Genomic DNA, 144,179 nt, shown 5'->3' on the forward strand with positions numbered 1-144,179 from the left:
ATAATAACATACATACATAGCTTTAAAATCGCCAACTTGAATCCCGGAGCAAACGAAATTCCGAAATAGCTCTAATTAATTCACTAACATAAACTGCTGGTACAAACAAGCAAACACCGCCGGTAACATCAATTACCGCACCAATTAGGCAACGTTTAACGATAAACTCGAATATAAAAAGGGGAAATACACGAAATGTGTTCCGGTGCAGAAAAAACCCGCTAAGACGCCGCCGAATACCGACTAGCACGGCTTGCCCGTCGAAGTTACCGAATAAAAACGAAAAAAAATAAATCAATAGCATGATTGTAGTGAAGCGAAAACTTTGTACGGTGGTAGGTCACACGACAAATATGTGTGCGTCAAGTTACTTGTTTCCTTTTTACGAAAGTCGGTCATTTGTTTGAGTTTATAGTATTTATGTGATACGAACGCGTGCATCTTAACCGATGATTGCGGGTTCAAACCCAGGCAAGCACCACGGATTCATGTGCTTAATTTGTCTTTATAATTCGTCTCGTGCTCAGCTGTGAAGGAAAACATCGTGAGGAAACCTGCATGTGACAAATTTGATAGAAATTCCGCCACATGTGTATTCCACCAACTCGCATTGGAACAGCGTGGTGGAATATGTTCCAAACCTTCTCCTCAAAGGGAGAGGAGGCCTTTAGCCCAGCAGTAGGAATTTACAGGCTGTTGTTGTTGTTGTTGTGTGATACTAGCTATCTGCTATGTCTAGCACCGATTGAATGATGACATCTAATATGACAACTAGTAATTAATATCTGATGACTGACATCAAATATTAATTACTAGTTGTCCCCTGCAGTAAAAAAAAATGCAAAAGTATACTAACTTCGTGAAAGGACTTCGATTCAAGGATTGTTCGTTTAAATGTATATAAAAATATAAAAACCTTGCAATATGAGGAGTATATTTTATTTACTTAAATTTTTGCGAGAATTAATTATGAAGGCAACTCGCTTACATGAGACTTGCGTTACGCCATTTAGTCCTCGATCGCCTGTTTATTTGCTGTCTTGATTTTACTGCAAGAAATATTTCAAAAACATATGAACAAAGAATTAAAAAACAAATGAATAAAAATGGCGCGAAAATCGGTGGCTCGTTCTTTAGACATTTCTCGCGTAAATTGAGTACCGAAAATATAAATCCGACAACATATAAATGTCAAGGGAAGTGTACCAGATTAAGGAGGATAGTCTGGAACCTCTGGAGACCCGAAGAAAGAAGATGGAGCAAAGTTTTCAAGGAGTTAGAAGTGGTAGCCTACAGAAAAGAAGACAGTAGACACACCAATCGCCTATTCACACGATATTAGTAAAATGTGAAGTGTTCAATGAAAGCTTATAGCACAAGACGATGAAAATTTCCACAATGAAGAGCCTTATGACAAGCAATAGATTTATGAGAGCAAAAATAATAACAATTCTGATGCAAAACGGTGACAAATATTTTTTTATACATGTCCATGTCTACACTCAAGGTATTGGCATTGTAATTTATGTTCCAAAACGTTTACCAAAATAACTCTTTGAATATATGTATGTATCTTATAAATTAAATTGGGCTAAATACCCCAGCACCTCAATTTCACATCCATAAATAGATTTAATAACTAAATCAGTTCCATATTAATGATCGCTCGAATCGAAAGTAAAATTTAATTTAATTTCTCACCAATACCGTCTTGAAATATTTTTCCCAGTATTTAGAAATATAAGGCTATATTTCTTTTATATATTTAAATCCCATTCAAAGCGTAGTTTCGCTTAACAAATTTTCAAAGAATTATTAACGCTGGTATAAGCCGAGATTGGCATAAGGCAGATTTATTATTTATATGATTATTGCACAATCTTTTTAATTTATAGTCAAATTCGTGCAATTTCAGCAACGGGAAATTTAGAGATAAATCCGATGAGAGGCGTCACTCAATTCGATGAACTCATTTATCTAAGCTGGTACGTGCCAAGAGTTCTGCACTTCTGCCTGAAGTAGACCCTGTTTTGGAACAGCAATATTCTACATGACCTATTGAATTGTACTTATAGTGATGAGATTTCGTTAAATTCATAAACACGTGAAGTATGAGTATGTACATTTATATAACTTTACAATACGAATTCGGCAAGAGCGCCAAATTATTTGAAAAAGAAGTGCACTGCTAAAACCTACTGTATGTATTCAATATATTGCGTATGTAACAATCGATCCGTTGAAAGAAATTACTAAAAAATTACTTTAAACTGATTTGAAATCAATTTACTAACTAAAATTATTTTTAACATATTATATGTAAAAATCAATTTTGTTGGGTAATTCGTCAAAAAATAACCCATTTATATTGGGCAAAATTGGACAAATTTTTGAAGAATAATCCGAGTTAAATCCTTTCTCGAGAGGGATTGAGGACCCGCAAAATCCATACAGCATAAGCATCCTCCTGTGCCGTAACGTATCGGGCAGCGGATCTCTCTCCGGATGAAAAGTATTAACTTTGAACCCACAATCCTCGCTAAAGTGTATCGCGGCTTGAGACACCAGCTCAAAGACACATGAAACATACGTAACCATTATGTTCATTCATGTACTTTGTACTTTGCTTAAAAGTGAAGTAAAGCCTGTACATTTCCCACTGCTGAGATAAAGCATCCTCTACCTTTAAGGAGAGTATTTGGAACATATTCCACCACGCTGTTCCAATGCGGGTTGGTGGAATGCACGTGTGGCAGTATTTCGATCAAAATTAGACACATGCAGGTTTCCTCACGTTTGTAATGTTTTCCTTCACCGCCGAACACGAGATGAATTATAAACACAAATTAAGCACATATATATAGTGATGCTTGCCTGCGTTTGAACCCGCAATCATCGGTTAAGATGCAGGCAGTCTAACCACTGGGCCATCTCAGCTCACTTATACTTTCCTTATGCCGTATATTTTCCATACTGATCGCCCAGTTAGTTTCATCATCAGTATGATCATCTTGCAATAGAACGCATGTCATATTATCGTCGTTTATATATGTTATATTATTTTTCATATTACATATATGTATTTAAAGAGACATTGCATCCCCACGATGATTTTCTATACTAATTATATAGTAACTTTGTTTGTCTGTCTGTTGTTCTTTTACGGGCAAATCAACCGTTTCATTCATCCACATCATTGAACCATTGTTGATGAAACAAGATTGACAAATAACAAACAAAGAAATAACACTGAGTAAGGACTGACAGATAGACCCTAAGACGCTAACGAAGCTGCAGATAACATCAAGTTACATTAAAAATTGATAACAAAATATCAAGTCCAAAGTCAGGTTGCACAATAATTTACAATTTAGGTACAATATATACGAAATCAGCGCTAGAATCAATTAGGCGTCAACAATTAATCACGGGAGCATCCGCGTTGCACATTCATCACACAGGGTGATTGTCGATCAATCTTATATGCGATTCGGTCATTTGTCGGCCAAAATGCTTAGCTAACCGACGTTATCTAGTTCACACATGTACTTATATATCTTGATCTGTGTTGTCTATGTTATCGATGTCGTGTTTATTCGATGACAAAACATGATTATAGTCGATATGGAAGGTTATTATAACTTGTATGGGGTATTTATGGAGTAGTTACTACCGATTTATCACATAATCTACCGCTTAACAGTAATACTAAGTATTGTTGTGTTTCAGTTTGAAGGACGAGTGAGCCTGTGTATATATGAACATAAGGGTAGTAACATATTAGTTCCAAGTTTAGTGTTAGCTAGTAATCTAGCCTCCAATACGGTGTCATATCATAGGTTGTTATAATTATATCACATGTTTATAATCGATACTATTTATTTTAAATTATTTTTTTGGTTATGGAACCACGTCAACTTCGCCGTAGATGCATATTTTTGTGTTTTTGTAAAATACGCCATGACTTTTAAACGATGTTCATTTTGTGGATCATTAAAAATACATCAAGTAAATTATATTATCTTAAATGACATCTATTAAACATTTCTCCAATAACTGTCGCAGATATTTTAACCAATAAATTAATTTGCATTCAGAAATCAGTTGACGCATAAATTATATCAAACAGTACGCGATCGCCGGTCATTATTAATGGTTGGGTCGAATGAAAGCAGGATTTATGTTATAATCTACATAACATTCTGAGTTTAGTTTGAATTTATAAATTTAAGATCTATAATTAAAAATCTCTAAACACATGTATGAATCTACAAATTTATATGACGATAAAATAATAAATACAATTTACTTTTTTATGTCCCTTGTGCCTGTAATTACTCTTTGTGATTCAACCTTCAAAGCGGAATACAGCAATACAGCTCGTAAAAAAGGAAACGATACCCATAATTTACATACGACCAATTGAAAATTTAGCATATACAATACTATTACTAAAAATGAATATGGATAAGAGGAAGATTATGTCGAACACCCATGTTGTGCCCACTCCTATAAAAATCGGTGAATCTACTCTCGAAGTTGTCGATGACTACATACACCTGGGACAAACGATTCAATTAGGTGGGTTCAACTTCGAAAAAGAGGTCAACCGTCGTATCCAACTCAGCTGGGCAGCGTTCGGGAAGCTACGAAAAATCTTCTCGTCCCATATACCGCAATGTCTCAAGACAAAAGTCTTTGACCAAAGTGTGTTGCCAGTGATGGCTTCTGCTCTGCTGATGCTCTGAAACGTGGTCCTTCACAATGGACCTCATAAGACGGCTCAAGTTCACCCAATGGGCAATGGAAAGGGCTATGATCGGAGTATCTCTGCGAGATCGAATTAGGAATGAGAAGATCCGGAGAACAACTAAGGTCACCGACATATCCCGAAGAATTGCCTCATTCAAGTGGCAGTGGGCGGGGCACATTGCTCGAAGAACCGACGGCCGATGAAGCCTACGAGTTATCGAGTGGCGACCACGGACCGGAAGACGCAGCGTGGGTAGGCCCGACGAGGTGATCCGACGACCTGGTGAAGGTCGCGGGAAACCGCTGGTTACGGGCTGCACAAGACCGGGCGTTGCGGCGATCTTTGGGGGAGGCCTATGTCCAGCAGTGGATGTCCTTCGGCTGAAATGATGATGATGATGATGAATACTATTATTATATGTATGAATGCTAAGATACCACAGTGGTCAAAAAGTGTGATTCTTAAACGATTATTGCGGGTTCGAGTTTATGTCTCATTTTAATTGAGCTCCATGCTATCTCCTGAAGCAAGAAAAAGTCCTCAACGTCCCAATAGGATATTAACGGATAGACAATATATCAACACATGAAAAACATACCAGTGAAAGAATTAAACGAAATTATTTAAATTCCAGACATTAAATACGCTTAATTACAAAAACAAATTAAAAATGTTAATTAATTAAAATTTACCACTGATTACACAAATGATTAAAGCCATTAAGTACAAAATCACGTTATGTCCGAACGTAAAGTCGAATTCTGTTTCATCCATAAATCAACTTATATAAATATTAATGTATATTACGACACAACTTAGATGTAGCATCGGCAAATTCAGTAAAACCGATTACTGCATTTATACAACCAATAGAAATAGCTCCCTATCGCGCCATTCGACGCGGTTCGTAGCAATGGATTCCCGCGTCAATTCAACTCGAGACTCAAACTCAAACTCAAACTCAAATTCCTTTATTCAATATAAAAGCATTACACTTACTTATTGATTGTCAAATAAACACTACCACCGGTTCGGAAAAAGGAACACCCTGACCTGAGAAGAACCGGCGAAAGAAACTCAGCGGGTCTTTTTTTTTCTGTTATTTCTTTTTTGTCAAATTTATAAGGTACATAGTAGTATATGATTAGAAATAGCCAGGAGGCGATCGTTTCATTCCCAAGGTGTGCTATCAAACATAAACTCGCTAATTGTATAGTAACCTTTTGCACACAAGCGTTCCTTAACAATTTTTTTAAATTTGGCAACAGAAGCATTTTGAACGCTTTCTGGGATCCTGTTGTAGAAGCGTATACATTGCCCCACAAAAGAGTTACTGACTCTATGCAGTCGAGTAACAGGAGTAACAAGATTGTGTTTGTTCCTTGTACCAATGTTATGAGAATCACATTTTCTCATAAAAACATTAATATTTTTCCGTACATACAAAACATTACAAAATATGTATTGAGAAGCAACAGTCAATATCTTAATTTCTTTAAATCTATGCCTTAATGATTCCTTGGCTCCTAGGTTATAGATTGCGCGAATAGCCCTCTTCTGCAGCACAAATATAGTTTGGATAGCGGCTGCGTTACCCCAAAGCATAATACCGTAGGACATTATACTATGAAAGTAACTAAAATATACTAGTCGAGCCGTATCAACATCAGTAAGTAATCTAATTTTTTTGACCGCAAATGCCGCAGAACTCAGTCTACCCGCCAATCCGTTTATGTGGGGGAGCCACTGTAACTTGGCATCAAGAGTAAGGCCAAGAAATTCAGTTGTTTCAACTGGATCCATCGATTCCCCATTGATAAGTACATCGGGTTTTACATTTTGCACATTTGGTGTGCTAAATTTTACAATTTTAGTTTTTTTATTATTCAGTCTAAGATTATTTACGCTAAACCAATGTACTATATCGGACATAGCATTGTTTACATCGTCATACTGAACCTGTTTCCTATTAATTTTAAAAACCAAAGAGGTATCATCAGCAAACAATACTATATCATGTTTGTTCCCAACAAGAAAGGGCAAGTCATTTATGTATATGAGGAATAGAAAAGGTCCAAGAATTGATCCTTGTGGGACCCCCATACCAACTGAGACCCCAGGAGACCTTGTCCCTTTAACGTCAACCCTCTGAATTCTATTGTTAAGATAGGAAGTCAGAAGGTCGAGTGCACATTCTCTAATTCCGTAGTGATATAGTTTCCTGACCAGAGTTTCATGCTGAACACAATCAAAGGCTTTGGATAAGTCGCAGAAAATCCCCAAGGCATCCTGCGACCCCTCCCAGGCCTCATAGATATTTTTTATAAGTTCGATACCTGCGTCGGTAGTCGAGCGACCCCTCATGAATCCAAATTGTTTTCTGTGAAGCAGATTGTGTCTATTGAAATATGCTAATAATTGATTTAAAATAATTTTTTCAAATATTTTGCTGAGGGTAGGTAAAATTGAGATAGGCCTATAGTTATTAGGATCTGAAGTGCTACCAGATTTAAATATTGGAATGACTTTACTATGTTTCATCAGGTCAGGAAATATACCACGCTGAACACAATCATTGAATATTATTGCAAGATAAGGTGCAATCACATCAATAATTGAGTTTATCACCTTTACAGAAATACCCCATAGATCAGCAGTTTTCTTAATATCTAATGATTTAAATGCACAAATTATGATATTGGTGTTTACAGGGGTAAAATTAAATTTTGATTTGCATTCTCGTACATTTTCTTTCATCAATGATTCGGCAACAGCTGGAGAAGAAATAAGTAACCTAGTTGTAGAAACTGGTATGTCAGCAAAAAATTGTTCAAAAACTGAAGCAACTTCCCGTTCACTATAATTTATGACTTTATTATTATAATTTAAGTTTAATTCGGAGCTCCGATTACCACTTCTACCAGTTTCACAATTTATAATTTTCCAGAAAGTCAGAGAAAGCAAGTGCATGTGAATCGACGACGAATATATTAGGTCATATGATATTACAAATTGTTACGTTTGCGTAAAGATCATATTCACAAAAGAAATAAATATTGGTAATTTATGATGGCGTACTTAATTCGGATGTGATCGGTTTTACGAATGCCGATGCTACATCTAAGTTGTGTCGTACTATATCTGTCTCAAATGAGTCGCCATTAACATATCATATTCCCGTCATGTAGGACCGGCCTTAACGTGACTTTTGTACGAAAATCTCATTTCACCTAAAACGCTGTGACATTTTAAAGTCCAAGGTGCATTTTAGTGGATCTTGAAAATGTACGTACATTCCGTGTTTTATTTTATTTTAAAGTGGTCTTTATTTTATAAAGTCGCTGTGATATTATACTCGGACGGAATAATAATGAAATTGTCAAAAACCGTAAAAATGAAATACAATATAGGCCTTATACATCATTTTCATGTTATTTATCGTCATTTTACGCAAATGAGATTGCCCAGTGGTTAGAACGCGTGCATCTTAAACGATGATTGCGGGTTCAAATGCAGGCAAACACAACTATATAAATGTGCTTCATTTGTGTTATAATTCATCTCGTGCTCGGCGGTGAAGGAAAACATCGTGAGGAAACCTGCATGTGTCTGATTTCGTCGAATTTCTGCATTCCACCAACCCGCATTGGAACAGCGTGGTGGAATATGTTCCAAACCCTCTTGTTAATGGAAGAGGAGGCCTTATCTCAGCAGTGGGAAATCCGTCAGTTTATTTTATATTATATTTGACCTATTTATCTATTGGCTAAAATAGTTATAAAACAATGTTCGATATACGTTACAAAAGAGCTTATTACCAATTAGTCTTGGTGACAATGCCTTTGTGGTAGCTAGTGCATTGTCACAGAATATTTATACTGAAGTTGTATACATGTATTTTGTATATATATACACACACATACATGATGATGATGATAATGTCATTCTTGATGTGTCTATCAATGGCGAATTTCGCTAGTGTATTGCAAGTGAAGGCATGAGGGATGACATAACAATATTAATTTACTATGGTAATACGTTTGTTTGAGACGAGGTCATCCAAACAATACACATTTCTACATCCATACATACATCCATATATACATACATACATACATACATACATATATACATACATACATACATACATACATACATACATACATACATACATACATACATACATACATACATACATACATACATACATACATACATACATACATACATACATACATACATACATACATACATACATACATACATACATACATACATACATACATACATACATACACATACACACATACTCACATAGATACATACACACACACATACATACAAACACATACCACACGTGACGAAAGGGTAAATTACGATTTGATTTGTTTCCTAAAAATTATAGCCATCAGTGACCCAACGTTTTCCACGACTGGGAAATTGTAGCCTAAAAACATTTTCGTTGAATCCAAGAATTGTCCACAGCGTCAAAAATTTACCTAAATACATTCCATTTAAAAAAATCACTATGAACAGTTCTTAACTTATCTGTTTTTGAACTCTAAAGTAAAATTTCAAGGAATTTCTATAAAGGGAATTAAACACTTGCTAATACGTAAAAGGTTTTATTTCTAAAAATTTTTACTCACAGTTTATCTTTCTTGGTAATAGGATTTTCAAACTATCAAACAGCGAACTCTCTCTTGATCGTGTTCGGTTTTCCGCTTGTCCATCGCACGCATTCTTTACTCAGCCGAGACACATTTAACTGACGTACAACGTGGTGTATTGAATAAGGTATATTTCGACACAACTTAGATGTAGTATCGGTAAAATTCGTAACACCGATCACATCCGAATTAAGTACGCCATCCCAAATTATTAATATTTATTTCTTATGCGAATAAGACCTTTACACAGACGTAATAACTTGTAATATATTCGTCAATTTGACACGTCGATTTACATGCACTTGCTTTCTCGGGTTGAACTGACGCGAGAACATATAGCGACGAATAGCGTCGAATGGCGCGATAGGGAGGTATTTCTATTGGTTGAGTAAATCGCCAGTAATCGGTTTTATTGAATTTGCCGATGTTACATCTATGTTGTGTCGTACTATACTGTTTTATCCACTACGAAATATCTTATATAGTATTTCTACACAACTGATGAAGGGAGTTCTAATAGAAGCGGATATTTTACCGTCTATTAGCAATTTGCTGTGTTCCGGTCTGAACGGTGATTGCGTGTTTACAGACATGAAAAATGTAAGTTCAACATAATTGTGTACAACAATAATTATAGCGTTACATAGTATAAACCAAAAGTCGCTTACTGTCTGTCCTTATGTAAGCTTAGATATTTAAAATTACGCAAAAGATTTTGATGCGCGTTTTTTAAATACATAGAGTGATTCAAGAGGAGAGATGAGGCCTATATCCAGCTGTGGACGAAAAAAGGCTGTTGATGATGATAATGATGATGTCCAGAGTTTTCGTCCATAGTGTCCATGTGTTATACAAACATATGGACAATATAGTAAGTAAACACTGATAATTCAAGAAGTTTTGCAATGCTGATAATACATATACAACAAATTCTGTAGTATATTTATTATCAGTATTGCACTCGTGCGAAGCCGGCAGGTCGCTCCTTGTTTATAAACGATGATGTCAACCTGACCGATTTCCACTGCACTGCTCGCTCTAGAGAGCAAACTGCGTTGGACATGTATCTTAGTGTTTATAACACTTCTCCAAAATCCGATGAAATGATTCGAAACGATCAAAAAGAGCATAAGTGCAAGAACAGTTTTCATGGTTTACCCTTACACTTATATAAATGTATATATAACTTCTTGATTCTGAACTGATAATTTCTAGAAACCTTTTAAGTCTATAGACTTATTTGAAACCAGCCGCTATTTCCAAAGCATGGGAAAATTTGATTGTGGTGACTATGTACATAATAAAAGGATTGATCAAAATTCGATATGACTCTAAACCTTTTTACAGCGTTTTGTTTATTGGCTAAAGTCTGCTGACGTAAATTTTTGGAACGGAGCTTTTTACTCAGTAGAAAATATCGTCACGTATGGAAAAAAACGTTATGCCCTTTCATGGAATCTTTCCATCTCCTTTCTATTTTCGTCTCTTTCTTTTGTTTGGTTATAATTCATACATGATTTTAATAACAATTTTATTATCTTGTCATTTGTTTTTCCCAAATTTATTCCATTGTGTCCGTCAATAATTTCCTTCGAACAGGATGAACCACGACATATCTATTTACTTTTTCTAATTATATTTATGAATTCGGCCATCAACACAGCTGATGTGTATCAAAGTGTATGAAAATAAAGTAAATTTTATTCACTAGTTTATCTAAAACTTGGCACATAGCCCAATGTAGAGCATACATTATGTGGTCTATTTATTAGGGCTGGCAATGTTTTTGTAATATAAAAGAGATAAAAAAAACAGTTAAATTATATTTTATTATTCAAACAAGGGACTAGAACCCATCCCTCGATTCTCAAAATAACTTTACACTTTAGTGTGAACTCCCTACGTCCTCACCTAATCCGGAATGAATGGAATAAAAAGATACCGAAAATCCAAGACAACCGGGCTCTGAACATTGCCGCCTTCCAAACTTCGAGCTACTAAGAAGTTTATAACAAAAACTCAATAACTTATTATTGTCACGACTCGCCTTTAAATCCAGCGTCCCAGACCCTGACTTAACTTATCCACTAGTGACTGATCCCATCAGTAACCCTGAGAAAAAGTTGTTTTTCAAAAAAGGTTAACCAATCAACAGAAACAATGTTGCCAGTTTAATCCCAACTTCTAATATGCTGTTATTTATAATAATACCCGTTCCCAGTAAAAGGTTAACACTTCATTGGAGGAGAAAATAGAACTTTTAGTAATACGTTAGCAAAAGTAGCATGCTCGAATATGCTTTTAATAAATATCCTTTCTATCCGCAAGAATTATTACTGTAACATGACATGGGAAACTGTATCACGTAAGGCAATATTATGAAACATCTATTGGGGTCTTTGGGGGTAGCGTCGAGTCGTGTGCCGTGACGGCAAACGTCATGACGTAACTCTTTACGTATTTTTATCCCCACTCCACTCTCTTTTCTTTTAGTGTGTGCATAACGTGTAGATGCTTTAAGATTCGTAACTCCTTTGTATGTATGAGTATGGTACAACAAACAACAACAACAACAGCCTGTAAATTCCCGCTGCGGGGCTAAAGGCCTCCTCTCCCTTTGAGGAGAAGGTTTGGAACATATTCCAAAACACTGATCCAATGCGGGTTGGTGGAATACACATGTGGCAGAATTTCTATGAAATTTGTCACATGCAGGTTTCCTCACGATGTTTTCCTTCACCGCTGAGCACGAGATGAATTATAAAGACAAATTAAGCACATGAATCAACGGTGCCTGCCTGGGTTTGAACCCGCAATCATCGGTTAAGATGCACGCGTTCTAACCACTGAGCCATCTCGACTCACGAATGTGTATATATATACGATGGAGTATGACACACGAAGCAAAAAACATTTAATATTTTGGTAACAAAATCTATGTACAATTTTATGTTATTATATAAATGTACGTAAAAACCCTGTAAATTTTCCACTACTAGGCTAAGGCCTCCCTCTCTTTCATGGGAAAATTAGGAAAATATTCCAGCTCCAATGCGGTTTGGTGGATCTGTAATGTCGGTTTCCTTTTATTATAAAGTCTTTCAATAACTTTGTCCATTTTTTTTTCTTGGTTTCTATTTCAATTCTCTATACTTGGAATTTTCAATCAAGTCCAGTTTCACGCTTGTCCGGTGCATGTTTTCTCACTCAGCCGAGTACACACATCGAATTCATGTCCTCATGTGTACCGAAGTGTATGAAAATAAAGAAAGTTTTATTTCCTAGTTTATTTAAAACTTGGCACTTGGCCCAGTTTAAACGTGGTCGTATATCCTAGGGTTGACAGCTCAAGAATTAATACCGATTCACAGTTTAATTATTTTTGTAATTTACCTTTGAAATAATATATACTTTTTCTTAAATTATATTGATTGTTTGGTGATCAATAAACTAATTTCTAAGTTACTTTTTTTCATGGTATAGGTTGGCGGAAGAGCATATGGGCCACCTGATGGTAAGTGGTCGCCATTACCCATAGACAATAACGCTGTAAGAAATATTAACTATTCCTTAAATCTTCAATGCGCCACTAACTTTGGGAACTAAGATATTATGTCCCTTGTGCCTGTAGTTACACTGGCTCACTCACCCCTCAAACCGGAACACAACAATACTGAGTACTGTTGTTTGGCGATAGAATAACTGATGAGTGGGTGGTACCTACCTAGATGGGCTTGCACAAAGCCCTTCCACCAAATAAAAGTATCTACTTGCTATTTCTTCTCGATATAATCTACATTACGAAGCTATATACAACTAGCTCTACATTGTATTCTGTAAAATGATACTTAAATAGTTTTCTAAAATCCTACTAATATAACACCACGCCTTAGTGTCTCCATTGGTGACAGAGGGCTGGTTCGTTTTTCGCAAAGAGAATCGAAATTGCAAGATTGAGAAATACTGCTAGCATTCTTACCACCATTCCACGCGGTCAGATTTATACAGTAACTATTTTTAATTAATATATTTAAAGATTAATGTATTGAACTTAAATTAACAATATTATCCTTTTATACAAATTAAACACTGAAAACACATTGAGTATAAATTATAGTGTACTTCTTAAATATGTCGGTTAAACTTATTGTTCTATGGATAAAATTAAAGTTGAAAGTACTTAATACGAATTACATTTAATAAATATAGCATAAAATTATATGAAAAATGTAAGTAAAATACATGAATATTAAATCAAAAGTAACGTAAGATACAGGGTAATACCATTCTTTCCAAACATTTCACGCGAAAAATCTTGTTTAATATTGAAATATATTTAATTTAGCGTAAGGAAGATTACATCCAATCACATAAGAGGTTTCCTGACGTTAAATATGTTTTATCTTAATTCCAATAAAGAATTGAAAAAAATATCCGTATTAATGTTTTTCAGTATATACTAATATTATAAATGTGAACGTATCTCTGTCTGTCTGTCACTCTTACTACCAAACCAATGAACCAACAGCAAACAACAACAACAACAACAACAGCCTGTAAATTCCCACTGCTGGGCTAAAGGCCTCCTCTCCCTTTGAGGAGAAGGTTTGGAACATATTCCACCACGCTGTTCCAATGTGGGTTGGTGGAAAACACATGTGGCAGAATTTCTATGAAATTTGTCACATGCAGGTTTCCTCACGTTGTTTTCCTTCACCACTGAGCACGAGATGAATTATAAAGACAAATTAAGCACATGAAACAGTGGTGCTTGCCTGGGTTTGAACCCGCAATCATCGGTTAAGATGCACGCGTTCTAACCACTGGGCCATCTCGACTCAAATTTGATGAAACTTGGTATGAAGCAAACATAAACTCCGAGGAAGGACATAGGCTATTTTTGCCTAACACTTGAAAACTAACGCCCTAAAAAGCGAGCGAAGCCGCGTGCGACAACCAGCTATTATATAGTTCATTTCATTATATTATATAACGTAAATGTTATTGTATCACTTCGAATGTTATGTAACAATTGTTAATTTTAAATGTTTATGCGTTCTAAAAGGTACATAGACACGATGATCTGAGGCTGATATCGTTTTGTAATTTTAAGATGCTCTAAGAAAGCATAAGTAGTGGTGCAAAAAGCTTCATCAAAAGTATAATACCTCGCCTCATTGCATCCACTGGTGACAGGAGGGCTGGTTCGTTTTTTTCCCAGAGGATCGGAATTGCGATTCAACGGGGAAATGCTGCTAACATTCTTGCCATCATTCCACACGGTCAAGATTTATACAGTAACTAGTTTTAGTTTATATTTGTATATATATATATTTAAGCATTTAATGTTGTTAATTCTAATGTTAATAAGAAAGCATGTCACGACATGTTGCTTTCATGGCTGGCTGCGCTTCCTAATTTTCGTCTTTTCGTCAATTGACCTAAAACTTGGAATATAAAATGTTCTTTTAGCACCAACCCAAATATATAAAAATATTGTTTGTTACAATTTCTTAAAACATAATATTGTTTGTTAAGTATGTATTTCGAAATAGTCTTATTGTTAGATGTTAATTGTAATCAGATGTTGCCTAATTAAACCTAATTTTTGTTTATATATTTTTTTAAGTGGTAACCATCACCGATAGACAATGACGCTGTAAGAAGTATTAACTATTCCTTACATCGTCAATGTGCCACCAACCATGGGAACTAAGATTCTATGTCCCTTGTGCCTGTAGTTATACTGGCTCACTCACCCTTCAAACCGGAACACAACAATACTGAGTACTGTCATTTGGCGGTAGAATAATTATAACGGACTTTGTATTGTAACCTTCAAGAAATAGCCAACACGTTTTTTTAAACCATCTGCAAGTGATGCTGTGCCCCGGTGTCACAGCCACGTTACATGATATTACAGGTGAGCCAAATGCTCGTTTCTTACCTAAAACATAAAAAAGGGATAGCGCACATTGGCAAAGTTGAATTAAGGGTATTAGGTCTGTTCCATGAACTGCTTTGAATTTATTGTGAAATATATTATTTAAAAATGAAAAAAAAGTCGGTGTGAACCACATCGTCCAAGAAGAGCTTGATGTCTATATCTGCTGATTTTAAGTAAAAATATAAAACATAAAACGCCAAATGTATAAATATACAATGTAAAAAACGGGCAAGTATGAGCCCGTGGATGATGTAAATTAAATAAAAATATAAGATCTGTTTCGAAGTATGTTTTGCAGAGATATCATTATGGCGTAAACCCCAGCACCAGCATACATCGTGCCATCGCATACGCACTGTGCATCAAATATTTTTCGAAGAAATTTCTTCCATTAGAAAAGTAGATAGAACATCTTGATTTGACGACCTCCATGGTCGAGTGGTGTGTACACCGGTTTTCATCGGTACGCCACTCTGAGGTCCCGGGTTCGATTCCCGGCCGAGTCGATGTAGATTACCATTAGTTTTCTATGTTGTCTTGGGTCTGGGTGTTTGTGGTACCGTCGTTACTTCTGATTTCCATAACAGTGCTTCAGCTACTTACATTGGGATCTGAGTAATGTATGTGATATTGTCTCATATTTATTTATATTCATAAGAAATTTCTTCCATTAGAAAAGTAGATAGAACATCTTTATCGTAACCAAATTCCACAAGTTCAATGCCACATATGCATTACAATGAATTGCTTAGAGGCCATTTCTGAAAACCTTCAAACATCAAAGTTTCAAGATGTGATCATTACACTGTTTACCCAGCGGACCTTTGCAGGCTGTGTATTACCAATAGCCAAGTAGCTTTTGAATTCCAACTTTTATGACTAATATTATGACCGTATTTTAGGTCAGAATGTCCGCATAAATAACCTATTACAAGGGATATTACAACACACACTGTAATATTTCACTTAGCTTTAAAACGAGCGTAATTCGATTATGTAAATATAGTAAATTCATACATTGCTTCCACTTGTAGTCATATTATACCAAATATATATTTTCTCTACAAACAAATTCGATTTCCGCTATCTGTCCCTATGTATGCTTAGATCTTTAAGATTACGCAACGGATGAGATTTTGATGCTGTTTCTTTTAATAGATAGAGTGATTCAAGAGGAAGGTTTTTGCATATAATTTAATATATAATACATGGACAATATGGTTAAAAACACTGACAAAATTTTCAAAGGTTCTAATGTGATGTCGTGAATAAATAAATCATGTAGTATATTTTGTATCAGTTTTGCACCCGTGTGAAGCCAGGACGCATCGCTCGTTGTACATAATAACAGAAACATATAACAATAAGAACAAAGACTCAATGTACATTCATGACTCTTACAAAGTGAAATAAATTTTAGTATTATTTATGTTACTATCCCACTGCTGGGCTAAGCACAAATGAATAAATAAAGAGCTAAATTCCAAATGGATTGAACGTAAAAACAAATAATCGTAACACTTATAATAATCAGATCTTATTTGATTGTTGATAGCTCTGTTCTACTATGTAATTCCCACACTCAAAGTCCCATGTAAACCCTGGTTGGAAATATATAAACGGGGTATTATGGTTCGTGTATTGACCACACATCAATTTAAAAGGGAAGCAAGATTGGTTCGTATGTGATCAGAAACTACAGGCTTTATACGGAGGCAATTCGGACGATTTCGCTTTATAACCCCCCTGTGTACAGGCGTTAAGTAGAGTGACCACACTGTATATGAAATATCTGGGATAATTTCTTTTAATAACCATCGTTTTTTTATTAACCGTATTTAATAATAATTTTGATAATTTTGACAGGTAATCTTAATAGAAGATATTCACCTGGAAAACTTGTCATTTCTGCGATAAAAAGTATTTAAAAAAGATACGTTTTATTACAATCTATAAATTAACTATTGTATTATAGAAGTTTTCATTTCACGATTTAGTTTAACTTTGATAAAGATATTCTGTTTTTATGAATTACTTGGTGGTAGGTACCACCCACTCACCAGTTATTCTACCGCCAAATAACAGTACTCAGAATTGTTGTATTCCGGTTTGAAGGGTGAGTGAGCCAGTGTAACTACAGGCACAAGGGACATAACATCTTAGTTCCCAAGGTTGGTGGCGCAGTGACGATGTAAGGAATAGTTAATAGTTCTTACAGCGTCTTTGTCTATGGGTGATGGTGACCGCTTACCATCAGTTGGCCCATAAATATGATCTTTATCATTTTACGTGAAATTACAAAAAATGCATTACATTACATTACCTACCTTCTCAATTTCATACTCAACAGCTATTTAAAAGAATCATTAACGTCTAACATACTAAATTATCACCTAGATACTAAATTTTAGATCAACAGATAAAATAAAACTGTATTCAAACTCAAAGCTTACAATAGCTTTAGCCCACAAATACTAACAGTCAAGTTAAATAAAACCTTTTAAAATGTTCCAGGGCTACAACTCACTATTCCTGACGCGCGAAATAGAAGAGGAATGATGCACTCTCAGATATACAAACATAACAGATTGATCAGATAGAACACAATAGTTAGTGACCATAAATCACGTCTGATCCACAGGACAGGAAAAACCTAATTAACTTTGTATTCGAGTCCCATATACATTTTACACGCTTTGAACTAACAACTTCAATCTGATACCGTAGGTCATATCAGTTTAAAGCATTCCATTCATATAGCATTTGATTGATAATATGATAACACTTGGAACCAACGAAATGATGGAAATATATGTACTTGATAAGAACTATTTACTAGTAAAGCAAATATTTGACGACTTTCACCAATTTAACCAACTCCAACCAACACCCACCAAACAACCAACACCAAATTAACCATTTCACAAATTTTTGAAGTATAATACAATTATGCGATTCTGGTATCAATACAACTTTAATATTGGACTGAAATGTCAAGCTTCATTAAAGTATTTCTCTGGGAATCTCAGACACCATAAATAGTCCGTAAGGTACTTTTATGAGAATGACAATAATTTTAATGTTTTTACCCCAAGGAAGGATGAGAATTACTGAAATGAACGATTCTGACAGATTCGTTGCTTAATTTTCCTTATTGTCTCCGATTCTTTGTCGTAAGCCTACTTGCTAAAGATGATAAGTGGGAGCTCCATTGGAATAAAAAAATTGGCTCCGTTCTGAATCCATAAGTCTTCAATTCTAAATCAATTAATTACAATTAATCACGAGAATTTGATGAAATTAACAATTTCAAGATTTCAAGAACAACTGATAAGTACTTACCAATTCGAACACAAAGCCTTCCCATAACAATTTAAATTGCAGCTGATCCACTTCAATCCTAAAGCTTTTTTATGTGACATCAGCAATAGGAGGACATTCTGATTGTTTTTTGTTTCTCTGTCATTTATAGGAAAATTTGGAGTTTTTTTTTATTTGATAATATGATCTTTCAAATTATTCTTTTTCCATGTAAATTCTGATAAGTTCTCATGGGATCGTATCATTTAGTAAAGTGGAACTGCTATCAGAGTACTCTATTCAGAGTAATACTCAGAAATTAATCTTACTATAAAAGCGGTGTTACATTGGAGCTGCACATAATAGCCAAAAATTCATAACAATCATGAATTTGCTCGTTGACATGTATTCAAATATAAGGAAAACATTATAATATTTTTAACTAATCTTATTTCGACAAATTTCGTACAGAAATAGCCTAACAATTTCACTAGAATATATACAACATACATACCGTTTGGAATTTCAAATACCAATAATATCTATATTGGTAAATGAAACAAGACTGTCCAATATATCTACAAAAACGTCCAAACCCTTAATCGACGACTGGTATGTCGACTACTCCACTGAAGGACCCTAATAAATATTTATGTAAGAACATTCACGATGATAAAGCTGATATTAATATCTTTCTAGAAAATACTCGGTGAACGTACTTAAAATCGATAGATTTTTATAAACCGATCCTCACTATTTGCTCATACAGGCGTATTATGATTTTACTTGAAAAAAATATTTGGAACCATAGTTTATAAATTCGAATGATGTACAGTTATCTTGGGCGTATATTCTACGTTCCATATATATAATCTGTTATACGTATGCGTATATAATATGTTCCAAACCTTCTCCTTAATGGAATAGGAGGTCTTATTCCAGCAGTGGGAAATTTACAGGCTGTTACTTTACTTTACTTTTATATTCTACGATATAATTGAGGCGGGCACAGGCAATTATTGGGTAGTATTTCACCATATGTTAAAGGCTGTTGGACGTTGTCCATTGCAGAAGAGTCTTAGAATGAAGACAACGAAAAAGCAAGCCCAGCATAGCGAACAAATAAATAGACTAATGCGGTGGTGGGCCTTAGCTAGCCTATATCAACCAGTGAATGGCGATTGGTTGAAGGATGTTTTAACAATGTACCAAAACTAAGTCTTTACGAGTAACATGTTTTAGGTTAATACGCCAAATTAAAAAAGTGTCAAACATTAGGGAAAGTAACTAACCTCCATGACAAATTTGATAAAAGTAAGTCAAAAGTACAAAGTCTGATTTTCAGAAAATACTTTATTGCATATTAATTACACATCGATTTTATGAATATAATTAAAATTCAACAACCCATAGCCAATTACGAAGACAATCAGGGATTTTATTAGGTACAAAACGTTGCTGCTTGTTAGCTTGGCACGCGTCCAAGCCAGAATTGCTTCGCCTTATACGATACTAAGACCACTACAGGCTAAGAACACAAAATAAACGAGCTATATAAGCTAGTGAATTTTGTTACTCTAATTAGAAATACTTAAATTCTAAAACAAAAGCTGGTCTACACTTTACTTTATACAACGAGACCGAAGAATTTCTTAATCTCTAAAGAAAATCGTTGCTGTTTCGAGTTACACAATTAAATTTGTGTACATAGAGATTATTATAATAAAGATAAAATTTATTACTAACAGTCATGTAATTTTGTTAATACAATTGACAGTTGGATATTGCTTCAATTTTACAGTTATTACTGCTTTTTCTACTGGAAAATTATCAGTAACAGCCTTGCACGAAAAGCCGTTGGTCCTGCGAACTTTTTCCGGTGATATTGGATTTACCATCCCATCGGTTTATGAGTGAGATATAAAGAGGGAACCGAGACGGCTCAGTGATTAGAACGCGTACATCTTAACCGGTAATTGCGGGTTCAAACCCATGCGAGCTCCACTGTTCGTGTGTTTAATTTGTGTTTATAACTCATCTCGTGCTCAGCGGTGAAGGAAAACATCACGAAGAAACACGTGGCTAATTTTAACGAAATTCTGTTACATGCCCATTGGGAAAGTTATAGACTTTTTTTGTTGTTGTTTGTTGCGTTGAACAGAGAGTATATCTGTGATAGTGCACACACGTGCACTACAATATATTCGCAAAGTTTACTGTTCTCCCTTAAGACTGGCAGGTGTGATGTAAATCGGTCAGAACGACATTAAAATGCCTCACCGCTGGATTAAGGCCTCCTCTAAATTTTATGAGTGGCTCGGAACTTTTTACACTACGCTGCTCCGATGGAAGTACGATGACTAGCAAATGTCAATCTACTCATATCAACTTCGTCAAGTCTAATTTACCGCTAAGAACGATTGAGAGGCGACATGGCTCAGTGGTTAGAACGCGTGCATTATGGCAAAACCCAGGAAAGCACTGAATACGTGCTTTAGTTATTGTAATAATTCCTGTAAAAACGTCGTGAAGAAACCTGCATAGAAATTCTGGCACACGTGTATTCCACCAATCCGATTTGAACAGCGTGGTGGAATATGTTCCAACCTTCTCCTTAAAAGGGAGCGGAGGTCTTAGTTCAGCAGAGGGAAATTTACAGGATGTTGTTGTTGGTTTAAGAAAGAATTATAAAAACAATCATGGAAACTACGTTATGCTTATTCCGACTTAAACACGCTATTTTTGGTTAATCTTCAAGCGCTTTAAGCGATGTAAATCTTTAACTATCTCGACTTACTTGTTTCATGGAAAAATATAATCTTAATGATTCATACATTTATTTGTTTAACAAACATTACTTATATCACACCTGAATAATTTCACTGAATTCATTATGATAAAATATTCATTTCACTAACTCGACGCAAAATAATAATTACTTTATAATGTGACACAAATATTAAACCTTACTATATATTTTAAAGCTCACAAGAGAGTTTACTGTACAGAAGCAGGGTACTGTGTCATCGAGGCGAAATTAATTTTGTACACGGTTAAAACTATGTTACCTCCTTCTAATGATGTTTAACTCTCGCTAAATAATAAACTCTAGAAGTTTAAAATAAATACTGCATTATTGCGTTACTTGTAACGTACTTCGAGACAATATCATTTATTTATTCACCTATGTCTGCTAGAGATTATTACTAATATTAAGTCTTAATAAATAATCTATAAATAGTTATGTAAATAATCTTAACTTCGTAAAACCTGGGTTGAAACATTGATATATAAGACATATTACTCAATACAAGTTTATATTAAAGATAAACAGTCTTATTATTTATAATTTCTAGGCAGGATATATAAAAAATAATTGTTCTTTACTGACATACTCTGTAATTGATGTGATGAAAAAGAGTAACTAATGAATTTCTTGCCGGTTCTTCCCTTTGGTTTAATTCAATACTGTTGCGATGATTCAAAAGTGAAACTTGAATTAAAATATTTGGTTTTATTTGAAAAAGTTAATCTTAATTAAAAAAGTAAACTTTAAATTAACATTATTCCTATTTAAATTATATTTATTTCATATAATTTCCTTTATTAATAAAGCGCGAAAGGGATGGAGGGATAGTTATTTAAAATTAAAGTAACAACAAACAGGACACCGACACCGACTTCAAGTATAGCAATAATTATAACTACATTATATAATCGTAAATCGACTTTTAAGTAGTCTAATATTTTTCATTTCATTTTACCTAGGAGGACTCTCAAAAATATCTTAAATATGCAATTATTTTTATTACTTTTTAGTGCATTTTAATTTGTTTTAAAATACTGTTTTGTTTGAAGTCGGTTTTTCTTTTTGTTAAAATTTTATTTATTTTTTTATTTTAAGTGAGGCTGATGTAGACTAACATTTTTTTCTTAATATGGATATATATTAAGCGTGCCGTTTATATGAATCAGAAACTACTTCAGGAACAATTTCAAAAGAAACTTTCGAATAAAGCAAAAATACACTTTCGAAAATGCGGCTTGAATACGTCATGCGGCATAAACTACAAGGTACCACCCTTCAATGAGCTGTAATCGACCTCAGTAAAATAACTTTGCAAAAGAGCTATTCGTATGCTATGTCGTACATCATATGACATCACATCATATACACAAAATTTAATGAAAGACAGAAAGAAATTCTGCCCCAAATCGCACCCTAACTGTAAGCCGTTTAGGAGTTCCGTCAATACATAGTATAAAACAAAGTCGCTTTCTCTGTCCCTATATCTTTAAAACTACGCAACGGATTTTGATGCGTTTTTTTTTAATAGATAGTGTAATTCAAGGGGAAGGTTTGTGTATATAATAAATGAACAATATAGTAAAGAAACACTGACAATTTTAGAAGTTTGCAATGTGATGTCGTAAATAAACAAATTCTTTAGTACATTTAGTATCAGTATTGCACCCGTGAGAAGTCGGGGCGGGTCGCTAGTTGATTATAATATTCGATTATGACAATTACATGAACATAACCACGTTCCGGAAGGTGATTCAAATATCCAAGTAACCCATAAATAAAAGATTCGACCGAGTATTGCTAACGTGCTCCTCAGAATTGTTCCGTTCCCTCCCGTTCCCTTAAATTGTCATAGATCCTGTGCTCAGAACCTTACCAAACTTTCACCAAACTACCCTTAAAGTATATCCTTTATAATAAAAAAAGAATCATCGAAATTGGTTAACGTGATTTTGAGTTATTCACCTATTTGTCGCGCATATACATAATGCAAATTTAAGACTTATGTCGTTTTCATACGGATACCATCATCGGAAAAAAATTTAAAAAAAATGGGACCCCACGGGAAGCATTACCTTTCAAACAAAAAAAAATATCAAAATCGGTCCACGCAGTAAAAAGTTATGAGGTAACAAACATAAAAAAAAAAAAAAATAAAGACGAATTGATAACCTCCTCCTTTTTGAAGTCGGTTGAAAACATATTACGACTAACAAATAATATACAACAAAACTAAAGGAAAAATAATTACATTTCAGAATGATTAATTAAATGTTACTCATTAGGGAAGTTTTCTCTATTGGTTTGGTTTCGGGTAGTTGATTACAGATACAAGGAGCATTTAATACATTAGATCCTTCGATTGAGTATATTAAAGTTGATTTTACTTGCTTTATCAGTTACTTTCGACTGATTTTTTCATTTTATTTTCGTACTCGGTAGTGGATGACGTATTTGAAACCACAAAGTAACCCAATAATAACCGGACTGCTTACAACAACTCTCCTTTAATATTCGTGTGTTCGAAACATTGAGTTCATTTATGAATTATATGTATATTATTTCCAACTAACAACTCGCTACAATACAAACACAAATATACTACAGATTTTTTCTTGTTTCTTTTCAATATTGTCCATGTTTTATACACAAAAACCATCGTCTCGAATCACTCTATCTATTAAAAAAAAATCAAATCCAATGCGTTATTTGAAAGGTCTAAGCATACAAAGGGAAACAGCGGTAAGCGACTTAGTTTTGCATGATGTGTTATGTCATGATGATGATTTGAGATAATTCACCTCATTTTTTTACATAGTGCTAAAAACTTGTGCTAACCTAAACTAAAGAAAATTGTTTTTTAGTGGACATGTATTTAAAATAGTGTTGTTATATTCCGGTTTGAACGGTAAGCCAGTTACTACAGGCACAAGGGACCTAACATAACACCTCAGTCTCCAAAGTTAGTGACGCATTACTGATGACCCCTTACTGTGTGCTGCCTTCAATGTGTGCTATTAAAAAACCATCCTTAATACAGAATGTATAACACAATATTAACAAGCATTTTCATAATAACTTAAGGGCCCTGTGAAGTCTCCTGACCGCTGTCTCTATACGACAATGCAGCATAAATATTTCTGCAAAAGATCAAAATAACACATTTATGACTTTAATTACAAATTATAGCACGGTGCCGCAGCGTCAAGCCCTAATGTTGTCAAAATTCATCGAAGCATTACAAGAATGGCTTTATGCAATAAATATAATTGACCTTAATATTATCACGATTCAGGAACATAATTAGTTCAATCCTCAAAAAAAATGTGTTATGAAAAAGCATGCTTTTTTCTTGTTACGTTTATAAAAATAGCATTCAATATATTAACTATATTTATGAGCATACTTATTTAAGCACGCTTAAGTGAATATCAATTAATTAAATTGTACATTTTTCAGAAATCATTAAAATAGAAATGTATATATTTATTTAAAATGCTTTATTGCACAACACATGGAAAAAAAGGGGAAATACAAAACATAAAATTAGTACATGGTGCGCAAAGGCGGTCTTATCGCTTATAGCGATCTCTCACAGACAACCTTTGGTGATAGGAGCTAAGAACGAAAACAGGTAACTGAAGAAAAAGATACAGAAGAATGAGGAAAAGGACAATATAATAATATTTATACTAAGGTATAGTAATAAACTACACATACATAGAAATATACTATATATCAAAATATATATACATAAATATAAACTACATACTCGTATTATTACGTACTTGCATACATTATTTAGATATGGACATTTATAAGAAATATAGTTTTCACTATAAACTTAAAATTATTTAGTTGTTAAGGACCATCGCATACATTACTCTGATGCCAATGTAAGTAGCTAAAGCACTTGTGTTATGGAAAATCAGAAGTAACAACGGTAGCACAAACACCCAGACCCAAGATAACATAGAAATCTAATGATTTTTCTTCATCGACTCAGCCGGGAATCGAACCCGGGACCTCAGAGAGTACCCGTGAAATCCGGTGTACACACTACTCGAACACGGAGGTCGATATTATCTAACTAAAAAAGAAATACAGATTAATTGATAACCTCCTCCTTTTTGAAAGTCGGTTAAAAAATAAAAATAAGTTTACATAAAAAAATTATACTTGAGTGTTTCTCTCTGCATAATGCGGGCCTCACTTTTACACATGGCTCGTGCCATGAGTTCGGACAACCTAATTAAAATATTTCGCTTGCTAAAAAGTAAAAGTTCAGTGTCGACTTAATTATTGCTTTTAAAATGTTTTATATGAACAGCGAATTTTATACAAGCGCCGCGGAAGACATTCGTGTAATTGTTGACTGGAATTAAATAATTATTTTTAAAAATATTGCTGCGGATAAATCTTGATATTTAGTAGTTTATTATTATTTTTGTATTGTGCAATATCTCATGTATATCTTTTATCAAAAATATATAAGGATTTGTCAGTACAGTATAAATGTATTTCAGTAATATGACTTGGTATTTTTAACTGTTGAAAAAGAGTAACGTCTAAGTTTCATGCCGGTTCTTCACAGTCAGTGTTGGGCATTAATCAAGTAATTGTCAATTATCTTATTAATTGAATAAAAAATTAATTGCAATTAAATTAATTACAATTAAATTAATCGCAATTACATTTTTAATTGCACCTTGCAATTAAATTAATTTGATTAACGTATGTCAATTGCAGCTTACAATTAAAATAATTGCAATTAACTTTTTTAGTTGTTTTATAAAACAATTAAAACTAACAATTAACTTTATATATCAAAATGAAATTAGTAAATATTTAGGAAAATTAAGCTACAAGTATTATACTTCAGACGAATAAAAATGTGGTCAAAGGCTCTAAGTTTTAAGCTTATTTTTTCTAAATGTCTCTTTCCACAGAAAAAAAGTGTTTATTTTTATATTATATAATATAAAGTTGCATTGATAAATATTTCTTCAGCGTAGGTATAAAACAAAAACATTTCAAGTCGTCTTCTTCGCTCAAGTCTTTATATTTTACAGCAGTATTTTTAATTGTTATTTTTAATTAAAATTAACAAAACAATTAAAAATTAATTAATTGTTAATTGTTACTAATACAGTTAACAATTAAATAATTGTTAGTTGTGATTTTCCACAATTACAATTGATTAATTGCTAACTGTAGTAGTAACGATTAACAATTAATTAATTGTTAATCTTTAATTGTTCCTGCAATTAAAATTTGCCCAACACTGTTCACAGTATAATCTACATATCGAACCGACGTTAGCTTCACCTAATATAGTTTATTGAATAAAGTGCTTGTAAAAGCCTACTTGAATACAGTTTATTTTAATAATTTAAAAAAGAACTTGTATCACTGGTACGGAATTTACATTCTATTAAGAATCAATGATGAGAAATAAACTTAATACTTCTCCAATTACATAAATATGTCAATTAAAAAAAAATACATTTTCATGACTGGCAACAAAATATATGTATCTCCTTTGTTATCTATTCGTTTTTATATTAAGCATCAAAGGCTCATAATTTAGTTCATTGTAATCAATATTAATATTAGAAAAACTACCTAAGCTCTAAAGAGAAGGTTAGGTTTTTACACGAAGATTAGACCTGTATAGTCAATTTTTTTATTATAATTCATAGATAAAAGCTAAACTTTTATGACGTCTGTCAATGTGAACATTATTAAACGATTTTTAATCTGTCGCATTTTACAATACAAGAGGGATTAACGATGTTTTTTACGATTGGTAATGACAAGTAATTACGAATCGTAAAAAAACAATTCAGCACTTTACGGTCCCTTAAACTTTTATGAGTTGCTATCTTTTTACAGTGGTCTGTGCTGCGTCGTTAAAATAATCGAATTTGTAATTTTTTTAAATAAATTTTGCAACCTTATTTCTGTATTTCAATGAATTATTATTCAAGGCATTTTTCCTTAATTAAATATGTAATTAGTGTTGCTTATATCAAGCTAGAAAATAATCAAACGAAATGGATTTAACGATAATGAATGTTTTTCATGTATCCAAAAAAGTCCTAAACCCAGACGATTTGATAGCAACCATAGAGATTAATTACCATATAGTTTTTCCCTAAAATTAATCGCTCGTTTTTCATACAAGAATACATTAATCTTTACACTGAACATTAAATTTCATAGACTTGATTAATGATATAGTCCCTAGTCCATTCAAAATAGAGTAAAAACTTTTTTCGGAAAACTATTTACTTTATATAGATAAAGCAGTGTTCAAAAAATGCTCCTGTCAAAACGCTTGTTAAAACCCAGCTGTCATCACATATTATATTCTTACAAGATTTATTTTAATAATATTATAATTTACATAAAAATATAAATGAAGCAAACGTTTTAATGGACGATCGAGAAAAAACCGAACGCAATGAAGAAAATTCTACAAAAGAAGAAACGAGTGATGGAAGAGATATAGTAACTAACAAAGCAATTGTCCAAATCATTGATGACGCTGGTCCGTCAAGAGTCATAAGCTTACCTGGAGCTGTTCCACACTGTCTGAAAAATAGCACTAGACTCAAACCAGGAGTATCGAAATCAGAACATAACATACGACAGATTATCACAACCAAAGATGTCGCCAACGCACTTAGACTCACCTCTCTAAGCTATGCAACCAATCAAGTGCAAAACATTGACCTGAAAGAACTAAAAATACCTATTCTAGATACAAATGTCAAAGAAAATGATGATATAACATTAATCGAACTGAAACGTTTTATGGCTTCTTGTTTCAAACTAAACAAAGACGTAACCAATTTAAATGAAACATCAAATATAAATATACATGCCGCAATAAGTACTATTGCGAATGATTTGGTACAAAATGTTCCAGATGTAAGTCTTACAGCAAATAATGCAACCGTTACTAAGACAGTGGTTACAAATACTGAACCTAAACAACCTAAAGTATCGGAAGGAAATAAGAATAAGCAGCATCCAGACAGTTTGTCTGAAAAATCAGATTTCACGGTGACACAAAGAGATTCGCTATCAAGTATCGGCTCGAATGTGTGCAGAATTTGTATGACTAGAGGAAGAGAGAGGTCAGCATTAAAAATATTTTCCTAGTAAATGTTAAAATCACTTTTTAATGACTCAACGGTTCAAAAGACCAATTTGTTGAAACTATTTTAACCAACTTTGGGTAAAATTTCAAGACCCTGTAAATTTTCTACAGTTAGCCTTTTTCTATCTAAGAATATGGTTTGCAGTTTATACTACTCCAATGTGGGTTGGATTAATATATGACATACTAGTAGTCCTCCGTGGCTTTGCCTGCGTTCTAGGGTTTTGGATGTCATGTGTCAGGCAAAAAAGTAGCCTATGTTCCTTCCTAAGTTCAAGTTTGCTTCATAGCAAATTTTGTCATTTTCGGTTTGACATTTGACAGCTTCGTCATTTGACAGTTAAAGAGCAACAGATCGACAGTTACTTTCACATTTATAATATTAATATAGAAGTGTAGATTTTTAATTGTTTATCCGACAATTGAAGTTTCCTGAAAACACTTCCCTTCACCAATTACTTACTTTGCGTAAAACATAAAAAATATCCAATGCTCCAAATCGATGTTTATAAATAGCTTCATATACCACCGTACTATACCAGAAGTAACATAATTATCAGGGTTGCTAGGGTACGGAAGCTTCATTAAGAGCCGTCGAATGAGTTTGAAATTGCGTTCGACATTACTGAATTATTTTCGACGTACTTGCCTAAAAAGCTTTTTGGGACAAACAGTTTTAACCTATCTATTTAAAAATGTGTTTTAATACTGATTAACAGTGTTTGAAAGTATGTTTTCTAATTGTATCATTCGAATAAAATGTAGGAAGTTAATGTTTGTGGTTAAAAAACATTTTAGCACTTTTCATCCAATTGTTAACAGAAAATCTGAGTTGAAATATTTTTCTTCGTATTATAATTATTGACATGGTCACCACCACAGCTTTATGCAAGATTATCTGGGTAGGTATCACACACTGACCAAATATTAATGGCGAGTGAGCCAGTGTAACTACAGGCACAAGGACCATAATATCGTAGTTCCCAAAATTGGGGTATCGCTTATTTAAAGTATGGTTAATATTTCTCACAGATCCGATATTTATGGTGGTGATCGCTTACCATCAAGTGGCCGATTTACCTGTCCGCCTAAATATATAATTTAATATTTCCATGTAGAGTCGAGATGGCCCAGTGATTAGAACGCGTGCATCTTAACCGATGATTGCGGGTTCAAACCGCTGTTTCACGTACTTAATTTGTCTTTATAATTCATCTCGTACTCAGCGGTGAAGGAAAACATCGTGAAGAAACCTGCATGTGACAAATTTCATAGAAATTCTGCCACATATGCATTCCACCAACCCGCATTGGAACAGCGTAGTGGAATATGTTCCAAACCTTCTCCTCAAAGGGAGAGGAGGCCTTTAGCCCAGCATTGGGAATTTACAGGCTGTTGTTGTTTTGTTTATGTAGTTAAATAACACTAGACATTACGTCTAAACGGATATTTCATATAAGGATATTTTAGATGCTATCATTTGTCTTGTAATCAAAATACACAGTCAAAACTTATCGAAGATTTACATACATATAATAACTTATACATATACATATATACTGATTGTTTTGTTAGAATTCTAAGCGCTCACGTATCGTTCATCCGATTTAGTTGAAACTTTGTACAGTGTTGTTGTCGGTACGTGCTCGAAGACGCTGACGTAGTACTATTAACGTACAATGGATAGCGAGTAAGTCGTTTTGGATAATTGTTTAAGTAAATATTGAACAAGGAAACGTATGCCAACTGTTAGTTGGTACTTATTAAATAAAGGATGTATGTATCCTATAATACGCTAGTTTATATCGTCTTTCTATATTTTAATATTATAAATGTGAAAGTAACAGTTTGTCTGTCGCTCTTTTACGATCAAACTGCTGAATCGTATTTGTTGAAATTTGTTATGAAGCAAACTTGAGCTCCAATAAAGGACACAAACCACTTTTTTGTCTAACACATGACAACCAACACCCTAAAATACGAACGAAGCCGCAGACGACTACTAGTAATGTATAGACATAATATATGTATATAAATGAATCGATTTTCGTTGGTCACACACAGAGTCGTACACAGCCTGAACAGTTTCGCTATTTTTTTTTGTTTGTTTATGTCAAGAGATGGTCCTATAAAAGAAAAATATAAGATGCTAGGATCATTAGAAAATTCACAATATCTTAACGATCATATTAACTTTTCTAATATAACCATCATTAAAGTAACCGTTTGATGTAACTGTCAGTTGTTTGACAGTTTGTGTATTTGACAGAATGCGCACTGCAAATATAGCTAAGAACAGATGCATCTGTCGGTGAATTCGGTCGGTCAATTATGATTTTCAAAGTCTAGCATTTGTGCAATGTCATCCGATAAAGATATATATCTTAAAAATCATAAAAAAAGGTAAAGTAAAGTAACAGCCTGTAAATTACCCACTGCTGGGCTAAGGCCTCCTCTCCATTAAGGAGAGGGTTTGGAACATATTCCACCACGCTGTTCCAATGCGGGTTTGTGCAATGCACATGTGGCAGAATTTCGATGAAATTAGACACATGCAGGTTTCCTCACGATGTTTTCCATCACCGCCGAGCACGAGATGAATTATAAACACAAATCAAGCACATAGATATAGTGGTGCTTGCCTGGGTTTGAACCCGAAATCATCGATTAAGATGCACGCGTTCTAACCATTGGCCATCTCAGCTCTTCTCTTAAAAATCATATTTTCTTGCAGTTTATTTTGTTTGTCTCCGTGTCTTAAGCTATTCATAGATGCACCTAAAAATAAAACTAAGAATGTTTTGTACTGTAGGTTTTCAATATAAATGTTCTTTTTTTATTAATTATACAATATGAATTGAATAGTCATAGCAAAGGCAAGCAAAGTTATATCTGGTCAATTTGTACGTCATAATCGTTAAATCTCTATTTATTTAATTAGAACCAATTTGTAACTGATCTGTACCAAAACTCATATGCTAAACAATTGAAAATTGCACAGAATTTAAAGCCGTAAAAATGCCCGTATATGTTCCACAAGCCGGTTTTAAACCTTTTCTAGTTTTGAGTAATTGGTTTCTAACTTATTCGACCACGCGACTCACTCACGTGAGAATATGGGTTGGAATACTATTTTTTTTTTCATACATGTTTTTTTTCTCGTATGCGTTAGTGTTCTTTCTCCGAGTATAATATACAACAACAACAGCCTGTAAATTCCCACTGTTGGACAAAAGGCCTCCTCTCCCTTTGATGAGAAGGTTTTGGAACATATTCCACCACGCTGTTCAAATACGGGTTGGTGGAATGTGGAATTACACAGTATAAAACAAAGTCACTTATCGCTGTATGGCACTATGTGTGATTAGATCTTTAAAATTATGCAACGGATTTTGATGCGGTATTTTTTAATTGATAGAGTTATTCGAGAGGAAGGTTTTTATTTCACCAAGCATGATATCATTACATTGTATATAAAACAAAGTCACTTATCGCTATTGGTCACTATGTCTGCTTAGATCTTTAAAATTATGCAACGGATTTTATTGCGGGATTTTTTAATAAATCGAGTGTTTCGAGAAGAATACATGGGCATTATAGTAAAGAAACGCTGATAATTTAGACATTCTCTACTATATTTAGTATAAGCATTACACACGTGCGAAGCCAGGTCGGTAGTGAATTATAAATACATCTTTATCTCATGAATTAGATGCTACTTTGATATTGAATCCTCATTTTATTCAAGATCAAAACTAAGCTGGAACAAAATGGATAGCTTTCGAAAGAGATTTTAATTTTTTTTTTCTATTTTTAATCTTTCAGATTAATATCGCCTTGCAACTGCAAGGGATCCTTGGCAAACGTCCATCTTTCTTGCTTGCAGAGGTGGCTTAATCAAGTGGGCAGGAACCACTGCGAGCTCTGCGGTTACAGGTGACCTTAATCACTTTTATATCAGTAGTTTATAACCTGCGACTTTGTGTATATCTCCAAATTCTTTCTTTTTTTTAATTTGAATTATGATATTTGTTTAAAAGGTAATATATGACACTATTCTATTTTCTTATTTAAATAGTAATTATATATGTATAATCATATGACAATATTTTTCAATGTTATTTAAGTGTGTTGTTTCATTCCTATTCGAATGCATGTTATAGTTTTTTTTTTGTATTTCACTTCTCTATATTATCGATTAAGCTACTTGTTGTTATTTATAGATTATTTATCTCTATATTTTTAAAAACAGCATTTATTAGGATTACGACTTATACACTTTGCAATACCTTAATTCTTTAATTTTTTTGTTTAGGATTATTCCTGACCATGTTTTAAATTTATTTATTTATTTATTTATTTAAACTTTATTGCACAACTATTTAACAAAAAATAAATTGAGCAAAAGGCGGACTTAAAGCTATATAGCCTTATCTACCAGCCAACCTTAGCACATGCAAGAAAGAGCGTACAGTAGATGCATAAAGCCATCCTTATATTGAATTACATTACACATACATACATATACACATATATATATATATATATATATATATATATATATATATATATATATATATATATATATATATAAACATACATACACTTACATAAATATATATATTATAAATATATACATATAACATACATTTAATAATATACTAATGATAAAGTAACAAAAGGTTAACAATAATACTAAAAGTACAGTGTAATAATAACAGCTTAAATAAAATAAAATAAAAGGGAACGAAACCAAGTAAGGCGATAAAAGCTAAGACTTATATTTCTTTAAGAGAAATTGTTTTACCCTACTTTTGAACAGATCTTTAGAGGACGTTTCTCTGATGACGACTGGTAATTCATTCCAAAGTCGTATAGCGTTAACAGTGAAAGAATTAGATACAAAACCAGATGTGTGAGGAGGAATAGAAAGAAGAAGGTTATGAGAAGAACGAAGATGCCTAACATGAGTATCGGAAAGAAAATTAAATTTGGACTTAAGATAAGAAGGAGCAAGTGGATTATAAACAAGAGAGTGTAGAATACATAGTATTCTTAAATGCCTGCGATCTTTAATGGGTAGCCAATTAAGCATTAACCGATATGATAAATTTATAAAAAAAAAATTCATGTATCTCATCATTAACTACATAATCAAATAGTGTATCTTAATCTTTATTTAAAAAATAACGCTAAATAAAAAAATCTTGTAAATATTGTATTTGTATTTTATATTCAAGTTATTATTTAATTTCATTGGTGAGAAGGAGTGTTACTGGTGATGAGTTGCTTCTCGGTCTTGCTCGGTATAATCTTCATACTGAGCTGATACCTGCTTTATATTTAATATAATTAATAAAATGTACTTTGTTTCTACTTAAATAGAATATATTTTTATTTCAATTAGAAAGGTTATTCCTTGTGAATAAGATGACAATTAATACAAAGTACATCGTTTTATTATTACCACATAACGTTATTAACGTTAAATAAATAACGTTATGTCTGTTAGGAATTTTGAAACGTTACAATAATTTATCATAGTCCACAATGTATTTTACATCTGAAATAACTTAAATTGTGATGAAAAATAAACGCCAATCAAACGTTGGAATTACAATAATATTCGTTTTTAGTGTTACGTGTTCATTGATAAATTATTGAAAATTTAATAAACCAATCCGATTAGCAGATTCGGTAATTAAACGGTGGAATGACTCCTGAATTTATCTTCATTGCACAAAATGTGCCCTGAATGGGACAAATAATTGAATACCATGCAATGAATGCAAATAATACGGAGCAAATAAGAGTATGTTTTGCGCAAACTTGCGACTTTTTAAATTCGGAACGCTCTATAGATTATAATGAAATTTGATAAGAGAAAATTTGTAAATTAAAATCGAAACGTTATAAATCAATCTATCTGTTAGTGGAAATAAGTAACTTAATGCTTGAGAGAAAGTAGCTCCAAGAAGATAATGTCGGCGCTTCTGTACTTAGTATCTGAAGTGGATTTCAAGGAAAATCGTTGCAAACACGATAAAAAGGTTTCCCAAGTGAATTTATGTTTTTGTTAAACAAAGCCGCTGGTAAAGTATTGTTCAATAGGTTTAGTTGAGATGCTTGGATCACCTGAATCTTAATAATTAAATTAAAATTGGAACAAGCATACTAAATTTTCATGAGTCTCCATGGATCGCACAATTATCCAATTTTATTTGATGTACATACATGTGGATTGAGTAATATGATTAAAAGGAATGTCGTGAAAAATGTCTGAAATTTCTCCTCAAAAAACATTTCGACTCACCGGTAGGATGTTTCCAGACATTGCCCTACCCTCATCTGTACAGAGTATTTGTTCGAGAGACATAATTGATTATGTTGATAGTCAAATGTCGTTTTAAAATAATTATTCCTCAAATTCAATTTCAAACATATTAGGTTGGGGAAAAAGTCTTTTCGCATATAGTATGTATGAACTTGTAATAAAATCTCTTTGGCTATACCATTTGTATCTGGCTGGTTTTGGTAGCATTAAAAAGTTTTAATTTTAAAGAAGGCACTTCCAAATTCAAATTAGGAATTTGTGTGATTTTCATTTGTTTTTGTTGTTGTTAAAATGAGTGAATCTAAAGAAGAAATTTGATACATTTTAAAATTTTACTATAAAAAAGGTAAAAATGCAACTCAAGCCGCGAAAAAAATTTGTGATATTTATGGACCTAATGCAGTATCTGTGAGAGTAGCGCAAGTTTGGTTTAAGCGTTTTCAAGCCGGAAATTTTGATATCAAAGATGCATCTCGCTCTGGTCGCCCTGTTACGGACAAAATTGATGCCATTTTTGAAAAAATGGAGCAAGATCGGCATATTAGTAGTTACGATGTAGCTGAAGAACTGGTAATTGACCACCACAAAACGGTTTTGACTCATTTGAATAAAGCTAGGTACACAAAAAAGCTCGATATATGGGTGCCTCATGAACTCACTGAAAGAAACCTAATGAACCGTGTACTCATTTGTGACTCTTTATTACGACGTAATGAAACCGAACCATTTTTGAAGAAGCTGATAACTGGTGATGAAAAGTGGATCACATACGACAAGAACGTGCGAAAAAGATCGTGGTCAAAGGCCGGTCAAGCTTCACAGACTGTGGCAAAACCCGGATTAACTCGCAACAAGGTAATGCTGTGTGTATGGTGGGATTGGAAGGGCATCATTCATTATGAGCTGTTACCGCCCGGCAGGACCATCGATTCAGAACTGTATTGCGAACAATTGATGAGATTGAAGCAAGAAATTGAGAGAAAGCGGCCAGAATTGATCAACAGAAGGGGTGTGGTTTTTCACCATGACAACGCTAGACCTCACACATCTTTAGCCACTCAACAAAAATTACGAGAGTTTGGCTGGGAGGTATTAATGCATCCGCCGTATAGTCCTGACCTTGCACCTTCAGATTTTCATCTGTTTCGGTCTCTGCAGAATTCCTTAGGCAGTGTCAGGTTAACATCACGAGAGGACTGCCAAAACCACTCGTCGCAGTTTTTCGATCAGAAGCCCCAAAATTTTTACAGCAATGGGATCATGTCACTACCAACAAGATGGCAAAAAGTTATGGAACAAATTGGCACCTACATACTTTAGTCAAATGTAAATAAACTATAAAAAAAACTTTTTGAATTTTCATATAAAATACGAAGAATCTTTTTCCCCAACCTATTATAAAATGGATTACTTTCTAGAATTCGTAATAACTATTATAGGATATTCAAGATCCTGATCAATGATCTCATTCAATGTCAAATTAGTTTCGCTTCACTCCTTGAGTAGTTCTATTATCCTCATAGTATAAAACAAAGTCGCTTTCCACCGTCTGTGAATCGAAATCTTTTAAACTACGCCACAGATTTTAATGCAATTCTTATCAATGAAAAAGTTATTCAAGATAAAAGTTTATATGTATAATGCTGGCATATAGCATTATAGAAATTTCGAGAATATCAATTATGCCGAAAAAAAAAACATAATTTTTATGCTTGTCCATATCAATCTAAAAAAAAAGATCCTATCAAATAATAAACCGACCAATTACAATTGTTGAAAATACAATTAAAGTAATAGATAACCAATAGGAAACATCGCTGTTGAGACACTTGAATCTTTAATAAAATTTGATGCCCTTTCATCTGAACCCAATAATCTACTTCGAAGATTTGATCCCCTTTACTTCGTCCAATCGTTTTAATCGAATAAAAGGCTTTAAGTTGCAAAAAACCATTCTAATTACACAATCCTTGCAAACAAAAGAAAGTTTTCGTTGTAAGGGTGGTTAAGTAAGAATTTAGCCTTAAGATAAAACCTATAAAAACTTGTAATTTTTATTTCAAACCTAGCCCAGTACTATCGCATTATTTAATTATAATTTGTCATCGTATGAGTCATTAGTAACGTAACTTATCTATACAAATAATTTCGTGCAGGTCTACGATATACCCGATCAATACCAATCCACAATTAGATGCTTAAAAAATAATGATTTTTAGTTGACAATATATATCCTCAAATTTCGTATAATCAAGATATTTCGATATTACCTAAATCAATAAAATTATATGAAATGACAATTCAACGGGCGGCCATGTTTGATGTTTACGGGTGCGTTCAGTATGTCTGTTGTTTGCAATAATGTCGGTACGGTAAACTCAATGTAAACTTTTCCACCATAAATTGTTATCAATAAATAATGGTACATCGAATTTGTTTAATTAATTTAAAATATAAAATCAAAATTATTATTTAAGTATGCTCATAAAACGAGTTTTTAATATCATGTTACAGTTTAAATTAAAGTTGGAGGAAACTAGATTATACCGAGAACAACCGACAAGAAACTCAGTAGTTACCAGCATTTTAATACTGCCTTAAAATCAACAAATATTAATTCCACACTTATTTATCATTGATTTAACCTTATATTTAGTAAAATGCCTTTTTTGTATATGTATTTTTTTACACTTGATTGAATTTATTCCATTCCATTATTTGACAGTTTTTAGTAATTACTCAAACATACAGATAGTATCTCGTCTGCTATGCCATGAAAGCTTTTAAAACGAATCTCGCCAGTAATATTTCATTAGTAAAACTTATTTAATGGCCCCAATCGTAACAGTCGTCCGTAGATAGCATTTCGCTTGTTCCAATTTTAAAGATTGAATTTCGAAGAACTTTTACTTTGTTTATTTATTATTTACACAATTATAAACTAACTAGTACTAGCTAGCTTCGTTCATGGGAAAGGTTACATACCTTAGGACCTTTTTTGCCCATGACAATCTATATGCAAGGTTTCATTATTATAGAATTAATAGTTTAAGCGTTAAAGCGTATCGAACAAGCAAATAAATAAATAAAACGAGAGGTGCATCGCATTGGAAATAAATTACTTTCCCTGCAACTCAACTCATATTCCTTACTTACTTATTCATATTCAAATTAAACACTACCACCGGTTCGGAAAAGGACACTCTGATCTGGGAAGAACCGACCAAAGAAACAGTCTTAATTTTTTGTCAAATTAATTAAATGCATATATTGAATATGAATAGAAATAGCCGGGAGGCGATTTTTTTCATTTTTATATTCCCGAGGTGTGCTATCAATCATAAACTCACTAATTGTATAATATGTATGTATATTATGAATTAAATAACAAACACAATAAAAACCAGCCAGTAACATTATTCAACTCTCAAAAATTAATTATTTTTTTAATTGTAATAATTTAATAAATTGCAAGCAACAATCCTTTTACAAGTCGGAAAATTTTATTCAATATACAAATATTATATATATTGACTCAGAGATATGTTTTATTGTCATAAATCCTATCTCGTGGTCTACCACTTCTTAACTTGGTTACCTCTGCTTATAGGGCGGCACTTTAGGAAATATATTAACCATTCCTCAAACCAACAATGCGACATAATCTACTAATATATTTCATACTTTGAGCATGCCAATACACTGACTCACTCGGCTTAGAAAAATACAAAATTTTTATGTTTACCGATTCCAAAACCTATGCGTGGATCAGATCAACACTAACATCAGTTAAGACCATAAGAACGAATTTTAAATAATAAGTTTAAAGAAAGTAATTTTGAAAAACAAAACCGTTATCATTCATCATTAATTTCATGTCAAATTTCTGATCCATATATATGACGTGTAATTATGATGGCTTGTCTGTTTTTATATTTAACGAAGAAATACAACAATGAAACGTTAAAAAAATATATGTATTCCAATAGATTTAAGTAGAATAAAATATCATTTCGTTAATTATCTTCGTTCATTAACAAACAATCACGAAACAGGATTGAGATATCTACGGAAACATTGGAAGAACAATCTCGCTACCGATGGAACGGACGTTCTTGTGAGGCAGATAAATCACATCAACTAATTGCGGGAAATCGAACTGATTACGGTTGAACCGAGACGATCTACCGTGCAAGTTCGAGTATCCGAACTGCTGGGTTAAGGGTTGCCAGATTAAATAATAATTATTATTTATTATTATTTTTTATGTGACTACGGTGACTATATGTAGAGAAGATTGGGTAATTGAGAAGCAAGATGATTTTTAATTTAATGGAAAGTGGTATAATGGTCTACGAGTATTTACTTTATTGGACATAACAGTCTGAACACATCGCAGTCCTCATATATGCTATGTATGTTTATAATGTACAGGATGCGCACTGCTTCGCTCGTGTTGAAGGGGTTAGCTGTAAGGTGTTAAGTATGAAAAAAATTCAAAGTCCTTTCTTAGTGACCAAGCTTGCCTCACACCAAATTTCACCTAATTCTGATTATTGGTATCTAAAAAATCTTAATATGGTTATCTAAACTGCTCCATTGCATAAATAAAAAAATAACATTACCTATAATTTTATTTAAAAAATATCTATATAAAAAATATAGAAATGGGACTTTTTAACGCTGGCAACCCTCAGAGATAAAATATTGGCGGTCGTTTCAATGCCGCTTTTAACCAGTTCCCGATTTTCCTCGGTCTGCTGGCGATCGAAACTCATTAAACACTTGAGACTAGATGTTAAATAGTGTTAACCTCAGACCTAGATAATTTGTACACTACCTAGTCTCTGCAATTTAGAGTCGGAAAACGCAGTAAAGTTACACAAATTATTTAAATAAGAAACGTTATATGTCAAAGGGAAAGCATAAAGAGAATCGGTTCACATATCCTCAAACTTAATCAAACATACCCATGATTGAAAAATTGATTAAAAAATTTCGTACTATTTTATAGTTATCCGGCGATTCGCACGCCCCGTTACACGGTCCTCCAAGCGCTCCGGCTGTGGTTCTGCAATCCACGAAATAGGAGTCATCTACAGGTGAATATTGTGTGGTATCCATACGGCCATGTTTTTTTCTTATCTGTAGACTTTTTGGCGGTAAATTCAATCCTCAGAAGATTAAAAAAAAAACTCTTTTTGAATGATATATTGATTGTCACAATTGTTTATTATAAAACGCTGCTATTTAAAATACGCTTTTTTAATTTTAACGGTTTTTTCCAAATATAAAAACATAATAAAAAGCATTTTAAATGGCACAAAAATTCCATAATTTTATTTAAATTATAACAAATATCTTTGACGTGTGTATGTGTGAGTGACTTATTCACGTTTTTGTATGTGTTTGTATGAAATTATGTGTCCGGTCTATCTAGTCTTGAATCATAGTCACATAAATTTCAGAGCATTTTACTTCGCGTACCATTTACGACCGCTCGACCATCCGGCAATACATCTTCGCATTTTTGTCCGCACTCTGAATTTTTTTGTAACATTTTTGCCGAACGCCCGAAACAGTTCTCCGCTTTTAAAAAGCCATTTAAGTCGTTACAGTTTTGTTTACGATTTCGAACCGATACAATCTAAATGATTCTTCTCACAGATATCGATTTCGTATATTCTTAATTAATTATGACTCCCTTTCAAAATACTTATTCTATTAAAATGCTAAACACTTATTCTAGAAACGTCAAAGAGTCTATTAATAAGAATCATTTGTCATTTTTATTATTCATATTTGGAATTTGAAAGGAATTCGTACTTATGCTTTGAGACTGGCTATTAATAATTTTCTTACATTCGTATAATATTATATTAATAATAAATATGTCGTTAAACTTTTATTACTCATTATTGTAATATCAAATACGCATATTTCCTGATATTCATATACACGAGAACTAAAGTGGCGTGGGTGGCTCAAGACTGTCTGAGACATCCGCACATACTATGTATCAATATTAGTTCCTGTCAGGGCAAAAATGCTACATGACGAAACGGCCAAAGAGACTAGAGATATGCCATCTTATGTTCCCTTTTAATATAAATAAGGAACACTTTATTAAATAACATTGTCTTGTGTCATCATGCTAGCTCTCAGCCAATGCTTTCCACTCCCTTGTGTGTGAGTGTTTGTGTGTTTTTATGATATCCATATGATACTTGTGCATATCAATTAATAATATTCGTTTATTGGTTTTCTATAATGATAAATTATTTCAATAGGCATCAATTTCGAGATTTAATTTCAGTTAGGTCAGGTCGGTATTTTACAGTACCTAGATATTAACTTTCACTAAACGGAATCAATTAACTTTTTAATACAGGAAACCGAAGTTAATGAAACGGTAACATTATACCTGTAATATTTGATGCCGTATTTTATAATCGTTTATTTTAATAAAATATTTTAACAATTTCAGTAGTTAATTAATGTTATGATTCAATGATATTATAATTTTAAATATCAATAAAATTCACGTAACGAAATGTTTAAAGTGTAATGTTTATAATGCAATACAAATGCGTTTCGATAAACGCATAATATTATTATAGTACGACACAACTTAGATGTAGCATCGGCAAATTAAAAAAAACCACTTACTGCCGATTTATACAACCAATAGAAATAGCTCCCTATCGTGCCTTTCGACGCTATTCATCGCTATAGATTTTCGCTTCAACCCGAGAAAGTGCATGTAAATCGACGAATATATTAGATCATATGGTATTACAAGTTATTACGTTTGTGTAAAGAATTAAAGATCATATTCACTTAAGAAATAAACATTGATAATTTGGGATAGCGTACTTAATTCAGATGTGATCGGTTTAACGTATTTTGCCGATGCTACATCTAAGTTGTGTCGTACTGTAAGTAGATACATAATTATGACATTTGAATAAGCAATATCTCGATATCATTCAAATTCTCCACAAATGACGCTCAGTGTAATCCCGGCATTAAAAAGTATAATTGAGTAGGTTTCCAATCATCCCAGCTCATATTGAAACTAGAATGAACATTATGCTGATAGCCTGATATCACAATGGATTGTGATATTACACTAGTTGCAGGAACCAGCTCGGTCATATGTGTTTGCAAGTTTTAGCTTAAAGGATAAATGAATCCAGAGTATGTGATATACAGATAGAAGAAACAGTTTTACACGAGCAGTGATACTCTTTTATACAGCCTATTCAATCATCGAAGGAGTTAATTCAAATAAAAATATTTTATGTAAATTCGAAGATTGATCGAGATTTTTAGTAATCTGTAATATTATTTACGGATTGCCAAAAAATACGTTTCGAATGTCATATGATTTTAGTATTGTAAGTCTGATTTAGATTTGTTTATTTTTATTCCTTCTTTATTGAAATAGGAAAATAAGACGTATTCGTGTACTACGAACTATTACCTATGCAGGTTCCCTCACGATGTTTTCCTTGACCGCCGAGCACGACATGAATTAATATAAACACAAATTAAGTACATACTCAGTGGTGCTTACCTGGGTTTGAACCAGCAAACATCGGTTAAAATACACGCGTTCTAACCACTGGGCCATCTCAGCTTTGGTAGTGTTAGTGACCTCGTTAAATTGCCATCTGGGGTAGATCCACCCAGTCTGATCCACCCTAAGATCTGGAACTGCAACTTTGCTCTAATACTAAAATCACCTATGCCATTTTACAATTCGATAATATAACTAAAACTTATGATTTATTGAGTATCCAAACGGTTATATTAAAACCATTACATGACTAATACTTAGTCGAAATTTGCAAAATTCCAGAGCTTCTCAACCCAACCCATATTTTAGCCACGACCGCAAGAGGTCGTAGTCGCCCTCCAACCGCGTTAAAGATGGCGCCTGCCATCTGACGTGACAAGAGAGCATATTGAATTTCTATATCGCTTCTGTCACTTATTAAATTACAGCCGCTCTAAAATGTGCCTAACATTAATTTGTCTGACATTTACGTAAACAATGTAGACATGGATTAAGCATGTTCTGTCGTTTAGATAAAGCGGAAGCAGAAGCCTGTAACATTAATGAGGAAAGTAAAATAATTTGCTTTCGCATTTCTGTTTATATAGTATAATGATTTTTTTTTTTTAATTTTAATTCAATTATCGCTACGTGCAATCAGTCTGCCTAATATTATTTCCCTTGTGACTATCATACTGGTTGACACCAACTTAATAGAAGAACATGATGAAATTTTTTTTGTGGCTTTAATATATTTGGTGGTAGGGCTTTGTGCAAGCCCGTCTGGGTAGGTATCACCCACTCAACAGTTATTCTACCCCCAAATAACAGTACTCAGTATTGTGTTCCGGTTTGAACAAAGCCCCACCACCAAGTAAACTTAATTCTCGCTGCATAAACGTATAACGTGTTTCCCTCACGTGAAGTGAGGGAGTATGTGAGGCTTACCGGTGCCCAGAGCACCTAGTGTCCCTAGTACACTGGTATACTCACTAAAAAATCAGCGGTACCCTCTCTATCTCTTATCAAAAGCCACGGAATCGCTTTCATATGCTACCGTGACAAAATATACAAATAACCTGTACTTATTCCGGTCGAAATATGATTTGGCAATAAGCAGAATTGCTTCTTTTTCTATTTAATTAGAGTTATAAGACGCGCACATTTGGATGTTCCAATTATTTTATAAGTATTGTCTAAGAAAGGGTTGTTGATTTTAATGTTTTGATACTATTACTTTAACAATGTGTTTCTTTTCAGTCCGATTGCTTGATATTTTGGCTGATTTCAACAGTGACAGCCGGCTTGCTGGCGGTATGCATCGTTGGCACACAGTATTTTGTGACTGAGGGTAACAATTTTGGTAAGCCCGATGCCATTAGAAAGAACGAAGGTTTGTTTTTATTTATTTTTATTTTTTTTAATTTATAATGGCATCGGATTAATGTTCTTAATATTTAATATTGATCGTATATATTAATAAGTATACACCTAATATTTATGTATAAAACAAATATATATGAAAATTCCAATCAAAAATACACAAACATACTTTGGATTTACGCAATCTCTACAAGTTCTCTACAGCTCCGCTTTATCATACACTGGACACAGCTTTTAATTAATATGCATTTAGATATACTACGACATTCTATATCGATAATATCGATCTTTATTTATCTACATTAGTTTTACTTACAGTGCTGAAACCAGGTTGACCGACATTTTAAATATCATTTATGGCTAGATTGTCAAAATTAAATGAAAAATTTTACACTCGCTCACTAATAAGCACGTCTTTAGTATACACGTACTTATTACGCACACCAAGATAATTTAGTTGGGCTGTTTGTTTTAGTTTCTTTTATAGGGCAACACTCTATCTAGATACATATATGTTATTCAAACTGTAGTAGGTTAGATTTACGTATTTCAAGCGTTTTGCTAATAAATCAGCTATACTGTGCACTACTAAAAAGTTAAGATTAATTCTTTATTTATAATATATATACATTCAACTACTTGTGTCTACTTCAATATTACCTCCAAAATTCAATTAATATTTTCGTTGACGTTCATAACGCCATTATTACGCAAAACCATAGTGAATATTATAGATTAATCAAGCTCTTGACCAATGATATGCTATCAATTTGCTGTCAAATTTTGTTTATTGTCTTTTTTCCTCCCATGGTTGGAATTGAGTATTGTAATTTCAGTAGTTAAAATAATATAACGTTTTACAATGATGCTTCAATCTCTCTATCTTTTGTCAGAATCCCCGCTATCGTCAAATTGTTTTCTAATGACAGCTCAATCATATTTAAAATAAGAAATAGTGTTACATGCCAGTATTAAATGCTACGCCATATAAAATAATATTAATTACAGTTTTACATATTGTTGATCAATTAATTACAATAATAATTGTATATAATAAAGCAATAATAAAAATTAAATAGCCCCCTGCTCAATGATGTTCTAGTAAACAGATATGTCATTAACGCGCAAAAAGTGAAGACTAGAAAACGTCCTAATTGGGGACGTTTGCCTTTAGTCGTTTTCATCAAAATACGTTATAATACATCATAATTATGTAGTAATACGTTTTGCTTAATTAAAACATCTAGTTATCCCTTTTCCTTATTGTTTTTATCAAGCTATCCTTTTTACTTGTAACGAAATGTAAAATAAACGGTCCCCGGCGCGGCACACATTTTTCTGTTGTATAGTATGAATATAACATATCTGTTTTTTAGAATATCATTGCCCCTGCTATATTAATAATATGCAATAATAATGTGATAAAAATTATTATATAGAATCAAATGTCATAACACCGTATTAAAGGCTAATGTTACTCTCGTAGCAGTATATATAAATAATAATCTAAGTGAATATCATAGACTATTAAAGATCTCGACCAATATTATCGAGTCAATTCCACATGATAATTATTTATTTGGCTTTACTCTTAATGCGCCTATAGGTATGTTGTAGTACTTTAAATCAATTTAATTCGTGAAAAATAATAAATCTAACCGATCGATTATCGGGTCACAGATATAAATAATGATATTCAAAATCAGTGAAATACGCAAAATAGTGGATACTATTTATAGGAATACACATTCGATATCTTGATAATAAATATGAAAATTCCAGTCACTCATAATAATTCTTCAGATTTGATTACGAAAATAATGAATTCGGGAAAATAGATTGATGAACCCATCGTTACTTATATTCTTATTCAGAGAAAATATTATTATGTAGAACGTGCTAGTAAAATAAATTAGCTGAGTAATAATAGAAAATATATATTGTTGGAATAAACAAGCAACATCAGCGTCAAGTCATACAACTTCCCTATTTAAAAAAAAAAAATGGCGGGATATTTGTAGTTGACACATTGAGAATTGCAATTCTAATTATTACGGTGTAATGTGATTATTGATGGTTATTTGTGTTGTACAGTAAATGTTTTTCTTTTGTGGTAGATTGATTGTTATTATAAATTAAAGATAATTGTTTTAGAGGTTAACCTACTCCCTACTTCTGGTTCTAAAAATATATATTGAAACAATTATAGCACTTATATCTATACTAAATTACGTCCTCGACTTCGCTCGTATTAAGACTGATCATACGTTAAAAACACAAACTTGCCTCATGTCTATTTTAATCAAATTCGTAAAGCCGTGAATAACTGACAGACAAAGTTACCTTTGCATTTGTAATATTAGTTTTTAGAGAAATCCAATGATATTCTAATAAACAGATATGTTATATCCATACTGAACAACAGAAAAAAGTGTGCCGCGCCGGGGACCGTTTATTTTAGGTTATTATTTCATTTCGTTAAAAGTAAAAAGAATAGCTTGATAAAAACAATAAGTAAAAGGGATAACTAGATGTTTTAATTACACAAAATATTATACGTAATATTAATACGTAATTATGATGTATTATAACGTATTACTACGTAAAACAACTAAAGGCAAACGTCCCAATTAGGACGTTTTCTAGTTTTCACTTTTTGCGCGTTAATTAACATATTATCTGTTTACTACAACATCAGTGGAGAAATCATACAAAAATATGTTCCATAAATGAATATACATTTTACGTATTCATAAATATTACTTTTCAGGTATATCTCATCGTATCACAGAAACGGCGATGGATTTCTTTATGGCAATAGTTCTTTGTGGCTATTCAGTGACGGTATACTTTCTATGGAAAGACCATTACGTAATGTGGAACCGTTGGCGGAGGGCAAACGTCAATGTGCAACTGTTATTAACCCCCGACTCGAACCCTGTGCCATTTCTCCCGAGGTCTAGATATAACGTTGTTTGAATATACTTATTTTTTTCACTGAACACTGTTTTTTAATTGGTAATAAGGTAATGTTGCATAAATATTAAATACATAAAACGGGTTGTTAATTATTATTTTTTGCGAAATATTTTGGCAGGGAAGGTCGATTCTCTTTTTTTCAACTGACTTCAAAAAGGGAGGTCATCAATTCGTCTGTATTTTTTTAATGTTCGAAATTCGAAAGTAACACACTGCTATGCCAAAGGTTATAATAATAAATTATATCTTATTATAAATATAAAATTCTAAAACAGAAAATATTTAACTCCTATCATTTTATTGAAAATGTTTTAGCAATTAATTGTTTAATAATTTGTTAAAGTTTAATTGATAGAGATTATTTTATGTAAATTTTAAAACGTTTATTTTACTATTTTTCTTAAAGATTCATTGTCACGAGACATAATTACATTATTGCGAGGGATTGAAAAATATATATGTTGGGGAACTAATCAAGAATTAATCAAATTTGAATTTATTTTGCTAAGCCATTTTCTACCGAAATTTCACTGTATTGCATTATTTTATATAACGTAATTCAATATACATTGAATTATTAATTTATTAGTTATATTATTTTATAAATGACATCCAGAAGTGTATCTATCCTGCGTTACGTTCTATTTTTAGGCAGCTAATGACCGAATCATTGCCATTTGAGATCGTTACAAATACAACCTTATTAAGTACACCATCTCCGCCGGTGAAAAACCAGGACTTGCGAAGTCGTCGACGAACATGATAATTGCATGCCCTCCGTTAAATTATAGCCCCGTAAACATTACAATCCTTAGAGAAAATAATAATATTTAATTTAAATATAATTTAATGTTAAAATATTGTTTTAAATACTAAACAAAATTTTGATTCAAATAAACGACGAATTTTGTGTCTGTGGTTTCGAAAACTATTAATTAAAATGAATACGTCATTGCATTCTATAACTTTCATAATAATAAATTTAAACATACGTTTTGTTGTTATTTTTTTCTCATATATTTTTTACAAAACAACACCATACAAAAAAAAACGAAACGAAACGTAAATATAAATTATAACATCTGGCAACACTGCTTAACGGTGATCTGATCGCGGCATTTATTTGTTGTGACATTGATAGCGGTTTATGTATTGCAACTATTTCCAAAAACTACTTTAAATAAATATCTTTATTATAAATATTGGTATCTTGATAACTAATTTTACACAATGAGTTTTTCGTTTGGTCAAGCAATAACAACTTCTGGTAGTACGTTTGGTACTACTACATCTTCAGGTATCTATTCGCTATTTTTTTCATTATCTATAATTAAAAGTATTTTTTATACTATTCTTATAAGCTTACACACCTTTAATAATATATGTACGTTTCGAAAAATATGCATATATATTTGTTTAATGTCATTTTTTTTCATTTTAGTTTACAGCAACATAACCTTAAATTTATTGTTTCTTATCGCTAAAAAACGTATGTGTTATAATGTTATAGTTTAAAAATGCAAATCAATTAGATATATTTAGCTTACAATAAACATCAAAACTGAGGTAGCTCGGAGGTTCTAAATATAAGTTTTAAATTTCTTTTTTATCAAGAGTAACAAAATTATTACATAGGAATTTGTATATTTATCCTATAATTTGATGATGAACTATTAAACTAATGATGCTTCTGCTAAATTATTAAACTTGACCAAAATAAAACCAACAGTGTCACCTAATACCCACAGAAGTAGAGATTCACTTAATAAATATAATTATAATAAATTTTACAACAAATGTAAAATGCTAAATGTCGATGGAGTAGTATTTATGTTAAGGCAACTGGAGCCGTCACATGAGACGCTAAGTCGCAACAGAGATTCTGACAAATTAATATATACTCTAATTTAGCCAAATTATTATAATGTTACTTATTATTGTTTTGAAAGTTACCAATACAAATGAATAAACTATAGCTCACTGATAGAATTTAATTCTTAATATAATTATTAGGATCTCCATGCTTTCGTTGCTCTAGTGCCTTCACTCCTTCCACCAGGCCATCCAGACTTTTAAATCCAACTCCAACAACAAGTGTTGATTTCATAATTGATATTGTTGTTTAATTTATTAATGTAAACATTTTCAGGGTCACTGTTTGGTGGTGGAGACAATAAAGCATTTCAAGGCGGCACAGGTCATATTTGAAATATATCACTAAAATATTATTAATCATTATTTACATAAATAATACACATGCAAAGAAACATAATACTAATAAAAATATAACTACATAGTAGCTTCTTATTAATAACTGTTTTATAATGTTGATTATTAATAATTATTACAGATAATAAAACAAGCGTCTTTGGTAGTCCTACAAGTAGTACACCAGCATTTGGAGGTTTTGCTCTCGGAGCTAAAACTACAGCTTCAACAGGCTTATGTAAGTTAAAATCTTATATTATAGTGTCTTCTATATGACAATTAAAAGTAAAGTATAATTTGTTGAATACAATTTATTATTAAATAATTACTTATTCTTACACTTATTGGATGATGTGTGTAGCTTGAAATAAGACTGGCAAGAAATAAATAATCAAAAGTCACGAATGATATGAAAACTTATTTCATTGTTTTTTTTTTAATAATACTTCAGACCGCCACATTATATTCATTAAAAAAAAATACTTTACAAACAGTTGTCTTTGTATATTATGGTTATTAGGTTCATTAATAGATATTCAGACAAGTTTTCGTCATGTAATATTTCATTATTGATCTATTTCAGTTTCAACGCCAGCAGCTACAAATGCGGGTTCAGCGTTCGGTGCAAACAAACCCCTATCATTCGGAGGGTTTACCTCACCACCGGTCCAAACAGTTGGCAGTCCTGGCTTTGGACAACAGAAACCGGTAAAATTCTTTTTTTCGCATAACATGTATTTATATTTAGAATATTTTAAAAGCATGCTATTATTAGATTGGTCTTCAAATCATTTTTCAGTCATACTATGTAATGTAAAATTTTTGAAGGGGGGCCAATTGTAATATAATTGGCTAAAAATAAATTTAAATTTAAAAAAATAATATTAATTTTCTTCGAGGCAAACTAAAAATTCGGTAGAGCTGGACAAGGTTTTTAAATTAAACAAATCCTCGAAAGAAAGTGCTCCGGAAGTCAGTTAAATAACCCTTCAACATTACAAGTAGATTTACAAAAAAGGCAAATCTATGTTATAAATTAATTTATTCACAAGAATAGAATATAAAAAAATAATTTTAACAATTGTAAAATCTTAAATTTAAAGAGTAACAAAATCGGGCGCCTGGATGTTTACATCCATTTAAAATACATTAAATTTAATTAAATATTATAAATTGTAAATTTTTCAAAGTTAACAAAAAATATTTTAAAGTTAGACTAAGTTATGTTATTAAAAGTTTCTCCAAAAAAAAAATATTCAAATATAAATTATTAGAATTAGGTGTAAATAAAGTTACAACAATGTATAAATATTATTTTTTAAAAAAAAAGTTTGAATGCCAAATTTTCATAAGATTATAAAATGTATACTAAATCCCACGAAGTTCCAAAATTGCGGTAAAAATAAATATGTAAAAATTACATACCGAAATCCAGAAGTTAAATAAATGTTATAAAGTTTTCACTTCCTTTACGGTTTCTAAAATTTTATCTTCAAAATATCCAATGAAATTAAGTTCAAATGTTCTTCGAAAAGCGTTGACAATAATCCACTCGAAGATACAGCCAAAGAAGATAATTCAAGGAATAATCCACGATAACACAGTTGTAGAAAATAACTGTAGAAAATAATGGTAGAAAAATACCAATTGAAAATAAACTGTTGAAAATAACCATTGAAAATAATTGTTGAAAATAATTGTCGAAAATAATGGTTGAAAATAACTGCAAAAGAGAAACAATTCTAATTAGAACCTAACACGAATTTCGAAAATCTATAGTTTCACTTTAATAATTCAAACAACTTACCCGGTCAATCCCGGTTATTTTCCAAAAATAACAAAATGCATCATGGGAAATATTCTAAAAATTCCCTGTAAAGAACCACAATCGTTGTTACGAAACCGAACAATTGAAATAAATTCAAATTTCGAAGAAAGTTTTTCGACTTACCACGAGGCGACAAATATCCAAATTTATTTTTGTAATCCGACATCGATTTACTTCCAATCGTTTAAATTAAGACATTTCGTGCCTTAAAACTTCAATTTTCAACAATATTCAATAGTTTAAACCAAATAAAAGTTACAAAAACTTTGAAAATAATTTAGCGTCACATTTCGACTTAAAAGGCGGAAGGAAAGTGAGGTCTTAGACAAATGTCAAAGATCATCTCAAAGATAATATAAAGATAATAAATCACAATTAGGTCAGGAACGCATAATGCATAAAAAGTGCATTTTTATTTGAAATGTCAAATTTAGCGGTATTTTTAAATAACGCATAAACATAGCCTTAGAAATGGTTGTCAAAGTCAAATGACAGATGACATCCGATAACGTATGTTAGAAATTTAATATTTTTTTGACGAAATTATTTAAAAATGGATGAAACATGTAACGTGCGCCACAATTACGTTACAACTAATATGTACATAAACTCATGTGCATTCTCATAATCCAACGAGATAAAGTTCTAAGATTAAGCAGGATTGATAAATAAATAAATATGAGACATCACATAAATTAACTCTGATCCCAATGTAAGTAGCTAAAGCACTTGTGTTATGGAAATCAGAAGTAACGACGGCACTACAAACACCCAGACCCAGACAACATAGAAAACTAATCATAATCTACATTGACTCAGCTGGGAATCGAACCCGGGACCTCGGAGAGGCGTACCCATGAAAACCGGTGTACACACCTCTCGACCACGGAAACTGAAAATTAAAGAAATGGAAGCTACGATTGAGATTCATCAATTCCCAGTCTTTAATTTCATATAGATTACCCGATTAAGTTATGACACATACTAGCAACTTTATGTGTTTAAAATTATATGAATATCTTTTTACTGGCCAAACCTGGGATAGCTAGACCAATATAAAAAAGCGTGGAGTTAATACCTGTTGTCTTACAAGCCTATATTAATTTAAATAATTGTATTTAACTAACATGACTCTGTATTTTTTAAATGTTAAAAAAAGAGTAACTACTGAGTTTCTTGCCGGTTCTTCTCGGTAGAATCTACTTTCCGAACCAGTGGTAGCTTCCCTTAACTGTAAAATGATCAAATCAAATTTACCATTATCTTTTTTTATTTTATTTTTATTTATTTATTTATCTTTTTTTTTTTACTGTAGATATATTTATAATATTTGTGTATTTAGATGTAGTATAAGTATAATAATTTAGTATATATGTATTTATTATGTTATAGATATTTATGTAAGCGTAATATATATTATATTAAAATTCTTTTATATTATATATATTATATTAATATTGTTTCTTTTATATAATATTACTAAGAGTATCTAATGTTGCACTATTTATACCTGCTATATAACACTATCTCTCACAGCTGTGGGTTGGCTGGAAGAAATTTCTTTTAGAAATAAGCCCACCATTGTAAACAAAAATTTCATGTATAAAACTACGATGTAAAATTTCTCAGTGCAATAAAGAGTATTATATATATATAAAATGAAGATTCAAGAGTGCTTGTAAAAGCATACTTGAATAAAGTTTATTATGATTTGATTTGATTTGAATACGCTGTAAAACAGATTGACGACTAAAATATTTGAATAACATTTTTGTTTTATATTTCAGGCAAATCCAACAGACAAACCGCAGTCAGCATTTGGAACAGCTACGCAGCAGGCTCCTGCATTTGGTACACCCGCAACCCAAGGTAATGATCCACTAATATTAATACTTCTCAATCTCCGGTAATTTAGGTTTTTTTTAATTTTTATTAGGACAACCAACAGTAGATACAATATCACAGTAGATACATTTCAAAATTATCAAGGTTATATTTCTACTATTTACAGGTAGTTCATTGTGCATTAGAATATTATTGAAAATATAAATTATATAATAGATTATAAAAACATACGACATTATTTTATGATTGAATTGAGGGCGACTATCATGACATATCTCTAAATCATAGTACGCCACAAATTAGATGTAGCATCGGAAAATGCAATGGAATGAAAATAAAACCGGTTACTGCCGACTTATACAACCAATAGAAATAGCTCTCTATCGCGCCATTCGAAGCTGTTCGTCGCTATAGATTCTTGCGTCAGAGAAAACAAGTGCATGTAAATCGACTTGTCAAATTGACGATTACATTAGGTCATATGATATTACAAGTTTACTGAATTAATGTGAGTCCCTCACATTAATTCAGTTTAAATAGAATTTTGATAAAAGTTCTGGACAGTCAACGAAAAGTCAAAAAAAGTCAGGTTAAATATTTATTTTTTTCTCTTTTCAATCTGTATAACCCACGAAATGTTGCCAAGATTCATTTCAGAAAAAATTATACAAATATTTTTTGGCTTTCAATATTAATAAGACTTTTATATTGAGCAACCACAATACAATGAAGAAGTTGCATAATGTTTTAAATGTTATATTCAACGTAATGGTAATAAAATGTAGATCAAAACTAATCCATCACTGAGAGAATTTTTGAAATCCATCAATAAATTACTTAGATTATTAAAGTTTTCGTATTTTATTACGCAACGTCTGTAGTTTACGAGTCGTCTGTGACGTCATTTGACCTTTTCGACGTCACAGCATCACGAATCATTCAAGTATTAGTTTGAGGGTCGCGCTCTTACTTTGTTTTTTTACGTAATTTCTTCTATATGTGGAAAATATAGAAACTCTTTCATTCTAGCTATTAAGGGATTAGTTTTATTTAATATTTTTCTAACTGAGCTTTTAAATATATCAAAATCTATAGCCAGACGCACAGAGGAATCGTCTAAGCGAATTTTCTCGAGAAATACTTTCTGAAAGTAGTTACAAGAAAAAAGATCCTCTGGTAACCCCATATAAAAAATAAAATTTTTAGTTATTTTATTTAAGGTATCATTGCGATATTGAGGCTTTATTTTGACTGAGAAAGAACTAGTTGAATTTGTACTGTTTTGTGAAAATACTTTTTTTTATATTTCATTTATTACATCCAAAGGCTCGCAGATGCCCGTGCCTTTTTTTACATTTTATATTAAACATTTTGGCGTTTTATATTTTATACTAAAGAGCTGAGATGGCCCAGTGGTTAGAACGCGTGCATCTTAACCGATGATTGCGAGTTCAAACCCAGGCAAGCACCACTATATATATGTGCTTAATTGTGTTTATAATTCATCTCGTGCTCGGCGGTGAAGGAAAACATCGTGAGGAAACCTGCATGTGTCTAATTTCATCGAAATTCTGCCACATGTGCATTCCACCAACCCGCATTGAGACAGCGTGGTGGAATATGTTCCAAAACCCTCTCCTTAATGGAAGAGGAGGCCTTATCTCAGCAGTGGGAAATTTACAGGCTGTTACTTTACTTTTTTTTACTTTACTAAAAATCGGCAGATCTTCGCTGGAAATCATTCTTGTCGTCTTCTTGGGAGACATGGCCCACACTGACATTTTCTTTTATATTTTAGAATAGTATATACATAATCTATAATAAATAAAAAATTGTGAAAATACTGATGCTTTTGATCTGATGCTTACAGAAGACATCGATATGCTTGATGGAGAGTTCTGAGAATATTCGTAAATAATTTTGGACTGTTCCCTCTTACGATTTTTAGCACTGTTTGATTTTTCTGTGAACTTATGATGTTTACTTGAACTCCTTTGTTTCTCTTTTTCATTTTAATGATTATCTGATCCTCGAAATGTAATGTTCTCTGCTAGCGGATCCTCTGTTTCATCTGACTCCATGGAATCACACACAATAAATTTAAAACATTGAAAAGAAGATGATTGACTTGATGTCAACGGTGCTTCTTTTGTTAAAAGACTGTCATAATTTTTTTATGGTATAGGTTGGCGGACGAGCATATAGGCCACCTGATGGTAAGTGGTCACCATCACCCATAGACAATGAAGCTGTAAGAAATATTAACTATTCCTTACATCATCAATGTGCCACCAACCTTGGGAACTAAGGCGTTATGTTCCTTGTTTGTGTAGTTACACTAGCTCACTCACCTTTCAGACCGGAACACAACAATACCGAGTACTGTTATTTGGCGGTGGAATAACTGATGAGTAAATTGAAATTGACATCTTTTTTCATATACTTCTCGTTCTTTTTTAGGTTTCACCTTTTGACAGACAAATTTATGAGGCTATATTTCGGGTTTTAGCTTTAATGTTCCTCCAACTAGTCGATATTTTACTAAATTTTCAGTGTCATATTCAACCTGTAAAAAAATTATATTTTCACAGTACTTAAATAAATTTACATAAAATATATAGTTATTTTTACGGAATCAGTTAATCCAAACTTACTCACGACTCCATAGATATATTGATTAACTAATTGTTTCTTACATCAAAATCAATCAAATATTTAGTGGTTTTAGGGCCAAATAAATTACGCTTTATTAATTGGCGCCAATTGTTTCTTATTGTTATATTATTTGGTACACGAAAAAGTATCTTATTGGGATTTTTAAGTGTTTTGCTTTGACACATAGGATATACAATACAATATTTGTAGGCATTTTTTTAACTTCTGCCATCGGATCATTAACAAAATCCGAATCTAACGGTGTGAGCAACTACACAACTTCGTACGTACTCGGCAAACACCCGTTGGGTCATAGGTCAGATGACGTCACACGACTGAACGCTTGTAACAAAATTATTCTATCAACTCCAACTTCAGAGTCCCATAACTTTCTTATTTCTAAAGATATTTTATCGATTCTTTCACGAGTTTGTTTTATTTCATCTAAATTTGAATAATGTATCAATAAAAAAAAATTGTAAACTTCTTTATTCTGTTCATGTCACAAACCAAGTTACGGAAACTATTACGACAAAATCTGTATGCAACAAATGAATTTCTACTACAAATGTATCCAGGCCTTTGCCTACCAGTGGAAGATTCAAGGACATTATTATTTATAAGTACTTTGGACTGATTTGTAGAATGAATTGTGATTTAATTTCAGCGTCAATGTTTGGGTCTCCAACGGGCTCTGGATTCGCCTTCGGCAAAACAGGCGGTAGTTTCAATTTTAACACACCTGCCTCTGGATTCTCTGCACCTCAAACAGCTGCCGTACGTTAATTGTTTATTACAATCTTTTGTTTTATTATTAAATTGGACTTTAACGACGTTCATGGTATAAAAAAAATTAACGAATTAATCAAAGTTACTGCTATAATTGTCATTTATAGATTATTGTAATATTAATTACAAACTCTTGTCTTATTTTCTCCTTTTCGAACCGCACAATCACTTTTATCGTTACTTTCTTATGTAGTTGACATATGCATCCCTATTGCGAGTCATTCATCCCGGATATGTAGTTTTAATATCGGGAGTTCGCGAGGGACCAATTTTATAACCACTACTATTTAATACTTGTATATATGATAGCTAACTGCATTCAAAATTACAAACTATCCATTTCGCTAACTACCTCAAATTTGCAATAGTTGAAAGAATATTTTTCACTGATTCTTCAAAAAAAATTTGAATATACCCTTAAAATCTTTTCCTTACTACTAACGGAAAAGGTATTGACGATTTTCTTATTAGAATTTTAAGACATCACGATAAATTTGTGATTGCATATAATGAGACTTTACATAATATAGAATAATCAAATGGTTCTATTTTGTAATTACACAATTGTCTCGTTTATATATTCTAGGCTACAACAGCCGCAGGCCAACAAACGGCACAGCCTTTCAACCAAAACACAACACCGGGTCAACAATCTTCTCTAGGTTTTGGACAATCTGCATTCGGTTCTAAACCATTCAGCTTTAATGCTTCGAATCCTGCCTCTACTACCTCAGCAGGTATATTTAAAACTTTCAATATTTTAACTGTAACTATTGAGCTATTATACTAAAGCATATTATCAATCTTTGCGATATAAATGCTTTCAGGATCAACTTTTGGGACATCAGCATCGTTTTCATTTGCACAAACTGGTCAAACTACTAATCAAGCAACACAACAACAACAACAACAACCACCGCCAAGCTTCGGATCAACATTCACAACTCAACAACCAACATTTGGCAGCACAACAACGACTCAATCAAGTTCCTATTTTGGTAGTGCTCAACCGACACCAACTTTTGGAGGTCAAACGACTGCAGCTCCGAGTTTTGGAGCACCACAGACAACACAACAATCTTTGAATTTCGGAAATGTTCAAACAAGTCAACCACCTACTTTTGGAGCCAATCAGACAACACAACCCGCCTTTGGAGCAACTGCTACTACTCAGTCAGCGTTTGGAGTGACTCCAACTAGCCAACCAGCTTTTGGAACAACGCCAACATCTCAAACAGCCTTCGGAACTGTCTCGACTTCTCAATCCGCTTTTGGAACAACACAACCAACAACACAAACAGCTTTTGGAACAACTGCAACGAGTCAACCGGCCTTTGGAACAACTCCGACGAGTCAACCGACTTTCGGAACGACTCCAACGAGTCAAACGGCTTTTGGAATAACGTCAACTCCACAATCAGGCTTTGGCACAACTCCCACTACTCAATCTGCTTTTGGTACGTCTCCAGCAACTCAGTCGGCTTTTGGGACCACGCCAACAACTCAATCAGCATTTGGAACAACACCAGCGACTCAATCGAGCTTTGGATCACCTCAAACTAGTCAAGCACTAAGCTTTGCAAAACCTCAAACGAGTCAGCCGTCAAATTTCGCGATACCAACACTACCAAATACTTCAGGTGCAAAAACGATTCAGCCGATTCAACCAACATTTGGTCAAACAAGCCAACCATCGACATTTGGTACAACAGCTCAAACAACTCAAACAGCTACACTAAGCTTTGGAACAACCAGTCAAACTACACAACCAACTAGCTTGGCAACTACCACTCAGTCTGGTTTTGGCTTTGGGGCCAAGACAGCAAGTACTACGTCAAGTGGTCTCTCTTTTGGTACAACTTCAGCTTTGTCATTTGGCAAGCCAACTTCAACTGCTGCTACATCAGGGACAAGTAAGTCTTTACTAAATTTTTTTATGGTATAGGTTGGCGGACGAGCATATGGGCCACCCGATGGTAAGTGGTCACCATCGCCCATAGACAATGACGCTGTAAGAAACATTAACTAATCCTTACATCGTCAATGTGAACTAAGATGTTATGTCCCTCGTGCCTGTAGTTACACTGGCTCACTCACCCTTCAAACCGGAACACAACAATACTGACTACTGTTATTTGGCGGTAGAATAACTGATGAGTGGGTGGTACCTACCCAGACGGGCTAGCACAAAGCCCTACCACCAAGTAAATTCTAGATTTAAACTAAATGTGCCTACAATATTTTGAAGCATTTTCAAGAATTTAATTTAGTATTCTAAAATTGTGTGCAAATCAATCCAAAAAGTTTTAACTCATTTTTGAAGCAGTCTGTTTTCTGAGTAGCGTCATTAAACGTCAGTTGTCTTTATATTTACGTTGACAGTTATTTTAATCTAAATCTGTAAAGTGATGTGATTATATATTTGGTATATTTTCTATGGAAATAAGTTGTAAAACAATGTTTGAAACTTGATCAATTTTGCAGAAAGCATACTATATGGTGATATAGATACAGGAAAAAAATAATTACAATTTTTTTGTAACAAAAAAGTTCTAGTCTTTTAAGTACAATAGTAACCAATATTACACTCTTCTTGCGAATTATGAGTTATAGTAAAAGGTACAAATCAAGCTAGAGAAAGGCAAATAAGTATTCTAGTCATATTTTGGAACAGCTCTTAATTAGTATTAGTGAATAATTTTGAAATCAATAATTCAACAGTACATTATCTTGATCATCTCGCATCAATATAAATGTTAATATATAGCAAAGTATAGGTGAGTATTTACTTCAAATGTGTTCATAATTAGCTAGATATGTATGAGAATGCAGCTGTCTAACTAGTTGCATTTTGAAATCATCAATTTTTAACATTTATATTGCATTATTATTTTTATCAATGCATTTATTTTCAAATATTTTAATAATTGTTAACCTGTACTATAAATTTATAAAACTACACAGTTTTTAAGCGTGAGTCTGAACAATTAGAAAAGTGTTAAGAAAAAAAATTGCATTTGTGAACCCATTCTAGATGAAAAATATAAATAAAACATAATATTTCATTCTGATATTTCCAGCGTCAACTACAACGCCGTCGGGTATAACGGCGTTGGGAAAATCGACTGCCACGACTATGCCATCCCTGACAACTGCCACTACGTGAGTAATTAGTATATATTATATAAAAAAATACTTAATATCTTTTTTTAACCGACTTCAAATAAAAGAGGTTATCAATTCTACATGTATATATGTACACCAAAACTTAGATGTAGCATCGGCAAAATTCGTAAAACCGATCACATCCGAATTGAGTATGCTATCCCAAATTATCAATATTTATTTCTTATGTGAATATGATCTTTGCACAAACGTAATAACTTGTAATATCATATGACCTAATATATTCGTCAATTTGACACGTCGATGTACATGTACTTGCTTTCTCTGACGCGTGAATCTATAGCGACGAATAGCGTCGAATGGCGCGGTAGGGAGCTATTTCTATTGGTCGTGTAAATCGGCAGTAATCGGTTTTATTTTCATTCTATTGCATTTTCCGATGCTACATTTAATTTGTGTCGTACTATACATATGTAACTTTGTTGAGATTGAATAATATTTCAGTACGATGATACATTTAGGCTTCCAAGCCTTTACTTAATTTGAATGTAAGTTTATATGCCTTTTTCATTTAGCTGCTCTTTGATTATAATAGTGAAAGAGGATATGGTTTGAAAGAATGTTACTTGTGAGATGACGTCTGACAGAGAAGTATGGAAGGAGAAGACATGCTGCGCCGACCCCAAATAATATTGGGATAAGGGCAGGAGGATGATTATTGATTATAATAGTTTTATTCAGTTAATTGTAGTCCTAGCTCTTGATATATAAACAATTAATCATATAATATTTTTGTTAATATTCCAGCACTACAGCCTCCGGACCGCCAGCGGTTATATCATCGATAACATTCTCACAGCTAGAGGAGAGCATCAACAAGTGGACGCTGGAACTAGAAGAGCAAGAGAGCAGTTTCATCAACCAAGCCACACAGATCAACGCTTGGGACAGGTTACTGGTCGCTAACGGAGAGAAGGTTAGTGTTGATTGATTATCAGGGTTGTCAATGTGTGGGGAATTCCCCAAATTGCGGGGAATCGTAAGTCGATTGGGGATTAGTGTGGGGATTTTTACATGTGGGGAAAATGAGGGGAATTTATACGTATGCGTTTGATACCAAAACGATCAGTAATTGATTGTTTACCCGTCTTTTAGTTAGTACAAAAATTGAATTGTAGTCGATTATTAGTTGGACTAGTCTGATTCAACGGATAAAAAAAGATCGTCAGTAACCATGACCAGTCTGATGCAAAGAAAAGAAAAAAAAAAGGTCGTCAGTCACCATGACTAGTCTGATTTAACGAAATTTACCTCGAATATTGGATTTTATTGTTAGGAAATGAAAAACAAACATACAAAAACATGATTTTTTCTTTATTTCTGTGTGGGGAATTGGGACATTTCTTTCCCCCAATTTGGGGAATTTCACTAACATTTTTGGGGAATTAGGTGAATAGGCATCGGCAACCCTGTTGATTATATATGACAGGGATTTGGCCTGATATCTTAAGTACTCGAAGAACTGTGTAGGTATGACTTGGTTTCATCATCAGCGAAGTTCAAACATTTTTAACTCTAGAATAATACAAGGGTTCTTATCCCTTATCTGGGTACCTACCTGTCAAATCAAATCAAATCTACAACAACAACAACAACAGGCTGTAAATTCCCACTGCTGGGCTAAAGGCCTCCTCTCCCTTTGTGGAGAAGGTTTTTCCACCACGCTGTTCCAATGCGGGTTGATGGAATACACATGTGGCAGAATTTCCATGAAATTTGTCATATGGAGGTTTCCTCACGATGTTTTCCTTCACCGCCGAGTACGAGATGAATTATAAAGACAAATTAAGCACATGAATCAGCGGTGCTTGCCTGGGTTTGAACCCGCAATCATTGGTTAAGATGCTCGCGTTCTAACCACTGGGCCATCTCGACTCAAATCTAGAAATACTTTATTCATGTAGGCCTTTACAAGCACTTTTGAATCGTCTGACTGCTCTCATAACTTATGATGTCGCTAAGCACTACTACTTAGGATTACTGTATTCCAGTAACTTCTTAGTACACAAGTTTTGTGGCACGGGTGCAATGTTAAAACTAAATATTTTTTATTTATTCAGAATTTGTTTATTTAAGACATCACATTAGCAACTTTAAAAATTTACAGCATTTCTTTACTATATTGTCCATGTATTATATGCAATAACAGTCCCCTCGAATCACTATCTATTAAAAAAAACACATCAAAATATGTTGCTTATTTTAGATATAAGCATAAATAGGGTCAGAAAGTGACAAGCAACTTTGTTTTATACTATATAGAGATGGTTAATATTTCCTTCAGTGCCAATGTCTTTGTGACATCTACTTACCATCAGGTGGCTGATTTGTCAATCAACCTGTTTATTTTAAATAAAATAAAAACTTGTTACGAATATAACATTACTGTTTTTTTTTATTATTATTACAGTTATTAATTACGGTATATTTACCATAGTTTTTATTTTTATGCGTTGGAGTTATATATTACGACATTATCTACGAATGTCTTGTTCACGAGACTGCCCGACGAACTCCAACGGAAAAAAAACGTGGTATATATTAATATCTGTAATAACATTATTGGTTAAAATTACAGATACTAGAACTTAATGATGCAGTGGAGACAGTCAAAAACGAACAACAAAGTCTAGAACACGAACTAGATTTTGTGCTAGCTCAGCAGAAAGAGCTAGAAGATCTTCTAGCGCCACTTGAGAAACAACTTCTAGAAGATAAGAGTGACAGAATGAGAGATCCAGAAAGAGAGCACATGTGAGTATGCATGTTTTTTTTTTTTATTTATTTATGGTCCACAAAACAGATTATAACTAAAGACACATTTAATATATAATTAAACATTATAGCAAGCTAAGTTATAACCCAACAAGTATGTGAACACAGATTGTAGACGAAATATTTCACTTATAAAAATCAAATAACATCAGCACTTGAGAATACATTGTATACATTACAAAAAACAATAAATGAAAAGAAAAAATTATACAGAAAAATATGAACAAGTTATGACAATGAAAAATAAAATGAATATATGAAATGGTGAAATGAGGAACTAAATAATGAATAAGAAAATAGATTTAAACACTATTATTACTTGTTAATTGAAAATATTGAAACCAATTGTTTTCTAAATAGATTTAGGTTATTGTTGAAAATGTCAATACCCTCATCCGCGTCCTTTTCGAGAAAAATTTTGTGCGCGACACATACGACCGATTACTTAAATATAAACCGAATTTATTTGAACTGCCCAATATCAGCTTGCGTTATATAGCCCGTTTCAATAATCGGGCTATTTAGTTCATATAGCCTATTTCTATTATTATGGACTATATAATATAATGCTACAATTCACGGGCGCAAACCAAGACAAGTAAAGATAAATTTCAGTAGACGAAATATGAAATTTGCGAAATTATGTAAAGTTTAAAATCAAATTATTTTCCATTCAATAAGCTACTTACTAGTTACTTAAAAGAATTCATATGTAATTGTTAAAAGAATAATAATATATATTATGATATAATTATTCGATATTTAATAAAAATATAAATACTACTTAATACAAAGTAGAACCAAGAAATTTGATAGTCACATGTGTAAAATCGAAATACTTTATTTTATTATATAAGCACTTAAGTCGTTTTATACAATTGGATTAATCATATAACTCACTGGTAGCTTTCCTTTATAATAAATATAAATATGTCTCGATAAAAATCAATGGAGAATGAACATAACGCTTTTTATCATCTAAAAATCTTAAAGTATGATTATGCTTTATATTTATTGTATTAAATTCAGTTACTCGAGACCAAATCATCCCAATAAGGAGTTTGGTCCTTGCAAAAATTTGTTTCTCAAAGAACACGGTTTTGATATATTGATGTTCAGTGTCGGCTTGTTATATTTGTTCCGTAGGTGTCCTGTTAGGGAAATAGGGGATGTTTTGGTCTCGAGATTGCGTCTGTCGTCAGCGCGATTTAAAAGTACTGTGACGCCATCTATGGCGATACGAGTGAAAATAATTTTCCACTAGTACGAAGTGCGTTTTCCTTGTTTATTGTAGGTTTTCATTCGTTTTTTATATTGTATAGATGTATATTTGTATTGTAATCGCAATCGTATGGTAAGAAAATATAACAGTAAGTAATATAACATTGGACAAGTTGAGTGATACACTAATAGTTGGTACATTTAAATTATGAGTAGAATTAGTTAATAAACGCACTCCACGATTTACGACATTTAAAATAAATTACTAAATAAAAACAAAATAAAGAAAATATTACTAATAAAAAAATACATACTGCTAATTTAATATAATAAACTTATGTATTATTTACACATAACTAAATATAAAATATGTACTAAATTGTAACACAACCACCAATACTGTGTACAGCAATCCAGCTTGATTGATTTTAGAAATCTTGTAAAATTTTACTGACGTACACTCCAGTACTAATGCTAAAATTATTATTCAAAATTAGGAACTCTTAAATATTTACTTTTAAAAAGGCGTATATCAATTATTTTCGTTAATCAAACTAGATGTATTGTATATAGAACAAAAATTATACATCAAACATATTAATTGACAAAGGCTCTTTATATTCGAAATACGTTATTTAAAATTAAAGGTAATTTTTGTTATGATATAAAAGATATGCGTTATTTCATATTTTATAAAGTCATTAGGTGGATGGGCATATTGTGTCAACTGGCTTGGTGGTAGAATATATGATGAGTTAGAGGTACCTACCCAGAGTAGCTTGTTCAAAGCCTTAACACCAAATGAAATCTAAGAATATCTTCTTAGCTAAATATTATATTATAATAAGGCACGATATTTTGCATTCCTCTCTCTTTTTCGAAATAAATATTTTCCAAACAGACTGTAACATTTATCTGAATGTAAGAGTAAAAGAAATATAAGGACAAATTTACATGTATATTGTATATATGTATATGTACAATTTTAACAATATACTTCAATCAATATAATCCAATAATAATAAATAAAATATTTTCAGGTACACCCTAGCTGAAACTTTAGACACACAACTACGTCAGATGTCCGAAGACCTCAAGGAAGTCATTGAACATTTGAATGAAACGAACAGAAGTCAAGACAATAACGATCCTGTAAGTTTTAACTTAAAACCTTCACAAACATTGCACAGAAACTTAAAATCAACTCTTTTTAGGCTTTTTTTGCGAGCACTATTATTATGTATGGCAATGTATATTTACGTGTACGACGTATCTTTTTTTGCATCGTCAAATAAATGACATAATTTGAATAAAATGAAAATGTAAGAAACACCCGGCATACCTTTTGTTAATCTTAAAAACTGAAATTGACACCATGACAGTAGTGCCCTATCAAAAACCTACTTGTGTTTGGATAACTAAAAGTAAATAAGAAAGTAACAATAATTTAACATAATCCACCTGAGAACACTGGAATCAAGCAATGTCCTGAAACCTGTTCTGAATAACATTAAACATAATTGCTCTGTTTCGTAAATAATAACCTCCCTAATATTTTTTTAATCATTTACTTTCAGATCGTGCAAATAGGTCGTATACTCAACGCTCATATGTCGTCAATGCAATGGATAGACAGCTCCATTGCCCAGATATCAACTAAGCTGGACCAGTTAAAGACTACCCACGATACACTGAGGAGGGACAATGAAAGATCCTTCCAACTTACCTATAATTGATAATTAATTGTGTTTTTGAAATTATTTGTAAAAGTATTACTTTTTCTGTTGATAAGTTGCAAGTTGTTAAATGCTCATGCTCCATTTCAATAATCAATACAATTTATTCAATACCAAAAATTATTACAAAAGATCATTTTTTTTGGTTTTTTCATACACTTCAGTTGTGATCAATACATTGAAATATAATAAACATATTTATTAACTTTCATTGTTTGAGTTTTATGTAGAATTCCATTGTTTCTCATACTGATCAAAATAATGTAATGTTTAAATGTTATATAAAATAAATAAAAATAAATTCATACAAAATAACATGTTTATTTGGCTTATTTATTATTTACAATTCTTATCTAATATTAATACACAATTCCAGTTATAAAAAACTGTAATTTAACATTTTCCTCAGTATGAAGACATAAAATTACCAACTTTTTATGTACAATACTACACAAAGTCTGATTGTGGGATATTTGATCGGCACTAAGGAAAATAGAAAACTTCTTAGCATCGACTCTGCAATAACATACATTTGACATATCTTCATTAGCTTGGCTCTCTGTCTCAGAATCTGAATGTTCAATTGGTCCTATAAATATAGAAAGGTGTTAATTGAATATAGTACGACACAAATTAGATGTAGCATCGGAAAATGCAATGATTTACACAACCAATAGAAATGGGTCCCTATCGCGCCATTCGACGCTATTGGTCGCTATAGATTCACGCGTCAGAGAAAGCAAGTGCATGTAAATCGACGTGTCACATTGACGAATATATTAGGTCATATGATATTACAAGTTATTACGTTTGTGTAAAGATCATATTCGCATGAAAAGTAAATTTTGATAATTTGGGATAGCATACTCAATTCGGATGTGATCGGTTTTACGAATTATGCCGATGCGACATCTAAGTTGTGTCGTACTATACATACATGTATTAACAAAAATGAATATCAAAATGCCTAGACTCACTGCTTCAATGTAGGTTGATGTCTATCAATCTACACAGACAATAAATAATATTGAACTTGTGAGGTGGATTTTAATCTGACAAATACAGGCTTCTTCAAGATGTTTTCCTTCATCTCTAAGCAAGGGATGAATTATGAACAAGTTAAGCAGATAAAAAGTCAATGGTAGGTTCACACAACAGACTTCTTTAAAATTTTGTCTATGCAATTAGTAGCGCAGACGAAAGTCAGTGTATTGGAAAAGTCTGAGTTTAGCACGAAACAGTCAGAGATATTCATCAAAGTCTGTATTTATATCTGCATATTATTTGAAGCAAAATAATTGATTAGTGAATAATTATTAATGGATTAAATTTTAAGTGAAAAATGAATGAAATACCTAAGGCAACACAAAGTCCGTAAAGAGATTGAGACTTGTAAGTCTGTAAAATCCAAGTCTATGTTTATAGTCTTGTGGATCTAATCATAATCTTTGGTCTAGTCAATCGAGTGTACACATGCTTAACTACTACACTATATGAGTACAATTAAATAATAAACAAAGAGCAATCTAAAATTGGCCAGCCCCAATATTAAACAAAGTAGTACAGGTACACTCTGAAATTGATTGGAAATTCTAAATAATGAAATTTATATACTTTCTTATGGTAATTTTTAATGTTTAAATATTTATTAAGTACCTTCAAAAGCCTCGACTCTTAAATCTCTAAATCTTGTGGAGACCTTTGCCATACTTGTTTTTATTTGCAAAGTGAGTCTACCCTCAGATGAAGCTCTGATAACTATTTCTGGACTCATTGTTCTCATCCGATCTACTGTCGTTCGTAATTGTTTTAGTGTTGGTAGCTCTATGGATATCTGTAATCAAACAAGTAGAATGTTTTAAAAAATAATTTCCACAACATTTAAACCAAATAAACAGTGTAACAAATGGTCATAAATAAAGTCAGTTTAATAAAAAAAAATCTAGTTAAATGTCATGAATTGGCATCAAAATCCAGAACAGACAATGGCAAGGGACTGTTTTATACTATGTAATGATTGTAAGCAGAACTTTAAAGCTTCTGAAATAAAATATATTTGGATTTGATCAATATACTTTCTCCCTCCCTGTCTCTCCCTTCAAGCACAAACACTGCCTCACACTATCTACTATGATCTCTTGTCCATTACTCACATCAGGCTGTGGGACCCTGGGCTCTTGAAACTCGCTCCATAGTTTCCTGGGCACTACTATAACGGGTATATCATGAGTAACTTGTCGTGTTTGTTGTGATGTAGATGATGGCTGCAAATAATGAAAAAGTATTATATCACCTTGTCACATTAATTGGCAGCTAATATTATTATACAAATCAGTCTAAAGATATTTCATAAATTTATTAGAAAAAAGTTCATTAAGAAAGGAAGAACAAGTAAAGTGACACAAGAATAATGAATTATGATCTCTGGACCTTTTCCTCTCTTTCTCTTTCTATTGTATATTGTTTTATAAAATGTAATAGTTTTTATTTTATATGTAATATAATATACTAAATATAACTTCATTGCAACTGTCCCACAACACAGCTTTTTATGACTGTACTTTTCTCTTAATAACTTTAAGTTTGTTTCTGTAGTTTGAAAAATCTCGAACAAAACAGTCTGAACAATCATTAATAAATAAACCATTACATGTAAATTTTAAAGAAATAAATGTATTAACAGCTGCTCTATGATATATTTATGTTAATATTAAATTTACATGGAAGAATATACAAAATATTCTATAAAAGCCAACACATATGTACTATTAATAGAAGTAATAAAAACTTTTATCTCAGGTTATCCTTCTCGCTAGCTTATTGAAGTATTGGTAATGATAAAATATTGATGTCTTTTTTATTTTGAATGTGTTTTACATTTGATTTATTTTTACCTCAGGAATATTAATTTATTGGATATTTATTATGCCACAAATACTCACCATTTCAATTTCCAGTGTTAAGCAAGGGCATTGCTTTTTAGTTAATTTCATTTTTAAACTCTTTGCTGATTTTAATGTCATAAGTGACCGCGCTAAGTTTGCTGTAAATAACATTACATTCTATTAACATAAAATATACTGACATTGTCTTGATACAAAGTAAAATCCCTAAATTTACAAGAATGTTTTGATTAAGTTTTCCAAAGAAACTAAAATAAATTCATATTGAAAATGAATAACTCTAAAGATGAGTATAGTGTGACTCAGGACACAAATAAAGTCATTCAAATAATATCAAAACGATAAGAACTTCTCGTCAAGACATTTGATAAATTAAGAAAAAAATATGTGTTGAATTGTGTACCAGAAATACAAACAATACATCGAAACCAGATCAGTTTCTCGACATCGTATGCCTTAATGTATTCGAAAGATATATGTACCTGATACAACTCCTAAATAAATATCTTTGTGGTCCTCGTCAATACCAATCATTTGATACTCGGAGAAAAACATATCTTGAGGGATCTCACACCACAACACCGGTGGAGTAGGGCCACTATTGTCCTCACTAACTATGAAATATAACTTGGTATCGGACAACCTCATTACACACTCTTTGGATAACTTTGAAATAGTAGTCACTATATCTGAAAGAATTAATTCGTTTTAATCCACGGTATTTTTCGTTTTTACTTCATTAATTTGAATTTCATACTTGAAAATTCTCTCATTGGACCCGTATCTATCATAACCGCACGAAATTTCATGATTTAAGTAAAATTTAAGTACTTAAGTTGTTACAAAGATGATTAAATAATTTATTGCATATTTGCATTACAAAGAGCCAATAAATGCCCATTAAAAAGTACAAAGTATGAAAGTAATAAGTTGAAAAAATTTGCAGATTCGCGCGAAACTAAAAATTGCTCTAGATTTATTTTGAATTTATTGTCAATGTCAATTCAGAATATCGCTATTTGAAATATAAAATATGGTTTATGGTACAAATATATATTTTTCTTTAAATGTAAGTTATTGTGTATAAAAAAATCAACTAAAAATTAAAAAAAAAATGCGATTTATGTACATTTCAATTGGTTTCAGTTATATTACCAGCATTATACAATATTACTTAGCTTAGATCAATGTATGCATTACATACCAAAGAGGTTTTTATTTTCTATTTATGCATATTGCATATATGTATGTATTGTTTCTTTTTTAAGATTACTAAACTTAAAAACGACAAAAGTAAGAGATAAAATGAACTCAAAAAGATACATCGCAAGGAACTTTATGATGAACTTACATTTAGTTTTTTTAACGTTGAGTATATTTTATATTATAAAATATTACCTAGACAAATATTATTAAAAAAAATTTCATCTTGATTTAATCATGATGTAACTATACACATATTAAAGAAAATTGTAAAAATAGAAATAATAAAACATAAAAATATAAATTATTGGGCCAACCCATTATCTCATAAGCGATGTTTATGACACCAAAAATTGTTGTATTAGTAAAAAATCACTAACATACCTAACCATAATTTAATGCATATTTCGTTGCGTTGTATCTATCTTATCTTGATTTTATTGAATGTGGCAATAATTATGTTATCCATAGACGAAATCTAACCGTACTTCCTCCAAAGATGGCGCCTGACATAACTGGCATACTGATAAGTTTATTTACACTGCTGTATTCGATCTCTTTCTTACATTATAGAATTTTGTATATTATGACAGAGACGGGCAATGTTCCCATTTGATTGTAACGAATATTAACGAATTGTGGTTATTTTACTTAAAGATTTTATTTATTATTCTAATTTATTGTGCAATTTAGAACTTAATTTATTATTGTAAACTTTATATTATTGTTTATTATTTAATTGTATCCCTTCATTGGTGAAGGAAATTTCTAATAAGAGGAATATATGGAGAATAATGCTAAGTCAAGGTATGTGTACAAATGTACGATCGATAATGTCGTCATTTCATAACCAAACAAACTTCCTCAATTATTCCTTGTTTTAAATAAGCTTACCAAAGTGTGAATACAATGTGATATTATCAAAGGATCCAACAAAAAATAATAAGACTGTGAAACACAATAATAATCATATAATGATGAACTATGAAATTAACGTTGCCGTTGCTATAACGTTTTTCCTTCGAATTCGATCTTCAAATATTTAACGGACTTAAGTTTTGAAAGATGATTTTTAAATGTTGACACACGTAGGTGTATATTTAAAAATATTTATGCGTGAAGGGTTATAGAACAAGTTACGCGCAAATTTTCCTCACTGGACCTATTCATAGCAATCATGTATGGTGAAGTATTAAACTCAATGTCGTCCATGATTACGCAATGAACTACGATTCTCTATTTCGTTTTATTTAATGTTATATCTATAATATATTTCGATTTGTAATTAAAAATATAAGTGATTATTTCAATGTTTTCTTTCTGTACTTAAACGTGTAAAACTAGGTTATAAACGTCGTTGTGAGAGGTTATTTTTAATCATTCTGATAATAATATTGAGCTGTGGCGCGGTGCAGCGTTACGAAATTTCTTTATAATGCATAATTAATGTTTTGGAACTGACTAATAATCTAGTGACTATTTGATATTTGTTAGATGGAGTATCTGAAATATTGTATCAAAATATAATCAAATATACAAATTCCAGTACATAAAATAATCTATTCTTATAGAATGTCATTAATTATCATCGTCTGAGAGTTATTTCCATATATATTGTCCTTTTCTAGTAGGAGTTACGGAGTATAATTTACAAACCTTTGAAATAATACAATGCATAAAACAATATTCAATGCATATAATAGCATCCTTACTACTTTATAGGTTAGTTGACACATATCGTAAACACTTTTTTAAATATACCTAATTTGTTATTAATATTACTTACAAAAAATACATTATTTTTAATCTTTACACCGCTTTAATAAAAAATACTTCATTCATAAACAAGTTTCATTTTCGTCATCTGCTAATATTATAACAAGCAAAGGACTTAATAAAGGCAGCTTGTTATTGCTTTAAGCACCAATAGACACGTAGGCTTCAAACTTATTAGCAACCGAATTTAATAGCTAGAATAAAGAAAGTAGTTTTTATATAAGAACAGTAGATAATAAATACTACAACAGAATTAATTTTTGTATAATTCCTATGGTAGGACACATTTCATCACTTTAATAGGTACACCATAACATCATAACTAATAACCTATTTCAATGTCACATGTTCACATTCAGACAATCAACAGAAAATATTTTCCAGCACCTTGTAACGTAGGTCCTTACTTAAATCACATGAGAAATCACTCCTTGCCACCAACTAATAAAAGCATTGTCATGAAATTTTGCCGCTGATAAAGACTTTGGCATCTAGTTATAAATCCAAGTGAAGTTTCAACATTTGTATGGTATTAAATATCAATAGAGAGCATTTCAAACTACGTGGAAACTATAATACTTAATATATCTGTTTAATTTTAGAATGGAAGAAGAAGGAACAAAATCATATCTGCAAGTTCAAATAGAAAGATTAAAAGCTTTACAAGCGAAACTTTCGTCTGGAGCAGAAGAAAATTACGTTATTGTAAAAGAGGAACAGTAAGTAAACTTTGTAAAGTATTTTCTCCTACAGGAACTTCCAGTCTGTTGATTATCAGCAAAATAAATAAATATTATGTACATTAGCTTTATAACACTCCAGAACTGGATAGTCAAGGTAAACTTTAGAAAGTTAACCCCTCTTTTATAAAATATGATTATATTCAGTCTTAATTGATTCCTTTTAATAACACGAGGCAGGCTCATTAATATTATATATAATTTAAATGACTTCTGTAAGTAAAGTAAAATTGTACTAAGTTTTTATTTATCTAATTATTTATTAGGCACTGCCTTTATAGGACGAATAATAGAGTTAAACAACATTTCATAGTAACAATAATAGTTTAGTGTAAGTCAGTCTCATGTAAAGACGAACCTTTACTTTTAAGATTCAAGGTAAATTTTACACTACTTATTCCCGATGTTATTTCGGCGAAGCCCTATTCGCGTACTATAAACTTGAAAGAACAAAACTTTTAAAAGAGTATGCCCGACAAACAGCAACCGCGAGAGTGATCCTGGGTTCCAGATATTTGTATTTTTTTTGTTTTTTTCGTCTATAGTTACAAAATATTCATCATACAATATTGCCCTGTTTACATTGTGTGTAATATGTGATTTTGATTTAATTATTAAGATATTAGTAAGAACATCTCTTATTAGATTCATTTATCGAAACATATCAATATATATTGTTTTTATTAAATAATTACATGACAAAATTTAAGTGTTGCTATTCGATATTTAATTTAAAGCCTGCCAATACGAGGCCTGTTACAAATCGTAGCAAATAAAATATAATGAAGGAATCAGGACTTGTTTCGGTAAATTATTCAATGATTGTCATATAAATTATGGTCGAAACTGACGAAGAATTTAAAAATATATCGTAAGTAGTCAAACTTGTCGTCGAACCACAAAAAGTATGTTATCTTAAACCTGGAAGTGGTCTATCCGGTGTATGGTTGCACTGAGAGTTGACGTCATTATATCAACAATTTAATCACGAAAGTGCTCTTATAAATTATTACTTGTATATGTAATGATGAACTTTTTAATTTCAAGCTTATATATTAAACAAACATAAAAAGTTTGATACTTATTTATTTAATGTAATGAAAAAAATATGTTGAATATCACACAAACATTTTCTATTATATAAAAATATTTTTTGAAATACAATGCATTATGAAAATATGGCTATGAATTATGAAAACTATTAAGTTTGGAATTCCACGGCCATTACAACACGGACCAGGGCGAGCCGGGTGGGACGACAATGCCGGTTCCCGCTCTACCGCGCCCCGTCGTTACTCGTTCAGTCAGTCCGGCTCCGCACGCGTTACGGCAGTGATTCGTCGTGTTCGCTGCCGATAATTTTAAAATTAAAAAAAAAAAGAAGAAAATATCTGTAGTTTGTACTTTTTTGGCGGCAAATATACAAGAATTTTGTATAGTACGCCGGTGTGTTTAATTTTAATGAAAGTGAAATAGTTCGATGTTTTAGTATGTTTTGTAATGATGATTCTAAGGTCAAGTAATGATAAGGGTGGTTAATTTCGTCATACGCCTTGTAATTAGCGTGTAAGCGATGCAATATCAAAGTAATGAAGAGGACGACTTGCAATATCGGATTTTTGGTGAATCCTTCAATTTTCCACTCGAGAATAATACCTCTGCCAGCCGGCGCAGAAAGTGAGTTATTATTAATTACTTATATACTATATATTGAAGTTTTACTTATGTTTATATTTCAACCTCTCAAAAAACAAAATATGCAAGTAACTAATTGCATACGTAATAGACGAATTAAATATTAATTTTTGATTACTAAAAACAATAAGTAAAACTTCATGGTATACCTACAATATTATTTTATTAATAACAATGATATTAATTATACTTTATGGAGACCGATGTTTGCGAATGATTGGTATTATTTTATATAGTTTAGATAATAACAATATTACCTGAAATTTAATAAGATATTACTATATTCGTTATTATTATATTCGTATTGTAATTATAATACGTGCGGAGTTATTTGGCTTAAATTCCGAATTTAAGCTACCACGTGTTTCAATACTATTCTATAGTATGTGTTTCGCCGATGTTTTAGTTCTTAACAATGTATGTATAATGCAGATTGTGGTTATATTATTTTTATTGATTACTCAATCGGACTCGTCCTGAATCCCAAATCCGGTAGCGGTCTAGTCCTGTGTCGGAATATATAGATTTAAGTTTAGCATGATAGAATTTAATTAGACTTATGGACTTACACTTATGGAATATAGTTCTCATGGAGGTAATATAAAATAAGTGATTTAAAGCGTTTTAAAAGGATAAACAGGGAAGATCCGGTTTTATTTATCACTTCGCCTCGTAAAACAGCTTTAATAATGATTTAATAAACGAATTACCAGATTGGTAATCAACATAGATAAATAATTATGACACTTCAAAATCGAGTGTCTCAATTTAAGATACTTCCTCTTGTTACCTAGAACACAAAGACTCAATAGATATAAAGTACACGTAGAGATATACACCGGTTGTTTCAATAGCCAAATTTGAATAAGCCACGTGACCTTCAACTCGTCTGGGTAATCCTGCGTGCTCTTATGGACCTTGAAACATTCCAAGGTCCCACGTACAATGCCTACTTAACTAGATAGCGGACGAAACCTTTACAGATGATCGGAGGTACAAAAACTTGGCCAAATTCTATCGCGTATTGACTTGGATAGAACCTGACTGCTTTGTAATAGCTATTTTTAGTTATGCAAAGTTATTTGTGCTTTGAACTTGGTGCCTATTCGAGCTCATTGAAATGTATATGCGTGGTGAATGAATACTGAAAACTCACTACACTACAGGTTATAACAGACTCGTTTACTATGAAGGAGGGAGGCATAGAAATATTCTATCGAGGGTACGCCTCGATAGAATATTTCTATGCCAAATGCCAATTCAACATTATTGGATCGGTTGAGTAATGAATTACTTTGGTATTTGTAGACAGAGATAACAGGAATCGTGTGAGTTTGTAGTAAGTTATTTTTTAGTCATTATGTTTATTAAATATGTAATTTTCATTACATTGGCTCCGTGAGTATCGCGAATGCGCCACCGACCTTGAGAACTAAGATGTTATGTCCCTTGAGCCTGTAGTTACACTGGCTCACTATATTATTAAGTAGAGGTACACAACGCGGTAAGACATCATACATATTTACTGTATGCTTTAGAATGTTATGTCATCAAACTTTTCTTTAGCTTGGTATTAACAAACGCGACAATAGTTGTGTCATTTCAATATATTCGTCAATATATCAGTTTGTTTTTTTTTATTACTTGAAACTTAAAAGGAGGTGAAAGACAATATTGATAGATACGCATGGTTTTTTGCGATAAAGATATAGAGTTATTTAATTTTATTAAATTAGTTTTAAGTACTTTTGAAAATACATAGTAGTATGATATGCTCTATAATTCATGGAGATCAAATTAAGTTTTGATGTTTATTGTTAAACTAGCTTTTGCCCGCGACTTCGTTCGCGTGGACTTCAGGTTCGTCCCGTCTAGTCTAGTAATCGCTTAAAATCGCTTCGTAAATAAGTCATTATTTGTCGTACAAAGTAAAGGATAAAAAATGGTTATTGTGGGTTATTCCTAAGAGATAAACATATACCATCACGGACTTTTTTGTAGACCTTTTTAAGTTGTACAATACTGAACTACATTGTTTTGATCTATCTTGTAGGGTTCAGTCAGCGTTTGCAATGTAAGCGCAAAAAATGTGTTTTTTTACGACCTCACATTAGAAACCTCAAAAATTGTAGCCTATGTGTTATTCTGATGTATAAGCTATATTGTGGTAAAGTTTCATTCAAATCCATTCAGTAGTTTTTACGTGAAAGAGTAACAAACATCCATACATCCATACATACAAACTTTCGCCTTTATAATAGTAGTAGGATTAAAGAAGATTCATTCGCTCATCATTGATTAATTTTGTAAATGTATTTGTGTATGAAAAATGTATCAACGGCTTATTTTTACTACAAGCGTCTGTTGCGTAATAGTTTTTTGGAAATTTTTAGCTTTAGTAAGGTTACGAGTTAGTTGTAGCTGAGGTTAAGAGTACTTGTATATTTTTTTTCGAACATAGTCGAGTTGGGAAGTTTGAACACGAACCGGTCGTATTGAAAATATAAATTTAAAACGTAAGACATGAATGAAGTCATCATTCGTATTTCATTTAATATTACATTATTTGTCATGGTATTTCCGGTCTTATCTAAACGAGTTTTGACTACAATTCGCTCTCAGAATTCATATAGCGTCTGTGTATAATTTCATGTTATTTGTACATGTGTAGTTGCTGTGTTTGCAAATGTTGAAACGTGTTACTTGAGTTTGGAATCTGCATTTGCTATCAATGATCCTGACTGAATTTCAATCACAGCTGCTAACTAAAGCTAAGCATTAATATAAAGAGAAGTGTAAATCTGTATGCAGATATATGTACACTCACTTTCTCACTCATACTCATTGATGCTGTGGATTTCCCAGCGTAAGTTAAGACAGGTTAGACGATGGTCCATTCCTATTGGAGTCTTTATTGCTTTACTTTTGAAGAAATTTGAATATTGCCAATTTCATAATCAGTAGACAAGTCAGTAGACCATAGAAGTTGTTGAGCATTTACCATTTTACTGATTATTAACAAACGAATGTAACACGAATAATAGTATAATAGCTTATTTTACTTTATATTCATATTGAGTACCTTTTTAATAACTCAAAAGTATTATGTTCTACGGCGATAAGTAACATATTCGAATGAGGGTAGTTTCACATTATTCGGAATCAAATAATGGAAGTTTTGCATTGCCATGCTTTAATCTGTGTTAATTTTTTTAAGTATTACGCTATTGTGAATAAAGTATTTTGTAATGATAAATAAATCATTTATTTGTACTAAGGTACAAATAACCTACTACAAAAACTTAACACGCATTATGTTTTAATAGAACTATAACTAGAATTACATCATCACTGTGAAACAAGAATGGCTTATGGGCCCAAATGGTACCTTTGAGAAACGAGGTTTAAAGTTTTTTTTTCCACTGAACACCAAACACTATATATGAAGTATAATTAATTTTATTTTTATTATAAATATGACATAAAAATTTTTCGTGTAGGTACAAATTTTATAGGCATAATAATGATTTATGTGGCCTTGGTTTTTAAAGGAAGTACTAAGGATATTACTTCTATTTAATGATGTAGTGATAACACACTATTACAAGCCTGTGAAACTGGAAAAAAATACTGTTCGCTGTATATTTCTATATGAAGGTTGGAACTGGTCCTCGTACAATTAGAGGATTTGTTCTATTCTGACCGGATATCATCATGAGTGTAGAATATCGAATTCCGCGAGCATTTTATGTATTTGATGTTATAATTCTCGTGCTCGGAAAGGATAACATCACAACCATGTGCTTGCGTTGTCTTTCCTCCATTGTTATATGTATAACTCAGTGCACTGGTTAGTGGAATTCTGAACCTTCAAAACAGAAACCTTGAAACCTTCAAAAAACCGAGCATAATTTGCCTCGCAACGCCTCTATAGTTTGTCGCACTCAAAAGAATGATATTCCATACATTATAAATTATTTCTTTAGCAATAAATATGTATTGTGATATTAGAATATTATCATATCACAAATTCGTTACTTCCGGTGAAACCCATTACCTGCAAAACAATATAATTAATAGTAATCAATAATAGGACTGTAAATGTTGGAATGGAATTTGAAAATTCTACCCCCAAATGAAATTAGGGTTTAAGGTATGTATGGAAGTTTTATTTAAGTAAAAATATAAGAAGTAGAGAGATCTTAAATTAAGTTAATATTTCAAGTTATTCAGTAAATATATTCAACTTCCACGCAAGCATAGCTGCGGGTATCTGCTAGTTTATAGATAAGCTAATATTCCCACGCTCCAATGCGGTTTGGTGGATAAATGTGGACGAATTTCACCTTACATATGAAAGTGTGACTGTGCCATCTCAATGTTTTATTTTATTAAATTAATTATAAGCCGAAAGGAAGTATATAAAAACTCAGTGGTCTTTGTTCGTATGAGATTTTTTAACTGCTGGGCCATTTAGACTCGGACTTTTTTCTCGCTGGAAAAACGCACTACACGTTTTCCTCACATAAAGTATGGTATGTGGGACTTTCTGGTATCCAAGACGCTGAGTGCGCCAGCACATCGGAAACCCACCCACTAAAAAAACAGCGGTACCCTCTCCTTCTTTTCAGCGGGCGCCACAGGATCGCTACTGTGACGCCTTGAACATTTTAAACTCCGTCTAAAGTACAAATTGACAAAAATAGGCCATCTGGGCTTTTCTGGATATAGAACTTTGATTAGGTGCATGAAGCTCTCTATCCTATCCTATCCTGCCATGTCCTATCCTCGGTCTTCCGCATCCAGCCGTAAAACAATATAAAGATAATTATCATATTATGCTAACACTTATTCAGTTCCCTACGAATGGGTTGCCAACCCCTTTTCCGTATTACATAATATATTTTTTTGTTTTTATTAATCTAATTGATTAAGATTAACATTATGCGGAAATATATTAATTTGATGTTTTACCAGAAAGTACAAAACTAAGTTATAAAATCGATGAGCAAATTCTGTTAAGGGCAAGACGAATAAGAATTCAAAAGATTACAATTTGTTCTTTGTAAATCTTTAATTAGGTACGTGTAAAGGGTTATTTAAATAAATTATCTTCTATTTAAAAGCTCAATAAGGCTTGTTTTAATTAACTTAAGTTATTTAGAGCGTTTCACGATAATTTAAATGGTATACTTAATTTTTTAATCCCAAGATGTAATGGCCAAGAAACCATTTTTTCTCTCTCTAAATATTTCAACAATTATAGCGGTACTCAATTACTGTTCTTTTCATGTGAGAACAAGTACAGTCAAGTAGTGTTGACCGCGCAACCCCTCTAAAGGTAAACGACCAACAGACGAGGGTGGCACCCCCAAGGGTTCGATGCCTTAATTGCCTCACGTGCATCGGCAGATGGCTGTCAAGGTGCGAGCCAGTGATGACCTTTGCTAACTTATCGATGATTTTCATTCTATCGATAAGGAAGATGTTACATGTGCTCGCGTGTTTCACTAGCAGCTGCTAGAGTCATGCAATGATATTAAATTATATTTATATTTGAAATCGAGTTTCATATTTTCATAAAAATAATATGCTAGATAACCTTGCTCGTATAAATTTAATGTTGCTTTTTTATGTTAGGGGAATATGTGTTAACAAAGAAAGTGTTAGGCAGGTGTTTAATTTATGTTAGCATTTAAATGATTTCTTGATAATATATAAAATACTTTTGTTTCGGTTGTACTTGTTTGAATATATTTATCGATATCGATGTACCTAATTGTGAAGTACATCCTTATCTAACTATTCTATGAATACTAAAGTAATTGGGGTGATGGCGATGGCAGGACGCTACTTTCACACGATGCAATGAACAACTGCAACTATGCGCTAGTCACTGTAATAACACTCATGTTTTATGCTCGCCAGACATTCCTTTATTATTTTTTGTAGCATTTGTTGACATTAGAAGTTTTCGCTTTAAATGCTATTAATTATAATATATCTACGAACAATGTCCTTTTCGTCTAATTTTTTTTTTATTTAAGCAATTATAATATCATTATCATATAATATAACTAAGAAGCAAGTTATACAATAAAGTTATCAAAAACTTTCTATGTAATTCCAACCCTAGATTAGTGATTTCAAATCCTGAGGTAAAAAATTGCTTCAGGGTATTGTTAGCGCATCCATCAATGTATGACGTAAGCTTATCAAATAACTTACAGTTGCGTTGTAACACTAGCAAAATTTATTCCCAAGGAATATTTTTTTATTATTGTTATTAGTGGCAAGTTGAATGATTTTTGTCTAAAATTTACCGATTTATTTGTATATGTTATATCATCTTTCAAATTAATAGTAATAATAAATAAAATTTCAAATTAATGGAATGAGCGAATTAATTGTGATAAAGAGATATTTAAATCAATTTAAAGCTTATTAGCTTAGATGTATTTAACATAACTAACCACGATTAAATATTATTCCACTCTATAGGAGCTATCTCAAATATTCACAATTAACTATTTCATTTACAAGGAATTCGAGCCTTCACAGAATAATACTGGCGTACTATTAAAAGAACAATGTGTATAAGAAACTGGTAGCCGCCCGCGGCTTCGCTTGCGTTTTAGGGTATTGGTTGTCATATTTTAGGCAAAAAAGTACCCTATGATTTCTTGGAGTTCAAGTTTGCTGTATACCAAATTTCATCAAATTCGGTTCAGCTGTATGGTCGTGAACTAGCGACAGACAGACAGACTTATTTTCACATTTATAGATTGTTGATATTTTTGTTGTACCAATTGCTGGAGCCTGGAATGAATGTTACTATCGCAACAGTTGTGATAGCAACAGTTGACTTGAAGTAATAATACTACGGACCACGTGACTGACGGCACTAGTTTTTTTTTTGAATGCCAATGAATAGACCAGCTGTTTTGGGGTTCAAGAAATACACTTACAATATCTTAAGAAATCAGGGGAAGTTTTTGAGCCCATTCTACGAACAATACCATGTACCTATTCCCTTTGTTGGCGACAGACGGATTCGCAATGGATGTTATAGTTATACTTTTTGAGGATGACATGCGTGATTCCTGTATGTGTGTCAAAGTTCGATTTTTAAATTTATGTCAAATAAAAAACGTTGGAAACATTCAAAAATCCCCATCGAAATCTTGTTCCAATTTCAAATTGAAATTGGGGTAAATGTATGTATGTATAATGTTTTTTTTTTCTACTAAATCTGCAGATTTTTTTTTAGTTTTATTACTGTCAATAGTGTATTGATTTAAAAAAAACATCTTTATAAAACAAAATCTACTTACATATAAAAATATGAGCTGCAATTGTATTGATCTTTTGTGTCGGCGCGTGCGATCGCCCGGTGTTTTCTTTAGTATTTATCAAGTCACAGCTGGTGTGACTGATATTTTTTTCTATAAAACACTCGTTGAAAGCCGACAGTTTATATATGTAAATAATACGTCATCAATCGCAAGGCAATTTCGAACAAGTCCTACAGTTGATGTTATCTTGTTAACAAAATCCTTCTAAAACAAAAACAATCAAACAGTCAAATTTCGAAAATCGAACAGATGTAATTCTTTAGGAGATTGTGGCAATACCGTACCTTCTTTTGAAATTCGAATTTATTGTGACAAAGGAAAATTATTTTATTTTTTATTAATTAATAAGTCCGAAAAACCCTTACCATAAAGACTTTAAATACAAACAATATAATGAATATTGATTTAAATGCAAATTCAATAATAAATATATGCTTGCAATACTTATCAATTTTAAATTATTTACCGGATACCTTCATTATACACTATTTATGTTCATATAATCTCGCTTAATTATATGTGCTGTCAAAGTACTCGGCTCTCGCTTACGCCCGTTGTAAATTACAGTAGAATTAAATTATAACGAGCACTAAATGTTTCTAGATCTGAAAGGTAATAAATGTACTTTAAACGTAATGGCTATGTGACTTTGTAGCAATTTAATAAGTATCGATTAAATACTTTTTTGTGTTTTTATGATGTTGTTTGTAGGTTGGGTTTTTCAGAACAAATCGATTGAATCATAAATTTATGTTACTTGATTGTGTTTATGAGTAGGAAAGTGACATCGTTTGTCTGTGACATTTTAACGACTACACAGTTGAGTTCATTGTATTTTAAGTAAATAACTAATACAGCTTGAGCTGATATATATACATCTTCTATATAAACAAATCACACATTAGCCACTAGACTCCTTAGGATTCGATATCTCGTATCAAAACTTAGGAGTCTAGAACAAAATTTGCATTGTCAAATAAGTGTTTGTCATGATGATACCTGTTTCGATACAATCCAAATCCAATGCTTCAATCGTTCGCTAACGAGGATGATGTTGAAAAAAATTTCAAAAAATTAAATGATTGGCATTTTTTATATATCATATTTTTATACAAAAATAAATTGATTTCGTTTTAAATGAATATATGCAATAACTATATACACGATGGAAGAGCTGATATACTTTAGCTTTCATTTCAAATGTGTTATTTAAAAAAAGTCCCAATGTGATTGATTAGAATGTGGATTGTCCCCACTAATCCTAGATTTTTAAAGAAGTTGTATAGAGCGCTCGGGACTTTATAGTGAGTTGTCAATTAAATGGTTCATCCCTGGTCCATATTATATTTTGTTTCATTGACATTATATGATAAATTAATCGATTCAAAAATTAATCGTAAGCGTTTGTAAGCAAAGAAGCAAAGTAACTTTATGCTTAAGATCAAGTACATTTTATATGTATTTATAATTACGATTTGGCACTTGTGACGTTTAGAAATAAATGCAAAGGGGAAAAGGACCTATTGTAATAAGTGACGTCATCCCTGTCTTTTAATTTAAAGTAAAAATAACAGATGCCAGGAAATAAATTATATTTTTATTTTATACGGCTAACGTTTATATGTTTTTTTAATTAAACAGTTGCATGTTGGATATATTTCATAGACATAGCTAATTATGATCGTATTTAAATAGATATAATGGTCATAAATATATTGATTCCTGGACGTAAACATGCAAACCACATCATGGAAAGTGGCATGAAACCACATCATGGCACCTTGGTAAGTATATCATGCGGGCGAGTTCATTGCTATTTAAAACATTCTACTAAGGGTTGCCAATTTATTAATAAAAAAAAGATAGAGAAAATCCTTTTTTTAATTGTGAATATTACTTGTTCTATATAAGAACTGTCAGATTTGACAGATCTTTGTTCCTTTTTTTATCTAATTGTATTTTATAAATAATTTTAATGTCTTTAACTACATTACATCAATCTAATGAACATTGTTATTGAATCCTAACTAAATGATTATTGTTTAGTTATTTTGTCGATCTTTGAATATTAAGAAAGTACTTAAAGGACGGATTAATATTTATTTTTTTTAAGATATAAGTTTAGTGCTAAATTGATTATGAAAATATAACTATATCGAGTCCTGTAAGTTTTTTTAAAATATTTTTTGTTGACAACCCTGACTTGTACCTAAGTACATTTCGCAAACCCCTATAAAGATATTTTTTACTGTTTTAAGGAAACTACCACAGTTTCCTTTAAGTATGAGGGCATTTTGAATTCTTATCAAATGATTATATTGCCAGCGAACATATGGCTGCCGCATTTGAAATCGATTTTATGGATTCGAACGGAACTCGACGCGTTCATTTTAACAGCGAATTGTTTTGTCGCAATCTATATTTTAATTTCCTGTTATAAGGCTTGGTAAAGTCAAGTCATTGTTTACTTAAAATAGAACATCGGGATTCATTTTCGAAATATTCTTTCATACAGAACAAAGGCTCTGGTCAATATATTAATATTTACACTCTATTTGTGTCTATAAATTCATCTCGTGCTCGGCGCTGAAGGGAAACTGTGAGGAAACCTGCATGTATTTAATTGCATTGAAATTGTGCCACATATCTGTTCCACCAAACCGCATTAGAACAGAGTGGTGGAATATGTTTCAAACCTTTTCTTCAATGGTAGAAGAGGCCTTAGCCAGCAGTGAGAAATTTACAGGCTGTTTTTGTTGTTACTTTAAATTGCTTTTGTTTTACAACTCGCATTGTCATGAGTTTTCCTTGTATATATGTTATTTTATCCTATTTAAATTATCATAAAACAATAGTTTTATTTATAAGTTGTTTCTTACGCTTGTTAAGAATACGTATTAGTTCGAATCAGTGGTCGCATCAATGGAGGTTTTATTGTAAAGTAATTCTAAACCGCAGCCTGAGGAGCTGGTGAGTTGGAAAGCTTTCTTCAGTCGTATCGGATTCCCGTCCTATATGACTATGAGAGCGGTAAATATAGAGAATGCAACATGTTTACACATATATATGTGCACTGCAATATGTACTGAACATTTTCCTATATTACTTTGAGAATAATCACCCTTCGTTAAATTGGTTAGGACAATCACTTCGAAGCAAAAGAATACATTTTTATCAGACATTGCATAATATAAGGAAAGGTTTAGTTAGGTTTAGTTTAGGTATAGTTCCTTTAATTGTTAAATGACGTCTCAAAAGTGTGAATAAAATTTATTTTGATTCGATTTAGGATTTATACACACATTTATAGACCGTACTATGTTTTTATTTTTTAGAGAAAGAGATAGATAACATCGAAATAGAATAATTGAAAAGAGATAGTTATATATTTCTTAATTACTGCAATATACTAACAAGCGAATCAGTCGGAACACGTTATCAACCCCTACCAGTTGACGAGAAAAAAATCTCTTCCCGCTACGGATGAAGTATTTCGTAATTGAATGAATTAACAACGTTAGTATCAATTACTCATTTAATGAGCATGTAATTGTGAGCTTCCAAACAAATTATTCTAATTTATTCCTCTTTCTGACCATCAGCGGGCGTGACCGTCATATTGCACCTTTTTTACGCACGGACGATTAAGTGTTCCATGGGAAACAGTTTAAAAAACCATTATCAACTATAAATAAAGATATAAAAGTTTGTAATTATTTAAACCTGTCTTAATATTTATGTATACAGTAAAGTTTATTTATTTTGAAACAATAATAGTGGTCTGGGTATTTGATGTAATTGAAAACAAACTTATTCTTTTTATTTATAGCTATATTCTCTTAACACTTAAATTTTGTTCAGTTTTAGTTTTTTTAATATCTAAGTATAAATCAATATCAAGTCTTTTGGTGCAACGTGTTGGCTTAATGTAGAGGATTTTCATTACATTTGTGTGATGTTATTTTTTTTGAAAAAATACAGATGAGTTTTTCACTAATATATTTTAAAAATATGTCAAAGGCGTTTATGAACCTAGTATTATACAGAACTCTCATTTGGAAAAACAAAACTATAAACCATTACACTCAATTCTTATTTTCTCTCAATTTAATATAAAAAAATAATAATTTTGAAATTCATTACTAGATCGAGAAAATATTTTTTTTCTATGATAATTATTTTGGACGGAGGGGCAAAGAATATGCTGACCATTTACCAGTAAGAATCACTGCCATAGACGGCGCTGCAAGGAATTAATCTGCAACCAATAATTGATTACATTTAATGAAAAGCGGTTCAAAGAAATACATAACTTCTGAGGGTACACGTATTCTTATGTCATACAATGCAACACTGTATTGTATAATTGGTTTCGATATAAAGATCGATTGAGCACGTGTAATTACAGCCTCTTTGGTTTTATGAGTTTAAAGTATTGTAATTGTTGGAGAGACATTTTATTGCCAAAGTGTAAATAAACTGTTTGTGCGTGTCATCAGCGTTGTCGATTTTTTTTTTTACGTGGATATACATACATCTGGCCATTTCGGCCAAGTGTTAATAACGCTGTTTTTTAAAAAGAGAGGCAGCATCTTAAGTTGATGTACAACAGTTTTTTTTAAATATGAAAAAGGCTTTTGTAGGCAGATCAATATAAAAAGTATTGTATCATGAAGACTTAAGTCCTTTTGAAGGAACACATCTATATTGCATATTATTGGAACTATTCCTGCTCAGTGTTGTTATACGTAAAAACGAAACCCAAAAATATGAATCAAAAATTTCCCACAAAAACCTAATCACACGTGAAAATGTTTGATTACAATTTATTGCGCCTACAATAATTAATTTAGGGGTGTGAGTCATGTACTCCCTACGAAATTCGTATTGTAAGGTTCAGATGTTGTCATGTAGGTACAGGTAAATGTTGATTCCCACGATTTTTGAGAGGGGGCTTGCATATGATCGGACAAAGGGACAAGTTTTGTGCATGGAAGTCGAGCTATCTCAGACTGATTTCTGTGAGGTTTTTCACAAGGGATGCTACGTTTGTTTTGATCCCGTTTGTTGACCCCGAGGATTATACATTGCCGAGATTAATTGAATCGTATTGTTCGATTTTGTTATCTTGTTTTATAGGAATTTTTCATTCCAATAAAGAATTTGAGTGTATATTTATTTAGTAAATATAATTAAATTTGTAATAATTAGTTATTGATACAGAAATTATTTATACAAAAATCAGAATGTCGGTCTTTCTTACGGCCTGGCATGTAAACTGATTCTATGAAAATGTCTCATAATTAAAAGGAAATACGAGAACATAAAGATGCAATTATAAAAATTTAATCCCTTTTAAAAAAATGTTTACTTCCTTTGCTATTATTATTTTTTACCATATTAATAAAAAATATTATTTTCTATTTTATTTTACGTATGTCAACATTGAAACTATTGGTAAAAATTCAACGAATGTTAAAATAGCGTGTCGTATTATCATTATTACACAAATAAAAAGATAAATAATGATTGTGCTTAAGTACCGAATCTTAAAAATATGTTATATTTTGATACGCGTCCTAAGTGTCACTGAAATGTATAAAGAGATTTTTATATAATACAAATAACCCTCTCTATTTAAGCAAGCATTGATGAGTCTCGAAGGGTATAAAGTTAAGATTTGGAGAGGTCTAGTTCTTTTTTTTAATAGTGTTTTATGTATTTTATTTAGAGAGTTCATATGTATAGGGTACATTTTATGTGTAAGTAGAATCTTAAATGTCTGGTTGCTAAGGATGTTGTTAAAGAATCAAAGGAAACTACATCTTATTCTACACGTAAGTTTTCATTTTTATACACTCGGTCGAAGGAGTATAATTAAATACCAATGAAACCTCATTGTTTGTCTTTATTTGATGTGTGCGTTTGTGTTAAATTATTTCTCATTTTAAAGTTTATTCCAACTTTACAATATACCTATACTACGCTGGATTATTTCTTTATTATACTAAAGTCTTGTTCCTGAAATTAATTTACAAAAAAGCAAGTTTATACATCGCATTATAACATTATAATATTAAAGATTATTGACCTGAATTTTTTTATAGTTATATAGAAGTACAGTAAAGGTAAAAATAAGTACATATTTACCATTAGACACGGTTAATGTAAAGCAAGGATAACATCAGGAAATAAATACATTAGTTAAGTCTTTAAACGGAAAATAATACAGTGTATAAAGATATAAAAAACCGATCCGACATTAAAGTATAATCGCTAATACTTCAAATATAACCAGGATGCGATACCCTTTATCCAAAAAAGATACATTTTGTACTTGATTAGGGTTCCGTGGTAGATTACGTAATACAGATATCATTATTTAATTGAATATTTTTTTACAATTAAATAACGAAGAAAATAATATAGGAAAAGAATATCGAAAATTATTACCTACTAGTTGTCGCTCGTTGCTTTTTCGGGCTTGGTTGTCACGTGTTAGGCAAAAAAGTAGCCTATGTCCTTCCTTGGATCAAATTCGGTTCAGCGGTTTGGCGATGATTGAGCGACAGCAGACAGACAGAGTTACTTTCTCATTTATATTATTAGTATAGATTTGTTTAAAACTTTCTTTGTTTTATGTTGGTTTGAAATATTGACTTTAGGTAGTATGCATACACAAAAACGTATAATTTGTCTGTCTCTTTATCGTATATTGACGGTTTCTTCGACATATATTGTCTCCATGAAATAATTTCACCATTTATTACCAATCTTTAGTGCGAATAGTTTATTATATAAAAGTTATCAATAATTCTACAGAACCTATTGTGTTCAACATAGGTTTTTTCCTAGGCGCATCGTGGCAGCTGCTCGGCAATCATTGTGGGGGCCGCAGATGGCGCGTGTACTCCCGCATTTGAATTCGATCAATATTTCTGTATTATTTTATTACACGGTGAATTTTATACATTTATTATTATGTAAGGTAGAAACTTCATTAAAGTTAAAGATATTTTATGTTTAAATGGTAACAAATTCAAGGAAGCAACGTAAATTATGTGATTTAAAATGGTGGTCAAAATCAAAAATTTGTCATCCGATTTATTTTGCTTTTAAAGTTAGCTATAAAATATTTTGGAAATACCAGTAGAAAAAAAAACGAAATATGTAAATTTTACTCAAATTTTCAATAATGTTGAATGTCGAGGACGAATTTGGAAACCTAGTTTTTTTTTTAAATCGAGCCAATAAAGTCTACGTGTGATAAAATATTACAAAAAGGTCGAAACCCATTTGAGCAGTTTTTTTTTTTTAAAAAAACATCGAGAACAATTAATTATTTTCCCGTTAATCAATATTATCACAAAAGGGTCTATTAAAAATCGATAAACACATTAGCAGAACAAAAAGCCAATTTTGGTACCGTTCGAAATCTAATTTCCGATAATTGGCACACGATATCGCGTAAATTCGATTGACACGTGGGCCCCAGATGGCACATCACCTGCCCGGGGCTCCGGGCTTGATTCAGACTGCATTCTTAGCCATCCGACTACCGGTCGTTGCACTGCGATTTTTTGATTTTCCAACTTGAATACGAAACTTTGTCCTTTAAAGGATTTCGGACCTTTAAAATAAATTAATTATATTGCCGCCAAACGTTTGGGACATTTAAAAATTGAAATGTTATTTGTTTTATGGTGACTTTATTCATAAATAAAATGGTTGCGTTGAAGTAGAACGGCGTAACATTACACAAAGTTAGTGAATACAATCGTATACGTTAGCTTTTACTAATCAATTGAAGAATTGTATTGTGATTGAAAATTCCTCTGTAAAATTTTCCCAAACGCTGAACTTGGACTTTATGATTTATTACAATGTAGAGTAGCGATAATATGATAAACTGTAACAATTTAGTCCCGTGGCGCTTGGCAGTTGGAACAATGACCTCATACAATAAACACAAGAGGCCCCTCGGCTGTGTGATTGCTTTGTGCCATATATCAGAAACAACGTTCAAGTAAATATAGAATGTTATTCAAGGATTATTCACATGACTAAAAGCGTTCTGCTTGTCTTTAATACGACTGTTTATCGGAAAGGGTTAATTAGCAGAAGCAGGTGGTACTTTGCACTCACTACTGATACATAAAAAAGGTTCAATAAAATGTATATTTCTATGCGATTCCTTACATAGTCACAGAAAATATTTCTATGTTCCCACAATGGTGGACTTTCAAAAGCAAATGGTTCATTAGCGCTTTCTCTAAACACCTTTCGGGCGCGTGCTGCTTCGTAATTATTGTAAGACGATAATAAGGGGAGGAAGTTGAAAAAAGAGTAAAAAAAAGCGACGCGGGGTTGAGAAATGTCAGGCCATGTGCGCGGGAGTCATTGTACGCCTTGAGACATTAATCTTAGGGGGAAATGACCAGGTGAACAACCCCTAGACTTTTGTTGTTCAACAATAAAAGTTTTTATTTATATTGACTTTGAGAATTTGTCCGTATTCGCCGTTCAGAAAAGTTTTCTGGAGACGATTTTATACCATTAAATATTTTTATTCATGTCTCGCTGTACCTACAGCGATCGTAATCACCATGAGGGAACATCTGTCCCTTTATAATTCACCCCACTTTTGTACCTATCCTAATGTCCTTTGCATAATAAAAAAGCAATTACAATTGTACCATCGTTAATGAAACCACTGTTTTCAACTTGGTCAGGTTTCGGTTCACGTGAAAGAAAATATAATTTTGAAGATAAACAGAGTATTGCTTCCCGTAAAGGCGAATGGTTTTTTTTATAGTATCGGACAAAAAGATCACATGTGCGTTTAAATGTGTCATCATACGGCATATGGTTCGGCGCTGACGCGTCGTCTGATTCCAACAAAAACCTGGATCCCCTCGTTTAGTAAACAAGTCGGAAGTTGCTCCCAGATTTTTGGGTTCTTGCCTTTATTTGTATTTTCACAAATCATTACTTAAGAATATCTTAACATCGGCGAGTTGATAAACTTTAGTGGATGTAAAGATTTTAGTATACCCAATTATAATATACAAATCATTCTTGTTTGTACTTCTTAATATTATCTAAAGTTTCAGTATAGCTCTTGATAAGTGCTTGTAAATAGCGCAGTTTTTAACCCATGTGATTTTATATTAATGCTTTTTCTTTTATATACCAACACTTTAAAATTTTATAAATGACCATGACGATGCGTGAGAAAGTCCTAATGAATAACAAAGAGCATAATTTCGCATGTTTCCCCCAATCTTCCATCACCATTGTCGTCACCTCACGTGTGCACATTAGATACGTCTATTTGTCTATCCTCAAAGGGATACTGAACCTGTTTGAACCCTCGGTATATTTGCTTTAGACTAAGTCTCTCATAGACAAGGCCTCGTGCTCGTAATATTTATAAGATTAGATAATATATAAACCCTTAATGTCTTACGGCTTTGCTTATAAACTTTAAGCGGCTGTTTCGTTATAATAATATTTCTCTCTTTCTGTCATACTTGAGGTAACATTGGTAAGAAGAAGACGGCATGTTTCAGTAATTACAGTCCCCTTAATAATATTTTTAAGTAACGCCGTTGCTTTTTGTTTATTACGACATGGTTTTTAAATTCGATTTTATAATACATATAGTATGATAGTTTGGTTTATTCTTTCAATTGCCTATAAAGTACCCAGATGTACAATTGATTATTTATTGTCCTATTACAATTCCTTTCTTTCTCTACTCACCTTACAATATTATACATATGTGTATGATAACTATAGTCTTAAACAATAAACCAGTCACAATTTGCAGTGTGTGTATTATGAGTTGATGCTATATGAAACCATTACATAATAACCATTCAACCATTCATGAGGAGACCTTTGTAAAATCGATGACTGAAAACAAAAAAGAGAGAAAGAAAAGTAATGTTTTCGCCTATTGGCTGCGTAAATCTTGTAATCCCGAAAAGTTATGAGTTTTAATTTCGTAATGAACTAAAAAGAATGGGTTGAATGAATGACGTGAAGAATAGGGTCACAGCGGCCCCTTAAAATTAAATATATGTACAAGTAAATACAATTAACACAACTAATTTCCTTCTCGTATATACTATATACAAGTCTTCTCCATACTTCGATTCTTAAATATATACAGTTTAATATTTGCGTTGTACTCAAGACATTAATTTTAAGGTGTATGTAATTATCGAAGAGTAGTTAAAAAATTAAGATCGAAATATTTACATGCTTATGTTTAATGTGTATTAAGTTTTTCATTCAATACTAATTTACTCCCAATCAGTAAGAGCTAAGCTTTTGATATTGCCGCTGTAAATTCTTTATGCTCAGATATAATATTGACACAGCGACACGTCCAACATTTAATTTCGTCATCAGTAATTTTTATCTCCTCCCTCGAGTAATTATTGTCGTCTTAAAAGCGTCACGTATCAGCTCAATTATGTTTTTAAGTATATTACTATATTGTAATCATAAGCCCTTTTTGCTATATTAACTTATACCTTACGTAATACAATGAGATTTCTTGAGCTATACAGACATATGTTCGTATATTGACGCTAGTATAAATACTATATTTGTTATTAGCTTGTACGAAACTCGTTTGCTTAAAGGATGAAAATAATTACTTCCAATTCATTGGACGGATAGTGTTACGTAAAATGCGTCGCTGGAGGCCGACTAAGTGTTTTCTCATAAAGCAAAATCCGGTGTCATATCGCCTTTCAAGTACTTGTTTATAGACGAGATTTATAAATGTGGTCGGAGCCGACATACCGACAGTAGATGGCGCTCGTGTATATAAGATACATATTTTTTTATACGTGTACATCCTTTTCGTGAACTTAACATAAGTGAACGCATCTTTATTTCTTATCGTGAACTTAACTTTCCGTTTTAAATAAGTGAACGCATCTTTATTTCTTACACCATGTTGTGTTTACTAGTTGTTTTCTATCGTAAAAATTCTGCTCAATCTCCAGATTTGATTGAAACGAAATTGGTTACGAACGACAGTAATTGTCAACTTGCGTACTAAATAGGTCATTTATGCCCTTATTTAGATCGTCGGCGTAGTTTTTCGTAACACGACGACATCATGCTTGCAGTATAACCAACGTCATTATGAATGATTTTGTTGGTGGTTACTTGTACTTGTTGTTGTTTTTTCCAAGACGCGTTATTATATATATATTCACATACGGTGATAGGAAAACATCCTCGGTGCTACGGAGCTAATGTTATTTGATTTTTATAAGTGAAATATTTCGTTTACAATTTGTGTTCACATACTTTTTAGGTTATAACTTAGCTTGCTTATAATGTTTACTTATATATTAAATGTGTCTTCAGTTATAAACTGTTTTGTGGGCCATAAATAAATAAATAAATAAATAATGCCGTATGTACATTATACTAAAATTACATTTATAATTTTGAATATATTTATTGATCAATTAAGTGAAAACGTCCGTCAATTAAGGGTAAAATCTTAATAGAGATAGTCCGTTCTTTAAGAGCTAATTAATATCACAATTAAGTGCTCTCTTCTAAAGATTTTTGTTGAGTACTTGCTAGTCATTATATATTAAACATAGATTTACAAAAACAACTATACATTAACTTTATTCAATTTTGTCAGAACCATAATGCATTAAGAAATCCCGTTGTACATACTAAATAGTATGTATTTATATTAAGCGTTGTTTTCTGTTATTTTGTTGAGTTAGAATGTGTGATCACGTGACATCTTAAACTTCTAATTATTATAACATCTTGAGATATCACGATGTAAAGAATCTTAATGAGTTGCTGGTTTTTTATTTGGATGTTTTCTTTATAATACATTTGTAAACTTAAATGTCAGATTCAGGTAAAACGATTAGTGTGTCGGTAGTTTTAAAAGGTATTCGTGTTATTTATAAAAATATTTACGAAACACGACTTTTTATAAGACTCAAGAGATTCTTATTTTATTTTCAAACGAACTAAGACATTACAGTTATGAATACTGTGAAATAATATTGTTAATAATACAATTTAATTGTAAACTAGATGACAAAAACTTGTTTTAAAAATGTGATTCATTGATACTTAAACGCTTATTGCGTTTCTAACAAACACAATCCAATACTAAGAAACAATACGTCTGGGAATATAAACAGGTTTCATGGGTATTTAAATGAAAGAAAAACAAAAGAAACTTCATAAACGCCCACATGTAATCGATAATGCTATGCTAGACTCAGGACTCGATATAATTTAATCTTGATTGAGGTATTTTATGAGATGGTTTGTTTTAAAAAATATATAAAAGCTGTGAAAGACACGAGTTTGTTGATACAATTAAAAAAATAAATAATGTCGATGTCTTTTGTCCAATCAGCCCGAATCCGAAACATGACGTAATATGCCCAAAAAAATTCTCATCTTTACATTTCCTAACTTTCCCGAAATGATTATCAAATATAACGGGATGTTGTTTGGAATTCCTTATAAGAACTTGTTTGAAGAGTCCACAAGTGTTAATAGCTAAGCAGTCGAACGTTCAACGTTGAGACATAGGGGACATAAGACAGGAAATATGGAATACGCGTGACTTAACTGGTCTCTTCCTCAAAAACCCCTCTTTTGCTGAATTTAAAATACAAGGGACTCCTGGAAGTAATCATTATCAATCGGCGCCACTAAATTATATGACTTGATATAATTATAAAAGGTTTAATGTTAGGGCGTTGCATAAGATTTGTAACTAAGGCAGAACTAGAGTGGAAGATACAAATGTAAGTGCAAATTATATACAATTATGGCAGCTATTATTGAATATGTAGTTCTTTCTGTTACTGTATGAATGCACTATTCTCTTGTTGTTTCTTGTCTGTGTTTACTTTTTTAATTTAAATACTTGTTTGTTTTTTAAATTAGAAATCTCTAAGATTTAAAGTCGATAGTTACAAGTTATAAAATTGTCGAACGTCTTCTAATATATTTTATTTCAAAGGATCTTTAATTGACCCAAAATAATGATATAATTTAATTTTTATAATAGTTATTATATAATATTAACGTTTGCGGTTGTCTCATTGGTTCATGTTTCGGTTGGTAGATAATCAGACTATTTCCGCTTATTTACAATCGCAGTTGAAATCACATGTCCGAAGGGTGGTCTGAAGACAGGTGGAAATGACCATAGATGAACTATCTACGAACTTCCTTACTTTAATTAGAATTTATGCTACATTACACCACCTTACGTTTGTTGCTAAGGTATCTATTGTTATTTAATCCTTTTTTAGTATTTCCTTTTCCTTTAATGATTTCTCGATTCATTATTTTAAATATGTATCCTTCAATTAAGTATGTTCTATTTGTATTTACAATAATTCATTGACGTATAAAAGAAATGATTTATTAATTAAATTATACTACCTAATCCCTTTGCTTTGATTTATGTGAGGCAGAGGCTCTCTAAGAAAGGATTATGTAGAATTTTATTTTCTTGTGTTGTGTACTAGATTCTTTCACTCAATCGGTTTAAGTCGTCATTCAATCTTTTTATTTCATTCAATTTATCTGTTTAAGTGTATTTATTGTAAGTACTTCAAGACGAATAATTATGGACAATTTTGGGGTTAAAAATCGCACTTAGAACTAAAATATTAATGTTTAACGTTGTGTGTTGTGACGGGTAGTAAATTTATTTTTTTGTGGTAGTCGCTTATTATAATGTTGCCAAATGTAAAATATTTTCTAATAAATTGAGAAATTGACAAAAAGCTCTCATTCAAAACGTTTATCAATATCGTTTAAAATCGGTTTGCCATGTGAAAAGAATTCTACTTATCAACATATGTATCTGATTAGATGTTTTGATATCTGGCAATGCCCTTAGGCGTGCTTTAAAGAAACTTATCATTGTGTATACTACAGGAAGTTGATTTATTTACAATCTTCGATTGCATAATATCTAATTTTATATATGATGTCACTCTAAAATTTTCAAATTTATTTGAATTAAACTAAATGCTATCATAATATGTGCAAAATTTTTAGATATATAAATAAATGTCAGCTGATAGACATTGGCACATGTGACCTCAAACACGCAAAAAAGAAAACTACAGAATTAAATTAGTACGGCATCCGCTCGAGGGACTTCAGTTTTTGCTACATTTTTTTGTGTACATGAAAGTCCCGTTTTGCTCCCAAATTACAGGAGTCGAACGCGTATCGGAATCATTTTGTATTTTGTAATATTGTTTTGTTATGGCCAGTTACTTTTATTTGAGAAAAGATACGATTAATTTATTAGGATTTTTTTGAATAATAGTCCATATTCTAGAAAATGATAAAGTTTTCAAATAAGTTATAAAACATTAGGCAATCGTTTTTTTAATAGGATTTCAAACTCAATATATTCATAAGTCTACAATTATATTTTCTTTGTAGTGCTTTTATAAGTTTTTCGTTTCGTTTTAATTTGTCTTCGAAATTCCTTTCCTTGTACGTATAGATATTTTTTTTTTGGGTTGAACCAAGACACGACTGACCTATCCAACAAAGTTATAAAATCAACTTTCTTTGTCTATGTATGTTGCTTACACCTGCTTACCTTAAGCTGTGTTGCGTCACGAGTTCCCACTGGAGGGTATGATTTTTGTACCCAGTTCTCTGTCCTTGTCGTTCTCTTTTGTATTGTATACGTTGTCCCTTTCATTGTACGGCGTCCCTTTAGGGGTTTTTGTATTCTTCACCCTTATTTAGTGCTGCGTATGCGTTCCGTGTGGGTGTGTGCACGTTTTGTGTGTGAGTTGAGGATAGAATTTTTCTATATTAGTGTGTTACTGCCTTTCGATGAGTGTGCGTGGTAGAAATGTGTTCACAACAGTTTTGGCGGGAAAGTGAATTTGTTCTGTTCTAATTTCAAACGTTTTTGTGTTTAAGTATATGTGTACAATGATTTTATGTGGATGATGGAGTTTATGATAATTGCGTTTTTGCAATCGACGTCGCATTTTGTTTTTGGATAATTCGGCGTGATGTTATATGAGTAAGTCTACAAAGAGTTTACAAAACACTCTTTAATAATATTGACTTGTTTATATATATATGTATAAAAGTAATAATATATACACATTAAGTATTATTTTACTTTGCACTTACAGTTAGTTATTACCTTAAATGAAACTTTAAATTTTGTTAATATTCTTTATCAAATGTACAAACATTTGAAGGTCTAGTTATAAGTTAAAATTACAATTTTAATGACCGTATGACATAAATACTATATTACAATAAATCTTATTATTCATTACGAGTACTTAATAAAAGCAACTATGCCAGTTTCTTGCCGTTTCATCTTTGCTTTACGAAACTGTAGTAGTGTTATATTGACGATTGAAAATGCTTTATTGTAAAGTTCCCTTGAATAAAATACATTTTATTCGATTGGATAATGTATAATTGTTACAAAAAAGAAACGTAAAGTGGACCGCATTTACGTAAAAAATGTACATACAAAAAACTTAAGTGTACGAATTCCGGTTCTAGTAGTTATCAATATATTGAATCGGGAGCGTCTCTGAATCTTAAGGCCCCTTGGTTTATCAATGACATCATGAGTCGAGAACAGCTGAATGTAGTAGGTATACTTACTGTATTACTTGGAATTCGACGATGATTTAATGGTTTGTTATCTCACAATAATATACGAATTTATATTAAGTTTAAACGTTAGTATTAAACTTTTCTATTATATATTCTTATGTATGACGAAATATTTGGTCATTTAAAACAAATTTACGGTTCGTGATTTTGATCTGTGATTTTGATTTAAAACTTCTGTTCAGTGTTTGCACCTATCTAATGAGTACCATATATTTAATACCTGTTGACTTCCAAGCAGGATATATTAATTTAAATAATTGTATTTAACTAATTTGACTTAGTATTTTTTAAATGTTGAAAAAGAGTAACTACTGAAGTTCTTGCCAGTTCTTCTCGGTAGAATCTACTTTCCGAACCAGTGGTAGCTTCACTTAATTTTAAAAAAGCCTACTTGAATAAAGTTTATTATGATTTTCATTTTTTTTAATATAAAATATTTATCACACTATATAGATGTTATAAGCAATTTATAAGCAATTGCAAGGATGTATTGTTTTAACTATTTAATACTGCTTAGTGCTTTGTGCAAGTATATCTGGGAAGGTATCTATATAGCAATATTTTGTATGGCTACAGACACAAGGGACATAGTATCTTACTGGTTTTACCAATGTTTGTGGCAAATAGGTGATGTAAGGAATGTTTAATATTTCTACCAGTATATCATAAGGCAGTGGTGATCACGCATTATAAAGTCTATTTGCTCGTTCAGTAAAGTTACCAAATTCATTTATATAACTAAAAGCTGTATATATTTCTACGTAAAGCCGAGACAGAAAGCAATGATTTTACATAGCAGAGCCTCTAGGTTAACAGCTATTATTGTTATTAACAAATTGGAAATCGTAATACACGATAGAGTACTCAGTGCACCCAAGCGATCTATGAGTCAATTCGTATACTTATTTTATACACGTTTCCGCCTCACAAGATTCGCAATGAATGAGGAATATCTCGTTTAAATCAGCTGATATTCGCCGGTATGCATAAATTATATTATATTTATTTCCATTCTTACCTCATCGAAAGTATGGTCGAAGAGTTGTAAGGCTTCCATAAACCGGAATGACTTATTTTCCTACATATTAAAACTTGTTTCTTGATATTAAAGAATGCTATGTATAGCATACGAATGTAATCCCTATTTGTTTATAATTAAGGTTCATTGTTGTACGTTATAATGCTTTAAGACATAAAGTAGCGTCCGTCTTCTGGGAATTTTATTCTATGTCTACAAATTGAATGAATGGCGCCTGAGCTTAAGAAACATTTGTTGTAAGTATTCGGATTTTTATAAAGGCTCTTTTATACCTGCAGATAACCAAGATTAGTAAAACGTCAGTACAAACAAAAATAACTATCATTGTACCGGTATTAGGACTACGTGTTTCCCCATCTTAACTTAATAAATTACTTGTCAACTATTTGGAGAAACGATAAACGTTTCTTATTTAAAATGTTTTAATAAATTGAAACTATGCTGTCGTTAATTTGATTGTACGTTCTCATAAACATTGTATACCTAAAGATCATGTTATTTATTAATAAAGAACATTATATAATGTAATTATAATTCGTATCCGCATCAATTGGTGATATTTTAGCTATTCAATAGAAAAATAAGACATGGCATCAGAATTATTATCTGGAGGTATCATAAGTAACGAATTTTACGTTATATATTGTTATAAATATGCGTTGTGGGCGTTTCTGTAGATATTTTGATGATTATAAATTGTTCGCTCAATTTTTTTAATATCTTATTCAAGAAATTTCGTAATAAAAACTAAAAGCACCGTATTTACCTGAAGTTATATAAGAAGTATTTTCGTTAATAAATATACAACCAAAACATACATATACAAAAGTGGATATGTTTCTATTCATAAACATACGTACTTTAATAAGTCTAAGTCTAATGTGTATTTTTCCTTATGATTAGAGGAAAAACAATGAATACAATATAAATTTTAATTTGATTTTAATAAAATTTATTTTTCATACATTACGATTAATTACAATCAACACATATACAGAATGATTGAATGCAAACTTATTGTAATAAGTGTAGGGTGACTGTCGCTATATTTTCTTTTTTTTTTTCTTTCACAGACGTAGCGGGTATGATTCAGAGTCGAGCGAGTATTCAGAGGACTCGGCGGCATACGAAGATGTGCCGGCTGCAACCAAAAGCTCTGGGCCGAGGAAGAATATCAATAGGGGGAGGTGGACGAAGGATGAGGTACGATTAAAATACTATTTATTTAAAACTTTTGTGTCAAACTCAATGATGTTGTAGGAAACAGATGTGTTATTAACGCGCAAAAAGTGAAGACTACAAAACGTCCTAATTGGGACGTTTGCCTTTAGTTGTTTTACGTAGTAATACGTTATAATACATCATAATTACGTAGTAATACGTTTTGCATAATTAAAACATCTAGTTATCCGTTTTACTTTTAACGAAATGTAAAAATAAACTAATATAAACGGTCCCCGGCGCGGCACACTTTTTTCTGTTGTTTAGTATGGATATAACATATCTGTTTATTAGAATATCATTGGTCAAACTCATTTAATTTTAGATGGGAGCCATCTCAACACTAAAATATTTCTAGGGAGACTTTAGAAAAGCTGACGTTCTCTTAATAGTAAATAAAGGTTTCTTTAAATATGAAAGGGGTGTGTGTTAAGGACATAGGAAAATTATGTATTTGAATTATTTAAAAACAGAATTATTAAATAGGTTTTTAAGTAAGGACTTTATCGGTTAATTTCATGAATTGTTATGAATAATTTTTAAACTTAGATGGCATTTAAAATATTCTCTATAATTACCGATTGTTTGACATGGCAAAAGCAATTAACGACATCTTTTGCCGCATTTACAGGACAAAGTCCTCAAGATGTACGTGAAGATGTACAACGAGAACTGGGAGCTGATAGCCGCTCAGTTCTCGGACAGGTCGGACGTCCAGTGCCAACAGAGGTGGACGAAGGTCGTCAACCCTGAACTAGTCAAAGGCCCTTGGACGAAAGAGGTGAGTTTTTATTAAAAATTATAACTTTGTGGTAACTTTGGTGGTAGGGCTTTGTGCAAGCCCGTCTGGGTAGGTACCACCCACTCATCAGTTATTCTACCGCCAAACAACAGTACTCAGTATTGATGTGTTCCGGTTTGAAGGTTGAGTGAGACAGTGTAACAACAGGCACAAGGGACATAATATCTTAGTTCCCAAGGTTGGTGGCGCATTGACGATTTTAGGTATACTTAACATTTCTTACAGCGTCATTGTCTATGGGTAATGGTGACCACTTCCCATCAGGTGGCCCATTTGCTCGTCCGCTAACCTATACCATAAAAAAAAGACATAATTTCTTAAGGTATTGCTGGGGTCGTCGGCAGGGAATTGTTTCAAACGTTATTACATAGATTATTATTTTTTGTGTATGGAACTTTAGATCGAGCACTAAAACTTCTCCCTAATAATGAGCTCTTGAGCGCACAGATGCTGTATACAGGGTCACAGACTGACAATTTTTTTATTTAACGGAAAACTTTTCTTATTTTGGAATTATGTCTTAGAAAGAAATCATATGAAGTGTTTATTAAACGAATAATTATTTCTATACAGTGAGTTATGTCTTAAAAAATTAGATTATGAAAGTAGATCATCGCCAGCAAATTAATTGGAATAAATATTGTCGTAGGTTTATGGCATACTTAGAAAAAAAAAACAAGTGCGATTATATCCAATGTTATTTTGACTCGGTCTTACTTATTATCCATAAATATAGTCAAGGATTTCAATTAGTGCAACAAACTCAAGACTCAAGTCCTTACACGGTTTTCCTTTTTCGCGACACTGTCTCGTCCAGGGTTAACATAAAAACAATTCATAAAAATAATAGATAATTCAAGGAAGCGGTTAAACACAAAGAAAACAAACAATACACACTTGTACGCCGTTCAGTCTAATAGTGCAAAGGAAGATGATTCACAGGTCAGTAACATGCAAACGTTATAAATGCATCTTCCATTCATTCACTTCGCTATACGGCCTTCATTTCTAATTGTTTAGCTTTATCGTAGAATCGTTCATTCATGTGTTTGAACACTTGATCTTTTGATATTATGAAAATAAATATTGCTTAGAAATGTATCAATTTTTTTAAATAATAATGTTCATATTCATTCGTTCGTTTAATTTTAAAATTGGAAGTCGCTTGTAAAAAATTAATAGACTTCATTCATATACATCAGTATCAGTTTTTTTAATTCGGCACCTAAATGACAGAAATTCAGGTAATAGACATAAATAATACAACCGAAATGATAACCTCCTTCTATGTGTATTAAAAACAACACTAGAAGAGAGATGATAATAATATAAGGCACTTAGAATTAAAAAAAAAGTTAATTTAAGTGAAAATGAAAATAATCTAGATTGTAATAAATAAAAAAAGCTACGAGACATATAACTTTAATAAATATAAATAAAAACTCTTTAAACGCTTAAGCTGCTTACGCTATTTCTAAAATTAATTCCCATTAATGTCAGAAATAGCTCAACATAGGCGTTTTAATTCTCAGATTTCATGAATGAATCCTTTGTCGACTGTACGTGTCGTGAATTTTAAAGAACTATTTACACTTGGCAGCGCTACCGTTTAATAGGTCTCGTGTCTGAGATAGAACGAATGACATCATACGAATACTTAAGGCGAATACTCTAAATCCAAGCACTTAATTCATTTAAGAATTATTTGAGTCAGACCACATTCTATTTTTTTAAGAACACTATCATAGTAATTATTGTGAGGAAAGGAAATTTTTTTGAGGTTTCTTGTCTTAATTACTAATTTAATCATTAGGAAATTTTATGCACGTCAGAGATATAGAAAAGTACATAGGGTACGTAAAATCTGATTAGAATAAATAAATTCCCCCCCCCCCAGTACGTCAAAGAACTAATTTTTAGGACTAAGAGGGTGTACTACGTTCGAATTTTAAATTTGAATTTGGAAAAAAGTCAATTATTTAATAGAATAGTATCTAACTAGTGTAGTGTAAATACGAACTGTTATTTAAATAATATAGCATTCAAGTCTCATGTCTAAACCCACCTTTAGTTTATTACATTAATTTAAATATTGTCGTAAAAGCAGCTGTTGATATCATCTGTTAAAATTGATCGGATACCGACAATTTATGGAACAACACGTGCCGGGAATAGGATTTGCGTCTTAATTCAGTTGTATTAGTGACTATATTTGCTTAAAATATATTGTACACAGAGCTTAGTTTTATGTACATCGCGTTATGAATGAGAAAAGATTAAATACTGGTAGGTGGCCTGACACAAAAAAACGCATTGATAACATATTTATGAATTTATTTGTTTTCAAACTGACATTTTAATTGAAACGTTTTTATTGAATCGAATACCTAAGTTATATATCGAGTTCGTTTGTTCAACGTGCGATCGATGTGATATTTTGCATCTATATAGTTCGGTCGGAGAGTGAATGAATGAATGGTATAGATAAATGCAGACAGCGAATCCGTGGTAAACCCTAGTTTTAATATTAATTATGCAAATTTGAAAATTGGAATTTTGTGTTTAACAGCAATCAACACTTAGTTAATCAAAACTCATATTTCTTTTATTAATAACTAGTGAAACAAACAACCCCCGTTTTTATTTTCGGGGTAGTGTTTATAAATAATCTACCTATAGCTTACTTTAATTACATTTATATAAAAAAACGTGTGTTTATATATTTTATGTACATGTTATATAATGTAATGGAGTGTTATCAACTTACGGCGATTTTTTAGGTTAGGGGCCCAAAGGGACCATCTGACGTTTATCCGTTACAATCGACCCTATATGTTGGCGTGTTACGAAATATTAACCGTAGCAAGGCATACATTGTCAATCCACTGACCTAAATAACCAAATGTGACCCTGTGTGAATGTGCCGGTTTTTTTCTCACTCACTCTTTTTTATGGTATAGGTTGGCGGACAAGCATACGGGCCAACTGATGGTAAGTGGTCACCATCACCCATAGACAATGACGCTGTAAGAAATATTAACTATTCTTTACATTGTCAATGTGCCACCAACCTTGGGAAGTAAGATGTTATGTCCCTCGTGCCTGTAGTTACACTGACTCACTCACCCTTCAAACCGAAACACAACAATACTGAGTACTGTTATTTGGTGGAAGAATAATTGATGAGTAGGTGGTACCTAACCAGACGGGCTAGCACAAAGCCCTACCAACAATACTAAGTATTGACAATTATCAAAGCGAGGGAAAATATGATACCTAGTAGGAACGGCTTGGACCAAGCACAAGAAAAATTTCTGTCAATTTCGCTTATCACTTAGTGATATTTTATGTTCGTGTTTTGAGGTGAGTTTCGAGTTTGTTTCTTACAGAATAGTGCTCTGACACTGCTCCGGTCTTAATGGTAACCTTTAACTTACTTAAAATATTAAATATATTTTGTATATACATTATTAATTAATTAAAACCGAAAAATTGTACATTTAACGCGACTTTTGACATCGTTATCAGATAATGTTTCCATTCTCTTGTCTTGTATGGCCTAAAATATTAATCATTTTTGTATGTCATATACCTAAATGTTTTTAATGAAAATGCAAATTACATGTACTTAAACGAACGTAAATACTGACCTTTTACAGATTACTGACGAGACCTATTGTTACATATTTTGTTAAATATGTGCGAATATATAATAATATGTTCTGCATCACGGTTATACAATTTAATGGCTTAATGTGACGTCATAGCCGAAAAATGTATGTCTCCCAAGTACCACTTATGCGTGACTTACTCGTATAGCCTATTTCAATCACATTCGTAGGAATTAAGATTTAGTTTTTCATATGATTTTCTAATAACTGATATATTGTGCGCTACTAAGAGTTTAGGATTTATATATCTTTATTTATAATACAATTCTATTACACTTAACTAATTATATCAATTTTAATTTTACTTCTTAAATTCCCATTCGCCAGTTTTTCGTACATCCACAGTGAATATCATAGATTTATCTAACTCTCTCTTGTTTGGAATAAAGTTTAGATACAAAAGTAAAGTACAGCCAGAATATTGACTGTTACATTACTTTCCTTTTCCTTTTGAGTAATAATGTCCCCTTATTAAGTTAAGCCTGCGTTAAAAGGTGTTTAGACCACGTTTTTCTAATGATACACTTGTATTATTCAACGATTTATTAGCATTGAAAGATCATTTATGATATAACTAAAAGGATTTCCTATGTATTCTTGTTTCCGTAAATGGTAAATACATAAATAAAATTTGAACCATATAGTATATATTTGGAATGGAATGTGACTAAGGTGTGACACTTGGAAATTTTGGATAAGTTACGATTCATAATTATGTATATATTATTGTAATAAGTTAACGTGGAAAATTTAAAGATGTTCGCGAAAGCGGTGTGTCTGTAATTAATATCGGTCATTAAACTTATAAAATAATAAATAATTTATAATTTGTAATTAAAATGATATACGAATGTTGCTGCTTCTTACTTGTATTTTCACATTCCAATCTCCATAGGTAAATAATACTGGATTTATCGACTGTAATTTTCGTCAATCCGCAACAAATATTTGATAGCAGTTTTTGTGCTATATCTACGGATTTTGATGCGGTTTTCTTAGTAGATAGAGTGATTCGAGATGAAGGTTTTTGTGTATAATACATGGACAATGTAATAAAGAAACGCAAAAATATAATAAAAGTTAAAATAATCCTTGTATCCGTTAAAAATGGGTCAAATACGTCCCACGTATTGATATGAAGTAAAATTGCCTTGGGAGAAAGTGATTACATAGAGCACATATAAATGAAACCACAGACAATAGCAACTAACAAAATATAAATAATTCATCTTGCAATGTCATAAAATATCACATATTGAGATCTGTATCATGTTTTTATTCGATTTAAAAAAAAAAAGATTCCGTCTATACTCTTTGGTTATAAATCATAAATGAATGTACAAAAAGGTGCAAAGACAATTTTCGTTAGCTAAACATTACAAAATCTTGTCTTGGATATATTTAGACTATGGTCTGTGACTTAATCGACCTTGGTTTTTTGTCAATTTGTTTGTGACAGCAATGCCTAATGCCTCCCAACCGATTAGGAAGGGGGACATCTGTTCTAAGAGCTATTAAGGCAATTAGGTCGTAATATTTTAGTCTCAAACAATACAAGGCAAATGCAACCCAAACGATTCATTTCGAATAAGATAAAAGAATTATATAAATATAATCAATGTTTTTGTAAGTATGTAATTAATACAGCCTGGCATACTTTGTTTTGCTAATGTATTTATATAACCTTCGAAATAGTTTATTTGATGCAGCGCCATCTAGAGACGAATTATGTTCAATTTTAACATTACAAGATTCCTTCTGTATGAAAATATATGTGATCGATCTCATGGTATCACTATGAACTTTTTTCTATCTACAATAATATAATTTTATATGTAAGATTTTTTTTTCAAGTATGTTTAATTTGTAGTCCATATAAATGGGTTGACGGTAAATAAACTTTGTGCATAATTCTTTAAAAAAAATTATTAGTAATTTCTTGCAAAAACATTAATTATTTATCAGTTTAACGTTTATTACCTACAAAAAAAGAGCGATAGGCTATACTTATAGATGAATAGAATATTAAGTCTTCTAAAGCATATGGCATAAGATCTTGACAAGTCAAATTATAAAGATGATATAATCTCCGTACGAAATTCGTGACCGCGTTTTCAAGTACCCGGGAACCATAAACAGATAGGATGTTCCAAGGACACCAATTAGTTTAGTATGGAGGAAGTTTTTGTCCATACGTTTGATCTAACACGTGTATTGTAATCTATAATAATCGTGACGAATTGTCAGAGCAGTTTTAATGCAATATATATGATCTCTATTTAATATGATCGAAAATCAATTTAACAAAAAAATAAAACGTTTTGAAATATTATTTAACAATAATTATTGTAAATACATATGACGTTTTGAAGTCTGAAATATATAATCACCATTCAATTATCGAGATATAATAAATATAAAATGTTTTTTTTTTGGTCAATATTTTCTTTACTTCCAACTGATTATATTCTTGTTCTTATATTTAAGATCTGATATTGCTTAAATCAGAAAGGAATTATAGAATTCGATTTTTAAATTTTACGTTTATGATATGCCAATAATCACACTGTGTGAAAAGAATCTATATATTGGACGGTAAAAAAGATAGATTAAAAAAATAATGCATCATATTTTATCCATTCATGAGAGGTTTTTTTTATTATTATTTATAATTGTCGAAAGATTGAATACATTAAAATACGAAATGTTTGTCGTTCGGCGAGTATTTTCAAATATTCGCCGCCTCTCAGCTGATTCGACGTTATTTTTTTTCATCGTATTTTTTTCCAGTACCGGATTACCTTGCGAAATAACGACTTCTCACATTGTAAGGATATCTTATTCTTACGTTTTTTATTGTATTGACCATTGATAATTTGAAAATTGCTTTTTTGTATTCATCTCGATGTGTTGATGTATATTTAAAATTAGTGCGAAACGAATGAGCGAAAATGTGACTATTAAAAAGAGCACTTATCAAAAAAAAAAAAAAAAAATAGTGAAAAAAATTCGGAATGGGGAAAAAGTGTCTTTCCCAAAAATATGTATCATGTATTTGTATATAAATCATTTGTAACTATAATAACTAAATATTGTCTTAAAGGATTACAATAAACTATTTGTTATGTCCTATTGCGATAGTTATGTAACGTTGGCTGATTAAATAACAAGGTTAAATGCAAACTCGAAAACCATTCACAAGTGTTGATTTTAATCGATTAATTAATAATCGATTATTTGAATCGCCTACAATTAAATCGACTGATCTTGTTTCAACTTTCATTGATAGATTTTATTTTCATTTTTTTTTTTGTTTATGAACAAATGTTGCTCAACTGACATTTAACCGCTCATGAAATACAAACAGCATTTGATATTTTTTGAATCGATTTCATAACTTCAGTTTTATATTACTTGAACCAAAAGAAAAGTTAAGAGAGAAAATAGATGTGATTATCTAAGTCATATCTCAATAGGACAAAAATGACAACCTTATAACAAGTTAATTTCTGATGATATTCCCTATATCAATAGATGATAATAATGTATCTAATACAAATATCAATCCCACATTATTGATTGTATAATTATATGTTTATTTATAAATTTTTAGAATACTATTGGTGTTTTGTGTTACAGGAGGACGAGAAAGTCATGGAGTTAGTAGCTAAGTACGGTCCTAAGAAATGGACACTGATCGCGAGACATCTCAAAGGCAGGATAGGGAAACAGTGCAGGTAATAAATTGCTCTAAATTTTGATATAAATGAACGTTTCGATATAAAAAAAAATATATTTAAGTGTCACTGAAACAACTTTATATTATGTAGCTATAATACATCATGCATTATTAATATTCAATTATTTACAAAATGATATTAGAAAAGGTTATTGGTCAAATCATAAATGCACTGAATGGTGGTAAGAATGCTAGATTAGAATTATAGCCAATAAGTGTTTACGTATTCGGTTATCTATACGTATTATAAAATTTGAGTGTCTGTTTGTAATATCAAAATAACAAAACATGGTACATATACCAAATAACATTTTTTTACAATTTTTGTCTATCTGTCTGTTCCGGCAAATCTCTATAACGGCTTCACCGATTTTGACGAAACTGTCACTACTAGATAGCTGATGTAATAAGAAATAACCGAGGTTATTTTATAGGGCAGCTACAGGTAGTTATTTTATGAGTTGATTAATACAAAATATGTTCATAATTAATGATATAAGTATGTGATTTATTTCAGAGAACGCTGGCACAATCACCTCAACCCATCTATAAAAAAGACAGCTTGGACGGAACATGAGGACAGAATCATATACCAAGCTCACAAACAACTTGGCAACCAATGGGCCAAGATAGCAAAGTTACTGCCGGGCAGGTGAGTAGTGATATTTTATCTGTGTTTGTCTTATACATAACAATAAGACATTAAATACTTTTTCTTTTTTAAACCATATATTTTAATTTATTGTACACATATTTCATACTTGGGTTCTTAGCTATTTATTTATGAAATACATTAAATAATAATAATATTTTAAAATAAAGCTTATTTTAAAAAACAACGCCATCTATTGAACATTGACTATTTATTAGAAAATTAATCTTTATAAATAATAGTTTAAAATCACAAGTATATTTCAAAATAACAACGCCATCTATAAAACAATGACAAATATATTAGAAAATTAATCTTTAAATTGCAAAGAAGAATAAATTTGATATTTAATTGGTGGTAGGGCTTTGTGCAAGCCCGTCTGGGTAGGTACCACTCGCTCATCAGTTATTTTACCGCCAAATAACAGTACTCAGTATTATTGTGTTCCGGTCTGAAGGGTGAGTGAGCCAGTGTAACTACAGGCACAAGGGACATAACATCTTAGTTGCCTATGTTGGTGGCACATTGACGATTTAAGGAATAGTTAATATTTCTTACAGCGTCATTGTCTATGGGCGATGGTGACCTACCATCAGGTGGCCCATATGCTCGTCCGCCAACCTATACCATAAAAAAATATATATTAAAGAAAGGTAATTATTTAATTAGTTATGTAATTTAATTCCAGGACGGATAACGCAATAAAAAACCACTGGAATTCAACAATGCGACGCAAGTACGAGCCAGAACTGCTGGACAGTTTCGAGAACATTCGGAAGAAGCAACGCCTGAAGAGATACGATGTAAACGAAGAGCGTAGAGAGAAAGTCACTGTCGCTTATAATGACGTTAGTTTGCTTGCATGCTTTTTTGTTTTCTTTAACACGCTTTGTTATTTGTTTTACTTGTATGTAAGAACAATTATGTATATATGGTCTAGGAAGTAGATTTTATCTATTTCAATTGAAGGAGGTTTTGGGGGGGGGGATGGAATGGTACATTTCATTAGTGAACTAAAATGGCACTAAACGATTTCAAGAAGTTCATACAAATAGTATGAGCTTCCGACTTTACATATTTCATAATGTTACATAATAATATTATTAGTACATATGTATTATTATACATAATAATATTAATATTGACAGCTCATTGGTTAAAATGAAGAAGTCACTTTTCCCACTTAAGTATTTATATCCAACTTAATATAACTTCCTCATAGCATTTTAAAGTTCATACACTAATCCATAATTAATATCATGGATTATTCAAATATGAAACATATTTGGTTTAAATTAAATGACGAAGTTGCTTATTTTGTTTTATGACCTGGATTGCAATGGGGCCGTCCATAAATTACGTCATCGATTTTTTCAGACTTTAGACCCCCACCCCTACAATCATCCTTTCGTCGTTTCATAATGACCCCCCCCCCCCCTTCTCCCAAAATTGACGTCATTACCAGTTTGACGAAATTAAAACATTGCAGATTTGAGAAAAATAGGGTATTATATGATTAAAACACTTGGTTATAGAATCACCTTAATTATTTTTACAAATCCCCCGGCCCCCCCCCCCCCCTTTTTGGAATGACGTAATATATGGACGGCCCCAATGTAATAACAATTAAAACACTATGCTTCATTCAAGGAGGCTTTACAATCACTTTGAAATCATTATTTTACATGATTATAATGTAAAGAATCAAGAAACTGAGAAGTGATTGTATTCCACCATTTCATACATTTCATTGTTAGTGTATCTTTTTTTATTATTTCGCGCTTTGTGTGTAAATACGCATTGATTAATTAGATATGTTTCGTTTGATCTATGTTAGCTTAGTGTAGATGTTCATTTAAAATATTTACCACGTTATATTATATTATTTTTATATTTAAATATTCTATTAATTTACTTAAAAAAGTTTTCAAATCATCAGTCTAGTTATCTAATCTAATTTGTTTGTATTTTAAAATACTAAATTTATCCTAAAATTTATAAACTCATAATATATTTTGTTCCTTTCAGTCTAATTGGACGGATCCATTCAACGAGTCGACACAAAGCAACTCTTCCAACACAAGTCAACCTTCAAAACAGGTGTTACACTTCAGGCAGCTATTGAAGGACCAACTAAGCAATCTCCAGCACCAGACACCACCGAGGAAATCACCAGACAGGGGAGGTTTGGTCGCTGCTGATACAGTGGAAATTGTCGAATCACCTTTCAAGTAAGCTATCGATTAATAATTATGATAATTGTAGTCTTCTGTTGGATATAAGGCCCTCCCAATGAAATTAAATAAATAATAAATTGAAGTCTAGAACAGCTTATGTATAAAGTAAGACTTACTTTAAGACTGTTTGTGACATTGGTTGTTGACCTTGGTGTTATGTATTAATAATACAAAAAAAAGTTTTTTTTTTTCGCTCTGATATATTCAATTATAATGCCAATGTATGTGATAATGCAATATTCGTTTTTGTTTTTAATTATTTAAAGTTTTTTTTTTTTACTTTCAAATTGTGAGTTCACTTTTTTACAATCATTATCATATCATACAATTTAAGAGTAATTTATCTTGTATGTTATGGATGTTTTAAACGTATTAATTTCTTTACAGGTTCGTAAACATAGACACGCTACCAATTAACTCTCCCATTAAAAACTTCCTAAGTCAAACGTCGACTGCTGATAGCAATGATCAAAACACAGGTAAATACACATTCAAATTAATAAAACTCCTTAAATATTATAATCTATTTTAATTACTTTATTATATTATTTACTAAGCTATATGGTGACATGAAAATATGTATCATTGATAGCATTTTTTTTTAAATCTGCAATGGTATACAAACTTGAAATCAAAGGAGTAGTAACTATTTGCTAACTTGCAAAATCACATGGCATTTCAAATACATAGAATTTGCTTATCTTTTTTTTTCCTAGTGGAATATAACTTTGTTATAGGCTTAGCTTAAATCCATCTGGATTTGTACTTTATATAAAATGTAATATTTGTATTCTTGTTAAGGCTCTCTACACGTTAAGGATTTGTGCATATTTTTTTTTTATGGTATTGGTTGGCGGACGAGCCCATATGGCCACCTGATGGTAAGTGGTCACCATGCTGGACGCTGTAAGAAATATTAACTATTCCTTACATCGTTAATGTGCCACCAAACTTGGGAACTAAGATGTTATGTCCCTTGTGCCTGTAGTTACACTAGCTCACTCACCCTTCAAACTTTTTTTTCAGTGACATATGCTGTTCAAGAGTCAGCAAAGGAGATAGTGGTACCATCGGTGTATTCCCCTAAGAAGTGCGACACAAACAGTCCGCCGCCCATACTGAGACGAGGGAAAATTAAGAAACAACAGACTCTTACACCCAATCCTAATGTGAGTCGGTATCAATGGGTGTCAATCCTAATATATATCTTATACGAATTAAAAAAATAACTTTATGGTAACTTTTATAATGTTTCTTATTAACATCTGTAATTGTTTTCTAAAGTTTGAACTAAGTATACTTTATATATTTCATACATAACTTAGATAAACATAATAAGACTTACATAAATCTATAGATTATGTAGTCTTTAGCAAGTAAGACTGCGTATATCGATATACTGAGTTCAATTCCTAATTCTTATAATATAACTGTATGAATTTCTAGAACTAGAAAGCTTTAAGGTCAGTGGCGGATTTACCAATAGGCTAAGTAGAAGCCTAGGGCGACAGATTTAGCCCAAATTTGTTATCATACAGAAATAAAAAAATATATATAATTATATGTATACACATTACGTCCGTAATCCGTATACTCGTCACTAGTGGGTTGGAAAACTAATCTAGTAACTGACTGAAATATCACTAATAACGGGAAAAAGCCGATGTAATGAGGTCGATAGAACACAATACTTAAATGTTAAAAAAAAGTAGGGGCGGTTTAAATTGAATAGCTAGCCTACTAGCGGCAGATTTGTAAATCCGCCACTGAGTAAGGTCTATACTATCATACTCAAAAAGTATGTAATCATATTCAAGCTCCTGATACTTGTGTTTGTGTATGATTCTTTGTTATGGTCGATTATGTTAATCATTACATATTATTATAAATTCAATATTTATTTACCTATATTCATAACGTTTTATTTTTCAGACATGGGCCGAGACAATATCGAAAGCTCTAGAAGGTGCGACTCCAATCAAAGCTTTACCGTTCAGTCCCTCCCAGTTTCTGAACTCGCCGGCCGGATTATCGTTTCCTGCTTTTGATTCTACACCTTTGCGACATGCTACCAATAAGGTAACAATATCAATTATATCATTGTCATTTAAATAAATATATATTTTTTAATATTTGAATTTGAAAATGGAACTTAATTTTTTTTTATTATTTTTACAATTCGAATTTCGAAGCAATTTAACTGTCAGTTATATATATTTATTTACTCATAGTATACAGGTTTAATATCTGATATATAACTAGTTGCCCTATATGAACCATCGGTTAAGATGCACGCTTTCTAACCACTGGACCATCTCAGCTCGCATATATAGTTTATAGTTTCTAGTAACAATGTTATTCAAGAAATTGTTCCTTTATAAACACAATCTTTGTAATATGTTTCTAGGAGCTGGGAGCCAGTCCGCTTCTCCACACCCCTACACCTGTGAACATCACTCCCGGAGGCAGTCAGCTCAAAAGCAATACACCGAAGTAAGTCATCAATTACTATTGACAATATGATTCAATTATGTATTAGTTAGCTTTGCCAATTCTTAAATTAATGATGATTATTTATGTGTCATCTATGTATGGATGAAACATTGATAAATAAGGCTTGTTACCTAATAAATTAATTATCCAACTGCTTCAAAGTGTAGAGTCAGTATTCTTTAATGTTCATTTACGGTTAATAATAATGACACTGTATTTAAATGTATGTAATGTACTCAAGATTTTAAACCAGTCACATTTAATTTAATTTAACGTTTTAAAAACTACTAATCATTGAAGCTTTTCGACGCAATTTTTGAATAAAATTTATAAAGATTTTGATTATTCTAGTTATTCTATGCTAGTAAAATTGAAATGGAATAATCTTTACATACATATCTAAGGCTATATTAAGAAATAATATTTAGTGTTTTTATTAAATATAATATGTGTTAATTTTCAGAACACCCACACCGTTTAAAATCGCGATGGCGGAGATAGGCAAGAAGTCAGGTCTCAAATACGAGCCCTCTAGTCCCGGTTTGCTCGTAGAGGATATCACTGAGATGATACAGAGAGAGGGGAATTCAGAAAGCACGGTCCAGTTGAACGATTCCATGTTATCTTCTACTGCGGATCAAGACGGAAATGTACAGGTTAGTCACTATTTAAATAAATAAACAGTTGGATATCTTTATCTTCTAAACAAGGAATGTTGTAGTATATATGTCTTTATAAGAAGAAATATTATATTCCTAAAGTTATTAATTTCGTCTTCTTGAGTCTTGTGAACAAGACATTTGTAGGTAATGTCGAAATATCGAGCTTGACCGAATAAAATTAAAAACATTGTAAATATCCCGAAATTAATAACTTTAGTAATAAAAATAACCATGTTAATTTAAAATCTAATATTATATTTAATGTCCAATATGGGCAAATACTATTATATCATATTAATTTTAATTGTTTTGTCTTTTTATATATATTTGACAATTTAATTGTGTGTTTCAATAATGTAGACTTTCTACAAAACAATACAACAATATTATATACTACAATATTATAAATGTGAAAGTAACTCCGTATGTTTGTACTTTACCACACCGCTGAACCGAATTTGATGAAGTTTGATATGAAGCAAACTTGAATTCCAAGATACATAGACAACTTTTTTTTGCTTAACACATGACAACCAACACCCTAATACGCGATTAAAGCCTCGGGTGATTACTAGTTAATAAATAAATATGTCATGAATTTTGGTCCCGGAAAACATAATGTAAACAATCGTTGGTGTATATATGTGACAACTTAGACTTACACGACAAAATCGCTGTATTGAATTTGATTAAATTTGGTATGAAGCAAACTTGAACTCCACTGACGCTGTGAGAAATATTAACTATTCCTTACATCGTCACTGCGCCACTAACCTTGGGAACTAAGAGGTTATGTCCCTTGTGTCTAAAGTAACACTGACTCACTCAACCTTCAAACCGGAACACAACAATACTGAGTACTGTTATTTGGCGGTAGAATAACTGATGAGTGGGTGGTACCTACCCAGACGGGCTCGCACAAAGCCCTACCACCAAGTAAATTATGACCAAACTCGACCAAACTTCATGACATATTAAATAAATATGTCATGAAGTTTGGTCACGGAAAACATAACGTAAACAATCGTTGGTGTATATACGTGTATAAGTGAGTGGTGTGTGTTGACATGAGCTACTTTCTTTGCTTGACACATGACAACCAACATCCTCAAACGCGAGTGAAGCCGCGGGCGACTAAATACATAAATATGCCATTAATTTTGGTCACGGAAAACATAACGTAAACAATGGTTTGTGTATGAAAGTATAATATAAACGAAGCCTCTCGATAGTCGAGGTTGTGTATATATGTGTATAAGTAAGATGTGTCTTACAGGTGAACGATTCCGGCATAGGCAGCGGTCGGCGCGGCAAGGAGAACGTGCCGTCTCACAAGCGAGCGCGCAAGGCGCTTGCGCACAGCTGGGGCGCGACGAGCACGCCGCACGCGCACCGGGCGCTCGTGCCCGACGTGTCGTTCGGCGTCGAGACGCCGGTCAGTGCGCACACACCATACCACGGCAACAGCCAATGGGCTAGGCTCTCCCTTTGAGGAGATGGCTTGGAACACCACGTACCACTACGGCAATAACCCGGCCCTAAGACCCTCTCTCCCTCTGATGAAGTTGACTTGGAACACCACGTACCACTAGGTTAATAACCCGCCGGGCTAAGAACTCCTCTCCCTCTGATGATGCGCTCCCATACCACTCCCATACCACAGCAACAGCCAATGGGCTAAGGCCTCTCCCTCTGATAAAGATGGCTTGGAACACCATGTACCACTCCAGTACCACTTAGGCAATAAACCGCCGCGCTAAGGCCTCTCCCTCTGATGAAGACGGCTTGGAACACCACGTATCACACCCGTACCACTACGGCAATAACCCGCCGCGCTAAGGCCCCCTCTCTCTCTGATGAAGATGGCTTGGAACACCATTTACCACACCCGTATCACTACGGCAATAACCCGCCGGGCTAAGGCCCCTTTGAGGAGAAGGCTTGGAGCATATTCCATATAACATACTCTCATGTGCTTTTCAATCATTATCTTCTGGACCAATTTTGATTACAATCGGCTATCCGATCGATTAACTGCACAATATGATAATCTATATGTGTCCTTATTATGAAATAAGGAATATGATTTTTTTTTCCAAAGTAATGAGAATTCCTTAAATTTATAAGTGTAAACTTTTCTAAGCACATGCATGTAACATAGAAAATTAGCTCTTATCACTTAGTCATACATTTTGCATATACATATAAACTAATACGAATAGGATTTTAAAATCCTTACTTATAATGTTGTCTTAAATTTTCGCGATTATTACACATTTAAATAAAACTAATTATAACGGATGAATCGCGTATATTAATTATTTTTAAACATCCCGACGTTTCGAGCACTTTGCAGTGTTCGTGGTCACGGGTAGACGAACCACGAACACTGCAAAGTGTTCGGATTCATCCGTTATAATTAGTTTTATTTAAATCCTTACTTATGATATTTTAAAGAGCTTATTATATTATATAGGAATATAATAATAAGTTGATTGGTCTCGTACAGTTTTCCTTGTAGCGTTTCGTAACTATACATATAATGTAATATTTAACATTAAATTAGTTTTGAAAGGAATATATAGGCGTAGAAAAGTAAACTCTAAACTAAATTCTTCCAGTCAATATTGGTTTTTTATGTATTTAAAAATAGTTAATCAAATTTCATATTTATTGTTCCAGAGCAAAACATTGGCCGGTGACAGTTCAGTTCTCTTCTCTCCACCTTCGATAGTGAAACACTCCCTTCTAGAAGAGTCCACGAGTCTCCACAGCCTAATGAGTGCAGAGAACACACCGGAACCAATGAAATACGAAGAAATCGACATTGAATCGGCTATCACAGAAAAAACTAAGGTACAACACAGGTCCTTAATCCATACTAATCCCTTACCTAACACCCTAGATCCAAACTTAATACTGTACGAAGATTACGATAACACGCCACAGACAGACATGCAATCGAATCCTAATATATTTAGAAATATTACTAATATCGAATCGCCTAGAAGCTTTGCTAGATTAAACGCGGAGAGATTACGAACTATAACGTCGTCGAACGAACTAGCATGTGATAATATTAACGTTAGTAATATGAATACAGTTAATATAAATAACTCTAACAATGGTTCCCTAATAGCACCTAAGGAAGTACTGGCTAACGTATTAGCGGATCATATTTATAAAGTAACCAATCAGAAGCCGTCTACGTCACGTATAGACGAAATATTGACCAATAAGATGAATAGGCCGAATGATTTCGAAAAGGAAAATCAATGGTGGCAAATCGAAAAAGATACGACGGATGATTTGTATAATGATTACTATATGTTCACTAATATGTAGTGTCGTACATAAATTGATAGTATTATACGGTACATTATTTCTCAATAATGGTGACTATGTTTGTGATTTGATGATATTAAATCGTTTTGTCGATTTAGAAATGTCTTTAGTTGGTGGTAAAGAACAATTCGTTCTAGAATCTATGGCGATAAATAATCTCTATGACTTATATGAAGTCTACGACTTACGGATTTATACTAAAGTATTATTTGATTATGTCAAAATAATATTGATTTTTTTTACAATTTTGGAGATATATTTGTTTGTATATATGGATTTATCGATGAAACTGTTAGTGATTAAAATTAAGACTTAATGTTAAAATATTATTAATCATATTATTTTTACGACATAATAAAAAACGATTGAAATAAATCACTAATATAAATTTTAAAATAATCGAACTTCTAAGAAATTACGGTACTTTGAATGGGAATGTAACTAATAAACTAAAACTAACAATTTACTTACAGCTAGAGTTGAAATTTAATATTATTCTGGATTAAAAATTGGTTCCAACGTTAACAGCTGAATATTAACGAATTGAAAGTTGGTTCAAATGTTGGTAGTCCAATATTTTGGATCAAATGTTGGTCCCAACAGTAACAGTTGTTTCTATAAATTATACAAAGTAACTTGGTATGTCCCCATAACAATTTATTGTTTTATCGAAGTTATAAAAACCTTTCTTTGTGTTCTGACCCCTTAATAATGATAAATAGATAATGAAACGGCGTTTCTTTATATAATGTATAAATGCTTCTTAATAATATAATAACGTTTAGTATAGGATAAGTGCACCAAATTGAAGAGATTAGGGCGTAGGCTACCAAAGATGGAAATCTTCATCAAATGAATATTTGTTTCTGAATTCTAATATATAAATTAGTTTTTAATTATGTTTTACGTTTAAATCTTATACCTCAAGTTTACCACGCACCAAATTGTTTTAGTGTTTATTAGTTTTAATTATGCAAGTATTACCTTTAGGTTAGGGATTGTCGATAGATTTTTACGCGAAAGTATTACGATGTATGAAATTAAATCGGTTGAATTTTCACAACGGAAGCAAAGGTATACTAACTATCCCTGTTAGGCGACCTATCCTGTCCCTGTATTTATTTATTTTAAATGTCTATTAAATAGTACTTTGCTTTGTAATTTTGCATATGAATTTTTTTTTGTCATTAATTTATCCGATTCTACGGCGAGGTCGTGTGTAATGTAATTACGAAACTATTTATTTTCTATCACATTTTTTTTTTGTTATAATAATCGCAATTTTAATATAAATCGGCAGCTACTTAAGAGTACTTTATTTGAAATAAAGAAATGACATATTTCGACCTTTTTACCCCTTTCCCCGCTATTTTGTCACCTTCCCGACCTTCCCGTACAATATTGACAGGCCAGTGTTGAATCTACATTTTTTTTTTATATTTATTTTTAAAAACGTATTTATTTTCTTGTTGAATAATTGTTTATTCTTTTGTTAATAATTTTATGTTTTTTTTTTTAAATTGTTTTTTAATTTATTCTGTAGTTGTAGTTTTTGTATGGCAACATTTCTTTTATGAACAATGTGTTTTTCTGTTTTGTAGTTTAGCTGTCAATATTGTTAATTCCATTCCACAGTCCAAATGAAATCCGATGTCATTTTTTATTTCAATAAATGTATTTATTAACTTATATGTTTGTTTATTTTTACCCATCGCTGCTATGGTTTATTTAAACAACTATTATTTATATTAAAATAAATTAACATGAGTTTTTATAAGTTACAATTTAGTTAATATTTTTCAAGCTTTTAAAGAAATGTTTTTTTTGCGTCATCTGAATTTGCACGAGTGGTAATATATATGTAAATATGATCTGTGAGTGTGAATTTATAAAAATAAGTTTATTATTTATATTTTCAAGACACTGTGTGTAATTTTTTTTCTAGATGATTTATCAATACAATTACTAATGACTTAATACATAACATATAAAAATATATGAAATTACAGTTTTAAAATTCATAAAAATGTGACAAGCCATGCTAAAATAATATTTATTTTGGGTCTTGATCATTCTTTAATTAAAATCTATATTATAGAGCTTAGATTTAAAATGGGCGAGTTAAGACGTCAAAAATCAATGGTAAGAACTAGCGCGCACTGGTAACTTTTGTCACGGTGACTGTTTCGTCACTCTTGTCGAGTCCGTGAATATGTACAGATGCAGACACAAATGTCACGTCGTAACGTGTGCGCTATATACATATATATATACATATACATATTCATGGACTCGACAAGAGTGACGAAACAGTCACCGTGACAAAAGTTACCAATGCGCGCTAGTTCTTAGAGGGACACTTAGGTATTGACAAAAAGACTTCCTATAGTAAAATTTTATTCTCATTTGATTGTGTAGTCGCTTTTGTTGGTTCATCTGTTTTTTATCTGGACCATATAGTATAAAAACCATATATTAAATTGAACAAGTCACCAAAGGAAGTCGTAAAAAGAAGATTATTAAAAAATCAACAGAACATGAATTAAAAATGTAGTATTTACTAATAATTCAATATATTCTTTAAATATGAATCAACTGTATACTCTGAATGTGAATATATAGGTATATTATTATTATTCATTATTTTCTAAGATGAATGGCAAATTTTATTTCAATCAATAATATTTATCAATAAAATCAACATATTTCAACAAAATTAATTAACTGATAAATGTCGTACGAATACATAAAAAAGTAAAAAAATATGCAATGTAACTATTTTGGTTACAGTACTATCGATAATATCTATTATGTTAACTATACAAACAATAAGTGTTAATATTGCGGTGCCAGATCATACTGGTTAACGGTAAGCTTAGTAAAAGTTACCTTCTGTCAATCAAAACACCAAAACGCCTATAACAGCCATAAGAGACATAATTTTTATGGTCACCGTTGTTAGTATAACAAATTGTTATTGTTTTCGTACCAGTGTCTATGGGCAGTATTTACCACTTACCATTAACAACGTCTTACTTGTCTTCAGTTTCTAATAGAAACCAAATATATTACGACCAAAAAAGTTCACTGTCTAAAAAAGGTTTTATATATTACAACATTATCTAAATAAAGCGTTATATGCCTACACAATATTAAGCAGGGACTTTCCATTATAGATTCGAAGGCTTTCGACGGAACCATTGGTCGTGAAGAAGTCAGCCGTGCGTTCTATTAAATTCGACCAAGACATACCGGAAGGCGCGAACGAAGAGAAACCTCTCATACTGGTTTGTATTATATTCATTATTAACTCAATTTTTTTTATGGTATAGATTGGCGGACGTGCGTATAGGCCACCCGATGGTCACCATCACCCATAGACAATGACGCTGTAAGAAATATTAACTATTCCTTACATCGTCAATGCGCCACCAACCTTGGGAACTAAGATGTCATGTCCCTTGTGTCTGTAGTTACACTGGCTCACTCACCCTTCAAACCGGAACATAACAATACTGAGTACTGTTTGGCGGTAGAATAACTGATGAGTGGGTGGTACCTACCCAGACGAGCTAGCACAAAGCCCTACCACCAAGTAAATTATATTTAAAATTAGTATTTTTGAATCTCTTAAAATATAAAATCAAGGATAAATTCATAACAAATATACATACCGTACTGTAGCATACCATTTCATTTCGGTCATTTTGTAATGCAGTCAAGAAAAACTTCATGAGGTAATGCATATGTCAGACGATATTACGTTGTGTGCTCTTCTAAAATGCTCTTCGTTACATTTCTAATGTTTAAAGCTCAATTTCTCTTTCTTTTCAATGAGAAATATATTTTGTTTTACTTGTGAAATTTTTCCGAAAAACAAGAGAAGGTATTAAAAGTGCTGTTTACATTTGTAGTTTCATGTATAGAATCCATGTTTTGGTAATGCTATTTTATTAGTCAGTATTTAATGTTCATATAATGCTATGAGTTGTGTGATATTCCTACATTTCAAGAATTACATTTAATATTTATAATAATAATTGGATATTTGTACACTACTGTTATTAAATTTCAAGTAAAAGAGGTTTTAATGTATATATTTTTTTATTGCAGACCGACAATAAATGGGAGACATTTGCGTGCGGTAAGACTCAGGATCAACTTGATTTAACAATGTTAGCTCATCAATATTTAAGGAAAACTGCGTTAAAACCACGTTCCCTCAATTTTTAATGTACCATCCGGTACAAAAATAAACGTCAAATTAAAACAGTCAATATAGAACCTTATTTGTTTGTGATAAGAATTAAAATCCAATGTTAATACGGCATATTGTTTAAACTCTTGGAATGTATCTACATATCGAAACTATTATAAATATAATGTCAGGCTGTGCTTGATATAGACAATAGCTATTAGATTGAAAGTGTTACATTTAAAGTTATTTGTTTTGTGTAATAATATTATTCTTTAAACAACATTGTGTCGAAATGTCAAAGAATATTATCAGTTTCTTTTAAAAAAAAACTTTTTAATTTAGTCAAATTAAAGGTCAAAAAAGAGTATCAATCAAATTATTCCATACAAATTTTAATTTTATTAAAGAAAAGTTTAGGTAATTTTTGTTCTATATCAACGCGATAAATCTATATTGGAAAGTCAACAGAAAAAATAAAGCTTGTATAATATCATAATTAATTTTGGAAAGATGTTGAACAATTACATGTACAGTTGGAAATTTAAGGTAAGGCAAGGATTAAAGTCTCATAAACCGAATTGAAAGACCATGTATTTGCTTCAACAGAATCTGTAAGTTCTTATTTTGAAAAACATTATTTTTCTACCTTTTACAACAAATCATTAATTATTAAACATATAGTAAAATTTTTACAGACATTTTGCCGTTTGTCTTGCTGACTGTACTATTTTTTCAACATCTGTGAATAATAATTGAACAAATTCATAAGTATTACTCTTTTTAAAGTTTTCTGTTGATTTAATGTCTATCTGAAAATTTTACTCTGGATATATAAAAGTACTAATAAAAAAATATAAAAAACGAGAGCATAAGCTACTAGTGATTTTGTAAATAAAAATAGTGTGATTTTAGTTTATAAATATTAATTTAAAACAAGGCATATGTCGCAGGCAAATGATTAAATTAGCCATCAACAAAATGCCTATTCACTTAAGGCACCGTTCAACTGGGTGCTTGAATGACATCTGTCAATTCATAGAATAAGAACGCTCCTGAAAAAAAAATCAAGATAATATTAAAAAGTAATCATAAAATCTCGTTAGACTTCGGCTTTATGGGATGTGCAGCATTTTCTTTTCGCCTTCGATTTCTTAAAAAAGCACTGGGGGTTAGACTGACACATTCCATAGAGTTAGAGAGTGACCAGAGATTTATTCAATCAATACAAATAAAAAGGCGTCTTTATTATATTAATCTATTTTATGAACGTAAGATAAATTGGCTGATATCGTGAAAACAGTTGATTTAAAAGTTAATCATTTGATTGTTACATATTATAAGTGTATTATTTAAGCAACAGCAATTGTAATATTTATAAACAAAACAATGTCAAATTAAATGCGTTAAATACTTTGCAATGTCTAATAAATCTTTTATAATATAAGTCTGGAAAATTATTCCAATTAAATTGTCATATAATCATGTAAGAATATTGGAAGTTCAATCCAATAAATAAACAATATTCTATGTTTAAAAATTAATGTATAATCTGTGTCTGGAATCCAGATTATAAATATTTCCTTGTATTAGAATTGATATATTCTTTGTGATTTTAATTTGTAACTGAGAATAGTAATGTAAACTTTTATATGCTGTGTCTGTGTGTCATATGTTTGATATTATTTGTGTTAGTTTTGCTAAAAATAATTCGCATTTCAGATTTATATAATGATCTTGTGTTTAAAGTTTTTTTTTGTAAGAGTTTATTTTTCTATGTCGCCCGTTCGAAATTTAAATTTAAAGAAAAATATTGCCCATTTTTTATTTAACTTTTGTAATATATTTTTCCTTTTACTAAAATTTAAATTTATACATAATATATGGTTAATTTTGTTTTGATTTAAGACGGAACTGTCTTTCAGAGTTTTAAACATCGAGAAATCTAAAATGCCGTTTCGATTTTGATAATGTTGGTTTTATAAATAGATATACTATTTTAAGTTTAGAATTTTAAGAGTAAATTATGTGTAGAAAGATTTAATTATAGTTTTTTAAGGCAAAGTTTTACATTGTGACAAAAATATTGTATGTTATTGTAAATAGTTTGTTTTAAGGATGTGGAAATAAAGGATTGAGTATAGATATGCTTTTTTTTTCAATTTCATTCTTCTTTAATAATCTTTAAATTAATTAACTTACTTCGTTAATGATAAGGATATAATCCTGCATGATTTACTGTAGAACATGTTGTATGTACTGCGCTCTGTTGTAGAGTTTTAGTTTTTTAGAGAGGACTAGCTTATTAAAACTTTAATTGGGCTATATTTCAAAATGTCTTACTTATAACTTAGCTATTGAACTGTTTATGTATTTAAATTTTATTTTAAACTTGTATTACGTAACGCTAGTAAGTTAAGTGAATAAGTAAAATTTTATTTACATTGGATATTTTTTTTAATTAATTTTGTGGGAATTTTAATAACCGACCTGCAGTACAAATTCGTTCATGTTCAAATACGTATTCCCACCAGCGTCCTTTCTGGTCATTTTATTTCGGCTGCTTTGAAATAAATTTCTAGTTTTTATACATTTTTGGAAAGATAAGAAAACCATTATATTTTAAAATAATCTGCAGACCAAGTTTCAAAAATTTTTTTAATTTTCAAGGCATTTTTGAGGATTTATTTTTAATATTAAAATAATATCATTTTCTGACTACCATTTTTACATTTGGGCTGATAATGTTTGATTTAATATTCACAAATATCCAGTGTTAATTCGTTTTTATAAATCAGAAGAAAAAAATAGATTTTTATTGTTATATTTTTTTTAATAAATTTTTGAAGTTGCATTTTTGACAAATTTTGAAAAAAGCTAAAAAACGTGATAAAATTATTGCAAATAGTCACCCCTATCACCTCCTAGCGGATGTTCGTCGAATTACCAATAACCCTGTATATTACTGTGTGTGTGTGTGTGCTGATTTTTGTCCCAGTGATAGCGGAACGGTAGCTGCACATAAAAATTCACATAAAGGTTATTTTTGAAGAGCTCCAGCCGTAGATATGCAGAAAAATTAAAAAGATTTTTCATTGTTTAATTTACTAAATTGTTAAAATTCTAAAAATTATTAATTTAAAAGAGCGTAAAAATGTTACAGCCGGTTAAAAAAAAATTAAAAACGTAAACAAAATTAAATTCTTATCGATATTCTCAAATTCTAACTTTACTAAAGTTTCGTCATTTTAGCGCTAAATGTAGATGAGTGACTTGCAGTTTAAAATAAAATGAAATCAAAACAAAGCCTGTTATAGGTTTGGAAATTCCTGAAAAATATTTTGAAGACACACTAGTCTTTATTAATAATACAACAACTCCATATCGAAGGGCAAAAGCTACGTAATTAGACCTGTGAATTAGTGAATAAAGAAAGGAAAAAAAATTATAACAGCGATGAAATTTAGATAGCATTGTGATGGATATAGAATAAGAAACGAGTGCATAGCAGGAAGTCTGAAAGCAAAGACATGTAGCGCAAATAGATTGTACACGGGTAGTGAACAAAAATTTGCTCTTAATTACTTATATCAACTTAAGGTCTTACAGTCAAATTAAATAACAATAAAGTAGAATCAATGATAATAATTTTGAAAAAGCGGATATTTATGATGGGGAACCGGAAAAATTGTTTGGTGTTGTACGTGTTCACGAAATAATACAAGACATCTTGATTTTTAAACTATTTCATAGGCCACGACACCATCTGTCATATACTTCTTCACAGCAGATATTCTTTGTTTTTTAAAGATGACAATCAGCAATGATTTCAAGAATCAAATCCCAAAATTAAGTGATTTCAATTAAAGTATTTAATAATCAGACAATCTAGGAAATAAATAGATACATATCATAAATTTAAGATAACTTTAATTTGATGTCGGATTATTCATAAGCTCGTATAGGTGCAATAGGGTATATCACCTCATCACTGGGCAAAGAGCCTCGCGCCTGAAATTAAAAAGGACAACATAACATTGGGATCAAAGTACTGTATACAAAAAAAAATACAATAATAATATTGGCCTCGCAAACCGTATCTTGTCCAGATTCAGATTCGATCTTGTCGCCGGCACTGTCATTGAATCTACCACTGACTGTACTTAGTACTGTTGAGTTCCGGTTTGAAGTGCGAGAATTCCCGTTTAACTACAAGGAACATAACATCTTAGTAATCGCATTGATTATAAAAGAAATTAACCTTTCTATAAACCGTCTCCGTGTGTATACTAGTTGCCATAACATACATTTGAGTATTGAAATAAATATGGATATATATTGTTATTGATACCGGAATATACTGAAAGGTACTTTAATGGATCGACGGACACGACTCTTTTTTTTTCACTGGAAAAACGCTTTACGCGCTTACCCCACTTTATGGAAAGTGGGGTTGTATGTGGGACTCCCTGATTTGAAAAACCAGAGGGTACCCCTCTCCGTCTTTCGGCGGACGCCACGGGATCGCTTACGCATGCTACCGTGACGCCCTGAAAGGTCAGCCCGCCTATGTGAGCCTCCAACACCTAGGATTCTCGGGGTACTGAGACCCCCTGTCGACAGACATGACTAGAGCAGTGGCGGATTTACAAATCTGCCTCTAGTAGCCTACTAGGCTATTCAATTTTTGCCGCCCCTATTTTTTTTGTAACATTTATGATTTGTGTTCTATCGTTCTCATTACATCTGTTTTTCCCGTTAATTGTATGATTATAAACTAGGTGATACTTCTGTCAGTTACTAAATTATTTTTCCAACCCGCTATGTAGTGACGAGTATTCGGATTACGGACGTAATGTGTATACATATAATTATAAGTTTGTTTTTATTTCTGTAACATAATAACAAATGAAAAATGGGATAAATTTGCCGTCAGATTTAGGGGGACTAGGCTCCAGCCTACTTAGCATTGGTAAATCCACCACTGGGCTAGAGAAAGATCAGGTGTAAGGTGACCTCTATAGTTTTATACATTTGTACTGTGATTAAAATTTCTTGGCGACAAACTAAAATGAAATTTACGACAACTTTCGGTTTGGTTCAGATACCGCAAAATCAGCTGACATTTAAGCTAGAAACACACAAGACAGTTTAATGATGCGACACAGTTTTCACATAAACACGCAAAGTTTCCTTACATTAAGTCTTATTAACGTGTCAATTAACTACGTTATTAAATTACGATCAAAGAGTCAGCTAAATCTTATGCGTTATATTATTTACTAAGTAAATCTTAAACGTTACCGGTTAATTAAGTGCGTGATACATAGTAAGTCAAACGCCTTGAATAACTACGGTCTGCCTCCACCTAAAACCCATTAGCATGAAGCCGGATTAAGTTGCTGATGTATAGTTGTCGTTATTGCCTGATAGCGGGCACTGTAGCGGAAAGCGGAAGCGGTTAGAAGCGTTAATCAAACAGATTTACTGTAACAGAGTGTTAGATGTTTTAACAACGAATATTGAGTTGCTTGAAACAGAACCATCTTACAATCATATTCTCATCAGCTCTTGAACCGTATTATTAACGGAAAAATAATACTCATTTTCTTATATAAATCATATCTATTTTATTACCAATATACTCGATTTAATATGTCATATTATATGAGTTACCGCTCCTCAATAACACAGATAATAAAAAAAAACAGTTACGGTCATAAAAATGCCCGTATCACTTTTTTATTTAATGTAACTTATATCTTCTCATTTAAAAAAGTAACAATGTAAATGATAAATTTTAGTCGTTCAACGCACTATAAACTATAAAAATATAATGAACTTAAGGACAACTAGGTATTCAATGGTGTTTAGTTTTATTAAAAAAAATATATAAAACAAAATAAAGATAAAATATTCAATAAAAACAAAAACCATTAATTATATATAGATCTAGAATAGCTATTAAATGATATTTAATATTTATATTATCAATGGATTAAATGATAATGAGAAGTACAGTAAATAACTAACGACTTTAAGTAACATAAATTGGGATTTATAATAAAGGCCTTAGCAATAAAAGATCGATAAAACTTCATCGACATCGTAGTGTTGAGCCTGCCAAAAGTAAGCTTAAAAATAAAAACATTAATTTACTGTTGTAGATAAACAAGTAAATTACATAATTTGAGGTAAATATTTCTGTTTATTCTAATTTTTAACTAATTCAATACGAATACTTAAATCAATCAAAAACTTTTGTATCATATAAATTTTGTAAAATGAGTCAAATGTGAAATCATTACAGAGTATAAAACAAAGTCACTTAACGCTGTTCTATGTATGCTTAGATCTTTAAAATTACGTAACCGATTTTGATGAGTTTTTTTAAATAGATAGAGTGATTCGAGAGGAAGGCTTTTGTATCTGAATAATATGTAAGGACACGGACAATATAGCAAAGAATTAAGAAAAATTAAATTTAGCATTGCACCCGTGCGAAGGCGGTTAAGGGCCGGTTTGCTACTTACGTTATAAGTTTACAGTAAAAGTTTTAACGAAAAGGTTTATTTTTTTCTTTTTAGCGCATTTAAATATAAGTTTGTGTTTAAAAAGATTCCTTACTTTTAATTTAGGTCTATTATCGTTGTTTATTTTAATATGAGCTATAAATTTAATAAGTACTAAATTGTAACTTAAAAGTTGTATGTATTAAACGCTTTTTATGCCACTATGGTTTGTAGTTCGTCTATCATAGTTCGATTAGTCAAACGATTTTAAACTGTTTGCGTTAGAGGATAAAGTTGTAATTAGTTAATACTAAAATCCGATCGCTTGGAATTGGACGAACATTGCCCGTAGCAATTAAGATTGCATGTCTCCAAATTTAGTTTGAGCCTGGCTTCAATTTATCGGTCCGTTTGCTTGTGATAGTTTAATCTAAGTTTCTGGTATCAGTAACGAAAGTATTTGTTTAATCAGACAGGAATAACAATAATTAGAAATGGAATAAACAATATATTCAATGACCTATATTTATCAACAACAGCCTGTAAATTCCCACTGCTGGGCTAAAGGCCTCCTCTCCCTGTGAGGAGAAGGTTTGGAACATATTCCACAACGCTGTTCCAATGCGGGTTGATGGAATACACATGTGGCAGAATTTCTATGAAATTTGTAACATGCAGGTTTCCTCACGATGTTTTCCTTCACCACTGAGCACGAGATGAATTATAAAGACAAATTAAGCACATGAATCAGCGGTGCTTGCCTTTGAACCCGCAATCATCGGTTAAGATGCACGCGTTCTAACCACTGGGCCATCTCAGCTCTATATATCATTGCTTAATTTATTAAATATTTTTCATCAATAATATCATATTTATCAAATTCCAAAGGATGTGGCCTCAGAAATATATATATATTTATACTATTTTCTTAACGGTATAGATAGGTATCACCCATAAACATTAACTTTGTAATAACCTAACATTGTTCTGGGATCTAATAAATTACGTCTTCTGTTATCATTTCTTAATTTCCACTAATAATTTATTGCTGAGCAGTGAAGTAAAACATCAATTGATTTACAAGATCGGAAGAAATCTCATCTCTCTTAGAAAAAACTCCAAACAACCTCAAAACGAGATAATGCCACTAACTCACCCGCGATATATTAACAGGGAGACTATTCTTTTTAACGTAAGAGCAGAGACCACATTATTAATTATTTAAATAGGCTAATATGCCTTTATTTATAAACGCAGACATTCAACCGTTGAGATGCCGAGATGGCCCAGTGGTTAGAACGCGTGCCTTTTAACCGATGATTGCGGGTTCGAACCCAGGCAAGCACCACTATATATATGTGCTTAATTTGTGTTTATAATTCATTTCGTGCTTGGCGGTGAAGGAAAACATCGTGAGGAAACCTGCATGTGTCTAATTTCGTTGAAATTCTGCCACATGTGTATTCCACCAACCCGCATTGGAACAGCGTAGGAGAATATGTTCCACACCCTCTCCTTAATGGAAGAGGAGGCCTTATCCCAGCAGTGGGAAATTTACAGGCTGTTACTTTACTTTACTTTATTCAACCATTAAACAGTAGTACTTTGTACTTTTTTGTTCTTAAAAAGACGAATGAGTGTGATAGGCAAGCTTAAGAGGCATTGACAACGTTGGGCGCGTATTGGCGATGTAAGGAATAATACTTCTTATCCATTTGTGCCCACTTACCAACAGTGGCCCAATAAACCGTCCGCCAACATAACCCAAACCAAATTCTTATGTTTAATTTTACGCAGTGTTCTCTTTCTTTCAAGATTGATTTGAAAGAAGAAGACAGCATTGTTTTGTAATGCCGTAAGTTATATGACATATAATTGCTAACTGTCAGCTAAAAGCGTTACGTCAAATCATGCAAGGCTGAAGCCGTAACGTCATTTAATCGCATCCTTATAGCTCACTCTGCTGATAGGGAGTCCATGATTTTGAACATATAGGCGTTCATAGAGCACTTCGTAATAACAATTAAGCTTAGTGCTCATCAAGGACAGTTATAGTAATATGTATAATTTCATTTAAGAACTAGCTGAAACTGCGGTTTTTATTGTGCGAAATTTATAAACCAAAACGGAGTCACCTCACCTCACCTGCATTTTACCCCCTTAGGGGTCGTGTTCTTAGCGGATGTCTATCCCCTAAAAGAAACCTACCTGTCAGATTTCATGTTTGTAGGTATTATAGTTTCCGAGCTTTCGAGTTTAATCAGTGAAGTATGAGTGCCTAATATAAGTTTTTTTTATGGAATAGGTTGGTGGACGAGCATATGGGCCACCTAATGGTAAGTGGTCGCCACCACCCATAGACAATGCTGTAAGAGATATTAACTATTTCTTACATCGTCAATGCGCCACTAACCTTGGAAACTAAGATGCTATGTCCCTTGTGCCTGTAGTTACACTGGCTCACTCACCCTTCAAACCGGAATAAAACAATACTGCGTACTGTTGTTTAGCGGTAGAATATCTGATGAATGGGTGGTACCTACCATGGCGGGCTTGCACAAAGCCCTACCACCAAGTAAAGTTAAACCTACATTTTAAGAAAAAAATCCAAACAATTAATACTTTGATATCTTATTCTTAGTTTCTTTCTTTAAATTTTATCGTTTCATTTGTAAAGTATTATTACAAATTATTTATATGTTATATATCTATGTAATTGACACTCATATCAGATTTCAGAAATTGTTTCAGCTTTTATGTATTTAATAATTTATTATTGTATTGTATTAAGTTATGGGTTAACAAAGAGTGTACTTCTATGCCTTCAAAATTAAGCCAGTAATCTAAACCGTCATCTTTAATCTCCATCGCACAATTGACGAAATAATCTGTGCCTTTATGGCTCAAATAAAAACCAAAAAAGCAAATGATTTAGTAACATAGTTATGAGTTTTTAATGAGAATGATATTGATGTATGTATTCATAAGTACTCCTTACATTACAAATAATATAATTTACCAATACATTCACATTTTAACGTCATGACTGTATGTATGTACATATAGATATATAGTCACCCCATATTGCACGCTCGAATGGAGACCTCACCTTAATTGGCGGCTCCGATACCGTAACAAGGCAAATGGATATCATCGGCGGTATGTAATGTAATAAGGTCTTTACTTTAACCACTCACTTGCGTTAATAATTTAGTTTAAACTCGTAACTTTATAACTTAACTAGCTTTATATCCCGGCTTCGCACGGGGTTTTATAAAATATTGATATTGTAATACTTTTGTAATCGTATAGGTTAATTCGGCGCTCGCTAGTAAAGAGTTAACAATCACCGTCAGAAGAAACGTTAGAAAGCCGAGATGGCCTAGTAGTTAGAGCGCGTACATCTTAATCGATGTTTGCGGGTTCAAACTCAGGCAAGCACCACTGAATTTCCATGTGCTTAATTTGAATTTATAATTCATCTCGAGCTCGGCGATGAGGGAAAACATCCTGGGAAAACCTGCTGTCTAATTTCAACGAAATTCTGTCACATGTGAATCCACCAACTGGCACTGAAGCTACGTGGTAATGGAATATGCTCCTAACCTTCTTCTCAAAAGGAATGGAAAGCGTTAGCCCAGCACTGGGAAATTTATAGGCTGGTGGATACATTTCGGTGGATAGACTATAGACATGTATGGTATTATCGTATAATGAGAATGTGGGAATATAGAGTGTCCTAGTGTTTGTGTGCAAACATGTATACGTACCTAGTTGGTACAGCTACCATTCCCAAAGGAACCGGTTTACTCAATCAAAATCAGTCGGAAGGACGTCATCAATATTGTCATGTACTGATATCGAGTTTAGTAAACACAAAATATCATTCTAAATGTGAATGGCTGTTTATTGAATTATTTATTAAAAGAAAAAGATTTTATGTGGACTGTTTTCAAGCACTAAGACCAGGGTGAAAACAGTAAAAATTGAGGTGAAATTAATAAAACTAATATTAACTTATAATATATTTTATTGAACACCGAAAATAATACTAGAATAAATAATAACTGCCATTACAAATCACCAGCGGTAGTTGAAATTGGCGAGGCCGCCGTATTCGCGTCGCATGCCGGCCGCGCGGCCATATGTCCCTTGCAATGATAAGTCACCGTTCTTACCAACCGGCCACCTGCCACCAGCTGCGGCTTGATACTGGGGAAGACGAAATATATTTTACTATATAAACCACAAAAATATTGAAATATAAGAAGTATCTTTTTTTAATAATATATGTTCGCGAGCAAATGGGCCATCTGATGGTAAGTGGTCACCACCATCCTTAAATAATGATGCTGTTAGAAACATTAACCATACCTATCAACACCAATGTGCCAACAATATTGGGAACTAAGATGGTATGTCCTGTGTATTTGTAGTTACACTGGCTCGCTCACCCTTTAAACCAGAACACAAAAATATTGCTTTTTAGCGATATAGTATATGATGAGGGGTTCCTAATCAGAGCAAGTACAAAGTCCTACCACCAAGTAGCCATCACTAAGATAGATTAAGGATTTGTAAAAAACTTACCGAAGTTCCTCCATGAATCTGTCTGCTGATGTCGAGGGAGGCAGCCGCGTTAGGGTTTTTCCAATTAAGTCCACCGCCGAAGTGAGACGACCCACCATCGGGCCCCAACACACGAGAGCCGTACATTTGACCGTCTAATTTGCCGCGGTTGTCGTTGAAGAACTGGTGCTCATAACCACCTTTACCCTGAAAGCAAATGAAAATAGTTTCAAGGTATGTTTTTTTAACACGGTTTTTTGAGCTGTAACTATGTATGTAAGAAAATCTTGGAATCTTAATTTGTCACTTCCCAGTCTTCGATTAGGATGAAATTTTGCACACGCTCTGAGTTCCGATGGCAATACATGAATAGCTAAAAAACGTCATTACAAATCCAATATGGCGGTCTCCCCAAAATGGCGGACTGACTAATTCAAATGATACAGGTATTAAATGAAAGGGTTTGCTGAATGTGATACGAACAAAATCATCACGTAACCATTTTTTGGACAAAACGGCTCCAATTGTAATTTTTAGTGCGTGCTAAAAGCGTTCTTTTTAGATTTTTTTTAACTATTTGATAAGTATTTGATTTAAATAGTTGACAAGAAGAAATCTGAAAAAAAAATTTTCAAATTCATTTAAATATAGACTTTTAATAACTGAAATAATTATCAAGAATTGATTTGACTTTAAAAGAAGGTATTTTTTATCAGAACTGTTATATTCTCTTTGAAATTTCGAATGTAAAATAACAAAGTATCCTCCAGAAATATAGTTAATTCAATTTATTAAGTAAGAAGTATTTGTTCTCAATCTCTGAGGACTGGGTTGGATTCATTTTTCTAAGTTAACTTTACGAGTCCGGACTCACAGCTCCCAAGGCGCTTTAAGTAAAAACTTCGGGAGCTTTACGGTTACTTAAATGCGTCTTTTGTCATAATAAAACCGTTTACTACTTCAAAATATCGTTGCAAAAATGTATTTGAAAAACTACTTAATATATATTAATAGCGTAAGCCCATTTTTGTCTCAGTGATTATGGAGCGACAAATATAAAATTGGTCATGGTCTCTTTTTGAAAAAAAAAAACAGTTATAGATGTGCAGGAAACTATAGAGGATTTTTGTTGAATTTTACTTAATTCTTAGGAATTATCAGAAGATTTCTTTAGAAGAAAGTTACACGCCGAATAGAGAGCGGCGCTATTATAAGAAATTATATGAAAAACGCAAACAAAATTAAGGCAAATTGTTTTTGCCAAACTCCAATTCAAACTGAACTTATTATGCAATTGATATTAAAACATCATTTAAAAGATGTTTTAGCATATTGGCACCACGGAAAGACTGGCACTGACAGTTTACAATGAAATTAAATCAAAACAAAACGTGTCATAGCTTACGAAACTCCTAAATATACTAAGTTATATAGTAAAATAATTCTTACGAATAGTCCAGCGTCGTTCTGTCCTAGGGTTCCGAAGACGCGGCCGTCACCTATTTTCTTGTCGTAAGTCACGTCACGGCGGTATCGGGGTTCAGCGTTGCTCACATACCATTCGGGGTAGCTATGGGAAACAACATTTAACTTCATTCCATATACCCTTACAGCTGTGTTTGTGTGACGTCACAAGATTTTTTGTGGTAAGTTTACTTTGTGGTAGGGCTTTGTGCAAGTTTGTCTTGGTAGGTACCACCCACTCATCAGATATTCTACCGCCAAACAACAGTACTTAGTATAGGGTGCGTGAGCCAGTATAACTACAGGCACAAGGGGCATAATATCTTAGCACTCAAGGTTGGTGGCGCATTGGTAGTGTAAGGAATGGTTAATATCTGTTACAGCGCTTCTACAGGCGGTGGTGACCATTTACCATCATGCCATAGAAAAAGACATTTATGTCGTATATCAGAGATACGCAAGTACAGACCGAAGGTGTTAATATCTATTGTAAAACTCACGGAACAATCGCCTCAGGTTCTATTTGATAGTCTTGTGCTGAAGCAATAGCGACGAGGAAAACCGCAGACAGTGCGTAGAGGGACTGCATTTTGCCTGTAAACATTTTAATGTTTGATAAATAATATAATTACTATTAGTATTACAATTAAAATCAGTATACGAGAGAAGCAAAGTTTTTTTTTAAATATAGAACTCGAAATTCTAATTTTTATTTATTTATTGTAAAAGTTACACCTTCGACTCATCACTAAACACTAAAAAATAGTTTTTAATATGGGTAACATTAAATGATACATGTTTATAGGTGTAAACAACATTGAATGACCTTTCGAAATGTAAACCAAACTAACCTATATAAAATATAAAATCGAATTTTAAACAATTTAAATTTGGAATTAAATCACCAAGAAGTCTTACCTTAAAAGAGGATGTATTACAAACGTAACTTTTGATATCTTTGGAGTAAATGATAATTTCATCCCGTTGGATTGAGTATTTATACATTGTTCTGACGAGAGGGACTTCCTAAGCGTTCGTTGCGCTATTGACTCATGTTCTTCCCCTTATACGCTCATCTGAATGAAGTTTATTACTCTGATAAGAGGTTAATTACGTCTCTTATCAGCGTATAGTACGACACAACTTAGACGTAGCATCGACAAATTTAATAAAACCGATTACTGCCGATTTATACAACCAATAGAAATAACTCCCTATCGCGTCATTCGAAGCTATTCGTCGCTATAGATTCTCGCGGCAGTTTATCGACTTGTCAAATTGACGAATATGTTAGGTCATATGGTATTACAAGTTATGACGTATGTGTAAAGATCATATTCACATAAGAAATAAATATTGATAATTTGGGATAGCGTACTTAATTCGGATGTAATCGGTTTTACAAATTTTGCCCATGCTACATCTAAGTTGTGTCGTACTATAATAAAATATATTATGTCATGGCTCCTTAATGTTCCGCGAAAATATTATCTTTTAATAGTAATACAATAAATTTAAGCTTGTCAAATTAACAGTCTTAATTTAAAACGGTTGAAAATGTGACGTAAAGAATATAAGAAGCTTTACGTATAATTATGTACACGTAGCGAATAATATATATAAAACTTTCTTGCAAAATGCGCTGCTTTTCAAACGCGCAAAATCTGGTAAAAGTTTTATGTAAGTATATTGGTTGAGTACTTTTGTTCACTTACGTATTACAATAAAACGTTTTAGTATATATGAAAGTTAGTATGTTTGTTACCTCATTAAGCCGCTAATTATAAACAAATATGATTTTTGAATCGCTTTGGATTTAGAATTCAGCGATTATTAGACATAAATAATAATAATAGGTTTTAATTTCCGATATTAATATAATTGTAGTAATATGATTATGAAATGATATATCCTTTATTATACACCACAAACGAAAATTAAGAAAGCTTAGGATTAAACATAGAAAATAAAAAATAATAGTAAAAAATAAAACAAAATTAGTGGAATGCAAAAATTAATTTCGATTTCGAGCTTGTACAATGGGCGGACTTATGGCTAATTAGGCTAATTAGCCATCTCTTCCTGGCAACCCAATAAACTTACATACAAATATTTACACACTAATGCTACATATTTAAGATACATAATAAAATGTTATATATATAAGGAAATTAATTGAAGTAGTAGTTTTTAAAAGCTTATTATAACTAGCTTACACTTATGATACACTTATAAATATGTTCCAAACCTTCTCCTCAAAGGGAGAGAAGGCCTTAGCCCAGCAGTGGGAAATTTACAGACTGTTGTTGAACTTATTTAAATTTTAAAGATTCCAAATTCTCTCATTATAATCTCTTCGGGTGTGACTGAAATCCGCTAAATTGTCCTAAGACTAAAAGTTTGCAAACTTGTCTTAGGACAATTCCGCCGAAAATTGTATATAATTTAAAGCCGAGACAGTCGTAAAGTAAAACGGATGTCAAGTTTGAAAGTTTTCATTTCGTTCCCCCGTGCAATGCATCGTGAGAGGCGTCATTTGACGGCCGCTATAAGTTGGAGATACGGTCCTCTTTTTGTAAACTAACAACTCGTCCCATTTCGCGCTTCGATGGAACTGCTCTCCTCTGAGTTAAGATTGTGGTACAGAGAATACTTACACAAATATAATTTACGTTTCACTTCACATTGCTTCGCGAAATATTTTCTCCTGTTCCAAATTGCACATATCTTGGTTCCGTTGAATAACTTGGATCACGGAGTAATAATGCAATATATTTTATCATAAGTATCCTCCACTGATGACAAGGCCGGTTCATTTTTCGACTAGATAATAAGATATGGTATTCAACGGGTAGTACTGTTAGCATTTATGCCACTATTCCAAAACCAAAGTAATGATTGATGGATGGTGTGAAAGATATGGTTATAAAGAATTTTACTTATGAGATGACGTCCGACAGAGAAATATGGAGGGAGAAGACATGCTGTGCTGATCCCAAATAAAATTGGGATAAGGGCACGAGGATGAGGATGATGATTTATGCCAGTATTCCACGCGGTCAGTTTTTCTATATATAAAGGCAAGGTAAATAGTTAATATTTGTAATTGTGTCTCTAATATTTATTTTCTACTTCTTCATAGGAGTCCAACTAAGTCCGGAGATTTTATTAGGGAATAAAGGGTGACAAGTGACCCATGTGTGAGAGTTCACGTGATTATGAGAGCAACGCAACAGAAAATACACTTGTATTCGAGTAATACGAGTGTACTTTCTATTGCATTGCTCTCATAATCCAATCGGACGGAAAAGCCGACACAAAATGGAGTTCAAACGCGAGAGCAATAGTGTTTACGTGCTTTCCGAGACTCCAGGACTGTGAGCACATTGATTACTTGTAATACTACGTTTCTAGTAAGATTCAGTAATGACTAGCGGTCCTTACTTTATAGTAAGTTACCATGCCATAGTTAGTGTGATGTGTTGAATAATCCCATACCTTATTCAAATTGAGACAGATCAGTATTTTACCTCGCACAACCACTATGCGGAACCAGCTTTCGCAGGCGGTTTTCCGAACTGATACGACTTGGGTATCTTCAGGAAAAGAGCGTGATCTTTCCATAAATGCCGGCGATGCAGCTGCAACACCGGGGAGCTCCCCGGTGTTGCAGATGTCCATGGGCGTTGGTTATAACTTTCCATCAGGTGAGCCTCCATTTACCCCCTATAACATAAACAAAAAAAAATCTTCATTTGAATTTATATGTCAAAAAATACTAGAAACTCCTTTCTGGAGACTAGTAGTAATTTATATAATCATATGTAACTTTGTGTCAGTTCATTGGGAGTCCGCATAATTTTAATTGTCTAAGTTTTCTTCTTGTCAAAGACAAAGACGGTGACTTTCAAATTTTAACAGATTATATCACGAGAGCTCAGTGTGTCACAATATTCTGCAGTATTTTCATGAAGTTCAGTTTCTCGCTCTATAACAAACTCGTCGTCTTCAGCGGAGTATTTCATTATAAACTTTACAAATTATATCCCACTTCTGTCTCGAAGACGGCTCTGTTTATACACGATTTTCACGGAACGGAATAAATTTAAAAAGCTTAATAAAACGACAATATGTTTTACTTATGTATTATAACTTTTTTAAACTTGTAATGTTTGTCTTTGCTTGAGGAAAGTCGTTCGAGTAGATTTAGAGACAATTCCACTTATCGTACGTATTGGAAAAATCACATAGTAAGTTCCGATGATTTTTTTATGATAATCATGATTTTTTTTTGGGATTGGATTGCAATGATCAAAAGCATAAACAAGATTTTTTTTTAATTTAAGCTTATTTTTAAAAATATTTTTTTAACTGTTAATTGATTCCGAGTAAGTTAATTTTCGATAATTTTGAATATGGAACATTAATGTTTTTTATTGCCCACGGGACACAAAAACATTATTGTTTGATCCAGCTGATCCCGCGTGACTTGCGAACGGACTGAATAATAAAAAAGTAATAAAAAGTTATATACAATATTCAGCTATAATTTTTGTTACATTTTTTTTTAATAATTCATTGCCAGTCACAATATTATATTGGTAGATTTCAGAGAAAGTTAAAAAAAGATTTTACTGGTAATATTAAAGTTGGGAATATTTGAAATACGGTATTTTGTTAGATTGGATGTTGGAAGAAAGGAAAAGTGGGTGCGGAAGGGAAAAAAATTGCCGGTTGAATTGTTCAGAAGTTGGAAAGAAAATAAGGGGCGAATATAATATGAAAATGAAGAAATAAGTACCATAAACACTGTTTTAAAATTAGATTTATGTTGTACTAGCTTCGCCCGCGACTTTCTACGCGTTTGAATTTATGAAAAAAGTCATTGTTGAAGCCTTGTTTCATTGTTCTCTTTATTACATAAGTTATCTGCCGGTGAAAGTCCCGTTAAGATCTGTCCAGCCATTCCACAGATAAGCTGGAACAGACAGACAAAAATTAAAAAAAAAATTTTGCTTTATGTACTTATGTATAAACAACAACAACAGCCTGTAAATTTGTCACATGCAGGTTTCCTCACGATGTTTTCCTTCACCGCTGAGCACGAGATGAATTATAAAGACAAATTAAGCACATGAATCAGCGGTGCTTGCCTGGGTTTAAACCCGCAATCATCGGTTAAGATGCACGCGTTCTAACCACGGGGCAATATCGACTCCCACGGGGCCATCTCGACTTATGTATAAATATATATGCATTTATTAAAAAGGAGTTATTTTAATATTACAAAGAGACACTCCATTATATATATAGACTAGGGGTCGTTTGTGGTTTCACTTACTTTTTAGCGAAAGGTGATCGTCAATTGTTAGATACGAAAAATAAAGAGATTAGATACAAAATATTAGTACTGCTTGTTTTATAATAAAAATCATAAAATTCGGTGTAATAACCTTAAAAGAATATCATGTACCCTATTCCAACCACGAGGAGATAAGCCAAATAAACAACATTTCACAGCAAATTGACGCGAAACCATTGGTCGAGAGCTTGAATAATCTATGATAATGCTTCGATGGGTGGATTTGCGAAAAAATCCCGCTTTGGACGTCGTTGTAACTTATCGGAATTTTGGACGTAAAATTAAAGTGGATATAAGTATTCAAGTGAAAAAATGTTGTGTTATGCATAAAGATACAGTGATCATGAATTCTCAGTAGTTCACACTGTACAATAAACTTAGCTAAAGTTATCTTGAAATAGGTAAATCGAACTAGTGGTAGCTTTACTTTTTGTAGTTTTGTAAAATGATGATACATAAATCCTTGTAAAAGTCTACTTGAGTAAAGTATATACCTACTTATATTATGATTTTTGACTTTGATCGCGTATTTGTGTAACATTTTTTTATATACTACAAAAACGGTACACAATATTCGTATATTAAGTATTATTTAGTTTCTTACATAAATAAGATTGTCAGTGCAAAAATTTAAACATTGAAATCCGTAGCATTTCTTATGTTATATTGGGGAATAACTAAATGGGAACTTCTGCTACTATTTACATAATTATATCACTTTATTTTGACTTGTTCCGAGTAAGTCAAGGACTTTAAGCCTTATCTTTGCGAATGTGTTTGCTGTTTGATATTTTTATAATCGTAATATATTTGAAGAATGCTAACAATGCCTTAAATAAATGAAAAAATTACTTATCCTCCTTGTAAGCATATCACTTGTTTTATAAGTGGGGATGACAATAGCCCAAGGCGTCCGGATCGATCCTGCGATTTTTACATCACAAGGCAGGAAAATCATTGCGCTATTGACGCAAACTTCATGTATTACTAACTTTAAAAATGAATAATATACGAAGCAAGATACTAGCCTGTATAGCTAGGTTAAGTGTCCCATAGTTGGTATAAGGTGCCATATTCTCTGTTGAGTTTCAACTCAAGCTTTCTAGCTTGGAACATATTTCATAACGCTGCTTGGTGGTAAGAAAAGAATAAAAGTAAATTTAATTTGCATTGCTTGTTGATTTTCAGGCAGGATGTATTATACCTATATAATTAAATTTAACTAACATAATATATCTTAAGTGTTGCAAAAGAGTAACTTCTGGATGTCTTGCCAGTTATTCTCGATAGTATCTATATTCCGAACGATTGACGATGTAAAGAATGATTAATGCTTCTTGCAGCCAATATTTATGGTCGATTTGCTCGTCCGCCTACATCACTACATAGTATAAAACGAAGGCGTACGTACGTACGTAGGCGTCGTCTGCTGTCTGTAAATTTTGCAGCGGATTTTGATATGGCTATTTTTAATTGATAAAATTATTCAATAGGAAGTTTTAAAATGTGATAAAGTAGAGAAGCTCAGATCATTTTAAAGGTTGTTAATGTGATGTCGTAAATAAACACATTTGCATTGCAGACACTGACTAAAATAATGTACTACAGTAAATTGTACACTTTAAAAATGTCTACAAAAAAAATTATACCTAAGAGATAGACGTATACCATATACGTCTATCTCTTAGGTATAATCCGCCATAATCATTTTTTATCCTTTATTTTTGACGAGAAATAATAGGTTATTTACGAAGCGATTTCAAGCAATATAGCATTAATCCTTATCCAATTAACGTAATTAGATTGATTGATTGACATGATATAGATCAATATTGATCATACATACTTTAGTAATTTAATTTAAATGAATATTTTCGAAGACATTACAGATTAAAACGCAGTGACATAAATGTCTTATAATCATATACAATTAAACTTATGTTTCCCGCATGAAAATAAAAATAAAATACTCCAAAATAAATTTGTTTAGTCGAGCTAGAAAATATTTATCGTATTTTAACAGATTTTCCAAACGTGAACGATACGTCACTAGTGGTCGGCGAATTCAGAAAATTAATTCGCCCGAGGCGTCCGAAAAGCAAAAACCCGAGGTGCTCTGTCAATATACGAGATATGCTTTCAAATTGCTGCAGAGTCGACATTTCTAAGTAATACATTCTGACTAAAGCGAATGAGACACTATATATAATGGAACTTTCACAGAATTCATAACTACGCAAATACTTTAGAAGAAGAACGAATGAGAATGGGATCAGCCACAACACTAACAACAACAGCCTATAAATTTTCCTCTACTGGGCTAAGGCCTCCTCTCCCTTTGAGGAGAAGGTTTGGAACATATTCACCATGCTGTTCCAATACGGGTGGGTGGAATACACATGTAGCAGAATTTCTATGAAATTAGATACATGCAGGGTTCCTCACGATGCTTTCCTCCACCGCCGAGCACGACATGAATTGTAAAAACAAATTAAGCATATGAATATTCAGTGGTGCTTGCCTGGGTTTGAATCCGCAATCATCGGTTTAGATGCACGCGTTCTAACTGAAATTACAATACCCCAATATAAGAACAAAGGCAGACGTGGTAGCACTTGCATTTGACTGCGCCACAATAATGGCGGCGTTCAATATTCCCACCAAATGCTAACCGATATGACGCTTCACCAGGCCGAATAGCTGTCAAATTTTATTTCTCGTAATTTAAAAAGATGGCGCTAGCGTTGTACGTCAAATAATTTGTCATTGTGGAAAAACATTTTTGCCAAAAATAAACCGCACTCTTTCTTTGGTCAGTTGTTCTGAAACCTGTTATTTTTTCGAATTTGGTCATTTTTGTTTTCAATCTTTAAATAAGTGTAATTCTACGTTGAATAAAGAATTCTTAATTTAAATTCGACAAACATGTGTTGGCTAATGTAAGTTTAAAAAACCTCAAAAATGGAGAGGAGACCTTAGCCCAGCAGAGGAAAATTTACAGGCTTTTGTTGTTGTTGTTGTTGTAATTTCTTACGAAAATAGTTTAAAGATTCAAAATCAAAATAAACTTTATTCAAGTAGGCTTTTACGAGCACTTTTGCATCGCCATTTAAAAATTAAGTGAAGCTACCACTGGTTTGGAAAGTAGATTCTACCGAGAAGAACCGGCAAGAAACTAAGTAGTTACTCTTTTTCAACATTAATTAAGAAATATAAAGTCATGGTAGTATTAATATATCCTGCTTGGAAGTCAACAGGTATCAACGCTTTTTTATCATCTATAAAATCTTGTATCGAATAATATGCTTTTTTTACTAATGTATTTTTTACAAACTATTTGAATTTAGAAAAGGGCAATTATCTCGTTAAACCGATGTGACTTTATATTAATTTTTAAAAGGTACAGAAGCGATCGTTTTTGGCAAGGCGTGTTATATCATACTTGTAACTAATATCACCATTAAAGGATTTGAGATTTAAATGGCTATTAAGGGTTTTGGTTCGCGCTAGATTCCGCGCACCGAGATTAATATGAAACGTAGGATTATTAAAGGATTTCTTTATGATTTAATACATGGCTACTTGTTTTAGAAGTCTATTTTATGTTACAGTCGTAATTATATTTGAGCTTTTTTTATGTGTAAACTTAGCTTTATTTTTGCCTTTGCCCAAGATTTACGTGTAAATATACTAGCTGTGCCCGCGAATTCGTGCGCGTTCGATTTTAACAAAAAACTTATTGTATTTGTTACTCCGTATTACATCAGCTATGTGCCAGTAAAATTCCTGTCAAAATCGATCCAGCCGTTACAGAGATTGGTCGGAACGAACAGACAGACAGACTGACAATAATATAAAAAAATTTGACGACCTCCATGGTCGAGTGGTGTGTACACCGGTTTTCCTGGGTACGCCACTCTGAGGACCCGGGTTGGATTCCTGGCCGAGTCGATGTAGATTACCATTAGTTTTCTATGTTGTCTTGGGTGTGGGTGTTTGTGGTACCGTAGTTACTTCTGATTTCCATAACACAAGTGCATAGCTACTTACATTGAGATCAGAGTAATGTATCTGATGTTGTCTCATATTTATTTTTTATTTATTAAATATATATATATATATATATATATATATATATATATATATATATTATATATTATTATTAGTAAACATTATTGACAGTAACACTGTAGTGCAGAAAATTCCCAAACGTATACTACCGCTCAAACCTTGGCTAACAGTGGGTGTAATTAAAGCTATAAAAAAGCGGGACAAGATGCATAAAAGGGCTAAAAAAAATACGAGTAACGAGGAAACAAAACATAAGTATATTGCGTACAGAAATCTATTACGGAAAATTTTAAAGGGATTAAAAAGGAAATACTACAGGGATAAATTAGAAAAAAATAGAGGTAATATGATACAGACTTGGAATATTATAAAGGAGTTATGTAATATTAAAAAATTTAATACATCTCCTACTGATTTGCTAAATATAAAACCTACTGCTACTGAATCACTGGACGAAATAAATAAGTTCTTTACTTCAATCGGTCCTGCACTTGCAAATGAAACTCTTCACAAGCTTAACACTAGTGAAAAATACCTGTTTAAAAAAACAATATCGATTGATTCTCCTTGTAATTCTTTAACACTATATCCCACTGATTCCTTCGAGGTGAATAGGGTCATATGTAGTCTTAAAACAAACACTGCACATATTGACAAAATATCAGTTTCTATTGTAAAAAAATTTAGTAACCTTCTTTCCAAACCTATCGCTTATTTAATTAATCTTAGCTATGAGGAAGGTAGCTTCCCAGAAATTTTTAAAAATGCTATTGTCTGCCCCGTCTTTAAGTCAGGCGATAAAAAATTTCCTACAAACTATAGACCTATTTCCCTCTTGAGTGTATTGTCAAAAATAATAGAAAAAGTTACTAATAATAGGCTAAAAAAATTCCTAGAACACAATAATATTCTGGGGAATAATCAGTATGGGTTTCGTACAAATCGATCCACTGAAGATGCCGTTCTTCAGCTAACAACACGTGTCACGGCTCTTTTAGATAACGGTGAAAAATGTGTTGGAGTTTTCCTGGACTTGCAGAAAGCATTTGACACTGTATCTATTCCAATACTACTTGCTCGTCTGGAGAGCAGTGGCATTCGTGGACATGCACTAATGTGGTTCAAGGATTATCTTAAAGACCGTAGGCAATGTGTAAGAATTGGTAACCACCTTAGCAATTTTGCTCCTGTATATTACGGTGTACCGCAAGGAATCACCCTAGGGCCTACGCTTTTCTTGATTTATATCAATCAGCTTTGTAGACTCAAAATGCAAGGAGCTGAAGTACAGATGTTTGCTGATGACACAGTTATTTTGTTCCATGGCTCTAGTTGGGAGAATGTTCATCAAATTGTGGAAAATGGTCTTTGTACCGTTATGGCCTGGCTCGAAGATAGCTTGCTGACCCTCAATATCAGTAAAACAAAGTATTTGTGCTTCAGCAAGACCAATGCTACATCGCCAAAAAATCTTATAATACGTATGCATATTTATCCTTGCAATCGTGGCCCGGGCACCAATAACACTGTTTATTGTGGTAATTGTCCAGCATTGGAAAGAGTAACTGACATAAAATATTCAGGTGTAATTATTGATGATAGGATCAATTGGAAAAAACAT

The 144,179-nt window shown here is 32.1% G+C and overlaps 5 protein-coding genes across 10 annotated transcripts; 3 read left to right on the forward strand and 2 right to left on the reverse strand.

Moving 5' to 3' along the window:
• The first annotated feature begins 27,856 nt into the window (after positions 1-27,856).
• Positions 27,857-46,901, forward strand: LOC124539370. The gene is made up of 5 exons (XM_047116742.1): positions 27,857-28,621; positions 32,470-32,580; positions 39,993-40,080; positions 43,800-43,932; positions 46,693-46,901. Exons 1-5 carry the CDS (start codon positions 27,915-27,917, stop codon positions 46,899-46,901), a joined length of 1,248 nt encoding a protein of 415 aa, XP_046972698.1. The 5' UTR covers positions 27,857-27,914.
• Positions 46,902-47,996: 1,095 nt separating this feature from the next.
• Positions 47,997-65,389, forward strand: LOC124539185 (nuclear pore glycoprotein p62-like). Its single transcript, XM_047116483.1, has 13 exons — positions 47,997-48,198; positions 49,051-49,098; positions 49,252-49,347; positions 49,693-49,817; positions 52,725-52,843; positions 56,082-56,214; positions 56,813-56,963; positions 57,054-58,139; positions 59,307-59,388; positions 60,160-60,328; positions 61,991-62,166; positions 64,449-64,560; positions 64,986-65,389. Exons 1-13 carry the CDS (start codon positions 48,132-48,134, stop codon positions 65,142-65,144), a joined length of 2,523 nt encoding a protein of 840 aa, XP_046972439.1. The 5' UTR covers positions 47,997-48,131; the 3' UTR covers positions 65,145-65,389.
• A 60-nt stretch (positions 65,390-65,449) lies between these two features.
• On the reverse strand, positions 65,450-69,021 carry LOC124539307 (checkpoint protein HUS1). The gene is made up of 6 exons (XM_047116664.1): positions 68,805-69,021; positions 68,530-68,736; positions 68,087-68,187; positions 67,298-67,408; positions 66,801-66,978; positions 65,450-65,733 (listed from the first exon to the last, which is right to left on the reverse strand). The coding sequence occupies exons 1-6, from the start codon at positions 68,854-68,856 to the stop codon at positions 65,504-65,506; spliced, it is 879 nt and encodes a 292-aa protein (XP_046972620.1). The 5' UTR covers positions 68,857-69,021; the 3' UTR covers positions 65,450-65,503.
• Positions 69,022-69,842: 821 nt separating this feature from the next.
• LOC124539257 (myb protein) lies at positions 69,843-121,049 on the forward strand. 6 transcript variants are annotated; one of them, XM_047116574.1, is made up of 17 exons: positions 70,926-70,972; positions 71,629-71,745; positions 98,637-98,766; positions 99,416-99,565; positions 106,897-106,994; positions 107,514-107,648; positions 108,337-108,496; positions 109,677-109,879; positions 110,273-110,364; positions 110,912-111,054; positions 111,818-111,964; positions 112,293-112,378; positions 112,842-113,034; positions 114,317-114,475; positions 115,723-115,896; positions 119,562-119,672; positions 120,499-121,049. In XM_047116574.1, exons 1-17 carry the CDS (start codon positions 70,941-70,943, stop codon positions 120,616-120,618), a joined length of 2,250 nt encoding a protein of 749 aa, XP_046972530.1. In that variant the 5' UTR covers positions 70,926-70,940; the 3' UTR covers positions 120,619-121,049. The 6 variants fall into 6 exon arrangements, with proteins under 6 accessions (XP_046972526.1, XP_046972527.1, XP_046972529.1 ...); XM_047116570.1 differs by lacking the exons at positions 70,926-70,972; positions 119,562-119,672; positions 120,499-121,049 and adding an exon at positions 69,843-70,057 and having other exon boundaries at positions 115,723-118,074; XM_047116571.1 differs by lacking the exons at positions 70,926-70,972; positions 119,562-119,672; positions 120,499-121,049 and adding an exon at positions 70,091-70,338 and having other exon boundaries at positions 115,723-118,074.
• A 10,055-nt stretch (positions 121,050-131,104) lies between these two features.
• LOC124539327 (gloverin-like) lies at positions 131,105-134,155 on the reverse strand. The gene is made up of 5 exons (XM_047116688.1): positions 134,044-134,155; positions 133,626-133,719; positions 133,111-133,231; positions 131,683-131,868; positions 131,105-131,304 (listed from the first exon to the last, which is right to left on the reverse strand). The coding sequence occupies exons 2-5, from the start codon at positions 133,712-133,714 to the stop codon at positions 131,173-131,175; spliced, it is 528 nt and encodes a 175-aa protein (XP_046972644.1). The 5' UTR covers positions 133,715-133,719; positions 134,044-134,155; the 3' UTR covers positions 131,105-131,172.
• Positions 134,156-144,179: the final 10,024 nt, after the last annotated feature.

This window comes from Vanessa cardui, chromosome 22, assembly GCF_905220365.1.
Source record: "Vanessa cardui chromosome 22, ilVanCard2.1, whole genome shotgun sequence".
NCBI classification, from domain to species: domain Eukaryota; kingdom Metazoa; phylum Arthropoda; class Insecta; order Lepidoptera; family Nymphalidae; genus Vanessa; species Vanessa cardui.

Coding starts and splice junctions, on each gene's coding strand:
- LOC124539370 (XM_047116742.1), top strand. CDS start 27,915: ATGGACGATCGAGAAAAAACCGAACGCAATGAAGAAAATTCTACAAAA. Junction 28,622..32,469: donor ATGACTAGAGGAAGAGAGAG/GTCAGCATTAAA, acceptor TTAATCTTTCAG/ATTAATATCGCCTTGCAACT. Junction 32,581..39,992: donor TGCGAGCTCTGCGGTTACAG/GTGACCTTAATC, acceptor ACTATTTTATAG/TTATCCGGCGATTCGCACGC.
- LOC124539185 (XM_047116483.1), top strand. CDS start 48,132: ATGAGTTTTTCGTTTGGTCAAGCAATAACAACTTCTGGTAGTACGTTT. Junction 49,099..49,251: donor AGCATTTCAAGGCGGCACAG/GTCATATTTGAA, acceptor TAATTATTACAG/ATAATAAAACAAGCGTCTTT. Junction 56,215..56,812: donor CTGCACCTCAAACAGCTGCC/GTACGTTAATTG, acceptor TATATATTCTAG/GCTACAACAGCCGCAGGCCA.
- LOC124539307 (XM_047116664.1), bottom strand. CDS start 68,856: ATGAAATTTCGTGCGGTTATGATAGATACGGGTCCAATGAGAGAATTT. Junction 68,737..68,804: donor TCCAATGAGAGAATTTTCAA/GTATGAAATTCA, acceptor TAATTCTTTCAG/ATATAGTGACTACTATTTCA. Junction 68,188..68,529: donor TTATTTAGGAGTTGTATCAG/GTACATATATCT, acceptor TGTTATTTACAG/CAAACTTAGCGCGGTCACTT.
- LOC124539257 (XM_047116569.1), top strand. CDS start 70,941: ATGCATATAATAGCATCCTTACTACTTTATAG. Junction 99,566..106,896: donor AAGGCCCTTGGACGAAAGAG/GTGAGTTTTTAT, acceptor TTTGTGTTACAG/GAGGACGAGAAAGTCATGGA. Junction 108,497..109,676: donor TCACTGTCGCTTATAATGAC/GTTAGTTTGCTT, acceptor TGTTCCTTTCAG/TCTAATTGGACGGATCCATT.
- LOC124539327 (XM_047116688.1), bottom strand. CDS start 133,714: ATGCAGTCCCTCTACGCACTGTCTGCGGTTTTCCTCGTCGCTATTGCT. Junction 133,232..133,625: donor GAACCTGAGGCGATTGTTCC/GTGAGTTTTACA, acceptor TGTTTCCCATAG/CTACCCCGAATGGTATGTGA. Junction 131,869..133,110: donor AGAACGACGCTGGACTATTC/GTAAGAATTATT, acceptor ATTTGCTTTCAG/GGTAAAGGTGGTTATGAGCA.